We start from the raw sequence: 144,179 nt of genomic DNA, 5'->3' as shown, positions 1-144,179 counted from the left end.
TAAAAGAGGAAACGTTTGGTGTGGCTCGTGTTTTACAAGGGTTCAGTCCATGATTAGCTAGCTCCAAGGTAGTTACATCATGGCAGAAAGACTTGGTGGAGCACAGCTGCTTATTTCATGGAAGCTGGGAGGTAGAGCAGGAGAACAGAGCCAGGGAGAAAAGGGCCAAAAACACAGATCCTAAATTCATGCTTTCATAACCCAAGCAGACATACCTAGCAGTGTGCTTCAGCAATCCCCCAGCCAGCTCTCGAAGCCAACTGGTTCACATTTCACCCTAAGTGACACAGATAGTCAGAAAGCAAAACTTAGAAAATAACCAGAACCAGGGTGCAGGCACAGAAAAATGGACACAACTTCCATGCATTTATTAAGGCTCCCACAAGCTTTGCAATCTTCCCAAATTTTTTGGCATGACCTACTAAGCCTCCAGCGCTACCCAAACCTGGCTTTCCCCCAACCTAGCTTTCCACACTCTCATTTGGTGCTACCTCCTCATCTTTCTGGCATTCTGTCTGCTGGTCTTCTTTCAGTTCCATAGACTGTCAGATCCCTTCTCCCCATACTGTGCTATTGTGTTCCTCTTCCTAGAAAACTGCCCGTTCTACATACCAACTCATATTCCATCCGTATTTTTGCCTTGCTAACTCCCACATACTATGGAAATACACAAATGAACGTCATTTATCAAGTAACAGTGTTGTCCCTGACCCTTCAGACTAGAGATCATGTGTTCTCTTAGTGTCTGTCATAGCATTTATTATAGTTATTATCAATTATTTACTTGGTTAACTGTTTAATGTCTGTCTTTGCCATACAGATACAGGATTGGATTTGACTTGCTAACCCCTCAGTGAAGTGCTACTGAATCATTTGGTAACTTCAGACATATTATTAACCTCTCCAAGCTTCAAGTTTCTAATTAGTAAAATGGTGATACCAATTAGATTTTTACAGAAATCCTATCTCATAGGATTAAATTCAATGAAATCATTCATGCATAAGACTTGTAGTCAAGTGTGTGTCACAAAGTTAGGGCTAAGAAAAAGCTAAAGATACTTATTTTAAAGTATATTCACTATCACTACTGCTCAACAAAGTCCTCAAAACATTAGCCAGAGCCATCAGGCAAGAGAAAAAAATAAAAAGGATACATACAAGAAAGGAAGAAGTAAAAAAAAATCATTTTCAGATGACATGGTCCTTTACTTAAAAGATCCAAAGACTCCTAGAGTTGATAATCAAATTCAGCAGTGTAGCAGGATACAAATGAACACACAAAATAAATATCATCCATGAGAACCAGGAAGCTAATCCCCTCCCATGAGTCAACAGAGCCATGGGCCAGTAGAAGAACCAAGAAGCCAACCCTCTCCCATGAGCCAGCAGCAGTCATGGGCCAGGAGGAGAACCAAGAAGTCAACACCCTCCTGTGAGCCAGGCAGCTCATGAACTTGAAGACAAGAAGAGCTGAGCTCTCAGCCCCTTCCCAGTAAGTAACTGACTGATTTAGAGGAAAACAGGCTAGATGATAGTTACTCATACAACTTAATGCTTGTATTGTTGCCTGACTTTTCAGACCTAAAACCAGTTGTCTGAGCTTCGATTTTGAGAATAAAAATATGCAATATAGCAAGTATGGAGAATTTTCTTCTGTATTGTTTTTTAAGAGAATAAACACCCCCCAAAATCCCCAGAATAAAGCTAATCAGAACATAACAATGAAAGTGAAACAGGACTTCAAAACAAAATAAGAAATCAACAATGGCTACCATAATACACTCCATTACCTTCAAAATAGCTGCCCATACCACCAGACACAGTAAAATCAAGCAGAACAAAAGAGAATAAAACCAAACCTAACAAAACTATGAAAACAATATAGGAATTCAAAGCAAGATAACAGGAAATTAACAATGGTTACCATCTTCCCTTTTTAGGAGTTTCTTGCCCTATCAATTTCATAATATCTGTAATACATTTTGGAACCCACTAACTTTCAGTTTTTTACACTAGGGGATAGTACAATGTTCACCCATATGAGTCTGAACCATTTCATCCATGAGCATCATCTCAAGTTGCATCCATTTTCCTACAAGAGCCTTGAGATTATCCTTCTTTATAGCTGAATAGCTTTCCATTGTATGAAAATACCATATCTTTCTTATCCAGTCTGTGGTTGATGGGCAAGTTATCCTTGGTGTTTTCTGGTTTCCTGTTGCATGCAACATTGTTTTCTCTCCTTTGACTTTTGGTCTATGAATTTCCTTTCAAGTTGAATGAGTTTCTTCTATACATCATATTGATAGATCTTGTTTCTTAATCCACTCTTCCTATGTTTCTTTTTATTGCTGAATTGAGGCCACCTACATTAATGATTACAACCAGCATGCATTGGCTTGTTTCTGCCAAGTCCCCCCTGCTGTTGGCCCCTGACTTTTCCCCTTAACTTTATTGCCTGCCCTGTTTGATGATCCCCTCTGCTGCTACTCTTGGAACCATGGTCATCTTTACCTCTCTAGAATATCTTTCAGTGCTCTTTGTACAGTTGGTTTGGTGGTCATGAATTCCTTCAGTTGTTCTTTATCATGGAAGTATCTTATTTTTTCATTAATTTTGAAATATAGTTTTTCCAGGTACATCAGTCTGGGCTGGAAGTTGTTTTCTTTTAGGATTTGAAGCACTTCACTCCAAGCTCTTTTTGACTTGATGATCTGTGTTGAGAAGTCGGCTGTGATTCTGATGGGTTTTCCTTTATAGATAATCTGTTTCTTTTCTCTGATAGCCTTTAATATTCTATTCTTGTGCTCAATTTTAGGAATCTTGATTATTGTATATCTGAGTGTACATTTATTTTGGTCATGGCTAATTGGAATTCTGTATGCCTCACTTATCTCTATGTTGGGTCCTTTTCCCATGCCTGAGAATTTCTCTGCTATTACTTCTGTAAATTGTCTGTTTTTGTTATTTGTGTTGACTCTTGCTTTTTTGCTGACACCCATCACTCTTAAATTATTTTTTGTGTGTCATCTTGAAGCTGTTGAATTGTTATTTCCTGGTTCCTCATTATTTTTAAGAGATTTTTTCTTTCACAATTGCTAGCTGCAATCCTGTCTTCAAGGTCTAAAAGTTTATCTGCAGTCTTTTTCAAGTGGTTTTGCCACCTTTCAGTGGAGTTCTTAATCTCCTGGATATCTCTCTGAATCTGTTTAGTGCACTGTAATTCCTTCCCACATTGTTCTTTCAAGATTTCCATTATTTTTTTATGTTCTTCTTTCTTATCTATGTCTTCTTTAGAGATGCTAGGCCTTTCTTTCATTATGCTTATGATTTTTTCTTTTACCTGAGATATTATTTCTGATTTGATTACTTTTAAAGCTTTATGAAATAGTTGCTTTTCTTCAGTTGCTGTCCTCTGAGATTCCAGGTGTGTGACTTCCATTTTTTTCCATGTCTCTGTCTCCCAGACTTGTTCTGTATGAGCTGGAGGTGTAAGATGGCCCTTTGCTCCTTCATCTTGACATTTTCCTGGGTTTCTCTGAACAAATCAGTTTCCCAGGCACTTCCCATGTTGGCTGCCATGGGAATGGGCCAGACACCTGCATTTCTCTGAACTCAGGCTCCCAGGGAGGCAGTGCAGTATGGGGAAATCCCCCCCAGACGTACGTGGTTACATGGAGGCTTCTCTCGTAGCTACAGGTGTGCAGTGGTGGGGCTGCTTCTTCTTTCATCCTGCATGGCTACGTGGAGAACCAGCCTCCCTGCCCTACATGGTAGCAGGCACACAAGGCATGTCCACATAGTTCTCCCAGGCTGCACTGGCTGCTCAGGGGTTGCAAGCACTTCTGGTGGCCTATGGGCACATGGATGTAGCTGGGTATTTCTCCCTGTCTATGCTGGTTACCTGGGAGAAGCAAGCATCTGGATGGCAGCAGGCATGCAGGGCAGGTCTGGCTGTTTCTTCCTGTTTGCACTGGCACCCACAGAAGGCAAGCCTTCTTATCCTTCTGTCTTGTTTTTGAAATCCAATATTGTTCTCACTGTTTAGTTTGATTCCATTTTATTATTTTGTTTTATTCCTTTAAAAATAAATAAATAAATAAAATTTAAAAATCAGTAGCATTCCTATACACTAATAACAAACTCACTGAAAATGAAATGTGGAAAACAATATCATTAGTAATAGTATCAAAAAATAATACCATCAAAAAATTAAATACTTAGATATTAACTTAAGGAAGTGAAAAACCTCTACAATGAAAATTACTTCAGACTGTAAAAGGAAATCAAGGAAGACATCAGAAAATTGAAAAATATCCTCTGTTTCTGGTTAGACAAAACCAATGACTATACTTCCAAAACCAATACACATCATTAATGCAGTCCCAACCAAAATACCAACATCATTTCTCAGAGGTAAGGAAAACAATCCTAAAATGTATATGGAATCAGAAAAAAATCCCAGAATTGAAAAGCAATCTGACTAAGAAAAGCAAAGCAGTTATCATCATAATCCCAGACTCAAAGTTATTCTATAAAGCTATAGTGATTAAAATGGCAGAGTGCTAGCACAAAAATAGGCATATGGATCAATGAAACAGAACAGAAGAAGCAAAAATAATTCAAACAACTTCAATCTTTGAAAAAGAACCAAAAATATACACTGGGGGAAAGTCAGCATTTTTAATAAATGGTGCTAGGAACATTGGATATCCTCATGCAGAAGATTGTCTGTGCCCATTTATCTCACCATGTACTAAACTAAAATCAAAATGTATTAAAGATTTAAATGTTAAAACAGAAAAAACTCTACTAAAGATAAGATAGGTATAACTCTTGAAGACATAGGCATAGGCAAGGACTTTCTGAACAGAATCCCAGTGGCACAAGAAATAATACCAAGAATCATTGTATCAAATTTAAAAGGCTCTGTGCAGCAAAGGAAACAATCAACAGCATGAACAGGTAACCTACAGAAAAGGGAAAAGCATTTGCCAGCTGTCTATGGACAGAGCATTAATATCTAGAATATATGATGAACTAAAAATATTAGACTCCTCAAAATAAAAGATCCAGTCAAAAAATGGGCAAAGTGAAATTAACAGGCACTTCTCAAAAGTACAAACGCCCAATAAATCCATGAAAAATTCACATCATCACTGGCCATCAGAGAAATGAAAATTAAAACTACACTGAGATATCACCTTGCCTCACAAATGATGGCTATCATCAAAAAATTAATAATAACAAATGCTGGAGAGAATTTGGGGGAAAAGAAACTCTACTACATTGTTAATGGAACTGTAAATTGTGTACAGACCAACCACCATGGAAATCAGTGTGAAGATTCTTCAAAAAACTAAAAATAGAAATTCCATTTGACCCAGGTATTCCCCTTCTAGGTATCTTGCCAAAATAACTTAAATCATCACATTAAAGGATATACGTATACTCATCTTTATAGCTGCACAACTTATAGCAGCCAGCTCTTGGAAAGAGATATGTATATCAACAGATGAAAGGATAAAAAAAATATAGTATTTACACACAATGGAGTACCATCCTACCACAGAGAAAGATGAAATTGAGAGAGTCACAGGTAAATGAATGCAACTTGAGAACATAATGTTAAGTAAAATAAGACACAAAGGTTAAAATATTAATGGTATCTCCTATATAAGAAAGACTATAGATATAGACATAGACATAGATATATAAACAAAAAGCAAAATAGAGGAGAGAGGAGAGGTAAATAGGAGTTGTGGAGAAGTTCAAATACTTCCCCAAATTCCATTGCTTTAAAAATATTTCAAGCTAGGCCTTGTGGCACACACCTATAATCTCAGCACTCAGGAGAATGGGGCAGGAGGATTGCTGTGAGTTCAAAACCAGCCTAGACTACATAATGAGCCCAAGGCCAGCTTGGACTAGTAGTGAGATCTTGTCTCCAACAAAACAAAATTTCAAAATATGTGCTATGGTTTTCATTTACACTGCTAATTTATTTTAGTTCTTTGAAAATAAAGCCTTGTGTTATTATTTGTTTCTTTTTCTGTAAAAATGTTTTTGGTTTACGTCTTGTACTCTGAGTAACTACTTTGAAGATGATGGTATACAATGCAATAAGTATTGTTATTTTCATTATGAGATTATGGAATTTTGTGGATTTTTCATAAAGTAAAAAATAAACATCATTAGCATAGATGAGGTTTCAGATGACCTATTAAAGTTCCTCTCAAGCTCCATCTCACAACTGTACACTGTCATATGACTTTGGAGTTTAGGAACCAAATACACACTTCCTTTCCTGCGTCCCAAAATTTGCAGTCAAATCAGTAACAAAGGAAAAAAGATAGAAAAGGAAATATTAAAATGTTAACTTTATAACAGATCAAACCAATGGGATTACATGGCTTTAGATCTGAAACCAATAGGATGTACTCTTGCCCCTCCCCAGATTAAATTCACCTCTCTACAGGCAGGAATGTCAGGGGGCAAAGTGCAGCAGAAGATGCACAGGGTTAGAATGGCTCTGAAAGATAAACCCAAGAGATACTGAGCCATGCCATTCCACAAATCAGGGAGGTTATTTCATCTCCTTGGAGGAGGACAGAGAGAGGGATGAAAGATTAAAGGACTCCTGGCCCAGGTTTTCCTCCTGGGAAAGTGGGAAGAGAGTTCTCCAACTCTCTGTGGAAATGAGAAGGGGGAAATAAGCATTCTCTCCTTCACAATATAGTTTCAGTGCCAGTAGAATGATGTTTCTCACAGGATAATCAGAAGTTTTATTGTGAAAAAAATTGATAGTGTACTATGTGTAATATGATGGTAATCATATGCAAGAAATTAATGAATGACCTTTTTATTAAACCAAATGGTTTATCAGCAATTTCCCATTACTGAGACAAAATACCTGAGATGCCTGTAACATAGAGGGGAAGACTTGTATTTTGGCTCAGGGTTCCAGAGGTTTCAATCCTTGGTCTGCTTGGACCAAGGCAAAAGAAAGATCATGATGGAAAAACATGGCAGAGGAAAGTTACCCAACTCATGGCAGCTGGGAAGCAGAGGATAGCAGAAAAGGAGCTGGGAAATCAGATACAGTCCCCGAGGTCACACCCTATAACCAACCCAGACCTACCCGATGCAACACCCACGAGGGTGCTTTACTAATCTCTTAGTGTCTCTCAAACCAGTTGAGTTGACAACCAAAAGTAACCATCACAGAAGGTAGCTCTCTGTGTCTAGATGTATGATAAAATTTGATAACAACAAGAAGGGTCTAAATTTGAGGACTTCATGAAGTCAAAGTCTAACCTTCTGCCCCTTGAGTCTCCAAAAGAGCCTGGACTGACTTTCAGACTGGCCTGAGAGTGTGATCGCTTGTGCATTTGTGAGTGTAAAAATGAGAATAATTAAGTTGTGTAACTGCTGCCCTGAATGTTTGTGTCCCTTATGTGTTGAAATCCTCATACCTACAGTGATGGCAACGGGAAGTGAGATCTTAAGGATGTAACTGGGTCATGAGGGTTCACTCCTAAATTGAATTAGTGCCGTAAAAAAGAGGTTTGAAAGAGACTGCTTGACCCTCCTACCATGTGAAGACACAGCAAGAAGACAGATATCTAGACTCATGAGAAATAAATTTTTCTTGTTTATAAGCCACACAAGTTATGCTAGCCTTTTATAGCAACCCAAACCAGACTAAAGCAGTAACATACTTTTAGTGAAGCTATATGTATGGAAGGCATTATTAGGCCTATTCCATGGACTTGGGAGGAATGAATCCAAACTCTCACATTTCTGTGTTATTTTGAACATATTACCTCTTTGTATCTTGATGTCCACATCTGTAAGATGGATACAAAAACAGTATCCATCTCAAAAGGTCATGAGTACAATATAGTACGCTCAAATGACTTACGACAGTTCTCTCAAATAATGTCTTCAGGGCTGGAGGTTTAGCTCAGTGGCATAGCGTCTGCCTTGGAAGCATGTGGTTGTTAGTTCAATCCCTGGTACCGATTTAAAAAAAAACTAAAAAAAAATATAATGTCTTCAATAAATGTTAGCCACTATTCAGTTTGAAGATCATTCTTTATTTGGAATTATATCTACCCACATTATTCAAACATCTTTTCGAAACAATATCAATAGCCTGTAATAAATACAGTTTTCAATATCTGCCCTTGACAAAATTAAGAGTTGGCAAACATATTGGTCTCCTAAATTTTTCTTTTTAAATTTTAACTGCTTCATGAAAATATGTAGAAACCATTGAATTTATAGTATAGTATCCACACACACACACACACACACACACACACACACACACACACTTTTTTAAAAGGCCTTTAAATTAAGGTGAGATAACTTTCAGAATATTACCACCTCACCTGCTCCTTTATACATATAATTTGCCTTAGTTGCAAATTAACATCCTAACAAGGTCTCATTCAGGGCTTGCACAGGGTCCTGAAGGACTCTAAAATTGTCTGTAGGTTAAATAGTCTTTGATCATGAGTTCATTAGTCTGCTTGTTTTCCTTGCCTGGATATGATGTGGTAGTGAATTTATAATAACAATTACCTAACAAAAGGAGTATCTGGCTAACAGTGATTCCAATATTCTCCATTGTCTGACTTGCGGTTGGCACACCTAATGAACAAACTGAAAAAAACAGTGGCAGATGGGAAAGAAAGTAAACGTCACTCCTATTTCCAGGGGGACCTCGTGACATGACTATCACTCTGATGATCATTCATGCAATTCAAGCTCAGACTTTTAAATCATTTGGAGATTAAATTTAAAAATGAGAACCCATATATTACGCATGTGAGAATCCATGCCAGCCACAGTACCCAGAAGTTCTAAAAATTCCACGGAGTGGAATTTTTCTCAAGACATCCTTCCTGTTTACACAGCAGCAATGAACATTAAAACTGATTAATTCTAATCATGGCCACACTTAAAAGCAGTGCTATCTTCTCAAATGAACCTACAGCCTTTTATTTCAAACTAAGGTGTGGAGGAATCTTTACTGTGAAGCCATCTGAGCCCATTCCTGCAGCCATTCCTCCAGGCCAGCTCCAGGCCATTTCTTTACCTGGACAAAAGGACCATGCCAGCTCAGCAGTTCCTTTTCTGCCTCTTGATCTGCCTTCCTTGTCAGGCCTGCTGGGGAGGAAAAAGATATTAGGGAGATAACCTGGCTGCTGGGAATGTGACAAGTGACAGCTTCCATCAGCACTTATTTCTACTTGGCAAGAACTAAGAATGTGTTGGAAACAGGCCCCTGCATAATATGTAGACAATCACAAACCATCCTGAGCTGTCCTCACAAATCCAAGAATGTACGTGCATTATTCATCATATCCAGACAGCAAGCAAGCTAACTGTGAGACTCGCTAGAATGCAACCTACCTCCATGGAAATAAAAGCAATCATTTATTGACCAAGACATTTACATGCACTGTCTTTAGTTATTACCATAACCTCTAAGATGATCTCGATTTTATGGTAGGAAAAGATATGGTCGTTTGTATAAGAATACATGGTCAGTAAGCATGGAGGCCAGGATCCCAGCTCTGGCCTGTCTGGCTCTGAAGTCCAGTCTCTAGTCATTGAGCCAATCTGTCCCTTGCTGCACACAAGGTAAGATGCTACCTAGAATACTGGACCATATTTGTGAAATTATTGTTTCTAATAAGCTCTGTCCTGAACTGTTACTCAGAAAGCACTGCCCTATCAAAGATTCTTAAGTGTGTGGCTGGTTTGCTTGTTCCCATCATTTTTCCAAACTCCAAAACTTGGCATGATATGAGTATTTGTTTCAGTGTATTTATTTACCTCCAGAGGAAGCCAGCTCACCCTAATTCTCCCATCACCTCAGAAAAAGTCTCTCAAAAAAGCTTCATTAGCATTGAGCTAATAATCCCTTCAGCTGATGATACAAAAATACCCAGTCCTGAAGATGTGTTCTGATGATTTACCACTTAAAACTATGGAGGCATAAAAATTTGTTACGTATTTCAACAACTCACCACCCATGAAGGTAAGGTTATAGGCAAGCTTACTGAAAAAATTCTTTGGTAGAGTTATACTTAGTACAATGAATAGAGCTGAGGGAAGTTAGACATAGCTTTAATGTCTTTGTTTGGGTTTTAGTCACCCTTCTAATTGCTATCTTCTTAACTAACCCTAACTGAAGTCTTCACATCCAGGCAATAACATATCAAGGGGAATCTTGAAATTTGGTAGATCCATCCACTATCTGGCCAAAAGCAAACATTCCCAATCAGGAGTGCCAGAGAATGGTACCAAAATCCAGCAGCACCGCTAGCCAACCAACTGGAGATCAGCTCTCAATCTACAAATATGGGACTTGTGAAGTCTAGGAAGAAGTGAACCCGGTGTGCACAGGTCAGGCGGGACAGTGGGTGCCTAAGAATATTCCATGCAGGGGCTGGGGATTTAGCTCAGCGGCATAAGCGCCTGCCTTGCAAGCAGGTAGTTGTGAGTTGGATCCCCGGTACCAATAAAAATGAAAAAGACAGAAAAAAAAAAAAAAAAAAAAAGAATATTCCATGCAATTCCTTGTGGTCCACTTCGCTAGTCAAAGGTAAATGATCCAATTGCGTGGAAAGACCTAAAAAGAAAGACTGCTTGCAACGTTTGCACTGAGACTGCAGAGGATAAGAAGTTACATCTGAAAGGAATCCTTTGCTTAATATTTAAACACCTATCCTTGAAAATAAATTCTGACTACATTTCAAAATCAAGAAACAGCACCCTTTAAGGAAGGGATTTTCTAAGAACACTAAGGAGACTGCTTGCTCCCTCAAGTCACCAGGAACCTCTAACAATTCTGGCTCCATGTCTTTAAGGTCATAACACCAAGCACATATAAATGTCCTGATTTGAACCTTGATAGGGAAATTCCCAGAACTTTCTTCTCCATCTGTCCACACTCTCCAGTATGCTAGTCCTGACTCTGCCTCCATTTTTTCTTCTTCTTTTTCTTCTTCCTCTTCTTCTTCCTCTTCTTTCCTCCTCTTTCTCCTCCTCTTCCTCCTCCTCCTCCTCCTTTTTCTTCTTCCTCTACCTTTTCCTCTTACTCTCCTTCTCCTCCTCCTTCTCCTCCTCCTCCCCCTGTTTTTGACATTAGGGTCTTCCTATATAGCTCAAGCTCACCTTGAACTCACCAGGTAGCTCAGGCTGACCTCAAACTCAAAGTGAGCCTCCTGTATCAGCCTCAAGTACTGGGATTACAGACGTGTGCCACCACATCTAGCTTCTGGCTACTTCTGACTGCTGTTCTTTCTGATAGCCCCTAGTAGTCTTGTAGATCCCTCTCATGTTCCATAACTTCCCCCTTAATTGGTTTTTCCCAGGATTTTAGGAAAGGGGAAAGAGTCTCATTTCCTTTCCTTGGCCTTGAAACATGAGGTGGTTGCTCCATTAGGGAAAGAAAGGTAAAAATGTCTCCCCTACAATTATCTTCAAGTCCTGCATTCCTTTATATTTATTGCTGACTTCTCCATACTGCCCCCTTTTAACAATACTCCTTTAATAATACAAACTGTCCCCCTTTTAAGTACTCCTATATTGTAGAGAATTTTAGTATGATTGAATCTATCTCAAGTTTTCCCTCCTGGGGCAGAAGAGATCAAGCCAATGAACCATCTCAGGAAGGGAAAGCAATAAAACAAGGAAGAAAACAAAACAAGAAGCACTGGGAAACATCATCATTTTCTAATTTTGTTATTAATTTGGACTTTGAAAACAACATGGCTACAGCTTTAGCCATGGCTACAGCTTTCGAATTTAAAAAGCCAACAGTTTACCACCATTGTATTGTTTTCTTATACCCTTAAATAAGGCAGTAAGAATAGATCCACGAATGTTGGTGTGGTGGGTAATATTTTGAGATACTAACCAAAGGTTTCTTCTTTTCTTCCCATTTTCCACCCACACAGAGAACACCCCTAGTCCCTGTGCACTATGGCCCATCCCAATCCCCCGGCAGCAGGACCTCCCTTCTCACTCCCTCAGGGCAGATCCTGAACAGGGATCCTGCTGGGTCCTCCAGTTCTCCCTGCCTAGCCAGGCTTGAGTGGCGTGGAGCTTGTGCCTGGGTGCCATGTGACGCCTTCCATCCCAGAACTCCCTGCCAGGAACTCCTGCTGGAGCAGGGCCGCCCACCTCCTGCATCAGAGGCTTTGCCCAATGTGTGAAGATTGCCTGGGATAACATTTCAGTTAGCAAGAGTTACAATATATTTCTTTCAGACTCCACTTTCTGAAAATTCCTTTGCAAGAGCACTGAAGCCTGAATACTGTGAGGAAAAGATTAGGGTCCAGGGCTGGAAGAGGAAAGTCAAGTAACATAAAATGCAAAAATAAGACGACAGTGAAAAAATGAGAGAAGTTTAAATAAGAGCAATAATACACAATAAGATCACGTAAACAGACTGTATGTCAAATCTATCCTCTCCCCAGCCCACTGGGCCCCCTGTCCTCTGGTTCCTCCTTATAATAGCCTTCCTTTCCTCTGGTTGACATAACATACTGAAGTTCAATGACATATATCTTGGCTGATGCTACCATAATAGTGGCATGCTAAATGCCCCTATTTGGCAAAAGGGCTGAAAATTTAGGTTGTCAAGGTTGCTGAATTTGGAGGTCGGAAAAGGTCACTGCTAGAAATGGTCTTAGCTTGACTTCCTCAGATTATGAATGAGAGAAGTCAGATCTCGTAGGGGTAAAAGGATTTCTAGAAGGCACATGTCGAGGTAGGGGCAAACCTGAGTCTAGAATTTATATTTCCTAAGATCCTGTCCCATACTTTTTCCATTCCTGAATTCCTACTCGTTGCTATTACCTCTGCATCTTAGGGTTAGGGTTAGGGTTAGGGTTAGGGTTAGGGTTAGGGTTAGGCATGCCTCCTGTGATCTCTATGAAGAATGCCAATACTTTTCCTCTCATTTCTATAAAAATGAAAGACATTGCTAAGGACTAGGATGAGTCTGGCTCAAATACTCCCTACAATGAAATAGAGAAAGTTACTATAACCCTAATATTCTGTTTCTCCTATCTGATGCTCTGCCTTGGAAGGGTTCCGAAAAATACTTGTATGCAATATCAATTTAATTATTAATTTACATAATTAATTATTAATTTTTAAAAGTTAATTAATCCTCCCTTGAGCACAGCTGATGACCATTTCCAGGGAAAGGGTAAATTGTTATTGCACCACTGTGTTTTTACTGATTTCTGGAGAACAGTTAAAACAGGAAGCAAACAGAAGAAATCCAAGCAGGAAAAATGGGTTTTAGCTCAGCGTTATTGCAACTGAATTATTGTTGTTACTTCTTTGAAAGAAGAAGAAAATATTTATGTTCACTTAGGGAAAGCCATCTTCTAAGAAGGTTGTATTATTTTTAAGGTAATATATCAGAAAACTCTTTGTCCTTGGGGTAAAGTCAGATGTAAGAAAACCTAATTCTGGTTGGCTACGATGAACAGGACCATTAAAAATGGATCACTTAGCCATTTTAAAGAGGCTCAGAAAAATGTTTCACAGGCAATGAGAGGAGAAAAGAACACATTTTTAAAAAGGAAGGTTCCTAATTCTTGACGTTAATGGTGTTTAATATTTGTGGGAAGACAACATTTACAGAGAGTATCATGGTACATAAGCATTCTTTACCAGACAGCAAGCTCTAGTGAGAGACATAACAGGAAGAAAAAGTCAGATTTAATCCTTTCTCGTGGGTTTTAACAACGCAGTTCTGTAACAGTGTACCTACGCTGTTCCTTCACTGTTATAATTATGGCAGGCAATCTCATCTTCTTTAACTCATTGACCAGTTAATCTGCCCTTAAGGTAAAAAGGCAGTGGCCCAGTGGTGTTACTGTCCTGTTAAAATATCTTTCAGCACCTACCTTGCAAGCAGGTGGTCGTGAGTTCGATCCCCAGTACCGATTAAAAAAGAGAAAAGACCAAAAAATATATATATCTTTCATTGTCTTCATATTTTGTGCAGAATGAAATTTAGTCTCCTAAACACAGAATTTAAGATCTTCTATGATTGGGTACAACTAAACTTTGCTTGGCACAAGGTGAGGCAAGGGGATTCTTTTACCTTACTTTTTTTTCTGTGTATCACATAAACTTTAAATGTAGTCTGTAACAATTTTTCAAGTTTTTATTTTCTCTTTTGCTAATTTTCTGCTCATAACTTCAGCCTAGTTTTCAGGTAGGTGCTTATTGCTTATTCCAGTCTAGGTAATTATTTATTAAGGGTCATAATCTTGCATGAGTCTTGCATTTTTAGAGATTGTTGACTTAGTTACTTTATAGGTGATTTTTCAGTCCAAAGCTTATAGCCTAAGTGACAGAGTCAGGGTTTTTCTTTCCACACAATTTACTTCTAGAGTATTGTCAAAAATTCTCATTCTCATTCTCTGTTCTTTGTGCTTTCTGTTAGATTCTGTTAGATTTTCCAGTCTGTGTACAGTTATCCCTCAGTATCTGTGGGGGATGGGATCCAGCACTTCCCAAGAATACCAAAATCCATAGTACTCAAGTCCTTATATAAAATTGCATGCTATCATTGACTGGTTATATGTTCATGGCTTCAAACACCTTCAGACCCAAATATTCTGGGATGGAAAAAAACAAAACAGTTTTTCTATGTCTAATGTGTAGTCTTTTTTGTTATTTTCTAAATAATAAACCAACTATTTACATGGCATTTATATCTTGTTAGGTAAGGTATAGGTGATTTATGTGCAAATGCTATACCATTTCATATACAGATTTTGAACATTCTAGGATTTTGCTATGGAGAGTGGTCCTAGAACCCATCCCTAATGGATTCTGAGAAATGACTGTACTTGCATGCACATCTAGAATATTTTTCATGCAATCTATGTGCATCATCAGTATATTTTAAATCATTTCTAGATTACTTATAACACCCAATACAATGCAAATGTTATGTAAACAATTAAGCTGAGTTACATAGGGCATAATGACAAGGAAAAAGTTTCAACATGTTCAGTACAGAGCAGTTACTTTTTGAGTACTTTCTATCAGTGGTTGATTTGATCCATAGATGCAAAAACAGATATACAGAGAGCCAAATGTATTTTACACATGAATACTGATGGGTGTTCGATATTTAGAACCTTTATGCCTTTACCAAGCTGATAAAATATTGGGAGATGGCTAAGTTAGTGGGGATATGGTTACCCTTTTCCTTATGTGGCAGAGCTTCCTTTGTGCCCGAGGTAGCCTAGACGGGCCTGAGCCTTAAGATTTTGAAACCTGGATAGGTAGAAATGAGCCAGTTGCCCTTTTAGAGTTGCAAGTTCTTTTGAGCCCAGAGGTGGAAATTTCTTTCATTTTTCAAAGAGACTATTTCTTTATTTTTGGAATGCAAAGCTTATTAAGGTGTCTGATCTCGTTAGTGTATTAAGTTAACTATAGATGTTGGATGTTCAAATCTGATCATGTACTGTTCTATGCTTCATCTCTGAAGTGTTCTGTGGCTTTAGATGAGGAAGAAAGACAGAGAGGAGGAAAGGGAGGTGAGTTGACCCAAGGGACCGGAGATTGAAGTAAGAGGTTACGAGGCAACTCCGTGACTGGACCATGGGGAGAGTAGTGGAGCTCTGGGTTCCAGAAAAAATGTAGCTCACAGTTGGGAAGGGGGCTGGTCTTCCCACCTCCTGCTCTGTCCAGCTCTGCTTTGTACCTGGTCAGTTCCAAAAGGAATCAGCAAACAGTACCCTCAGCAAGGCCACCGCCGATATCAGCAAAGGATACCACTATTCACAAGGCAACAGTGAGATTTCTTCAACCTGGGCCAGTGGGTAGCAAGTTATAATTGCAATGTTTAAAAGTTAATTTGAGCTCATTATACTGTAGTTAGTAAAAAGCCTCCCCACACCAGTGACACACATGTGAGAAGACGTATCCAAGGACAATGTTCCTATCCTTGTGTCAAACCTAGCAGGAAGAAAATAACCCCTACTGAGGAAATTCCTGAAAGCAAGCTGAGCTTTGTGATGCCCTTCCTATCCAGCATTAAAATCAAAACAACAGTTTACAGAGGCGGGACCACATGAGAAAAATGATATCAGGTTCTGGATTAAAGCAAATAGTGAGATTCTGCAAGGTAAATTGTACGACAGTAAACACAAAGCCCTATGCTAACTACTGCAAGAACAGTTACAGTGTTTACAGTGTAATTGAGAAGGGAGTCATAACTCTGATCATTGCTAGAGACTATTGAAACCCACCACTTAACTATGCCATGGTGTGATCCTCTCAAAGAAGCTCATGTATTGGGGCCCTCGCTTAGGATCACTGAGCTGTTCAGAAGTACGATTAGAACAAAGCACAGACAAAAGATACATTTTAGTTACAAGGGACACCCGGATAGTCAAAGCCCAAGGACATGGAGCACTGGTGCCCTTGGCCTTTATTAGGTGCACAGCTTGACTGGGAGGTGTGCTGGTGAGCTGCAGGAGGCGGTGGGGGTCAAATGCTAACGCAGTCAAGGTTCAAGAATTGAGGAACGATGCATTTTTGGAAAAGCACACAGGAACAGATCAGGTTTAACTAGTAACCTGATTGACTACTGAACTAGAAGGAATTTGCGGAAGTCACAGTCCTCAGCTGCCCTGCTATCTGGCTTTGAGGTGACAGGACTTCACAAGCTGTTTGCTGGTCTCAGCTCTGGCCACTGGCTTACAGATTAATACGTCCTTAAGCCAACTGGGGTCTCACCATGTAGGACATGTAGGCCTAAGACAGACTCTCAATTTATGTTTGTGCCAATTTATTAGTATTACTGTCTGCTGTAATACTAATAAATTGGCACATTTACACATCAAGCTGGTCCTCAGCACTCATGTAAATAACCTATTTTTTTCCAAAATATTAGGCACCTGATGAAGTATCTACATGATAACTGATTACCTTATTTGCCTTTTCTTGTAAACTACTTTGTTCATCTCATGCCTGCCTCTCTGCCTTTGGGTTCTTCAGACACATTGGGTCAGTAGGGATTTCACACTTTCTGCCAGGGATATTCTTCTGCACACTGCATCATAATGCAACTTCTTGGAATGGTCACAGATGGGAATCGTATGTCACATGAAGTCCCTGTCGCAATACTGCACTCTTCCTCTTCCCAGTTTCAGTCACCATATATTCACTTTTTACGTTCTGGCTGAGGCATCTTAATGTCCCATCCTCATACCCCATAGATAGCTAAAGCATCCTTCTAAATGCTATAATTTCACCCATCCATGCCCATCTGGGCCCTTTCCCATGTTACAACTGCATATTTAATTTCCCACCTCTCCTATCAGACTAAGTTCTGTAAAGGTCAGGCTATCCTTGTTCCTAATATTGTATATGCCTACTAATGCTTACTACTTAATCAGGACATATTTGTTCCTTTGATCTCTTGTCAATTACCCCTAGTAATTCATAATCCTTTAGAGAGGTCATTTCAATTGTCTTTCATTTTACAGATGGGCAAATATTGCCTGACCATTATTTATAGTTGCTGAGGGATGCCACTGAAAACAAAATTTTGCCTTTTTTCTTCCTCAGAATTCTGATAATTCCACGCTTTCACTTCTGATTTAGATCACTAAGTCATCAAATCAGAAAACCCAAAGAAGTTTCACTTAATTCACCTAGCTCTAATGGGGGTCTCATAGTTTCTATGAGCTTTGGAAGAGATCAGAAATTCATAGGTGCCAAAGAACATTATAGGCCCTTTGGCTCTTCAAAAGGATATTTTAGAACACACTGAAGTGTGTGTCAGGTTAAAACCCTTTGAAAGAGGCTACTGGTGTTGAAGCTGGCCATGCCAAGTAGGCAAGAGGGCAGTGTTGCCACAGGGACTCCGTGTGACACAGAATTCAGATCTGTGCCCATTCCAAGAAGTTGCATTAAGATACAGAAGACAAAAAAGGTTTGTCAACAGCTCCAGAGAAGAGGATTTGGCAATTTCAGGATCTGGGAGGACTGAGAGGTTTCTTTCCCTGACCTTTGTGTGCATGGCCCAAGAGTTCTGAGAACAAGGTTAAGTAACTGAAAAAATCATGGGGCCAGAGTGAAATGCAAATACATAAGGTCCCTTAGATACTGAATGCTAATTCTACTTTGTAAGACTTACAATAATAAGAGCAAGCCAAGGTGAAAGAAAACCTCTTGAAATATAGAAAAGTCTTCTGTGGAGTTTATTTACTGCCACTGTAGGTAGGTGACAATCACGGGAAGCACCACAAGAGCTTTTGAATACACTGTCTCATTAGTGAAATAACCTTCACCCAACAAAGTAAGGCAAATATTGTTATAATGCCCATGGATCTGATAATGAAGCTAAGGCTCGAAGCTCATGTACCTGATCTTTGTCAGAATTGAGATCTAAACCTAGATCTTTCTGCAATCTGTGTGAGTTCTATGACAGTTGTAGCAATAATTTTATTCAGATGGGCTAATTAGCTGACCTAACACCATCATACAAGGGAAAGCTACTTAGAGAACGCTACAGCAGGGAGACTGCTCAACATTAAATAGCACTATTTTCCATTCTATTGTACTCATTGTTAATGCTGTGTTTTAGTTACACACATAAAATACAAAGGTGTACTCATTATATAAAGTCAAGCAACACAGACCAAAAGTCTACCTTTATTTCAACTTCACTATTCAGAATAACTATGTTAATAGCTTGGAGTTTTATTAACAATTTACATATAGGTAGGTAAACATATGTAAGTATATACAAATGTGTATACATATATGTGTGTGTGTGTATATATATATATACTTGTGCAGATTTGTTTTTAATATAAAAATAAAATCAAACCATGGATCATTATTCTGTAACTTGCTATTTAATTAGTAATATATCTTAGAGTTTTATGCAATAGTTGATTCCTTTTAAGTATTCTTTGCATAGTATTCCTCAGTTACAAAGTAGGTTATTTAAATATTTGTTATTTTCATCCTTTTTCCACATATTTCTTACTAGTGGTGGGTTTTTGTTTATTTTGTTATCAGTTTTTAAAACAGAGATAATACCCTGTGAATGATATTGTATAGTACCTCTGTCTATATCAGTAAGGATTTAGTAAAAATAATCTCCCTATCATCCCCCAAAAAACATTCTGTAGACAAATCTGTGGATTATCTGAGATGTCATAGATGAAAATAACTATAACAAAGTATTATAGTAATATATTTGTCATCTAACATTCTAAGTTGAAACTAAGCAATTCTTTTTGCCAAGTAACATTTTATTTCCTTATTTACATATAAAGAGCAAACATTAGTAACCAAGTTCTTCATTTTATTGAGATTAGGAATCACACAACTACTCAGCTGGAAAACTCAAGAGACTAAATTTTGGCCCCTCTCTACTTTGCAAATATAATTAGAGACTTGACCTATTATGTTTTAGTCCCTGTCTTACTTTTCTCTAATTTCTTGCAAAACTTCCTTCAAATGTACTTTTTAAATAATTTAATTTTATCTGAATAGTTGAAAAGAGGAATAGCTGATTGGATGGCTAATGAAAAGAGTTGAGTCAAAAGATACCTATGTTTTCCTAAACTACTGTCAAGTATTACTTTTATTTCACAATGAACCATCACTTCTACTGTTGTAAATCTATTAATTATCATATCCATTTCTGTATTTGGAATGTTGAACTCCTGCATCTGTATTTATGATCTCTATATTTATCATTTTTATTTAAATATACAAGTGTTTTCCCAGGTAAAAACTCACCTCGCGACTGTTTATACAGCTAAAAAAGCAGTTTGAACACTAGTGCTTGTGTTCAATCACATCAGTGATAACTGGCTGAACAGTGCCTCTCCACATTTATGTCCACCTGCAATGTCACAATGCCATCTTATTTGCAAAGAGAGTCTCTGCAGCTGTCACTGCTCATGATGAGGTCATACCATGTTATGCAATGACTGGTGTCCTTACAATAAGAAAAAAAGGACACACAGAGATACAGAGATGACGGAGGTAGGAATCATGCAGACACAAGCCACGAAACAACAAATACCTGCAATTGTTGACAACCACCAGAAGCTAGGAAAGACATGGAATGGTTCCTTTCTAGGAGGAGCCAACCTTACTGAAACTTTGATTTCTGGATTTCTTGCCTCCAAAACTAAAACAGTGAGAAATAAATTCCTGCTCTATTGTCACGCAACTTGTGGAAATTTACATCTTCCTTAAAATTATCTCAAGAGCATCTGTAGTTGATAATTTCTAACCTGATGCAACAGTTTGAATATGGCTTATTTCCACCAAAAATCCTGTTAAGGCTTAATTTCTCAGTGCAAGGAAGATGATCAGATGATCAGATGGTGAGAGGCTGTGGGACTTTTACAAGTTCTATTCTCATGAAATAACATAGTCTCTGCAAGGTGAGTTATGTCTAGACTGGATTATTATAAAATGACCCTGGCACCTCTTCTGTAAGTCTCTCCCTCGCATATGAAAATCATTTGCTTCCCCTTCCCATTTTCCCACCCTGATATAAGACAGCATCATGATATAAGGTAGCTCAATGCCCTCATCAGAAGCCAAACACACACATGCCCTCAGACTTCCCCACCTCCAGAACTATGAGCTGAACAAAACCTCTTATTACAAATTTCTTGGTCTCAGGTATCCTGTTGCAGCAACAGAAAGTGGACTAAGACATCTAAGTAGGAGCACAAGTGACCAAAGTTGTTTGTAACTTGAAGAGAATAATGTTAATAATAGAATGAAGGACTGTAAGCTCTCATTGATTAGTAAGTTAATTTGAAGTTCTAAACTTCAAAAGGGAAGAATGAATTCCAGATGAAAGGCTACTGTTATCTGTTTATTAAAATTGTTTAATCCTGAAGATTAAATTTCTAAAGAACTTTGTAGTCTTACCATCCCCTTTAATAATACTAGTGAGTGTATGCTAATGGCTAATACGGTTCAAAAGCCTAAGAGGACCACAGCAAATTACTCAGAGGTACACCCTGGGGAACCACCATCAAAGCATAGCTCTTTTTTCCTTCTTTCTTATATAAAAATCAGAATAAAATACATATACAAAATGCTACTTCTAAATCCTCCTCAGCATGACCATCAATTACTTTTTGTAAGCTCAAGAGTTACATACTTCATGAAAAAATACGTAGTTTCAGTTTACCTACACAACAAAAGTCATCAAATGAACTCACAGCAAACTTTGGCTATGGCTTTAGTTTTTTATAGTGAAAGAACAGGAACATAGCCAAATATCAATATATAAAAACTAATGAGAGTTTTGTGACTGCTTCCACAGAATATGTGTCAATAGGGTATTGGTTTGCATTGTATTTCATTTGAATTTATGCCTTCAACATCACTCGCCTTTTTTCCAAATGAAATATGTTTATGGGGTAAATACAGTTTTTGTGGATATGCTCTTTAAATATTTTTGTTTGTGTTATTTTTGTCTTTTTGAGACAGGTTCTCGCTCTGCAGTTTAGGCTGGCCTTGAACTCACTTCGTAACCCAAGCTGGTCTTGAAATTGCAACAATTCGGGGCTGGGGATTTAGCTCAGCGGCATAAGTGCCTGCCTTACAAGCAGGCAGTCGTGAGTTCGATCCCTGGTACCGATAGAAAGGAAAAAGACAAAAAAAAATATTAAAAAAAAAAAAAAAAAAAAAAGAAATTGCAACAATTCTCCTACCTCAGCCTCCCAAGTGCTGGGATTATGGGCATGTGCACTACACTTGGCTAATAAATACATTTGATAACTCTAAATTACAAATAATTTGTTAAAAAATAAAAACTGGGGGAGGAGGGCATCAAACTTAAGATCTCGGCATTCAGCTACATCCTTAGCCCTTTTTATTTCTGAATTTTTTTTTAATTTTGAGATAGGGGTCTTGCTAAATTGTCCAGGCTTGAGCTCCAACTTGCAATATTCCTGCCTCAGAGTACTGAAATTACTGTTGTGTGCCACCAATCCTGGCTCATACAGGACTTTAAAAAGAATATCATACAAATATATTGACTGAATAAATGGAACAATGAATGACTTCATTCATTGTATTTCCTATGTTATTTCTGCTCACCAGTGCCCTTTGGAGTATAATTTAGTTTCCTCTATTGATTTGCCTTCAGGGAAATGATGACCTCTATGCGGTGATGAACACTAGCATTCCAATTATAGTCCTCCCAGGAATGCAAGAGTTGGCATTATGGTTCTATTGAAAGATACCACAAGACTGTGAATGCTACACTGCAGAGCCCAGCAGGGTACGTGAACTTGGCAGACACCTTATATATGTCCAGAGAATGTTCACTGATTCAGTGGAACATGTTGTTCCATTTCACCAGTGCACCAAAAACATACTCTCAAGTTTAGAAAATGGGATACTCATTTGAAGCAAGTGACTCCTCCAACAGGAGATATAGAGAATGGAGCAGCTGGTCAGGTACCATCTCCCTTTCTTCATTCGAAGGGTACATACTTCATTCGAAGGGCACATACAACACTGGATGAAGCTCTTTTAAGTGTGAGCATGGGACACTGGCTCCACCCCTAACAATTGTATGTAGCTAAAAAGAGGTTAAGGTGATCGTTCGGAACAAGCTTTTAGGGAGAAGAAAAAAAAAGAAACTGAATCATGGAACTTTTGAGAAATAGGAGAGGAAGATGGTCATTGTTGGCAGATAGATTCTCCCATGCCTATTGGGGAAGAGAGGTTGAGACAATATGTGCTTGAGCTGTGCTTCTGCAGCAAAAATAAACTGGCTTGACCTCCTTTACTCTCTTGCACCAAGAACTCCCACAGGCCTAGTTCCACACTGGCCTGGTTTTTGCAGCTGCTCAGGTTCATCAATACCAAGAATCTGAATCAATCATGCATATTTTCCACTTGGGAAAGAGGCCTGGTCTTGGGTAATTACTAAATTAGAATAGAATGCTTTACATAGAGCCATGAAAGTTCAGAAATGGCCTTGTCCAGGGAAGGCAGTAATGATGTAGGTGGTAAGGAGCCACCTGAGGCTATTTGACCAGCCAGGGAATGGAATGGAGGCTCCAATCCTTTTCCTGCTCATCAGGATTACATAATCTGAAAAGATCCTGAAAACAAAACGATCATAGCAGGAAGCCTCAGTGAAAGGGTGACTTTTTAAAGCAGCAAAGAAAACCAAGACAAGTAACTTCATGACCTTTGCCTGGAGATGGCTAGAAAATAAAAGGGAAACAAATACACACAGTCAGTTCTATACTATGCTTTCAAAGATCTTTTGTTCATTGTCAGCTTCGGGCCAACTACCAGCCAGCACACTCCCAGGGAGCAAAAGCAAACTCAACTCCCGCTACTACTGACTGCTGTCTTCCCTGACCAAGAGCGAGGTCCAGAGAACCTGGGACACCCCTTTCCTGCTACCTGGACTACACTGAGGATCAATAATAGCTCCTTCAAGAAAGATCCTGCTCTCAGTGTGGGCTCACCCGCTGGACTACATAAGAACAGTCTCAATATTACCAAATAAATACAAAGTTGTTTTTATTAATACTGTTATGTACTGATATATTCAATTACACTATGTCTGATGATATAGCCAATTCTATTGAAGATAACGAGACAACACAGGAACTATGGTAGAACTCCTTGTACAATGGTCTTATATTTCTTTTTTGTTTCATGTGTTTATAGGAATATGTTTTGTTTTATCTTGCTTTGTTTTGTTTCTCCCTCTAATATAGAAAGGATAGAAATACATGTTAAGACTCATGCATGTGTAGAAACCATAAAGTTTATGAGAACTGATCTTATGACACATGATGAAATGAACAGATAAAAAAGAGACACTAAGTACCCAGTGCTGGTCCTGGAGGGTCATAATGGGAAATGTAGCAATAGTATTATTCTTTGTTCAGAGTGATATTAGCCTGCTTGGGTTTATTCAGTCTCAACATAATTGAAGATATGGATAACTATATGTATGTTTAAATGTATAGGATTGATAATCATATTTCTAAGTTTTTGATGGATAGTTGGACAGAACTGGTTGCAGTCTGTTTGAATCCCCACTTTAAATGCTCCACTTTAATATCTTGAATAACTATTTGTAAGAGGACAACCTGTAATCAACTAGTGATTTCTTACTGTTTATTTTTTTCTTTGACAGTATGTATTATTTCTACTCATTTTGTTTAGTCTTTCTGTAAATAAAATGTTAAAAAAAAAAACCACACTACAGAACCCAGTGCTGATCCCAGAGTGTCATGAAATCCAGCAATACTATTATTCTTTGTTCAGAATGACTTTAGCCTGCTTTAGTTTGTTTAATCCCAACATAAATGAAGATATGGATAACTGCATGTATTTTTAAGTGTATAGGATTGACAACCGTATTACTTTTTGTTGGATAGTTGAACAGAACTGTTTGCAGTCTTGCTGTTTGAATTCCCAGTTTATATGTTCCACTTTTGTATCTTGAACAACTATTTGTAAAAGGGCAGTATGTAAACATTAACTAGTGATTTCTTACTATTTTTTCTCTGAACATATGTATTATTTCTACCCATTTTGTTTTGTCTTTCTTTAAATAAAATTCTAAAAAAAATTACCAAGTAAGCACAACACTCAAAGTACAGAAATATTCCTTCAACAGAAGTTTTTCCTACAGAGGGCAATACTCATTAAAGGGAATTGTATCATCCTTAAGAATTAGAATTTAGCTAAAATAACTTGACCAGACAGTTACATAACTAGGCTACCCTCAAGAAACATAAAGGAATAGAAATATTTTAAATTATTTTAAATCCTCTTATTTTTTCACACTGTACTGTATCTGTGTACTTTTTCATAGCCACACTAGGCTGCATGTTGCTAAAAGAAAGATTTTAAGGGGTGGGGATTTAGCTCAGCAGCATAAGCACCTGCCTGCTAAGTGCTAGGTCATAAGTTTGATCCCCCGTACCAAAAAAAAAAAAAAAAAAAAGAATTTAAGTCTCTCCTGTTCTCTTTTGTATCAGAAGTGCCTGCCTATCAAACACTGAGGAGTTAATGCTCTCGTGGGCAGTAAATAGATCAAAGCTCATAGACAATTTTATATTCTGCATATCTTAATAGAAACACAAAAGAGGTTGAAGTTCAAGCACTTTGAATGGAAGTTCAAGCATGATGAATGGAAAAAGAGTTCTTTGAATCAGGACTGCAGTGTACAGCTTGGCAAGTTACTGCACAAGATCAACCACTCCTCAGTGCAAACTGGGATAGAAAACCCAGCCCATGTTCCATTCGCCAAGCCATGAACCACATATTCCATTGTTTTTTCCCCAATTCCTACAAAAGCACTGTATGCCCTAGAGATGATCCTGATTTAAATAATGACTTCAAATAATCTCTGGGGCAATCAGAAAATATTACCCTACCAACCTAACTTCATCACAGCGGGAGTAATGAAACAGTGAAGACTACCTGCTCTTGAATTGAGAACACCAAAGTTGGAGACTATTTTGCTCTTAAGTCTTAACACAGGGTGATGAGTTTATAAAATTAACAAAAATTTTTAAATATAAAAACTATGTAAGTCTGAGCAGTTATTCAGCTTGATCTTAGAAAAGTGAGTTACAGAATCAGAGATGCAAAAAACACTGGAAGAAACCTTACAGGTCACCGAATTTGCTGGAAGGAACTACCCATCTTGTCCAACAATGCTTCAGTGTGCTGATAATGAAACCAAAAAGATTAAAGAGGTTAAGTGATTTCCCCAGGATTATTAGCAAAACTGGGCCTAGAAGACAATTGGTTTTCTGCCCTTTGACCTAATAATCTGCCACACCTGTGTTTTCAGAGGTGCCAGCATAGTCAATAAACACTGGTTCTGTGCTGTGTGAAGGTTGAGACACAGATATCTTTCCATCAAGGGTTTTATAAGGAAGTAGAGCAAACAGGAAATCACTGAAAGATCAGCAGTAAGAGGTGGTATGGAAAGGCACATTAAGTTCCGCCAGTTTCTGAGTGGGTGTGGTGATGCCCAGGGAGCTGTAGGTGTGGTCAGAGCGCTTTCCCGCCTGCAGATAATTCTGGAGGGACCAGAGCCAAGTGACTGAGAAGGTCCAGGTGAGGATGGAGGCGGGATATGTACACTGAGAAATACTAAGCCATAAAGCAGGATGTATCTTCATCATTTGTAGGAAAATGGATGCACCTTCAGACCGTAATGTTAAATGAAACAAATCAGACACAGAATGTTAACCATTGCATGGTTTCTCTTATATGAGGGACCCAAAGTTTAAATAATAAAAGACATATGCTTTTATTATTATATATATAGGATATTATTATATATATAGGATACAGAGAAGTAGAGCTTTTGGAGATGGGCAGGGATCTAGAGATGGAGGCAGAAGAGAGAAGTAAAAAGCATTAAGACACAGTATGTACACGTGCCAACCCTCCACAATAAACGTACTCATTCAAAATGATCAAAAATGTGTACTTTAGAAAAAAGTGATTGCAGGCAAGCAACTTGCAAGGGACTCTGGAGCGGCAGAAGCCTCCAGGCTCAGGATGGACTGCGTAAAGCCTCACCACAGCTGGGCTCGGGACTTCAGGAGAACCGGGCCAAGGCAGCTGTGCAGCGAAGCGCAGGCGCGGTCACGAAAGAGAGCAGGTCAAACTAGGCAGGAGACCCGGGTTGACCCGACCGTTCCGGCGGAGAGGCCATAGACCTGGAAGGATGGAGGGAGGAAGGGGATAAGAGTGGAGTTTGGCGCCGCAGACAGAACTTCCGGGGCGGGGCTTGGGGCGGGGCCTTCCTAGTTCCGCCCACGCCGGGCTACGTGACAATGGGCGGGCCCGCGAACGCGGGGGGCGGAGCCATCGCCGCAGCTGCCGGCGCCGCAGCTCTGTCCCGGCTTTGAAAGATTAAAAACCCCGGCGGAGAGGGCGGCGGCGCTGGATGTGAGGCGGAAGCTGTGGGGGCCACGGCTCGGCGCGCGGCCCGGCACCATGAACTTCCCGGGCCACGGCTCCCCGCGGAGCCCCGAGCGTAACGGCCGGGGCGGCGGCGCCTGGGAGCTGGGCGCGGACGCGGGGCCGGCGTTCGGCTGCGGCGGCGGTGGTGGTGGCGGCGGCGGCTGGGGCTACGAACACCTCCCCGGAGGGGAGCCGGGCGACAGCGGTGTGTCGCTGGCGCTATTGCGCGGGGATCCGGGGCTGCACTTGGCGGCGGGGGCCGACGACCTCCCGCACCTGGCGCTGGAGCCGTCGCTCAGCGACGAGAACTACTTCAGCTCGGCCGAGTCGGGCTCCTCGCTGCGCTACTACAGCGAGGGCGAGAGCGGCGGCGCCGGCAGCTCGTCGTCGCTGCACCCGCCGCCGTCGCCCGCGCTGCTGCCTGCGAACTCCGGCGGCGGCGGCGGCGGCGGCGCGGCGGGCGCGGGCCCCGGGGAGAGGAAGCGCGCCCGGCCCGGGGGTCCGGCCGCCCGGCACCGCTACGAGGTGGTGGCGGAGCTGGGCCCCGAGGAGGTGCGCTGGTTCTACCGTGAAGACAAGAAGACCTGGAAGCCCTTCATCGGTTACGACTCGCTGCGCATCGAGCTCGCCTTCCGGACGCTGCTGCCGGCCGCCGGCGCCCAAGCCCGCGATGACGACCCTGCCCGCGGACCGGCCGACCCCGGTCGCTCCACCGAGGAAGACGGCAACGACAACGGGGACCGTGCCTGCGGCTTCTGTCCGCGCGCTGCAGGGCGCGAGCGGAACACCGAGGGGCAGGTGCACATTGAGCCGGTGTGCGTTCGCGGCGGCCTCTACGAGGTGGATGTGACCCAGGGGGAGTGCTACCCGGTGTACTGGAACCGTAAGTGGCTGGCCGGGGTCGTGCGGGCTGGGGACTGGACGGTGGAGACGGGGGCGCGGGAGGCCTTGCGCGCGGCGGTCAGCGGGGACTGCGGAAGGTGCAGGGCGGGCGGGCAGGTGGAAGGAGAAGGAGAAGGAGTAGACCCCGGATCCCAAACTGCCCAGCAGAGGATGCCGCCGGGGTGTGGAAGGAGAAGGAGTAGACCCCGGATCCCAAACTGCCCAGCAGAGGATGCCGCCGGGGTGGCGCCTCTGAACGAGCTGAGCGTGGCTGTCGTCCCTGGAGGTGATCCAGAAACGGGTCCCCAGTCCGAGAGGGATCTCAGTTGTTTCCCTGTACCCCGAAGGTGATGTGGTGTTCCCGCTGGGTGCGCCCTGGAGAGGTGGGAAGCACTGCGGGAAGCGGTTATGTCAAGTGGGACCGCGCGCTCCGAGGATACGCAGGTTTTTCTCTCAGGACCTTATTTATATATACTTGCTTTTATTTTTAACTCTTAATCTTGGGGAATTAACAAAACCTGTGCCTCATCTATAAAACTGAGGGATGTTGGAAACGAGCAAGTGTACCTTTAAAGGGCATGAAACAGCGCTTGGTTTGGGAAGGAGATGATCGCAGATACCTGCTGATGCATGCAGCAAGTATTACATATTAGTATATACTAGGTATTCAATATGAATAGCAATTGTTGGCCACCATTAGGGTCCTAAATCAAATGCATTTGTTGATTGTTACTATATTAGGTCCTCCACACACCTTGCAGCTTTCGGCTTTGTAATAATAACATGTACTGACTGCTTAGTTTCCTTGGATACATTTAGTGACTCGTGAGCAGTCCATTACCTTTATCTTTGTACTCTGATAAGGCTGAATGTAGCAGATACTCAATGACCATGAGTTGAATCACTTCAGTGATTCTGATAATGTTAAAATATTCATAGGGCAAGCATAAGTCACTAAAAGCAATTAGAACATGTGCCAGATCATCACATGGAATAGCAGGAAATTTATTGCACTTGAAGATGACAAGAAAAGCATTTGTTAAACATTTCTTAAGGTCAGATTCATGTGGAATCTGTTACATCACTCGTTCCTTTTGATTATGAACTTATTAAGGACAGAATATGCTTATATTCACTCTTTCAGTGCTTTCATATTTACTAACTGATTGTGTGTTAGCATTCTTTTTATATTACTGAGTGACTGTACATATTAACACAGCACTCCTGTAAAGTCACTGGGAAAGGCAGGAAAAAGCAAAGTCTGTATTATTCAGTAGCTTCCCACTTCGTGTTTTCCTTAAATGACCTAAACATCACTGTAGATTTTTTTTTTCCTGAAGATAGAAGGACTTAGTGAAAGGACTTAGTGAAACCAGAAATTAGGGGGAAATGCAGGGCATCTCTTGGAGAGGGGACTGGAAATCAGGATTGATGAATCTTATCCTTAGATTAAACTGAAGTATAAACACCTAGAAAACCTTGTGCTCTTTTGGTTTATGATAAAATTTTTAATATTTATGTGGTGCTTCATTGTTTATAAATGATTTTTGACATTCAGTGTTGCACTATGATAGTGAATGAATGCTTTAGTAAGAGGAAGCAATGGAGCCAGTGAAATTACCGAAGTTGTTCAAGGTCACTCAGCTAGAATGTGTTAATTCATTACATTAGTCCAGTTGAGAATACACTGCCGTGTCTGAAAAGCCTCTGACCCTTCGGAGGGTGAGGGCATTAGGAAAGGTTCCACTAGATGTAAGACTGCATCCTGAAGGATGAGTTTAATGAGGCACAGGAAGCAGGGAATCAGGTGTTCCACTGAGATGGGTAGCATATGCAAGGACACGGTGGCACATGAAAAACCTGGGAGGCATTATGAGGAAACTAACCCTGCACCTTCAGGGGACAAGACACTAGTGGGTTTGGGATTTGAGCATAGGAGGTATGAGGGCTGGGATCTGGCCTGGGACTGGAGCACAGGAATGGTGCCTCTGGGGGAATGTGTGTAGTGCCGAGGAGCTTGGATTCTATTCTGAGAGTCGCAATGAAGCAGTTGAAGGTGGTCTATTACAAGTAGGTGTGATTAGTTTCTGTGCAAAAGTGGGATTGGAGAATAGAAACAAAGTTCACTAGAATGCTGGTGCAGTAAATCAGTCAAGAAATGGTGAAGGCCTACAAAAGGTAACTGAAGATGATCCAGAGTTAGGCTTCTCCAGTCTTTTTTCCTAAAGCAGGAAACTATAATGCCAAGTGTACTTTATAAATTACTTTAATATATGAACAATACCTCTTTGGTCTCCATCTTAGCATTTTATTTTTGTACAATTCTTTTATTATCCATAGATGTCATTCAGTATACAATGAAAACAGGTTTGTATGTATGTATGTGATATTCTTTAATTTTCCATTTCTCCCCAAATCCTATGTAATTATTTTACTTGATTCTTCAGGTATCTGTGAATCACATAAATTTTTACTCCTCCTTGGGAAGGTTCAGTCCCAAAATGTTCTCATCATTCTTTTTTTTTCAAATGGTGGAACTGTTAGAGTACTGTGCAGTTTTTGACCGTTTTACTTTTCCTTTTTTATCTTTTTGGAAACCTTCTGAATAATAATGAAAGGTTTAAAAAAAAAAAAGTCCAGCAAGTGGCTTTACCAAATGGTGTGTGATTGGCTGTATAGATTTTTGTGGCCTAACAGTGGAAAGTGGCCAAAGCATTTAGTAATAACTGATGGGAGGAGATATGAAAAATCATAGAGTTCATGAGGTTAGAATTGATGGCCTCGGTATAGTACATATTAGATAATGTATGATTTCCGTTCATTGAGTAATACATATTTTTATTGACCAGATTTATACTGTGAACCAGAAGTGTCTCCTCTTCCCCATTCTCATAATGCCTGTTACAATTTTAAACCTTTTTTAATTTCAGATACTTTAGAAATTAACCGGCTGTCTTTGTGATAATAATGAAATCAAGGGAAAATTACATTTCCAGCAAAAAGAAATAAACTAGAACTTTCCCCTTAAATGCGGAGTGTACATTAAATTTGCAAAATGTAACTATGTTACTTAGTCAAGTATGAATAACAGCTAGGGATACAGTTTAATGATAGAGCATTTGTTTGCCTAGTGCATGTGGGACCTTAGGTTCAATCCCAAAACAAAACAAAAGTTGGGCATGGTGGCATACACGTATAATCCCATCCCAGCACTTAGGAGGCTGAGGCAAGAGGATCACTGCAAATTCCAGGCCTGGCAGGGCAACAAAATGAGCTCAAAGCTAGCCTGAACTGCATAGGGAGACCTTGTCTCAGAAAGACCAAAAAAAAAAAAAAACCACCAGCAACAATGGTAACAGTCCTTTATGTGACATAGAGCATCAGGAGACAATAATACAGTCCAAAGGTATGAAGGATACCTTTTCTTGATTAGTTTCTGTCTCCAATTAAGCAGAACTCAGGAAGTACAGGCCAGCTGTTAACATGCCTGACCCTAAAAACTCTTATTGGAGACTTTTATCTCTTTTAACTGTGTTAGGCTTCCCTAGCCCTGACAAGAGAGCAGCCTTGGAATTCTGAGTGTTCAGTATATTTAGAGTTTGGCGGAAGCCTTCTGAGAACCCCCAAACCCCAGATCAGGGCTCCTCACAGTGCCTTTTCAGAGCCTCCTGAGACAGCACAAGGATAGGAATGCTAGTGATGCATACGGAGACAGACCTTGGCTCTGCCTGACCACGGCTTCTGAGGCTTCTTTTTGTCTTTACCGTGTGCCCTGAGTTTAAAAACTGATCTGTTGACTCAGCCTGTGTGTATCTGGCTTTAATATAATACTGCATGTTGCTCAAATGCTGTAAATGTTCAGAATACTTAACATGGTTTTTTCCTGTCAATCCTGTCTTTTCTTTCTGCCTCTTCTATTTTGTTGTTAAGGGAATTTTTGTACTCTTCCTTCTTCTGAGCTTTATTTCTTGGGTCTTTTATCTCCACGTCAACTCCTGTGGTTTGTGTTTTGTTGAGATCCTTGATATCTGGAATCCTGTGGCCAGCCCTTTTCTGGAGAGAACAGGGCAAGTCTGGTTAAGGACTTCTTGGAGAAGGATGGATACTGAGGGGCGAAGGGTGGGAGAAGACTTGAGAGGGAAACTAAAATGGTGAATGTGTTACAGGAAGCCTAAAATGAAGATTATTGGCCGATTATTAGTTGAGGAATCTCATGTTAAGGCCTTTATCTTTTCATGAGCAGGATGGAATTTAAACTATACATGTTATCAAAAGTAAAAAAGCTGACAACACTAGCAAAAGCTGTGTGTACCGACAGTCCTGTCTTTTTCTTTTTCTTTTTCTTTTTCTTTTTCTTTCTTTTGTCACAGTATATTCCTAAAAAGTCATTGAAAGGTAAAATAAAGGAAAAATGTTTTCTAAAGTTACTATGTATGTGTATATATATATATATATATATATTCTAAAATTCTATTATTTTGATTCTATATGTATTAAGGGATGAAACACATAATAAACGTATATTTTGATGCCCCTGCATTAGGGAACAATTGAAATTTAGGATGGTAAAAAATAGGAGTAGCCTCTGCTAAACAACAAATACAGAAAAATGAATAAGATGATACAGAAGCAGTTCTATCTTACATAATACTTTACCAGATTGCTACCAAGAATAAATTAGATATTCGTTAATATTTATCCAGTTTCCTTATTACATTTAGCTATAGCCAGATTATGATTATTGTTTTTTACGTTCAAATGAAGTCTGTTGAATACTTGTCAGGGTCCAGACCAGCCTTTGGAAATTACACTATTATTGGTATTTCTATATCACAAGACTTTGGATAAAATATCTGGAAATCTTAGGAAAATACTTATAAATTCCATCAGGATGGTGGATGACTATTCCAAGTAGTTGGAACTCAAACGTTTATGTGCTAGAATATAGTTTTAACTATATGAATAGAAATCTCTCTGTTACTGATTCTCCTTTTGGCTGCTTCTCAGTGGACCTTATTCTGAATGTTGATACAGAATAGCTTTTAAGGTGCATGAGATGGAGCAAAGAAGTGGATGGACTACACTAAACCTGAAGATTTCTAAGTCGTGTGCCATGGAGTTTGCTGTGCAGTTACATGAGATGATGATGAGAATTGGAATTGCTTCTACACAGTAGAAACAACACAGATGAATGTTATCCCACTCTTGTATTTTGGTATTTATTCCAAATGACTAACTTCTGGTTCATATTTTATTGATTAAATCCATTGTGAGCCTATAGAATTGTCTGATTTACTCACCTAGACCTTCAGTAAATCTACATTTTAACATCTGGTATGCATTTTAATCTACCTTCAAGTTCACTTATAAAGTGGAAAATAAAGTCTTTGCTTTGAACCAAAAAAACAATCATCAGAAAAAGTCTACTTCAGAGTGACCAGAGAGAGTGTTGAGCAATGCTCAAACCAAGCAGGTCTCAGGCACTTTCAGTGGCACTTACCTTTCCATCATGTCTGACCTGCAGACATGAACCTTTGCTGTCCCGCTGGTGTTTAGTGAGAGAAGAGCACGTGTCTGCAAGGCTTACCAACAGTACTTACCTCTCAGCGTTCTCATTGTAAAGCCAACTACTGATGCATTTCCTATTCAGAATTAGCACAAGGTCCTCATATTCTGCTCTTTGCCTTTTACTAGAAAAAAAATGATACCTTGTGCAGAGTCTGCCCAAAAAAACCTGCATGCATCAGGAAAAGAAAAACTTATATAAATATTTTAATACTTAAACTTATTGACTTTCGAGATGAATACAAGTTGCCTTTGATCTCTGCAGTTATAAAGAGGTACATTTACTAGTGTGACAAACCACTGCCTGGGTAACCTTGGTCGTTGCAATTGCTGCACATGTATTTTCAATTTCTTCTCTAGGGGCCAGCATTATGGTGGATTTTCTGTGCTATCTGATATCCTCTGGAGTACCCCATGTGAAGGTAATACCATCTGTTGGAAAAAATATCGTACTGTTTTTCTTTTCCTGAAGTCTGTATACATTTTTTTTTTTTGGTGGACTCTGTATTGCAGGATATCTTCCAGGATATAGTTGCTGTTCATTAAGCTGTTTACTACTTAACCTGTTGCATTATTTTGTATAAACTACATTCTGTTATGCTACAGTACTTTTCTCTTGTGGGAGAGAATTATGTAACTCCACCTCACTGTAAATGCTGCAATCCTGAAATGCAGGATAAGACTTACTTCAGATTTTTTCATGGAAAGACCTCCAACTTGTCAGAGAACAAGACAGGCCACATGTAATATTGTTTTCAGATCCTTTCAACATATCACAACTTACCATTTGTTTTTCTCTGCCACCTACCTGCATGTTTCCTAAATGGCTTTTCTAGAGGGGTGACATTGCATAGTGAGTGAGAATGTGCAGGACCACTGGAGGCAGACTGACTGTTTTGGCACAGATCCCCTCTGTGCCCTGTAGTTAGTATCTATGTAGCCTCGGAAACTTAAACTCTCTTAATTTTTTCTGAAAAAATGTGGACAATGGTACCTGTCTTTTAGAATTATTTTAATAAATGACTTAAAACATTTAAAGATCTCAAAATACAATGACTGGAGCATTCTGTATAACTTTGTCTGTTATGCTGCCTTTTCTGTTCCTCCACATTCACACCCTACTTTATGTTCTTGGATCTTTTGTTTTGATTTGTGGTCTTTCCTGATGTCATATTTCTTAGCCTGCTGTCTTGGTAATAACTTCTTAGACAAGCAGGGCCCAAGGGCCCTGCTGCTGTTCTCCTCCCTTGTGATTCTTGCCAGTCTCTCAGGCTACATAGTCTATTCTTCTGCTTGGCCCAGTTACTCCTTACAGTCTCCTGCCTGTAGAGAGAGAAATTCATTTCCATAGACGCATTCTACATTCTTGAGTATCTTTTTTTTTTTTTCTTGGTATGTAGATATTGTCAACAGATGTGGGAGGTACGGACTCCTCTCATTTAGATCATCTCTACCACCTACCAACATTTTTGGTACAATTGAGAACTTCACAGTTTTCTGAAAGACCGCTCAGTTTCCAGTTGAGGCAGAGCCAGTAGTGTTCTTGGTTTTCTGCCATGTTGGCAAGGAAGAAATGGCCCACAACAAAGTCTCATGGTGCAGGAGACCGCAGCCTGCAACTAAGAATTCCTCTTTAACTGACCTGCAATTCAAACCAGCAGTAATAGGGATGGTAGCTATGCACTGGCATTTTCTAGAAGATCTAACTTAAAATAATCTTCAGTCTATCCCTAGTCCAGAGATTTGAGGAAGCCATTCCCTTCCTAGCTTTGGCAATAAAAGCTGTATGGGCTTTGTTTAATCTTTGCTTTTCTGTAGCTGTCTGACCTTGAACAAGTGATGATCTCATGGCCTAGTTTCTCCTTTGTAAGTGAAGATTGTTCCTGCCTCACAGAAGTATTTTCAAGATGATACACTATTACTATTGAGTCAGTTGAAATATATGTATATATAGAGAGAAAGTACTTAGCACAGTGTCAGTTAATGTACCTGAGTCCAGCCAGTATAGTTGTCTAGAACTAGAAATCTTATTTTCTGGAAATTAAAAATGATGTGATAGGCCAGTTTTACTTGTTAGAAAAAAGGATGGTAAGTTGTGACTCCTCCACAGCTACTTCAGCCTAAACTTAATGACAGAATACATGTGTACATACGCACATACTATGTTTGTATTCATGTGCTCATAACCTGCTTAATCACCGGTGATTTCTGAGAATCACAACGAAATGTCACGCTTGAGGGCCCTTAGTCCTCCTGTAGTCTTGAGACTGAACCAAATGAAGGTGAGGGCGTTGGAAGACACTTCGATTTCTGAATTGACCAGTTGTGTTCCTTTGTCTGCAAATGCCCTCTTGTCTTAGACTAATAGTTTGTAGATTTCCTTGAGCCTAATAATTAGGAAGACTGTTAAGACTGCAGATTCTCAGATCTCATCCCTAGAGATTTGATTTAAGAGATCTGAGCTGAGCCTGAGAATCTTCCTTTTTGATATCCCAAAAATTCTGATTATAGGAGATGTGTTGGTGTCTTAGTCCCTTTCCTTGTCACATGCACAAGATACCTGACACCCACAATTTAAAGGAGGAAATGTTTATTTTGGCTGATGGTTATCTGGCTGTAAGGCAGAAACTGCATGATAGAAGGACCTGAGCATCAAAAGCTGCTTATGTTATGGCATCCAGGAAGCAGAGAGAGAAAGGAGAAGCCAGGGAGGGAGATAAAACCTTTCAGATTATTCCCCCCAGTTCCTCGCTTTTCACAGCGAGGCCCTACCTCTTTAACAATACACCAGCTGTTAAACTCATCAGTAGACTAATTCATTGATGAACATAGGTTCCTATGGTCGAATCATCTTCCCAAAGCCCTGCCCCTGAGCACATGAGTTTCAGGGAACATTTTAGAACTAAACCAGAACATTCTACAATGACTCCCCAAAATATTCATGTATATTTCTACCCAGAATACATTTAGTCCATCCTTAACAGTTGTCAAAGCTTTAACAGTTCCAAAGTTGCAGAAAAGTCCAAGTTCAAAGTCTACTCTGAGACTCAAAGCAAACTGTTAGCCATAAGTCCCTGTAAAAATCAAGAAAGGTTAAATACTTCCAACATACAGTGGCATAAGGTAAATAATGTCCATTTTAAATGAACAGGAGGATAGAAAAGAACTGAATCAAAGCGTGACCAAAGCCCTATTGAGCAAACATTAAATCCTGTAGTTCCCATGTCCAGCACCTGGGGCAAGTTGTGGCAAGATGTGAGTTCTAAGATACGTGAGCATTCTTGCCTCTACGATATTGCTGGTTGTAACCCTCATAGCCTCTCTTGGGATGGCCTTGCTTACTTCCATGACAAGTTCCTAAGCACTTTTGGCCTCATTCTTAAGAGTGTCACATACTGCTCTCTCAGGGACCTATTACCTAGCCTCCTAGGCCTTCTGAAATCTGAGTGGAGGCTTCCCTCAACCCACAACTTTTGCATTCTATATACCTGAAAAATTACCACCATATGGATGAGCACAAGCAGTGCATGGCTGCAGAGGCCTCTTCAGTGCCTAGATGGCTGCGCACTGTGAAACAAATCCTGTTAAGCTAATTTCCTAGGGAGGTGGCCTTTTTAGGACAAGGGATTCAGGGCCTGTCTTCTGAAAAGAAATCTTTACAATTTTGTACCTTTGAGCCTGTAAAAGGTGGGGTCTTGCTGATTTCTGAGATATCCTCAACGCATCTTTCCTGTTGTCCCTATGCAAGACCCTTAGCTTTGTTTTAATACAGCCATGCTTTCCATGGCCCCAACTTTGTATGTGCTTCTTTACTAACAAAAACACAAGATTTTAAAATCATTTAATTCTGCCTTTTGCAACTGATTCTTGCTATAGATTTTGCTAAAAGTAACAAGCAGTATCCATCCAACAGCCTGAACATAGAGTTACCTTGAAATTTCCTTCACCAAATCAATTTGTCCCCTAGTGAAATCTCTTGAGCCTGGTCTTTACTCTGTATTTCTCTCAGCATTAGTCTAAGCCCTGCCCATTATCTCTTGCTAAGCTCAGTCTATAGTTGGGCTTTACTAACATTCCAGATCAGTGATGGCAAGTTTTTTACAGACAAGTGCCCAAACAGCAACACAAAACTCATTTAATGCAAATAAACTGCAGGTTTTATTCTGCAGTTAAACCTGATTAGTTAGGTCTTAGTTTAGGAAAAATAACTCATTCATTAACATCTTTTGTTTTAAAAGAAAAACAACATGCATGCCATAGATTTTCCACCCCAACAGTTAGCTTTACTTTGGTAGCCAGTCCAAGGCTGCATTTCAGTAGATTCTAGGAAGATTATCCTTCACACTATCACTTACTGTCTTCACCTCTGTTGTTCTTCCTACTTGCTTATTGCTGTGGTGCTCCTTGGTTCCGGCCACGTTCCCCTCTCAAGCCTGCACCACAGAGCAGGTACTTGAGTTTGCTGTCATTCCCCATCTTTTTATGAGCTCCGGATCTAGTGAGAAGATCCTATAAGGAGGTACAGTTTCCCTTTGCATCTAAATTCCTAGGAGCTCTACACTCCCACTGTAGTCCACACTTGACCTTAGCAGTTAGGTCCTCTACCCTGTCCCCAGTAAGCAAATGCTTGCATCCTGTTTCTTCCTATCCTCCTCAGACATTGTCTTACTTAGTTGCCCTATGACTTCAACTATATGAAGAGTTCTAGAAAAATTGTAATTTTATAAATTAAAAAGTTTGCTTGTCTTATTGATGGGCAGGAATAAATGCTCTTTCACCTTCCTGCAACTTAAGCAACTTTTTAAAGACATTTTTAAAAAGCTGTTTCCCCTTCATTCTTGAAATGTATTTGGCTGGTTTTGTAATCTGAGATTGACAGTTTTATTTCCTTCAGAACTTTAAACATGCTACCGTGGGGTGTAGCTCAGTGGCATAGCACCTACTTGGCAAGCACCAGGTTGTAAGTTGGATCCCTGGTACTAAAAAAATAAACATACTACCGTACTGTCATTCATTTTCATATATTCTGATGAGAAGTTTGCTATTATTTTTATAGTTGTTCTTCTAGACGTTATCTTTTATGGTAGAGCTCTCCCTAAATTTTTAGTTACTTTTGGAAATTTTGTTAATGATGTATCCTGGTGTGGCCTGCCTCATAGTTTATCTACATGGGATTCATTCAGATTGTAGGAGGTATGCCGGTTTATAGCTTTCATTACATCTGTAAAGTGTCTGGCTCTTTCTCCAAATTTATTTCTCTGTTCGCCATTTCTTGGATGCCTGCTCTATAAAAGTCTGCTAGATTTCATACCACATCTCTGTACTTTTGAACTTGGCCCATGGCTGTGATTTTCTTTTTTTCTTTCTTCTTCTTTTTCTTTGTATTTCATTTTAAATAATTTCTTTTGTTACTTTTGAGTGAATATGTCCTGTTTCCATAATGTGAACATAAAGAGCCTCACTGATGTTCTGTATTGTCTAATCTGGTATTGATCTTATTTTATATTTTTTTTTCATTTCTTATATTATGTTTCCTCTCTCCAGAAGTTCAATTTAGACATATTTTTATATCTTCTATTCTTTTCTAATCATATTCATATTTTCCTCTGCCTTTTTGGGTCTAGGAAGTGTAATGGTTGTTTTTAATACTTTTTTTCTGCTAATTTTACCATCTATTTTATTTCTGGGTCTGTTTCTGTTGACTTTCTCTTGAGTTATATTTTTTTGTGTTTTGAATACCTGTTGGGTATTCAAACACTTGTTAGATTTTGTGCGATTCATTTAGTATTGTACAGCTTTGTTCTTATACACAGTTGCATTACCTTAGTTTGAGCCTGTCAAGACTTTCTTTGTAACAAAGTTAAGAGTCAGATCAGCTTTCACTTTGGAATACTTTCTCCCCACTACTAAGGCAGTAACTTTCTGAGAACATTCCTCAATGCCCCCATATTGTGGCTGATGGGAATGTGATGACCAGGCAGAGTCAGATGAGGAAGCGTGTGGAAAGTGTCAGCACACTGGGGACCAAAGGGTTCCATCCCGGGTGTGGAGTTCACTGCAGTGTACCATGCCAGTCCGTATCGGGAGGCTGATGGGAGTGAGGCAGAAGGCTAAGGAGTCAACACCAAAAGGCTGAAGGATCAAGGTGGAAGCCAGAGAGTCTGCTAGAAACCAGGAGGTGATATCCAAGCTGAAAATGAAGACTGGAGCTCCTCCAAAGAACAGAAGCCAGTCTGTCCTTCCTCATTTTTCCTCTGCACTGTTCAGGCATTGAATTGACCTAGGGTATAGAATTGCTGAGCCGATTTAGTTAAGATTCTAACTTCTCAAGCTGACACACTCAACCACTACAATAATAATTATATTCGTCAAAGGAAGATGGTATATGTATATAACACATCTTAATTACTTTTGCATGCCCTTCTGCTGTCCTCTTCTGCCCTGTCCATTTTTTGGTTCTTTTCCATTTGCAAAAGATCTTTTCTAAGTTTCCTATTATCTGCTATTTATTTTGCTCTTCATGCTTTGGGTGTCTTATACAGGAAAAACCATGTAATATTTAATGTTGTGTATCTGATTTATTTCACTTAACATTATAATCTCAAGGTGCATCCATTTTCCATAAATGGCATATTGTGGAAGCTTTTGCATCTGTACCCATTAGCATTGTGAAATTTGACTGCGTAAATGTTCTCTTTCCACCATGTTCGTCTTCTCTGAAAAATGATTTTAGTTTTCTTTTGGTTTATACCCAATTTAGAGCTTAAATTCTGAGGCAATTATGTTTCATTTATAGTTAATCCCACTGAAGAGTAACCACTTTGGCATTTTGATGTTTGCCATCTTCCTAAAAGTTGTACTTCTCTTTTGTAATGTGAATTACTTAGTTTTCAGTAATTTCTTAAATGTTAATGACTTTAATTCCTTGAGTGATTCTGGTAGTCAGGTTTGGAAAGCTAGGTTAACACTATGAAAACATTGACAAGGAAAAAAAGTTTGAGCCAGGAGTGCTGGCACATGCCTGTAATCCTAGCATTCAGGCTGAGGCAAGAGGGTGTGAATTTGACTCCAGCCTGGTCTACATAAGCGAATTCAAAGTGGCTTGCAGTACATAGTGACATTCTGTCTCAAAAAAAAAAAGAGAAGTTGGAATGACACTGTTGATTGATTCTAAAAGCTCCAATTGCATTAAAATATTTATTTTGTTTTTAATAAGCATTGTAACTGCAGATACAGTGACTTGTATATTAGAATGGCTATGTCAGTATAATCTTGATGATCTCCACTAAGCTAATATGCATAAATTTCATCTTCAATTTTGCCCTAAGCATGTAAATTTCCACAGAGCTGAGTTCCATTAAACTTGAAGGCCTTAACATAAAACACTCTATGATTAAAATCTGTTTTCCAAATTGAAATGAAAGGGGTTGGTAAAAGCATTAAAACCTGCCTTCTACAAATTAAAATTTGAGAGAACAAGCGAGAATATAATGTGATTGCGTGAAAGGATCATGTAATAAAACTTGAGAGGGTCACTGTGGGATGAACTGTGTCCTCCAAGATTCGTGGTGTGTTGGAGCCTAATTGTCAGCACCTCAGGACATGACTGTGTTTGTCCTGTGTTAGGACAGTGAGGAGGTGATAAAGTTAAAATGTGTCAGGATGGGCCCTAATCCGCTGAATTCAATCTAACATGTGTTCTTACAAAAGGAGGAAACTTGGACACAGAGGAGAAAGACTGTGTGAGAACTCAGGGAGAGCGTTACTTGCAAGCCAGACAGAGACCTCACAGAACCCAGAGCTGCTAACACCTTGGTCCTGGATTTCCAGACTCCAACCGTGAAAAGTTAAATTTCTGTTAAGCCACCCAGATTGTAGTATTTTGTTGTGGCAGCCCTAGCAAACTTAAGACTTGGGTAGCTGGGCTGGCGATTTAGTTCAGTGTCATAAGTGCCTGCCTGGCAAGCATGAGGTCGTGAGTTCAATCCCTGGTACCAAAAAAAAAAGACTTGGATAGTAAACCAATTAATTGTACAACTATACTGCAGAAGAGCTTGCTTGCAGGCTTTAAAATTCTCAAGGCTGTACTTCTTAAATCAAAAAGTTCAGTATTTAGGATACAGCTGTATGTGCATAATTCCTTACCCCTTTGAAATTTACTTAAACTTGGCCAGTGGTAGATACTATTGACATTAGTCAAAGCATAATTTAGTATTTTGAGTTGTATTTGTTTTATAAGACAGAATTTTTGCATAATTGTTAACTACTAATCTAACTTCTTCACAGTAATAGTATTGCAGCAAAGCTAAATAATTATTAGGATAATGATTAGTTGATTACTTTTGTCCTGCATTATTCCTCCAGATTACAGATTCTGTCTAGTGAGTAAGTATTCAGTGTAACATTTTGATACGTAGTTCCTAATTTACTTTCTTTCCATATACCAATTTAAAAGTTACTAATTTTTTAATATTTTATTTTGTCACCCCCTTAAGTCCTATCAATTTATTTTATTATATTTTAAATACATAAAGTGGACAAGTAGCATAACCAATAAATAGTAGCCCCTTCATCTACCTTAAAGTATTAGTCGTTACAGAAACAATTAAAATGTCCTGTGACCTATTCCATTCCTGTTTTCTCAATCCACTGTTTTAAAAATGTTTCTTCCTTCATATTTTTTAGGTTATTATTCTCATTGGCACTTTTTGCTTATTTTAACTTTATTTACACAGTTGCTTTCTGTTTGTATCTTCCTAGAATTTGTTTTAGTTGCTTTTTGAAATTTATTCATGCTCACACATGTAAATTCCAGCTATTTGTTTTTAGTGTATGTAGTGTTATTGTGTTGCACAAATATGCCACAGTGTATTTTCCTCTTGGGCATTTAAGTTTTTCACTACCACCACCATTGCTGTAATAAACTCTGGTGTGTATGTTGTCTTGTATAACTCTACCAGAATTTCTCTAGGTTACACACCTAGGAATGAAACTGGTTCAGACTCCATTTCTCTCTGATTACCAATAAATGTGAGCATATTTTATGCTACAGGTTATTTGAGTTTCTTCTTCCATGAAAAATCTTGTTTTATCATTAAAGCCCAGTAAGGAGACAGAAACAGTTCCCTAACTTTAACAGAGAAAATGTCACATAAGGGCTTGTAAGAGAACAACAAAATAATAGGGAAAACGTAAAAATTGAAAAAAAAAAATCAAACTCAGATTCAAAGACCCAATCAAAAAATGGGCCTCTGAGATAAGTACGCACTTCTCAGAAGAATAACTGCAAATGGCAAGTAAATATATGAAAAAATGTTCAAAATCACTGGTCATTTGAGAGATGCAAATTAAAACTACACTGAGATTCCATGTCACCCCAGAAAGAATGGCTGTCATCAAGAAATCAACCAAAAACAAATGCTTGAGGGACTGTGGAGGAAAAAAAAAAAATCTCTCCACCATTGTAGGAGGGTAGACTGGTGCAGTCAGTGTGGAGACTGCTCAAAAAAACTAGGATTAAAGGTCCCATTCCACCCACCTATTCCCCTCCTGGTTTATCTTCCCAGAAGGATTAAAAAGAATCATACCACAGCACTATATGTGTACTTCTGTTTATAGCTGCACAAAGTGTAATGACTAAATCTTGGAAACAACCCAAATGCCGATGAACTGAAGAATGGATTAAAAAGATGTGATATTTTGTACAATGGAGTATTGCTCAGCCATAAAGAAGGATAAGGTTCAGACTTTCATAGGTAAAAGGATGCAACTTGAGATCATACTTGTATGTGAAATAAATCACATGTGTAAACGCCCTATTATTTCCCTGGTATGAGAAACTGAAAGAGTAAGTAAGTTCTAAAATATACAACAGATGTTGTGAAGTGGGAAGAAATTATTCAAAAGGAAAAAGGAACTTGAATGGGTGAAAGGGAAAGCACAATAGGAAAAGGGAAGAAATGCAAACCAGTTACATTATTAGTGTGTCTTCATTAACAGGGAAGGTTTGTGCTAATATCGATTGGAGAAGTTTTTATTCCTATGTCTTGTACCCTGAGCACCTACTTTAAAGATAACGTGTAATGTGTTAACTATTGTTATTCTATTATTTTGTTAAGAAATTTTGTCTTACCATTTTTCATAAGAGAAAGCTGTGTAAAGATTATGGAGCTGTCAGGTGAAAGGCCACCTAAGCAGAGCACAGAGGAAGAGTCCCTTCACAGTCAGGGCTGGGGCTGCGGCCTGCTAGGAAGAACAGCTGTGGTCTCTGAAATGCTGTCCCCCTGGGACCGCTGCATACCTGCTCTTGGATGCCGTTGGGCAGAGCTTTCCACGGGGGCGCCCAGCTGTGGAGTCTCCACGGGCTCCCTGGCGTGTGCTCAGACAGTAGTCCGGGGACAGTTGGCTCACAGGCGGCATCTCATGGCCTGAGAGCGAGGGGCAGCGGCCGGGGAGAGATGCCACTCTGTCAGCCCCTACTGCAGAGAGAGGCAGGCACCCAGCAGGACACCAACAAGGTGAGCACGCTGGGGCCAGGAGGAGCGGCGCCCCCTCTGCGCGTCCTTTTGATTTCGCCTGTTGGCAGGGTCTAGCTTGGGAACAGCTGGCCAGACAGAGGTACCAAGTCCAGCTCTGTGGTCGAGGACACTCAACGGCGGGGGGGGGGGGGGGGGGAGCCAGGGGCAGGGAAACTAACACACCCAGTGTCCTTTGCCCAAAGTGTTGTGTTTTTGTTTTGTTTTGTTTTGTTTTTTGTAGTTGGTGTTTTTTCAAGAAGACAGAGTGGCTATATGTCTTCAAAATAATGTGTGCACTCTAGATTGTTATTTTTACAGTGGAACTTTAAATTCTTACATTTTCTGTGTTGAGTAACTCTACTTATCCTCTCTAACTCAGGTACTCTTCAGAATTTTTTCAGGACTGTGAGTAGCGTGCAGACAATTCTGTTCACAGCCCAGCAGGCCTGCCACCATCATGTGATGGTAAAAAATTGGTAGAGGTTACTCTGCACATTACTTACATGAGAAAGATTAGATGGCAGTCGATACAGGGCTGGGTATCTGGCGAACAAATTGATAATAGATAAAATGATGGTGTGAAAATCATAGTCACCACAGAAAGTGGTTTATTTCTGTTAAGAAGATCGTGTGAGAAAGCAGTTCTGTAGCATCTGGTGTACTGATTTTTCCTGCCTTCATTTAGGTTAGACTGGCCTGTGTCTGAGAGAGGAGTGGACAGTGGGGACTCAGCGTTTAATACGTGGTTATGTCCAAACCTGCTCAGCTGTCTGCTCCCACTGCTGGATGCATAGCTTCCAGAAAGAGTTTCCTTCATGTAATAAACCAAAGCTGACAGATGTTTTTAAAAATGCAAAATTGTATTTAGGATATTCTGTTTACTAAGGGAAGCGTTAAGTCTTCAGAAAGTTTTCCATGCTTTAAGGGTTGGACATTTAGTTTTTGTGACGTCTTCATTATCCAGAATAATGACTTTGCAATAACCAGCATGTTATTGTAGTACAGTAATTCTAATGGGGGTATCCAGCAAGAAATTTTGTATCAGAATAACTAAAATTTTGTATTTTATATAACATATCAACCATTGAGGTGGAAAATCCTTAGGGTCTGACATACTTGCTTTGGTACCTAAGTTTAAACATAGCTATCAAAATACCACATTATTTACTCTTGTCTTACTAATGCTTAACAGCTTTTACCCTGACATATTCAGAAAAGTCCACAGGTCCCTAGGAATCAGATGCCTTTTAGAACCTGGATGCCTCTGCTGTATCAACAAAGAAGACTGTCAGCCATTGCCTTCCCGGTCTAAGCTACTGTTTAAAAATTGAAGATATACAGGATATAGTTTCTGCCCAAATAAAGAGGAATAAATATCTGGAGGCCTAAATTATAACTTAAGATGCATTTTCCTTTAAGAAACATTTTGAAAGATGGCATGGTAGAAACAGTGCGTCAATAACTTTAGGTATGTAGTAGTTCAAGGAAGGCCTGTGAGCTCATCTGGGACTTAGCCATCTACATGGCATTGATTCTGTGAGTGTATTCAGAAGTTCTAGATATAAATTTACAGATATGTATTCACTTCGGCAGTGAATGCCAGCATTTCCCATACTTTTCCACCTTTCTTTTTTTCCTTTTGTCTGTTGTATCCTCTTCCTCCTCTTTGTGCCTTCAACATCTATTTCTAATCCTTGCTGTTTTCTTCTTCCCTTGAATGTATTTACTCCATCGTCCCTCTTTTCCCTTACTCTATGGCTTCTTCCTGAAGTCAGCTGTGGTCAGCTTTCCCTCTCTAAGTTTCTACAGAGGTAAAAATGATGAGCATGTCTGGGACCCTAAGTAGAAAGGCTATCTTAGGACTTTGACTAACATAGGAGAAATAGGTCCTAAAGACTTCCTCTCTGTCCACAGTATACACTGTAAAGTATATGAATATAAACAGATTATAAGAGCCAGGTATATAGCACACTCCTGTAGTCCAAGCTATTTGAGAGACTGAAGCAGGAGGATCATGCCAGGCCCCCTGGCAAGGTGGGGGGGTAGAAATCTCATAGTTGTTCTCTCGAATGTAAATACAGCTTTTTATACATAAATATCTTTAGTACAGATTTTTCCCATCCATACATACGAGATCCATTCAACCATTTGCAAAAATGAAATGTTCATAGTGGACAGTGGACTCTGGAATTATTTTCCAGTCAAGAAGAACCCTATTCTTTTTTACTTTATTCCAATACAAGCTTTTCCTTCACCTTTTGTCAGAGTTATAATTAGAATAATGACAGTTATTTTTGATAGGCTAGTAGCAGTAATAAGTGCCAATCTTTTATGTTTAAATTTCAGTTGATTTCAGTAAGTATTAAAAACAAAAAAGCAATACTTTAATGTAGTTCTAGTGTATTTTGTACATCTGTTCGCCCTGAACAGAATTCGTCTGTTTTCTTTCTACATAGTTCACTGTATAGCAGATGTGCCCAGATCTTGCTATTCTATGACTACAAGATGAGCTGACATTTAAAAGCTATACACACGCAGGTTTGTGTAAGTGAGCATTAGATTCTGCAGTACATAATAAAAAAGCCAACATAATAATGGTTTAAACACAGATGGGTGTACTTCTCCCCACATCAGAGAACTGTGTCTGCTCACGGTGCAGGGCTGTGCGGCAGCTCCTGTGTGTCAGAGCAGAGCCTGTCCTCATCTTGCTGGGAGCAGTCACCACCTTTAGAAAGTGACTTGGTGCAGAACAGCTTCAGGAGGTTAGGACATGCACACAACAGAAACGAGAAGGAAAAATTTTTAAAGCATGTCACCCTGTAACTTCTGCCGTGTATGTGACCCAGACTCTATCACATGGCCAGATGTAGCTTCATAGACTAGAAAAGATTAGAAGTAGTCTTTAAACAATTTAAATTGGTATTCTCTTGGAAAGATTAAGGGGGAAAGGATATAGGATGGTCATCAAACAGTTCTTCCAAAATATATGTATTTTTTCCTGAATAAATTACTAACATTGCATTATTATAAAATTGTCAAACTATAGAAATTTACAATATGGAAATGTAGATCCATTCTTCATTCAGTGATTTCATAATGCTCACAGCATATAATTAGGGATTTATTGGCGGATATTGCAGCATTACATAAAATCATTTTAGTGGTAGAAATGGGTTCAAAACATAGCCAGTAGCTATCTCATGCTTACTTGCTAATCCCTAAGTGCTTTAACCATCATAGTAACCCCATGTTTGTACCCTTCTCTAAAAATTATAATATTGAGCTACAGAAACCAGAGTACACACTGTGTTAGGATTCCACTACATAAATTTTTAAGCTAGTGATTTTTACTAAGCTAGTCTGTGGTGCTAAAAGTTAAGATATTGTTTGCCTTTAGTGAGGAAGAAATGTTTGCAACTGGGAGAGACAGAAAGGACACTTTGGGACTGCGTTCTTCATGTCAGTGTTAATCTTATAAAGAGCCATGGCACTGTGTACTCGTGATTGGTTTATTTTTCTGTACCTTTGTCATCTGCAGTGAAGAAATAGTTCACCCCTAAGATCTCATCATTTTATCCTTAGAAGATAGCTGTACTCCTCCTTCTGAATCAAAGGATAAGTATCAGAAAACAGACTGCTAATGGCTGTGGAAGCACTGCAGCGGGCACCAGCTACACAGATTGGCAAGTGCCTCTGAACCTGGAGACAACGCAGCCTGAGCACTAGTGAAGTGTGCAGGCTGCCAAACTTGGCAGCTGCTGGAGTCATGCTGAGTGAGATCTTCCATGTCCTGAGACACATGGAAGTGAGGAAATCTCAACAGAACACAGAACACTAACAGTGTGTGTAAAAATTAGCCCATTGGAGTCACAGAGAAAGGAAGCTTTCATGAGCTAACAGTAGGAGTTAGCTAACTGAAAAAACTAGTTATATTTTTTCCATGTGTTCCATGAGTATTTGTGGTTCAGCACAACTAAAGGACCGGTATTTCTTGGGGAGGGGATGAAAAGATGTTTCTGTTGTGTAGTGGAAATAGTTTAAATGAATCTAGGAGTCAAACTTTGGTTGAAATCTTAGACACTACCAATTCTGTGCCTTTGGGCAAATGATTTATCTTGCTAATCTATAAAACTGGTAAAATTACATATATTGTTAAGATTATGTGGTATCTGGAAGGTAATAGTAACTGTCTCAGTCTAAATCACTTCAGTGTCCTCACCAAAACTCCTAAGATAAAAAAGGACTATACACAACGCACATCTTCACTGTTACTACAAGATAGATGATACCACGCAGGTTAAGTTAAAAGTTACCTCAAATAGCAAATTACAACAGTCCTTATTGCTTTTGCAAGCAGTTGGATGAAGGAGCAGCCTATGAAACTGAAGAAAAGGAGAGAAATTAACATAGGGCACAGGCAGAATCACCGTCAGACAAAAACAAAAGCCAGAATCCTTAGGCCTGGGACTTAGTCGTTTATAAGACTGTCTACAGAAAAGGGGTGCGAATGTGAGAAGAACTGAGTAGGAGACAGAAAAGGTGGTGCCCCCCAGTGGGTGGCAATGGAGGAAAGAGGAGACAGTGAGGAGTTGTGGAGGAATAAAAGAGACTTAAGGCTTGCAGCCAAGCCCTAGCCCACTACCGCATCGTCTGTCAGAGGAGCCCACTCTTCATAATCTGTAGAAGCAAACATTCATAAAGAATCCTACCCACAAGTGCCCAGTAATCGAAGTGAGCCAGATGCTATACAAGCTACTTTAAGAGGAACACAGAAATCGTGGCATTTCAACTGATAAAACTCTTCCCCAAGAAGCAAACACAGAACTAAAAGAAAGTGTTATCTCGAATAACATGTTCCCATGAAGAAGATGACCTCGAACAAACTTGTACACAAGAATGAAAAAACTTAAAAGCAGAAATCCAAAATCTTAAGACAAAACAAAAAATTGCAACAATATTTGATTGAGCTCAGGAAGGGAACTGAACGGCGACATCATTTCACAAAGAACACACTGGTCACAAGTTACCTAAAGTAAAGTCAAATAAAAATCTAATAAAGTCCATTGATGAGGGAAAACACCAGGAGAATAAAAACAAGAAAAAAAAACCACTGTCAGAAAGATACAGCCACTTATTTAAAGATCAACTTTCATTCTGGCAACTAAGTAGTTAACTGAATTGGTCACTAAATGAAGAATTATCTATAGTATGTACATGACAGTATTCAGAGGAAACTCCAACTTGATGGTTTGGCTTTTATTTGCATAACTCTTAAATGCAGTACTGTAGTGTATAACAACATAAAGCTACAATACAGTATAATCAAAAATTACAGCACTGTCTAAACAAATGTACTTTACAGTAAAAGACATTGAGGCGCTATAAATAGAAAATAGAGAACTTTACAAACAAAAAGATGGGTCGTCAGTTGGAGTTGCAGGCCCTAAGTCCAAATAGCATGCTTCAGTCATGAGTCTGAATTGGATAGGTAGTTAAATGAAGGGTATCTGTTAGACATCATATTATCAAAATAGTTCAAGGAAAATTATTTTTCTTTAGAACATGCTCTCTAATAACCTTTAAAATTTTACAGCAGCCACTAACACACCATCACATCAGCGGAAGGCATATTGATACCTCATGTGTCAGAAAAGGCAGGAATGGATACTATAAAAATCCAGGACATCATATGATGCAGCAGTGATAAAGTACTCATTAATAATCATGATTGCAAAACAAGTGTGATTTGGATACGATCTTCAGCAAATCAGTAAAGAAGCTATTCCCATATTTCCTCACATGCCTTGTCCTAGCATCTTAGCAGCTTCCATGAATTCTTGAAAGTTACATTGATCATACAGTTAATATTACTAGAAGCTGTGTTTTAAATGTGCAGTTTTGGGGGCTGGGGATTTAGCTCAGCGGCATAAGCACCTGCCTTGCAAGCAGGCAGTCGTGAGTTCGATCCCCGGTACCGATAAAGAAAAAGACAAAAAAAAAAATTAAATGTGCAGTTTTGGCTCATTAATGAAGGAGCTTCTGCAGGATACTGCAAGGAACCAGTTCAACTAAACTGCTACTCATAAGATATCACAAAACCATGAACTAACTGTGTGAGTCCATAAAAATCACTGGAAATGCCAAATATCCTTGACAGTGAAACTAGCATTAATGGAACTCTGTCCACTTCTGCAATACTTTGGAGGATAGAAAGACAGATAAAGGAGCTTTCTAGCTAGGATTATAAGGCAAAAACCACGAAACAGTCACTGAGCCAAGAATAACGGTGATAATCATTCCGTAGTTTCCTGTGGTTTGAAAGTCAATATGTAACCTTTGAGAGAATGAGTGCTCCCATATATGAGGCATTCCTGCATATCAAGTTTCAAAGGTAATACCACTTTCAAAGAGTTTATATCTGAGAATTTATTTACCTCTGAATGAATCAGTTCCATTATTGCCGGAAGAGCTATTGGAGGCAAATAGTGCTTAGAAGTAAGCCAAAGAGTGATAAATTTTCTGGCCAAGGCACAGTTCTGCCTGTATCATATGTTACCAACAGGTCTCATGGAACCATGCTCTAAATGACTTCCTTCTACATCAAAACAGACAAACTATGTATATTGTGGATATTGAGCCAGAACAAGTATCCAAAAAAGCCAGGTAGCTCACTTTTCCCAGTATCAGACACTATATTAACACGTATTCTCAAGATGGTTATCTTATCATGAATGCTGTTTTTATTTGTACAAAATGTTTAGTGAATGTGCCTAAAACACAATAGTCTACCACCATCCCTTGTTTAACAACACAATTCTGGTCTTGTGGCTAGATCTTTAACTGAATTGACCTATAAATGAGGAATTGTATGTATGTAGTATGTACAGTAATAAATCCAGATCTGAAGAAATGGTGAAATGAAATTCCAACTTGGTAAGCTTGCTTGTATTTGCATAAGTCTTACATATAGTACTGCAGTGTATAACAAAACATACTACAGTACTGTATTATTCAGTATAGTCAGTACTGTGTAAACAGGTATAGTGTACAAGCAGAAGACATTGAAGGCCTGTAAACAATGTGCAAAATCATACAGAAAACAAAAGTTTGTAAGTCCTAACAGTATGCCTTCAGTCTCAAGCCCAGTCATTAGCCATTGTTAAACAAGGCGTATCTGTACAGGCAAAAATCAGAGTTGAGTAAAGAATAAATCTGTGCAATAAAACTAAACCATAGTCCAAGAAAGTTTTTCAGTAATAATTGGGAAACTGAAAAGCAAAGCATTTCCTTCTGAGGGGAAATCATATTACTAATAAGGGAAAATTAGCTTATATGATATTTCTTAAGGACAATATTCAAAGGAATGCTACTGTGGAGCAGTCTAGCCAGCCTGTCCTTCAAATATCAGATAGTTTGAACCTGCAAAAATTTAGTAAATACTGGGGTTGGGGATTTAGCTCAGTGGTGTAAGTACCTGCCTTGCGAGCAGGCAGTCGTGAGTTCAATCCCTGGTACCGATTAAAAAAAAAAAAAATTTTAGTAAATACCGAGTGTAAACTCAACGTGTTTAAATTAGACCTAAAACTAAAATGCTGGTGTCCTGGATGTGATTGTTGCATACAAGGGAAAATAAATCCAGTATTTCTCTATTTTACAGGTAATAAATGGGAGCCATAGGATATTATTTAAAATGGACAGACCAAGTAGTAAAAAGCAAAGAGGAGATTTAGGGTACTCTAAAGTTTACAACAATGTACACACATGCACACACACGCACACACAAAACCACTAGAGCAAAAAATGCAGATCTAAGTACCAAAAGAAAGTATAAAAAAGATTACCAAAAAAATACCATGTAGTGAAGAAAAAGTATTAATAATAAAGAGTGATTATCAAAGAATTAAATTTAGACATCTCAGTCACATCAGGCTGATTCAGAAGAAACTGATTTTCAAATGGCTTCATAATGCAAAACCTAGTTCTGTGCTATAGATAATATACATGTAAGATCATTAACTCAAAAGGTAAAAATAAAAAGGATATACTAAGATAGCATAGGCAAAATCTAGGCTAAAGGGAAAAAATATAACAGTATACATACAATGTTAAAAGCTATATAATTCACCATGAAGTTACAGTACTTTTTAATTTATGCATCAAATAACATCAGACACTTAGTACAGCAGAACTGCTATTCCAGGGTACCATTATAGGCAAATACATACAAAAAAGCAACAGAGAAACATGCATTTCCTGTCCCACGCATAGAATAAGCAAATTTCATCAGAGTCTTGGATCCTCCATGGGAAATGACATATACAGAGAGAGAGATTCACAAGGTAAACTTACAGTGATTGCCTGCAGAGTCACAGTGGGAGAATCCATAAGCGAGATTAGTGTGCTGGAAATCTGAACAATCAAGTAGAGCCTGGAGCTCACTACAGAGTCGCATGCAAGTGTGTATCAGGAAGGAAAAAACTATGACTGAAAGGCTGAAGAGGCTCCCCTGGAAGACCAGAGAGTCTTCCTAGAAGAATGGAAACAATGTCCAAAGGCAATGGCAAAGAATAGAGCTCCTCCAAAGAGACAGAAGAAGAAAGCCTTCTCTCTCCTTTCCCTTTTTATTCCATCTGGGCTACAAGCCTATTGGTTGGTGCCACCCAGACCCAGGGTGGGGTTTCCCTCTTCATTGAATTTATCTATAACTCAGTCACACCCAGAACTCTGCTAAACCAATCAACGAGGCTTTTCTCACTCAAGCTGGCAGAACAGTTACCACAGTCGTTTCTAAAGAGAAAATGTTCAGCTCATAATAACATTCCTTATTGAAGTTTTTAGTTAACAAAATTTTTGTGCTAAAACTGTAGGTTCTTAATGCTATTAACAGAATTAAAAATTCATCTTAATCTACAGATTGAAATTAGCAATACCAGTATTATTATTAACTGTGGTTATTACAAAAAGTTTGATATGTTCATTGTTCTTTTTGTCCATAGGATGTTTCCTAATATGTGTGTACAAATACTGTGTTTTAAATTAACTTGAAATAATTTCTCTTTATGTGGTTAAATCACCAGCTTCCTACATAGGTAGGTCCACTTGTTTCATTATGCTTTTTAATTATATGATTCTATTATCTTCATTTTGATTTATTTTTGCTCTATTTAGAAATATCTTTTAATACTTCAAGATAGCTAACAATAGTGGTTTTACATAATTGAAAAATAATATTTAATCAGGGAAATATCATTATTCAAAAACATTTTTCTAAAATAAATGAGAAATTTATGATAATTAGTAGTTTATTCCTGAATACTAATGGTTTATAAACTCAAGGCAACTCTGAAAAGTACTGCATATCACTGCCAAACATGCAGTTTCTAAATATTGCTTCTGAAATTTTACGTCAGTATTTTCTAAGACTTCGGAACTGTCAACAAAACTTTGTATGAAATTTATCTAAGCCCCTTTTAGGGCCTAAATTATATAGACAGTTGCTCATTTACTTTTCAAATGTAAAATAAAATTTTATGTATAAATTTTTATGCTAATGGAAAAAAATATACCCTGCCATGAAATTTGCTACACTTTCAATGATTGTTTTGAGATACAAAAGTCTGTTTTTATGACAGTAGCAGCAAAATGTAGGATTGTAGCTCACTTTGAGAGGCTAAATCCTAAAGTGTATAATTTTGTGATTTCTTTTTCCAGAGGCTGATAAAATACCAGTGATGCGTGGACAGTGGTTTATTGATGGTACTTGGCAGCCTCTAGAAGAAGAAGAAAGTAATTTAATTGAGCAAGAACATCTCAGTCGTTTTAAAGGTCGGCAGATGCCGGAAAATTTTGATACTGAAATCTCAAAATCCATAGATGGAAAAGATGGTAAGACTAATTAATACATTTATTATGTAAATAAAGTAAAATTATTGATAGAGTTTAGAGTTCTTAAGTATGATAATGGTAATTGAGAAGGATTGGAATTCATAAAATTGGAATATTTAAGATGCTGGGGATAGAACCCAGGGCTTCACACACCCTAAATAAGTGCTCTGCCACTGAGCTGTATCCCCAGCCTTCAAATTTGATTTTTGAAAATATTAAATAATTATTCTAGTGTCTTAAATTTTTATTTTGCTTAATATGTGTGTTCCATTGCATGATACTAACACAATTTATTATAAATGCACAAATTGCTGTATTGTAGTCCCTGAATTAGTCTTTCAGGCAGTCTCATAGTTAGCAAAGGAAATAAAATTTCCTATTATTATATCAGTATAACTTTTTTTACTGTTTTAATATTGCTTCTCTTCCCAAAATTAAAAATTTTAATTGCCTTTATGTATTTCTTAGCTAGCTCCCTAAAGATAATTATCATTTTGTATTTCAAAAGTGTGCTTTTTACATTTCCTTATTCAGCATTTGAATATATTTTCAGTAGTTAAAAATATACGATCACCATGTTTTCATTATGTGTCTGAGTAAAATTCAAAATATGTGGTAAAGTTAAAAATACTTCTATTGTTCCATTTACTGCAGGCAGTGGGATCAACTATTCTGGTGAGTACAAAATGTACAGGTAGATTAGAATGTGTAGCTGCCGCTTTAAAAATTTTTTAATCGAAAAGCGTTTCTTCATCCATGCTTGCCTTCATTTGGGAGGTTTCTTGGCAAGCCCCACTGAGTCTACTGGCTTAAAATATAAATAGAGTGACTTTTCTTCCTCTCATAAAATACTTCTAAGGCAGAAGAACTGAGTATAGATCAGGTAACTTACAGAATGCACCTTGAAAAAACAAGTGATGGGTTGGGATTGTCCACATAATATAATGGCAAAACAAACTGTATGTTGGCTGAAGATTTTCTTATTTTTAGTAAGCCTCCGTTTTTTTCTGCTTTTCTGCTTTTTATTTTCTTTATCTCTCCCTGAACATACATACATCAGTCATAAGCAAGCGTTTCTTTATATGAAGTTAAAATGTCTTTTGCATTTACTTGGTTAAAAGCCTGTGTAACCAAAGAAAGTTGTGACTTGAGTGTAAATTGGCAGTTAAACCTAACATTTATGTAATAATGCTTGTCTGTTATGTGCAGGTTCCATATTGCAGACATTTTAAATATAATCTCTCATTTTTTTAATCTATAAAATCAAATATGTACTTACTTCACTGTAAAATGTGCCCTAAAGTGCTTAGTGGTTTTTTTGGGGTTTTTTTTAACCTCTCTGCAAATGCATGACCTTGTACTTGTCAGGAGGCACTGTGCGGCTGAGCTGTATTCCGGCCCCCACTTATTAATCAGTATTCACAGCAGTTAGGTATAATTGCTGTGTGCCTGCAATTTGCCATAGAAATAAATAAGTGGCTTTTGTTAAGAGTGAAGATAGCCAATTTTACATCATATCAGTGATTTTATCTTAGTGGGTGAAATATTTTATAGTCTCAGTACTACGAGTAATCTCAAATCCATTTTATAAAATAATTTTATTGCCATTGGAAGAAGTCTTCTTAAAAAGTTTTCCCCTTGTAAGTGTTCTGCCTCAAAAAGAACAGTTCACCTTTCCAAAGCCACCCAAATTCCACTCTTAGTGGGTGAGAAATATGCAGGAGCTTAAAGGAAGAAGAGAATGAATATGGAAAATTTAATAGATTGTTCCCCTTTTTATATATGTTCAGTAGTTCTCAGTTTGTTAGCTCACCCTAGTGGCATTTCATTAGCTCTGTTTCATCTCTAAACCCTACCTATTAAGAATCTTACCTACAGTAAAATTAAACTTGTGTCCTTTGTACTTCTGCTCCTTAAATACTAAATGTAGGCAGCTCTTCCATTTTTTCTCAAAGTGCCCAAATTTAAATGAGTCTGATATAAGAACCTGTTTTATGTTAGGTTTTTAGCATGTCTTTGAGTATAAATGTGTAGGTCAATTGTAGGGTAACAATCTAGGGTAGTAGGTAATATCCTTTGTTATCTTTCTTAATAATAGTATTATTAAACTAAAGACATTTTTGTATTATGTTTCAAAATTAATTCTTTGGAGTTTTCTATAAAAGTTGGTTTTTAAAAATGTACTGTGACCTGTAAGCAAACATTCAGCATGCCTTTTTTTGTTTGGGGGGAACTTTATTTTGTTTTGTTTTTGTTTTGTTTTTTCCAAGGGGATGTTTATTTGTTTGAGACACAGTCTCACCAAGTAGTTCAGGCTGGCCTTGAACTCACTGTGTACACCAGGTGTGTACTACCCACTCGCGACTCATGCGTTGTTACTAATAAAGATTGAGTTAAGTTCCGTTTAAACACACTGTACAATTTTCAGTCATTTGCTGTGTATTAAGATGTGACATTTGACTTTGAAGATCATGGGGGATTTTGTAGTACATTTGGAAATCAGGCTGGCCTGTAGAAAAAAACATCTGCCATCCCTAAAGCCACCGGTTTTTGATCCCAAAAGCCAAATTTGGTAGGGAGGGAATACCTCAAATTTACAGTACCAACAAAGATTAAAAATAGTTTTTTACCTATAAGCCTCTGAAATTTTCTATTTAATTAATTTGAGTGGTGAAATAGCTTTTTCTCATGTATAGGTGATAAAGCCCCAACTCTTTATATTGTCTGTAGAGTGTCACTGTTTCCAAGTGTAGATATTATTGTGCCTAAGCACCTTTGTGAAAGAAACAGTTTCTACCTTCAAGGAGCTCAGCTTATTTAGATGAGGAAGCCAACACACAAAAATAGTTACAAAAGAATAAATATCACAATGCAGTGGAATAATTAAAGTAAAACATTCTGGGAAATCTTGTTTTATATAAAGTTTGTGAAAAACCATACTGTATTTGAGGACACATTAAATACTCTGGGGAATTTCAAAGAAACTAAACAATTCTTGACTAAGAAGGGATGTTAAAATAATTCCTGTTTTATCTGTTTAGTTAGGGTAGCTGCTTTCAAAAGTGCATTACATGTGTTCAACAGTTTCTTATTCACCTCAAACTAAGCAATGAATTAAAAACATTAAAAAGTTTGGTGAAAATTTGATTATTCAAATACATATAATTTACAAAAAGAAAATCACTTCCAGTGTTTTCGTGGCAGGTCTGAGACCTACCATGAACATTGAGTGTCTGCCGCCCGAGCCCAGGCTAGAGGCATGTATCTAGCAGCCTGACAAATGGAGACCTGTTGTTTCCCTTGAGGTTAATCATACAAATACAGTCAGGCCTTCAAATACAGAGTTTGGTAATATTCAAGCACATGAAATAATTAGTTTAAAAAACTGAAAGGAATAAGTTAGTAATACATATCACTCACCAGAAAATACATAATCATCATGTAATAGTGAGAAAGCATCAGGCAAATTCAGCTTGAGGACCATTCTTCAAAATACCTAACCAGTACCCTTAAAAAGGATCAAGATCTTGAAAGACAAGGAAACATTGAGAAATATGTCATAGTTAAAAATGAGACATGACAACAAACTACAGTATGGTATCCTGGATTAGATCCTAGAACTGAAAAAGATTAGTGGAAAAAATACAGAAGTCTGGAATTCCAACTTGGCCAGTTGGAGAAGAAGCAGTTGGAGATACTTGGAGGAGAGCCACTGGAAAAACAAAACACAGGCAGTTCCGAAGTGGGGAGGCAGCCATACCCAGAAACAGAAACTCAACCTGAAAGACGAATCTTTAGATCAAACCAAATATCTGGGTTACTGAAAGGGGGAGCAGTGCTGTCACTCGCCTCCCCCTGCACCCATCAGCCAGGGCCACCATCCTGGGAGCAGTTGTAACTGTCTGAGGGGAGCAGCCAGGCCTACAGAGCTCCCTGGGTACTCTACCTCCAACCTGGAAAGGAAGCCAGGCTTGGGAATCAACCACAGTTGAACAATCAGAGAAGAAGAAGCAGAAGATCTCTCCCAGCCATCGTCCTTCCAATTACTGGGCCACGGCCCACTGCCTAGCGTCAACAAGAGAGCCGGACTACCGCCCTAAGCAGAGAGAGGAAACACCACAAATACTAGGCAGCTGGCAGGGACCCACAGATGACATCCCCGGAGACATGGGGAGGCAGACACTGAACAGAGCCAGTCGAGGGTGGGTGCTTTCCTTCCACTTCCCTAGACAGCACCAGCAGTTGAATCAGGGTGAAAACCAAGCTACCTACCACCCACAGTCCTACATGGCAAGGACTCTGTGGAGTTCTTGAGGCAGGGATAGTGGGGAAGCTGAACAGGAAAGGACAGAGGCGGTCAGTGGAACAGAGAGCATGTGGCTGTGTATAAGTGGGAGGCCCCTGCCCCTAGGGCGAGAATACTGAGCCTCGATTTACGCTGCAGCAAGAGAAGCAGGCCAGGGTGGGAAGTCGCGGACACAGCCATGAGCCTTTGGATACCAGGCAGACTACTCCACGTCCTCCTCTCCCCAAATTAACTTAGGTAGTTGGGTCTGGGGACCAGTGACAAAGGTCTGCAGGCAGCCACACCCAGAGCAGAGCTTGCAGCCAAGAAGTAGGGCCAAAGAGAGTCCTTAGCAGCTGTTGTGGGGAAGAGGGGGCTTTCTTGGGTGTTTGTTCTAGTTTTTCTCCAGTTTGGTTTGGTTTGAGGTTTTTTGTTTTTGTTTTTGTTTTGTTTTTCTTAATTCATGCTTCTGTTGCCAGTCAGTCCGAGTTCCTTTGGCTCCATTCAGATGGAAATTATAAATCAGCAATGCCAGCCTTCATCATCACCATGAGTCACATCTGCCAGATGCTGGTCTCAGCTGCCTCCAGCCACTGCCTGCCTGTTCCTGCTGGTGCTGAGCACCACAAGTCACCTGTGCCAGGTGTTGGTCTCTGCCACCCTCAGGGGTTGTCTCATGCTGGACACCATAGGCCATCTCTACCAAATCTTGCTGTCTGCCACTGATCTTCTCTGGGTGCTGGTGTCTGCAATTCCTTGGTGTTAACAGCTCTTGGTGTTTATTGCTCTTTCTTTGGAAACAACCACTCTGTCTACACTACACAGGATAAAAATCTCAAGTAGATGTACAGCACTTTTGAAGTGCATGCTACCCAAGAAGTCTCGAGCAGGTATATAGGAACACCAGGAGAGTCTTTACTTTTTTTTAATGGAGAAAAAGTAAAACAAAATTTTATAACAAATTAATAAAATAATAGTTAATACATGAATATTGTTTAGTGGCAACTTCGTGCTGCAATACCGAGTCAGCACACAGGAGGGCGCCCTCCTCAGCTAAACCAGGAGGTGGGAGCTTTGCTGCTAATGTTGGGAGCACCAGATCCCTCTCCTCCTACCTTAACCGCTGCAGATGCCCCCTTCCTCCTTCAGAAAGGCCACAGAGTCATCTGAAGTGGCAGAGTGGGAAGAGCACTGCACTGACTTTATGGCTGCATCATGTGGAGAGTGAAGGTTCGATCACCAGGGAGACACTGGAGCAAACTGTCCTAGACTCCAGGGTACAAGGGAGAGCCAAGGGGGAGGGCAGCCAGCCACTAGCCAAGCCACACCACCCTCCCGTTGGCAGGCTCCTTTTTTTCTCCTGGTCTCTTCTCCTTTTAAACCTTCTTGCCCCGGATTCTATTCAGTCTTCTTCAGTTTACTTATTTCCCTGCCTTCCCTCACTGCTTCTCCACCTTCCATGAAGTATATACAGAGCAGGCACCTGTGTGTGTGCTGAAGAGGGCAGAACAGATCAGAACCTGCACTTGAATGACACCATGTGGGCATGGCGGGGTGAGCCCTACTGTGTGTGCAGGGTTCAGGGCTAACCACAGATACCATCTTTAACAGGTTCCAGCAGCATCCCTAACCTCAGTTATGCCTTCCTCCCCCGCCTCTACAAATGCTCTGGTAAACCTCCTTAACCCTCACCCTTTACTCCAGCTCTAAAAATACCACCAACAGAGTCTAACTATCTAAATTTTACCTATTAAAATTGCTCTTATCTTCCTCTCCTACTGACTTTCCCTTCTTTTTCCTTTTTCCCACATCCCAGACTCACCACCTATAACAGTAAAATACCGTCTGTAAGGAGCACTGGTAAAGGGGCAGAAGTGTCAAAATGAGTATTAATGTTTATGACTGATACAGGGCTGGACCTGTGGCTGTAGGAGTATTCTCCCTACAGCCCAGGGGTTGGGTCCCTCCCAGTTAGTCTGAGTAGGGTGAAGGGGTTGGCAAAGCTGGGAACACATCACTGGGAAGCAGAACCTAACTAAAAAGCTCTTCGTACCAGTAACGAATTGTCTTCATTAGACCCAGTCTTTTGTGCACACACAGGAACATTAAAAAATAAGGCAGCAAAATGCATCTAAAAACTCTCAACTTGCCCAAAGCAGATGCAAGGGGCAACCGTGGAGAGGAACTCAAACACTGAATAGTTGAGCCTCATGAAGTGATTAAAGAGGAAGCAAAGAAACTCAGTGAATTCAAAGGTGACACAACCCAAAAAATAATGGAGCTAACAAATTGACCAATGTGATTACAAAAGAAACAACAACAAAAAGCAGCAATAGAAGAGACCCGAACTATTGAAAATATGAATGATAAACTTATCAAAGAAATAGACTAAAAACATACCAGACAAATCCCAGACATAGAGAATTGTACTGACTACATGAACAGCAGAGGTGACCAGTGTGGCGAGAGGGTCTCAGACCTCAAGGACAGAATGGAAACACAAGATACTAAGAGGTATCTAAAAGTGTTTGCATAATTTTAAAAGGTGGTACAGTGGTCCCTGCTTTCCATTAGTTGGAATTTGGTTTGTGTTTTGCATGTTTTTGTTTCTCTGTGTAGTAAACTCTCAAGTCTCCGGTTTAAGTCAGTTTGATCTACTTTGGTGTGTTAGCAGGTGTTCCTAATGCATGCTTTGTTTGAAACTGTTTCCTGGCCTAAGTGGTGCATCTACTCCTGAATAACTGACCAGAAGGCACATGAAAGAAGAAACATTTCAGTGAAGAAAACTGCTTCAAATGTCATTTTTTATCTCTGTGACATTGAAATCTTTTTTTAGAACTCAAATGTAGCAGCCCAGCTTTTAGTCCTCTGTAGTTCTTAGAGCAACCTAATCGCATATAGGTGTAGTCATTAAGTATATAAGCGTAGGTAGTATTACCTCATAAGCATTTCCTAAATATCCTTGTTGCACAGATATTTGTGTATATTTCACCTGTATATGCAACAAATTTTTATACAGCAGGAATTAAAGATTTTTGCATGTAAGCAGTATTTAACCTTTGAATGTCAAATATAATGTAGAAGAGATTGAAGATGAAAATCAAATGTATTAGAACATAAAGTTTAAGTCATGTAAGTTCTAAATGTGTTTAGTAACTGATTTAATAAACATTTGTAGGGTTCAATTTCAAGTGGACTTAATAACGTACTTAAAATACAAATTTATTGATATGTAACTAGCAAAATTTGACCAATAACATATTGACTTTAAGGTTATCTACTGACTTGCTAGATATCAGGCCTGACTTCGCTCTATGTTGCCTGTTTTATTCTTATAAGGTACCACAACATACATTTTTACAGTGACCTTCTTTATATTTTACTGCCATTTTTCCAAAGGTTAGCTAAAAGTAAAGCTTCCAATTTAATTTTTGCTTTGTATACTTGGTTTGTTAAAGTCTTTGAACAACTTGAATAGAGTTGTGAAAGAGCCGGGCATGGTGGCGAATGCCTGTAATCCCAGCACTCGTGAGGTTGAGGCAGGAGGATCACCATGAATTTGAGGCCAGCCTGGCCTACGTAAGCAAGTTCAAAGCCCCCCTGCACACCATAGCAAGACTCTGTCTCCAAAACAAAAAGAGTTGTGGGAAGATTATCTGATTCTATATTAGGAAGCATCCTGTAGAATGTATATTGTGGTATCTTAGACAAGCTCCATTTAATGTTTTTATTGCGTTCTGAATTTGTACGCCTCTGTTGGCTGTAATAATCACAAATTTGGTGAAAGTAAATAACCTTTGTGTTGTAAAAATGCTGCATTCTATTTTTAATGTTATCTATGCAAACACACAAATGGCGATCACAGAATTATCTGTAACTGAAAATTTTAAATATTTGCCTTTGTTTCTTTTGGTCAAAGTAGAGCGTATATTTGATAAACATTAAGCTAACGTTTTGCTTTACTGCTTTTTAGCTAGATCTTCTGTAAATGAAGCATTTAGAATAATGTTTGTCAAATACAAGTCATTTTTTGAGTCAATGCTAGAACAGAAAGCTGAAGTGGAAGAAGCCTCATTTACATGTGCTTTGAAGCTCAGTGTTTTTGCTTTCTTAGTTGCCTACCACCTCCCTCCCTTCTCCCTCCCTTCTCTCTTCAAATGGAGAGGATATAAGGAGAGCTCAGATGCCGCAGGTCTTAAACGAAAGCGTTCCCAAGGTACAGTAATTGTAGTTTTATTTCTCTGTGTAGTTACTTTCCCAGTTTGCAGCACTCCTTGTGTTTAAAATATTAAAATAACGAGTATTTTAGAAAGTCTGGCCCATACGCATAGGATTGTGTATTATACAGGTATATAAACATCTGTAAACTGTGTGTATGGTCCAGTAGTGAGATATGCACCAATATTAAGAGGTCTTACTTTAAGCAGTGTGTGGGAAATTTAAGAAGGGGCAACATTTTTCTGACTCAATACCATTCTCTAACTATCTCAATCTTACAGTCTTAATCTTTTAGGCTTAAAATTATTTTAACAAGAATGTGGTTGAGAAATAAATGTTAAACCCTCGCAAGAGTTTTCAAAAGATTTTTTATTTAGAAAGCTGACCTTGTACATTGTTTTTTGTGGAGCTGATAGTATTATTTATTGTGCTAATTGAATGTTGGTCTTGTGTTCTGTGTCAGTCATGTGTCCTGGCAAGTAAGTAAAATAAAAATTGGTCTTTTACACATTTTTGAAATTATATAACTAAGAAGCATGTTTTCTCATAGTGTACTGTTTATTCTACTAGGAATTAGGTTTTTATACATACCCCTATTATTTGAAACCTTGACTAGGGCTATGTATTTTTATATTTAATTTGAGGTTATTTCAAATCAGAAAACTTAGCCATGTGCCTGTAGACTGTTAATATACTATTGGGTACCAAGGATACAAAAATGATCAAAAAGTAGCCCCTGCCTCATAGAGCTTATGAATTGGGGAAGGGTATAGCTTTGAATTTTTTTATTTTAAATTCATTTGCACCAAATGTAACTCTAGTTACAAAAATGTATTAAACATACTGACTTGAATACATGATAGAAAAAATTTTAGTTTGTTTATTAAAACCTGTTTTACTTTTGGGTTTCTACTGCAGTGAGCAATATCTAGTGATAACTGATTTTTTTTTTTTTTTTTTTTTTTGTGGTCCTGGGATCCCGCTTGCCAGGCAGCCCCTTCGGCCACTTAGCTAAATCCCTGGCCCAATAATTGACTTTAATATTTGGTCCCAAAATACCCTGTATTCCCAACAGATAATCCTCTTCCCACATTCTTGTTTTATCTTGCACCAAGTACAATTTTTATTTTTTCTTTTATTTATAGTGAAATCTAGAGAACAAAAATGGGGTGTTTCTCTGTCAAACTTATTACAAACTTTCAAATAGGTGTATTCTCTCCCAGACCTAAGGAAGAGTCATGTCACCTGGAAACCCGGTTCTTTAATAATCAAAACACATTAGCTATGTATTAGAAGTCAAATTGTGGTAGAGTCACCATTTATTCTACATTATTTAAAGAAGCTGTCATTTCCTGTAGCATGATTAATCAGTTTTAAGAACCTGCCCATTATTTACTTGACAAAGGTTTTGTTATGTTTTTTTAATGAGATAGTTTTCCCATTGAACTGAGTTGTATATCTGAATTGGTAGGTAACTTTGATTCAGAGATCCAAATGTTATAATTTTGCACACAGTGAAGCTTATTGTAGAGACCTTCAAAAGTTTCTCTTTTGCGACAGCTATTCACAGTTTCAAGCTGAGCCGGAACCACGTGGACTGGCACAGCGTGGACGAGGTATATCTGTACAGCGATGCGACAACATCTAAAATTGCAAGAACGGTTACCCAAAAACTGGGATTTTCTAAAGGTAAATTGTTAAGTATTACAAAGTTTTGTCAAAATGTGGAGAATGTTTTTTTCTTCTGTTCAAGATAGACTTAACTTTTAGTGTGTGTTAAGTAGGTATCATATTTAGTGATAGGCAGTCTGTTAAATGAAACTTGTATTAAGGAAATTGAACTGATGTGTATCTGTCCATGAATATACAGAACGATCTGATGAGATTCCTAAGTATCTTTTATACTTGTAAAAGCATTAAACACTCAGTGCTAAAGCAGAAAAATAAAGCATAGCAATCAAAATATGTCAAGGAAGATAAAGACTGAAATTTCTCTGTTGTATTTAGTGACATGAGGGTCACTGGTGACTTGAATTTTTGGAGCAGAAACCAGATTGGGATGGGCTGAAGCATAACTAGAAGGTGAGGAAATGAGAGCAGGGAAAGACAGGAGAGTGTGGTACCTCAGAAGACAGGAAAGCAGCATCAGAAAACAGCTTTAACTGATAAGCTTTTACCACTCCATTAATATCTTAATTTTTATAATGAATGTGCTTGGATCTCTTTTAGACAGTTATTAGTACTTGAATGTTTTGTGAATTACCTTGCCTCATCTTTAACCCATTTTGCTATTTGAATAGTTGTCTTTTTACTTTTTGCATAGTAGGCTGCTTTGTGTATTTTATATAATTTTTTCCAGTTTGCTGTTTGTCTTTTATTTTTGGCTATGGTATTTTTTAAGAGACATCGTTTTTATGTATTGTTTGTCTTCCTTTTTCTTCTTCCTGGTAGTGTCTGGTCTTGCTCTCATCTCCGGTTCTCTTTGTGTCAGCCAATCAAATACATTGTCTTACAAATTTTATTTCCTCCTCTCTTCCCCAAGTAAATTCATTCTTTAGATTCTCACTGCTAATTTTTAAAAAACATTATGAAAGTGCTGCTTCTCCAAAATTTAAACTTGGAGTCATCATTTTTCCACAGCATCAAGTAGCGGGACCAGACTCCATAGAGGTTACGTGGAAGAAGCCACGTTGGAAGACAAGCCTTCGCAGACCACCCACATTGTGTTCGTTGTACATGGCATCGGGCAGAAAATGGACCAAGGAAGAATTATCAAAAATACAGCCATGTGAGTTCTTTGGTGCATACATCCTACAACCTGTCTGAAATTCATCCTTTGTCTAGGAGATGAGAGAGATTGACAGAGTTCGCTTGTTCTGCTGCCTTTTCTCCAATGCCAACTCTTCTCATAGTCAAATTTCTGGACCAAATTTGAAGAGTGAGAGTATCTAGATGATGATAATGATGATTCCACCACCATACCTGTGTGAAGGAGAGGCTGATAAGCCCTTTCTAGGACAGAAAGCAAGAAAAAGAGTTTTAAATTTGTATCTTATGCTCTGAACTTCAGAAACTGAGTTACAAAACTCTAAAAGCTAAGAATTGTTTAAACTACCAGTTAGTAGCTTAACTTGTCCAATTAATTTCTAGCAGGGGAAAATGAACTCTGAAGTTTTATGCAGAAAACAATGGAACACCAGGCAGGTTAGTTAGCTCATTAATTAACTTATATTCCTTTTGATGCCAAAACCTCTTTAAGATGTTACTGGGAGGTAGATGAATGGATGGATGGACTGATAGATATTTCTAAATTGTTAAATTTGATGCAAAAAGGAATGTTAGAGTAAAAGTCCATCATGAATTTCACTATGAGCTAATAGCCAGAATGAAGAAAAATCTAATCAGGTACAGATTTACAATAAGAACAAATGAGTTACTACTGAGAAACAATTTATCTGATTTTGAGTCTTCAAGTAAAAGTTTCTTTAAGTTTTGTAAAGCAAATAATGCATGACTTCAACAACATCTATAATAAAATAACGTTGAGTATTGTTGCACTTTTTATCGTAATAGCGTAATATCACCTGAGGGTTAAATTAAAAGTATGAAAGAACTTTAAAAAAAATTTTTGTTAGATAATGCAAAGTTACCCTTTTTGATCCCCATAGCTCCTGTTATAGGAATCTCTTTCTTTTGATCCTTCTTAATTCCTGTAGTAATTCCCTGATACCAAGATGCAGATCTTTTGCTTAGATATATCGGATCCTGAGAGTACATTTGCTGGCCTTGTCTCCGAGTCACTAATAAATGAGGAGATGTTAGTTTGTTCTTCGGGTGTAAGAAAGGGAAAACAATACGAAAGTCTTAAGCTTGGTGACTCAACACAGTACTGAGAACTCTGGAAGTGATCTGACAGTCAGCAGAACGCTATCGGCCCCACCCGCCTTCATGGTGGAACCCCCAGCTACAGCCCGTGGGTCCAGAGGTGACAGCCTGTAGCATCTTGTGTTCAAATCCACAGGAAAAGATTAGTCTTTCTTCCCAAATGCCCAGGCCGTCTGCCTTTCAGAGAGTGATAGTGCTGCATCTAAGTACATGAGTTCCATACCGCAGCCGCACAGATCTACTGAGCAGCTGTCATGATCCCACCCCAGAAATCAGGTGTGAGTGAGTTGACATCATCATGACAGTAAGGAGAGGTAAAGCCACACATAAGAATAAGAAGTGGGATGAATGAACCTAAGGTGGCTCAAAAATGTGTCCACTGCGAGGAGGGTTATTACCGTTTCTTCAGAGACAGATAAATTTGGTGGAAAATTCCCTATGTAACTTAGAAGTTGATAGAAATTTTTCACACAAAAAGAAATTCTGTTCAATAGAACATCCAGAATATTTACCTTTCCCTTTTTCTACCACTTCTACATTTGAGAAAAAAGAATAAAATTAACTTCTTTATCCCTGCTTTCTGAAGCTTATATGTACTTGTGATTTGATGTGTGACGGTAGCTAAGATAGGTTTCTGTCTGTCCTCCCCTCCAGTGGCGACCTTTTGTTCTCATAAGGATTCTTGAAGTTATGTCTCAAATGCATGGCATTACACATTTTTCCCCTCCCTGTTTTAGTGATCCTGCAAATTAATTCAGACTGGTTTTAATCACTTTTGTTGTAACAAAATATTCTTATTATCCACATAGATTGAGAAAGAAGTTTATAGACAACTTCTGGAAAGGTCAGAATTGGTTCACAGAAGGGATGAATGTGTTTTAAATACAATTGAGTTTACATTTAATAGAGTTTTATTCCAAGAAATCTTCACTGAAGCTGTGTATCTAATGCCTTAAATTAGTCATTTGAAGCAATAGTTTTAACACTGTGAAGGGAATTTCAGTTAAACATGATTGGTTGAGTATATAAATTCGTCTCATACCAGGGCTGGGGATTTAGCTCAGCGGCATAAGCACCTGCCTTGCAAGCAGGCAGTTGTGAGTTTGATTCCCAGTACCAATAAAAAAAAATTTATCTCAAACCTCCTGAAATGTCAATAAAAATGCTAACAAAGGAATTTTCAAAATAAAGAACATAAATCCCTAAGTACTAAGAAAAAGATGGGAAACAGTAACAGACAAGAATGTCAATAAAACTTCAAATAAAAAATGCACATAGTTTATAAATCAAAAGAAAAAATTACATAGCGTGAAAAGGCTGATTCTCATTCCAGTCTCCTCTTCCCCATTACTCTTTGTTCTTATTTCACATTTTAAACTCTGACATATTTTCTTTAGGCACATAGACATTTTTTACATAGTAGGTATAAACTGTAAACTTACAGACCTTTATTTTTGTTAAAAAATGTACATGCTGTGGAAGATTACTTTTCATGATTTCCTATTTTCTTCCTGGGTGTGTGTGTACAATAAACATCACACAAATGTCATTTTTTTCTTCACAGCCATTTATGTACCCTTAGTTAGACAATACTTCCCGAGTGCTAAAAATCTCTTACTTTTCTAAATAATAAACAAAGCATTCATGGGCTGGCAAGATAACTTGGAAAGTAGAATAAGCTTATAGCAACTAAAAATCATGATTCTTCAGCATATTATTCCAACACTGTGATTTGTTTTAGTTGGAGCTACAGTGTAATATTTTTAAATTACTTCATTTTCTCATTTTACTCTGTCCTTTGTTGGTCTGCTTCTTGTGCAGTCAAGACCTATATATTTAAAAAATAAATCTTATCATCTTTTATTATATTGCCATTGTGTATATGAAGATGTATTTATCAGTTGTAAAACAAAATGAGGAAAATCTCTTTGTATTACTGTGATTCTTTGAAAATATCTACAAAATTGAGAAACCTTTAGCTATACTCACCAAGAAAATAATAATAAACCAAAGTTATTAAAATCAAGAATAAGAAAACTATTAACTACCAACCTCATAGAAATAACAAGGATTAAAAGCTAGTATTATACACAGTTCTGTGGTCATGAACTAAATAATTTAGATACACAAATTCCTAAAAAGTACACAAACTACCACAATTAATTTGGCAATGAGTTTGAAGGCATGGAAAATCTAACTAGAATTATAAAAAGTAAAGCATTTGAATTAATATTAAAAACAATCCACTAAAAAATTCCAAAACCAGACGACTACTCTGGTGAATGCTCCCAAACATTAAAAGAATTAGCATTGATTTGTTCCAAACTCTCCAGAGATTTTCCAACTCATCCTATGTAGCCAGTGTTGCTCCGATACTGAAAAGGCATTCATGGGGGTGGGAGGGGTCTAATATCTTACAAATGAGACCAGCAATACATAAAAAAAGTTTTAAGCACCATGATTAGTGGGATTTATCCAAAGAATGCAACGTTAACTGAAGTGACTTCTTAAGAAAAGAAAGAAATAGAAGATGTAAGAAGATGGGGAATGAGAGAGGACAAAGCAAATAGTTGAGAGACAAAATGGACATGTTGTGACTATGTCCCTAAATTTTCTTCGCTAAAAATATATTACTTAAATATATTGATTAATAAAATGAAGCAAAAGCACATCATGTTATTTTTGATGCAGGAAAACCATTTGACGAAAATACAATGCCCTTTCACAATAAAAACACTCAGCAGATAGAAACAGAAAGGAACCATCTCAGCCCATGAAAGGCAATCTACAGAAGGCCATCAGCTGAAGTCATACTTCAATGGTGAAAGACCAAAGGCTTTTTCCAAAGATCGGACTAAGACAAGGATCTTTGAACACCACTTCTGTTCAACATTGTGCTTTGTGTGTGAGTCAAGGCAATTATGCAAGGAAGAGAAAAAAAGGCATTCTAGTTAAAAAAAAGTAAAACTACTTCTGCTTGCTGATAACATAACCTTATATGTAGAAAATCCTAAGAAAGGTGAGAGATAAAATAGATCAATCAGACATGTGAGAGTTAATAATTTCATCAATTTGCAGGATAAAAAGTCACATACAAAAAAGGTTATGTTTATTAGCAATAAACAACTTGGAAATGAAATGAAATTAAAAAATAAGTTCTTTTTACTATAGTATCAGAAAGAATAAAATACTTAGGAATAAGTTGAACAACAAAAGTACAAGATTTGTATGTTGACAGACATTTAAGACCAGAGTCAATGGGGAGGGCATCCTATGTATGTGGACTAGAGAACTTAATATTGTCAATATGGCATTGTTCTCAGATTATTAGTTGAGAGTTCAAATTTATTTTTTCACTCCCAAAACAATTTAATGGTCTTTTTGATAAATGGAGCTGGGACAACTGAATATTCATATGTTAAAAGATGACGTTGGACTCCTACCTCACACAGTACAGAAAAGTTAATTTAAAATGAATCAAAGAGCTACGTGTAAGAGCTAAAACTGCAAAAATTTTAAAAGAAAATGTAATTAAATCTATTTGACCTCTCAACCTTGTGTGTCCAGAACCATGAGCCAGGGCAGCCTCTTCTTTACAACCTAACCTGTCCCAGGCGTTTCACTACAGTAACTTTACAAAGCCTACTGAATCATCAAAATGTATAAAACGTAGCAACTGTTTTAAGAGCTGTTAGTAAAAAGGGAAGAGTTTAACATAACCTACCTTTAGATGAATCGTATCTCAGTTTATACAGAAACTATTTGGAATCATCGATAGAAGAGTTAGGAAAATAACTTGGAAGATGTCCTGGCATTGCAAACTTGCTTAGTGTAGCAGTAATTGAAATATAATTGGACAGAATTGTAGACAAATGGAAGTACTACTACATACATGAAGATACTTTCAAAGGTTTTCTTGTTTGTTTTTGCTTTTATTATTAATTTTATTTTTTAGGATGAGAGAGGCTGCAAGAAAAATAGAAGAAAGGCATTTTTCCAACCATGCAACACACGTCGAATTTCTCCCTGTTGAGTGGCGGTCAAAACTTACTCTTGATGGAGGTATAGTCTCTTTTAAAATTGAATGATTTAACCAATAGCAAAATTTTACCAAAGTAAATGTAGAAATTTTTACGAACACCTTTCACCCAGTTGGAACAGTGTCTTCAATTTCATTGTCGTGAGGTATGCTCTTTACTTTAGATTATTCTACACTTGGTAACTGATCATCCTATGGGGGGAAAGTGAAGAATGATCCCAATTTTAAGTACAAGGTGAATCAAAGACATAGTAATATATGAAAGCTAAGACCAGAGCGTTTGAGAAAAAATACTCAAGAGAGCACATTTATGATCTCAGAGTATGGAACGATTTCTTAAAACATCAAAACAATTAAAAGTAAAGTGGGTAAGTTTGATTGGAGTAAGACTAAGGACCTCTGGCAGCGCATTCCTGTAATCAAAACACTCAGGAGGCTGAAGCAGAATGGTCACAAGTTCAAATTCAGCCCAGGTAATTTAGCAAGGCCCTGTGTCAAAATTAAAATTGAAAAGAGTTGGGGGAAGGATGTGACTCAGTGATAGAGCAGTTGCCTAGCATGAGCAAGGCCTTGAGTCCATCCTCAATGCTGCAACAAAACAAAACAAACAAATAAAAACACCTCTGTATCAGTAGATCGTAGAACACCAAGGAATGGAAGGCAAACCATGCTTTGATGTTACAGCAAAGCAATGTAAGAACAAGCAAAGGCCAGACAAGAGAAGAGGAAATATTCACTGTGTATTGCAAAACAAGTTGTAAGGCCTGTGGATAGCTATAATAGTTCCTTACTTCTTTGAAGACTTTTCTTATCCTTTGCTTCCAACCCTCATTTTATTAAAGTGGGAAATAAAATAACCTAAGCCAATGCAGTGAAAAGTTGCCAAATTTGCAGTTGATTAAAATTATGAGCCTTCTGCCTCATTGTACTTTCAAGTATTAATGTAACAGCTCTTATCATTCTATTTTAATTTGTTGCTGATCTGCTGTTACTGCTCTCCGGCACACCACATGGGTATTGACAGCCCCAGTATCCATGACTCTGAAAAAATTGATGCCCTTCTTCTATGCTTTATTGTTCTTTTCTTTTCATGTTCCCTTTTGTCTTCTACTGTTTTGTGTTCTATAGGGGTTTGTTTGTTTGTTTGTTTTTGCAAGAATTCACAAGAAGAAAAGGTCCATTAGAGCCAAAGCAGGCCTTGAACATTTAAATGTTAAATTATTTTAGGAAATACAATTTTTTTCACAGTTCCCAAAATAAGGATCTTAAGTAAATTTAATTTTACTCTGTGTTTGTAGACACGGTTGATTCCATTACTCCTGACAAAGTACGGGGTTTGAGGGACATGCTGAACAGCAGTGCCATGGATATAATGTATTATACTAGCCCACTGTATAGAGATGAAGTAAGTATCATGATTATCTTGTTGCTGAAAGATATGTTTTATAGCATGTAAATTCCTTGAACTTTCACATTTTATGTTCTTTTTAAAAAGCAGGTGAGAAGCTACAGGACTCTGCTAATGTATAGAAGTAGCCAGTGTTTAATAGTGAATTTGGTTAGGTGATCTCATGAGTGGGGTATTGGTTAGAAAATAGTTTTTAAAAAAATACCAGTTTTTTGGGCCTGGGATTTAGCTCAGTGGTGTAAGCGCCTGCCTAGCAAGCGCAAAACTGTGAGTTCAATCCCTGGTACCAAAAATAAAATTAAAATACCAATTTTTATAAATTGCATTAATTGCATCCCTGACTTTGTTGTTCTCGCAAGAGTTTTAGCCACTTAGAATTTTCCTTCATATCATTGTGTGTAACAATCTGTGTTGCCTGGCTTCTGTTGGTCACATTGCAGGTGAATCACTTGGAGAACAAGGAAGAGGGTGCAGGGTGAAGGTGCACTCTACAGGGTGGGAGGCTCTCCCAAGAGGTGTCTGCATTTTGTTAGAAAGAGTTGAAAGATGTTTAGGGGGCTCGTTTGTTGACTGCCTAACATGTGTCAGCTTGCCCGGTGCTCGTCAGAACCCTGTGAAATGTCCTGTCTTAACGCGTGAGAGCCCTGATGGCAGGGTGGGCAGGGACCTGCCACAGGGCTTACCAGGGCCCGTGCTCTCCACACAGCTGCTCCCGTGTCACAGCACGGCAACCCTGGGGCCAGCACCGTACGTCCTTAGGCCTGTGTTTAATCAGTGAGCGCCCACTCTGCCACGTGCTGGCTGCCTTCGGGCCGCCTCACTGTACACTGCTCCCCTCCATTAGGGGAGTGGCGGGGAGAAGTCGTAGAGGTGGACAGAAGTAAAACCAGATGCTGTGATAAAATTCCTTCAGGAGGACTCAGGTAAGGTCTGACTGTACAGACCCAGATCAGCTAGTAAAAGGTGCTGTGAAGTAAGGAAAGTATTTACATGTTTATTTAAGAACACTTTATTATGTATAAGAGACTAGTAAGCCAGAGTCGCCACCCTCAAAAATGTTTAAAACAGTGCATTACAGTGCATACACACACATTCATGAACTGTGCCAGAGGAAAAAAGTTCCTGGAAATATTCAAAATTGTTCTTAACCCCTTGAAAAAAATATTTTAGGCTCATTGTTATAATACTTAAGATAAATTTACATTTGTATTAAATCTTAATCATAATTCTATTTTTTTCTAAAAGCATGCAATAGGAATTGTTTAATGCAAATTCTATACAGACCATAGGCACAGACTGCTTGATTCCAGGCCCCATGTAACAATACTTTCTGTGACTTCTGCATCTGCAGAATGGGTAGTGTGGATTCTAACAGTAACTATCTCGTAGCAGGGTCTCATAAGGATTAACTGAGACATTGCTTCCATTAACATGCAGCAGACAGCAGTTGTCTTTAGGAACTTCTCTGACAGTTCCTACAATGTCAGGTTGCTATAGCTGCTGCATCCCAAGCAGAATCTCCAGGGGAGAAGCAGACCAGCTGCTGTCTGCAGACGCCCCACTTTCATAGAAGAAGGGAGTGTTTGATGTTTCTGTGGGAGTTTTCTTTTATCAGTATTTTTAATCTAAAAGTATTTCTGACTTCAGAAAACTTAGACTGGAATGGACCCTGGCGATAGAACTTCAGATAGATGCTTTCAAGATTATACAAAAGTCATAGATTTTTTTGAAATGCAGTTGTCCAGAGAGGGAATGTAGGGTGTTGAGATAAAAGGGACCCAGCCAGATCTCTGAGGGAGGGGTATCGGGCCGTGTGCAGGCAGGGGGAGAAGGACACAGGAAAAAAGGGAGGGAGGTAAGAAGATCACCAGCCGAGCAAGAGAAGGGATCGCACCCATTTTCAGAGAAGGCAGGCAGGGGAAGAGAGGCCATTCCTTGCAGAGACTGAGAGTAAGAGCAGGAGCTGCCCAGCGCTCCGGAAGCTGGGTGCTGGCAATCGCAAGGGAGCAGGAGCAGAGTCCAGGCTGGCCTGTGGTGTGCAGATGAGGACCGCAGGAGGAGCCGCTGTTTGAGAGGCGACTGTGGTACAAGGTGGACAGGGTAGAGGTCATAAGTTATTTGACTGTCTATGGCTAGAGCATCAAAGTTTCAGTTAAATTTTTTTTTTTTTGTCTTTTTCGTTTTTATTGGTACCAGGGATCAAACTCACGACTGCCTGCTTGCAAGGCAGGCGCTTATGCTGCTGAGCTAAATCCCCAGCCCCTCCAATTAAAATTTTGACCAGAGTTGTTTCCTTGAATCAAAATTTGACCCCAGGACCCAGAAAGGACCTTGGCAAGGAGAAAATTTGGAAACATTTGCTGCTACAGTGAGAGCCTCTGCAAATTACCTGTCAAAGACAGTGCTTTTCAGTTTCAGCATCAAAATAGCAAAGCTCAAACATTCCTTTGACCTACTTGAAAAACGAAGAATTACTTTCCAAAAGGTCAGAAAATTGTTCAGCCCACTTCGGGCAAAAAATACAGTCCTTCTTTGTTCCCTGGGGTCTGTGCTGTTCTCAGTAAACCCTTTCTGCACAGCTCCTCATTGTCGGTGGGTATGTCTTCACCCTGTTTCTAGACCAAAAAAAAAAAAAAAAAAACCCACAAAGAATTTAAAGGGGCTGAGGATTTAGCTCAGCGGCATAAGCGCCTGCCTTGCAAGCAGGCAGTCGTGAGTTCGATCCCTGGTACCGATAAAAAGGAAAAAGACCAAAAAAAAAAAAAAAAACACCCTGTTTCTGATGAGACTGAGGACTTTGTCCAATTCAAAGTTTATATATTAGGCTGTGGATTAATTTCAAGTGTTGTATATAGTACTACCAAAATGTGCTAATAATTCAAAACTTCAGTCAGCAAAAAAAAAAAAAATTATATGAGCTATTGACTTTATTCCTTCTCAAACTGGGATTTTGCCAGACATGGTAGCGCGTTCCTATGGTCTCAGCACTCTGAGAGACTGAGGTGGGAGGATCCCAAGTTTGAACCCAGCCTGGGTTACTTAGTGACTTAGCAAGACCCTGTCCCAATATGAGAACTTTTTTTAAAAAGCTCAGTAGGCTTTTTCCAGGCATCCCAGTGAGTGACATCATCTTCAAACCTTTCGTGGCAATCTCTGACGCACCACATGATGACCAGGGAAGACCAGGTGACCTGGAAATCCAAGTCCTTTCTTCAGATCACATCCAAAAATGCTGATTGTGGGAGCCGATAGTGTGGGCTCCAGACAGAGCAGCCGATCCACGTGTCCCTGCAAGGGAGGCTGTGGTGCTGACGGGCAAGGACACCGTGATGCACAGGGCCACCCGAGGGCATTTGGAGAGCAGCCCAGCTCTGGGGAAGCTGTTGCATCATATCCAGGAGAAGATGGGCTCTGTGTTCACCAAGGAGGCCCTCCCTGAGATTGGGGATACACTGCAGGCCAACAAGGTACCAGCTGCTACCTGTGCTGGTGCCATTGCACCATGCAAAGTCACCGTGCCACCCCAAATACTGGTCCGGGGCCTGAGAGGACCTCCTTCCTGGCTCTGGGTATCACCACCAAAATCTCAGGGGCACCATTGAAATCCTGAATGATAACACAGCTGATTAAGACTAGAGACAAAGTGGGAGCCAGCAAGACCACCCTCCTGGACATAATGAATATCTCCCCTTTGTCCTTTGGCCTGGTCATTCAGCAGGTGTTTGACAGCTGCAAACCCTGAAGTGCTTGCTTGACACTGCAGAGGAAACTGCTTTCTCGCTTCTGGAGGGTGTCTGCAATGTGGCTACTGTTTGTAGATAGTTACACAACTGTCACATCAGTGCCCCCTTCTATCATCAAAGAGTACAAGCGGGTCCTGGCTTTGTCTGTGGAGACTGATCATACTTTCCCACTTGCTGAAAAGATCAAGGCCTTCCTGGCTGATCCATCAGCATTTGTGGCTACTGCCGCGTCACTGCAGCCACCACTGCTGCTCCTGCCTCTGCAGCCACCCCCAGTCAAGGTTAAAACAAGGAAGAGTCAGAGGACTCAGATGAGGATATGGGATTTGGTCTCCATGAGTGATCACCAAAAGGCAAAGCACTCAGCCTGCCTGATTGGCAAAGCAAGGAGAAAAGGCATAATTCTGTGAGAGAGAGAGAGAAAGAGAGAGAGAGCTCAATAGTAACTCAGTATAAAAGCCCTAAGTTTAGTCCCTAGTGCCGCAAAATAAATACATTCAGTTGGGTTTTCCTTATTAAAAGCATAGATGATTGATGTTCCACAGAATGAATAAAACTTTCCAGCAGAGCTGCTCTGCACTGCTCAAATAAATCCACTTCTAATTTTGTTTATTCAGAGCCATCCATTGGTATCGTTCAGCACAACTTTTACCTATTGTCAGAAATCTGGTTGGTTGGTTACCATAGAAACTTTCTCTCCTGGTTGCTATTTTATTGGAGTTTTCTCTGTCCCTTCTATGCCAGTATTTTGCAAAGTTTGCACTGATCTGATTTGCAGCAGTGAGAAACAAAAGGGGAAGAAAGGCATGGCAAGTTCTGCCATACCTCCTTGCTTTGTGTTCTACTGTAAGTGTGTCTCACACGAACCTTTCAGCACTCCAGAATGTATATTTTATTTAGCTGCCCCCTGAGATCCAGATGTTGCTGTCCCATAAGCACTTCAAACCATGCCATCATCTCTGCCAGCCTGTAGAAGTCACGTAGCATAGGTGCAGAGGAAAGGCACTCCTGCTGGGATTCTGTGAACTGTTGGTCAGAGGACGGTTTGAGACCAGGAAGATGCAGTAAAAGCAGAAGTGAAGAAATACTGTAACCACACGGAAGAAGTAGTATACTCTCCACAGCCCACAGAATTAGTCTAGGTTTGAAATAAAGAACACGGTAACCTCCTGGGCAGCTAGAAGTGAGCGATGACTTCAGTATATTCTGTACTTGTTTTGCTGCTACTTCATGTCCCCAAATGTGAGAGAAGCTACTGGAGAACTGTTATTCTGGACCTGATTCTAACCCAGAAGGAAGGCCTGTAATTGTTATAAAGAATTTATTGGAACTTTCAATATGTACTTATAAGAATAATAAAATAATGGGTTATAAATCATTTAAAAATATTGTATACATATCAATTATAAACAGAGACGTAAATGAGAGAAGTGAGGTCCTTTACTTACACTAGAGTGCTGATGACTACTGAAAGCATGTTGGGGTTGGAAAACCATTTTACAGCCATCCTTGGAGGATCATGTAAGAGAAGACAGCATGACTTACCAGTGCATACTGCATTACTGAGGAGCAGGCTCTTTGGATGATCTTAAAATGTGTCCCTGCAGATTGTTCATTAGTTTAAGAAAGAGAAACAGTAATTGTACACAGGAGAAACCCGGCTATCCTTGTCCTGGGTGTCCCTAAGGAACAGATGGACATTATGAGCTTCCTGACAACAATACCTGGAGGAGGACCCGGCATCGCTCGTGCAGTGTTCTCATTGTGAGGGAACATCAGGAAAGCACGGGATGAGGACTCAGGGTCAGAAAGTAAGAATGGAACTGTGTTCACATCAGAGAAAAAAATGGCTATGGGAAACATTCCAGATTAAAAAGGGTAAAGAGAATCAGTGTCCATCCCAGGCCGAAAGCTGTAGTGAGCTGGTGAGAGAAACTAAAAGGAGACCAATAAAGCTGGAATGCAGATGGCAGATTAAGTTAATTGGTGTAAATTTCAGAAGCTGGTAACTCTCCTGTGATCACTCCTGGTTCTAGGAAATGTACAGTGCTGTAGTCGGGGGTAACACAGCCTCGAGTGGGTTCCCACACCGCTGAGGGTGTGTCAGAAACCGAGAGAACAGATGACAAGGGCAGATGGGTAAAAACGAACAATGAGTGGATCTCAATAAAGAAAACGTGTCATCTTCACACTGTCTTTATTCTGTGACATTTTATGAGTTTGGAATTATTTTGAAATGAAAAGGAAGCAGGAGAAAGTGGTTCTCTGGTTTTCTCCCCTGGAGATTCTAAGTGAGTGGGGCCCTCGGGGAAGCTCGGCCTGTGGGTGCAAAAGGGCACAGAGTAAGAGGCTGACAAACGATTCTCATTCTTAAAAACTAAAAATGGATCGTGCAGATGAAAGTCCACTAAACGTGAGGTTAGCATGAGCCAGTGCCCTAGAGAAAAGTATGTGTTTCCTTGGATACTGGTGCTTAGGACTAAGTCCTGCCTGGCTGGTGAACCAGCCAGGTTTGGTGTGTTTCATACACATTTGGAAAAAGCCAATTTTTCCACTCAAAAGTATAATAAGGATCAGTGAGTATGAAATACAAAGGGAAGCTAGGCATGGTGGTGCACACCTGTAATCCTACCATTCAGGAGGCCAACATGGGCTATATAGTGAGTTCAGGGACAGTCTGAACTACAAGATGAGACCCAAAATACAGGAAGGAACATAGTATGTTTCCTGTAGTGAATTTTGTAGAAACAGAGCTGCTTTAGAAGTAGATGGACGTGGACACTGACTTTAGAATGACTCCAGCAAGGGAGGTAGCTCAGCTGGTAGAGCCCTTGCTTAGCACGCGTGAGGCCCTGAGTTCAAAATAAAATGAGATAACTCGCTGAGGATGAAGATGCTGCGCTGCCACAAACGAGGGATGCTCGAAAGGACTTCGCCTTCACAGAAGTTCAGTTAGATCATCTGTGTGCGCCCTTTTAACCCTAAGATTGAGATGCTTGTGCGAAGACCCCTCACTAGTGATTGGTCGATAATCACAGAAAAGCCATGGTTAGGGCGTAAGTTTGTGAATCAAACACTTTTGAGAACCAGGAAAAAGGCAACCAAAACCAAACCAAACCGTAATTCTAGAGTGTCAGAAAATCATCAGACCCTTTGGCCTTTACGTTAGCCATAAATAAAGTAACACAAGAAATTGAGAGCTATACGTCTAAACTCTCTTTTCAAAGACTTTTAAAGATGAAGAATGGCAGAGAAATAATTATTGGCCATAACTGCCATGACCATACTTGTCTTTGTTATTTGACTCATGTATATTAGCTAAACTACTATTTCTCATTAAAATTTCCTGAAGCAAGACGTAGGAGACCGGATTATATCCCTCAGCAGTATTTGTGTTTGGGCTCCCTCTTGAAACTGCTGGGCTTTTTGTCTCCCTTTGATTGACTTCTTCATACGTTTTAGCTCATGAGTGGCAGTTATAAGAACTAGAAACTACTTTAAATTCTTGAATAGTTATTCTGTATCCCCCGGGTAAAACACTCAGTGATCTGATTAGATAATGCGGAGCTAAGAAAGGTCACAGAGTTATGGCTCACATGTCCCACATGAGTGTACTTGGGACCCTCGCTAAGAGGCTGTAATTGGATTAGAAAGGAGCAGGAAAAGGAGAGAAAATTCCCAGAGCAAGCTTTTTGCATACAGCACAGAAGCAGATTTCTCATTTTGCTGTTGAGTGGCTGAGTTGTGGAGCGGTTAGAGAGATGTGCAGAGCCATGACTTAAAAAAAAAAAAATTTAAACCTTGCAGCTTTTAAAGTCATAAACATGCTGCTGTTCATGTAAGCTACAGGCAGACATAACAGAATACTGCCCCATCAAGGTACATTCTAATAAGCAGATAGAACAGCCATTTCTAGTGTGTTAAAGCAGGTGAGGTCATGAGCTCTTTAGAAATTCTCAATGCTCCATGGGGAGATATTTCATTGTCTTATCTGTTATCCCATGTGAGTGATTGCCAGATTAATGAAGTCTGCGTTACAGTAAGGATATTTTTAGTTTGAATACAGAATAGGTTGATTCAATAATTACTTTTTTTTATTTTTAAATTTTAATTTGAAGGTTGATATGTAAAAATATAAAGGTTTAGGAACTTTGTGTCAAAGTACTAAAGTATACACTTCTTAGTGCTCCTAGATTTGCGTAATACAAATCTTAAAAGCAAGGCTTTCCAAGGTGAAAACTGTGGGGCTGAGGGGTAAAGCTGGAGCGCACACAGCCCTGGGCTCTAGCCCCAGCACAGCGCATGCGTGCTCACACCCCCCCCCCCCCCGCAACCATAAACTTCCTTCTAAACAGATTATTTTGTATATGTATTTTTTTCAGCCCCTCCTTCCTATGAATTGCACATGAGGAAAATTATACCATGATAAGGATCATTGGTATTCATGCCAACCACATCCAAAGCATTACATCATAGCTTCTTTTGAGGAGAGCCTGTAGTTTTGTGTCACACCACATACTTCTTAAATTATATTTACTACAGTGTGACTACCCCAAGTCTTCAGAAGTTTGTACACACATTTGACACTAAATTCGTAGCTGCTAAATTGTCCCAAGGCTAGCAGCATCTGCGTTTTCTAGAATCATCACAAATGTAAATACGAATTTCCAGGTCCTGTGTCAGAACTTCTGAGATAGGAGCTCTGCAGTGGAGCCCCGTAACTGTGTATTACAAGCCCTGCAGTGATGCTGATGCACACTGAAAACTGGAGAATCATTGCACTAGAAGCACAGAATTCCTTTTCTTTTCCTGAGGGGAAAAATAAAATGTCCAATAAAGGTAAACTTCACATATTCCTCCTTACAGAAAGGGCACCTTATCCTGACACATGCCACCAGTTTATTGTCTCTTTCTGCCTTGGCTGAGCGTATCTCACCAGATGTGGCACATGGCTTCAGTGGCTTTGCCCTGACCCTCGGTTTTGCATTGTAGAGCTCTGGAGTGGCTTCCAACTTAGGTCAGCAGGTCAAGAACTCTGAGTGAGAGTTGAGGGGGGCTTGTAGTGTAATCACAAGATCCAAGGTAGAAACAGTGTATGACCCTTGTGTGTCAGAGGAGCAGCTGGCATGTTCAGAATGAGTGATAAGAGAAACTGAGTTATCTGGCAGATTTATAACCAATTAGAAGTAACAGTAGGAAAAAAAGAAAAGAAGATATCTTAAAATTCAGGCAGGATCCCAGTACAGGTAGTACATAAATGTCTGCTTTTTCTTCGGTCATACATGTCTTACATAACTGTACCTATGTATGTTAGTGTCCCTGTTATAAACTCAGAAACTTTCTAAATTTTACTATAAATAAAAACTACATGGGGACCGGAGATTTAGCTCAGTGGCATAAACGCCTGCCTGCCAAGTGCTAGATCGTGAGTTTAATCCCCAGTACCAAAAAAAGAGAAAAACTGCAAGGTGCAAACATTTAATATTGCCTACGCAATGAAATTTCACCGAGTCTTTAGAGAAGTTTCTGAACTTTTTGAGGAAGCTTTTCCTTGATCTTTAGAACTGGTGGCTCATAGCTGCCTGAAGGGCTGTGAAAGGAACCACGGGGTAACGTCCACCTACACATTCTGTGTGACAGTGGGGATTGTGACCCTGTGTATGCCTTCATCCCTGAATTAATCCTAATAACCTAGGTATAGTTGGTCGGTAATGTTCATTTCTTTTTAATACATTTTGAGTTGAGAAGTGAAGTTTGCAGTGCTCAGTGATAACTCTAATATAATATTTTCTTATTTCAAACAGCTAGTTAAAGGCCTTCAGCAAGAGCTGAATCGATTGTATTCCCTTTTCTGTTCTCGGAATCCAGACTTCGAAGAAAAAGGGGGTAAAGTCTCAATAGTGTCCCACTCGTTGGGATGTGTAATCACTTATGACATAATGACGGGCTGGAATCCAGTTCGGCTGTACGAGCAGCTGCTGCAGAAGGAAGAAGAGCTGCCCGATGAGCGGTGGATGAGCTACGAAGAGCGGCATCTTCTGGATGAGCTCTGTGTCACAAAGCAGCGGTGAGAACCAAGTATCTTAGTGGAGTTTCTAGACCCACTGGGACAGAGCTGATACATTGTTGGGGATAAAGAGATTGCTTGTGACATGCCTAAGCAAGCAGGAGACTGTTAATTTCCATGCTAATTAGATTCATTTTCCTGTAACATAACATAGTTTTGTTATCTTCGTTTTCCTCTGTCTTTTCTTACTGCTTGTTAGGAGTAAAATCTAAAACTTAACTACAGGCAGAACCAATGCACAGAACCCTTATTGAAAATGTTTGCCAGTTTGTATTCATTTGTTGTTTTACTGATCTCTAAAGGAGATACTCTAAACTTTTAAAGACAGGGTCTACTTTACCGCCCAGGCTGTCTTCAAAATCCTGGACTCAAGTGATTCTGTCTCAGCCTCCTGAGTAGCACAGAGTACAGGCGTGCACCACCCATCTTTTAAAATGTTTGTTTTCCTTGACAAATGAATTGCTTACATATTAGAAAAGCAAGTATATATGTTATATAATTATAAACCAATTTTGTAATTATTTCGTTTGTGACCTTCCTGATATACTGTTAACTCTTTGCTACACTTGTGTCTTCATCCATAGTTGCCTGTACCCTCTTCATCCTCTTACCAACGCAAGTCTATTTGATCAGTTCTGAAAAAATAGACACTTATCTTGATAGTTTGGCAGTATAAAAATAGCTAAGTTAATTGACTGGAGTTTTTACTCAAAAGTCTTGGTTATTCTTAAAAAGTTGTCGAAGGTTTCATTTAGGAACTCAATATCATAGACTAGACTCATAAATATTGTAATAGCAAAATAATTGATAGTTTTGAAAGAAATTGTCACATTTGGCACTTAGGATGTATAAACCCCATAAAACTTTGCTTTAAAAAAGCTTAGCAAATGAGCTGTAACTTTTGTGGGGTACTTAGTTCCATCATTTATTAAATATAAGCAGAACATTGTATTCTCAGGTTCGTCAGCATAGAGGGAATGAACTGGCTTGTCATGAGTAGATAACAGAAAGATTAAAGACGGTCAAGAGGCACTGAAAGGAAAATATCTCTAAAATTTGTATGCATGGAAAAGAAAAGCACATTTTTCAAAAAGAGAATGGACAAGATAGTATTAACCATTTAATGTGGTTTTTAAAAACATGTGTTTGTGAATGCCCAGTGTTTTACTGAAAAAGAAAGCTGGGCTGGGCATCTCAGCAGGAAAGCATTTGCCTCCCACTTCAGGGCCCTGGCTTCCATGCTCAGCACTGAGAAACTGTCTTAGCAGGTGCCGAGAAGTGTCTTCACTCACTGTTTTGTGAGCTGTTGTAGCTGTGTTGTACAGCAAGTGCATTTACTAGTATAAGCAATTGGTAGTGGGTTATGATCTTTTTTTATAAGCATAAGGATTAATAGAATGCTGATTTATAACGTGACTATAAATAACCTCCTACCTCTTCCTAGGCTGAGGGAAATAGAAGAACAGCTGCATGGGTTGAAGGCATCATCCGTGACACAAACCCCTGCCTTAAAATTTAAGGTAAGGAACAGTGATCGGTCTGCATTATTTAAGCAGTTAAATGTTTATGGTGCACATGCAGGCTTAATTGTGAGCAGGTGTTGAATCCACCCTGTGTTTGGACATAGTTGTTTCCTATGTTTGTAGAAGATAGTCCCCACCCTTCGGAACACAGAACACAGTGTCCTTAGTGTATTCACAATGATACATGCATGGGAGAGAAGCAGGTTTTAATTTTCCCAGGAAAATTTACACTTTGCAAAGCAAAAGGATGAGAAAATGTTTTTCTGTGTAAAAGAAAGAATATAAATAAAAGTATACAGGTGCGGTGGTGCACACCTGTCATCCTGGCACTCAGGAGACTGAGGAGTCCAAAGCAAGACCCTGTCTCAAAAAAATTTTAAAAATAAAGGTATGCAGGAGATGTAACTATAGTACCTCAGGAAGCACCCAATAGTTTGGAGGAGTGGTAAGAAAAGTAGAGACAAGGGGCTGGGGATTTAGCTCAGCGGCAAAAGTGCCTGCCTTGCAAGCAGGCAGTCGTGAGTTCGATTCCCGGTACCAATAAAAAGGAAAAAGGAAAAAAAAGAAAAGTAGAGACAAATTTGGGATGTGCTTAATATTTAGAATTAATAAACTTTAGTGACCATCTAGTTGACCAGAAGTGAGAAAGTAATAGTGGAAGGAAATCAGCAATGATTTCAGAGATTTAAAAACAAACTACATTTCAGTCCTTGAAAATGTATGAAAAAAACTCAGGACAGATTGACAGGGTTAGTTTGACAAATTTTCAAGACTCGGCAATAAGGAAATTCCACCTGAGATGAATGGCAGGGTGTATTTCAGAGTTTTTGAGCGTCGGAATCATCTGTTGAGAGCGATGATACGGGGGAGAGACAAAGTTGCAGAGAGCTGTGGACATTGACTGGACTGTTGGAAAGGGCGCACCCTGCAGCTGGGTAGCAGATTGCTTTTGTGCGGTAACAGACAGAAGGCATCCTCGGTTTTCTAATGCCCATTTCCTGCATGTGTGTGTGTGCTTGTATCTGGTGCACTGCATGACTGCTCCTTGAAATGTGTTTCTCAGATCACATGAACTTAACATACAGGCTACGATGTGGAATGATACATAAAAAGTTTTTTAAACTGAATACTTTTATTAACCCTATGATTTACAAAGTCATTACTAACATTTCTTATTTAAAAACTATCATAGCAAGTCTTGGAGTTATCCCAGTCTAGAATTTGTTTCACCTGTACCGTCTATGTATCTAATTAATGCTAAGTGTATATAACTAATCTGGCAGGAAGAGCAAACTCTTACGCTCTGGGTTTTTTAACTGGAGAGTTGAATATGTCAGATTGTCAGGATACAATACCATATTACTAAAATGTAAGCACTATCATTGTAAATCTTCAATACAGTCACCAATAGTCTAATGGGGTTTTTAAGTATTGTTCTATTAGAAGAAAAGTAAATCTCAAAAAGATTTTTGAAAGAATACCTAATGACTCGTCAAATTACATTCAAGACTTCAGGATTCCAAAGGGAACAAGTATTTCTGTGCCCATAGCTCGCAGTTGGATTTACTTTCAGAAATTGATAGTTTGTCACAGTTGACTACTGAACTTTAAAAAAGAAGAATATTGGCAAGCATCAGTATAGAGAATGAGAAACTTTTCCTCTGATCAGGAGACTTTGCCCCCTGCTAGCTATGCAGTGTAGCACTGGCCGAATCCTTTATCAAGTGTGAGTTCATCCTTTTACTTCTCTCTGAACTTAGACTGAGCTCTTAAAATTCTCTGCCGGCTGTAAATATTGCCAGAGCAGTCATTGCCCTTATCTGAGAGAATAACTCTTTAGTCTATCAAACTGGGTTTTCATCATAAACAAAAGTTGTTTGTTCTGTGGCAAACATTTAGGAGGTGCCTGACCAAGGCATCAGCAGTCTGCTCGGTAGAGTGTGCGGGTGAGTGCACCTACATCGCTTTGTCCCTCTCTTGTTTTCTCTGTCTTTTGGACTTTCTTTCAATTTCTAGAAGGAATTACCTTATTCCTTTCAAATATTGGTGTTATCGTGGGTTTTTTTGTTGTGGTTTTTGTTTTTTGTTTTTTGTTTTTTTGTTTTTGTCTTTTTTCATTTGTATCGGTACTGGGGATCGAACTCATGACTGCCTGCTTACAAGGCAGGTGCTTATGCCGCTGAGCTAAATCCCCAGCCCCTGGTGTTATCGTTTTCTGTCCCTATTGTTTAAAATGCTTTTGTGGGGGCTCAGTGGTACGGCACTTGCCTAGCATGCATGAGGTCCTGGGTTCAATCCCCAGTACCACAAAAATGTAAAATGTTTTTTCTTTTACGTTTGTTATTTATACACATTAATTTTCCTCAGCCTACAAGCATGCTGAAATCACCCAGTCATTAAATATTTTTCCTCAAACCTTTGATATAAAAGTATCAATTCAAAGTATGTTTCATTCATGCATATTTTTTAATTCTGAAAAGAAAAATCAGCCGAGATTCCTGAGAACATGGCGGACAGACAACAGCAACTGCTGAACGCTCTCTAAAGGCTCGGCTCAGAGGCCAGGAATGATGCGGACTAAGGAGATACGAACCAGTAGAGATATGCTCTGCTGACTCAGGAACGAACTGGGCTGAGAGAATCCAACTTGGAATACAGCCCTGGCGCTAAAATAGGAACAGAAAAATCTCGGTGTGGAGACTCGACTCCGCGCCATCGGAAACCGCGGTTTGGATTTCCCGCCGCGCGGCGGCCGGCCACCTCCACAGCGGCTCGGCAAGGAGAGACACGACCCCCGAGCTCTGGGAACGGGCGTCTGGGAACGGTCTCGGAAACGCGACGGGCAGGAAGGAAGGCTGACTGGTGGCGAGGTGAGCGAGGAACTGACTCCCTACCGCAGTCTGACTCCAGCGGAGGATTTTCTGGGCGCGGGCAGTCCTGTAAGAGCAGGGCGCGGCGGCAACTGCAGCCGCGCATTTCCCTCTCGGACGGGATTGGTGAAAGGTGCCTGGCCGGAGGGACGCTGCTCGCGGACTCCCTAGGCTGGCCTAGCCCAGATCCCAGAGCCTGACTGTGGCCCGGAGGAGCCACCGACTTCCGCGTAGGCTGCTTCCTCCGCAACTCTCTGGGGCGCAGCGGTGAGCGGGAACAACTAGCCAGCGCAATTCGATCAAGCTGTAGCTGACAGGCAGGGAAGCCGGGCCTCCTGTGTAAGATTACATTTTATAAGGAACAGAAAATATGGGGAAGGGAAGCAACAAAAAAGGCTCCTCGACCCCCAATCCTGAGAATCAGGCAATAGTGGACACTGTACCAATATACATTAAGCGCCATTTAGAGAGCCTCATAGACCAATTCAGGAATGAAGTTATCAATGACCTGAAGCTAGAAGTATGCAGAATAGTTAGAGAAATGCTAAGCACCACCCAGGAAAAAGCAGATGGTGGAGTGGAAGAACAGAAAAAGAGGGGAGAATTGCTTGATGGAGAAAACAGAGAAAGCATTGAGTATGTGAAGCAGGTGCAAAGGGACTATCAAGAAATCAAGAAATATACCCAAGACTGGCATAACAGCTTGAAAGAAACTAAGGACAGACTATCTGAATTGGAGGGCAGACTTGAAACATGGGAGAATGAAATGAAAAACTTCTTAAAAATAACAAAGAAACACACAGCAATAATACAAAGACAAGAAGATGATAAGAGGAGCCATAACTTAAGGATTAAGAACATAAAAGAAGAAGTAGGGACACAAACAAGTGAACTACAAAAGCTACTCACAGAAATAATCCAGGAGAATTTTCCTAATTTAGCAAAAGGTAAAGATACTCAAATGTATGAGGCATACAGGACCCCAGCTACCTACAACCCTAACAGAGAAACACCCAGGCATATAATAATAAAAATTCCAGAAATTCAATACAAGAACAGAATATTAAAAGCTGTAAGAGACAAGAAACAGATCACTTACAAGGGAAGACCCATCAAAATTACAGCAGATTTCTCTTCACAAACCATCAAATCACGAAGAGCATGGGGAGAAATAATTCAAGCTTTGAAAGATAATAATCTACAGCCAAGATTGAGATATCCTGCACAACTGTCCCTGGAAATTGATGGAAAAACGAGGTGCTTCCAAGATAAAGAGGAACTGGGGGAATTTGCAACCACCAATCCAACCCTACAGAAAGTATTGCAGGATATTCTAAAAAAAGAAAAATACAAAGAACCCAGAAATAGGGGCGGGGAGGCCACAACGAATAGAGCAGAGAACAAAACGAAGAAGACAAACTGACAGCTACTGACAGAAAAAGAGCTCAACAGAAATGAGACAGAGAAGATTGGATGATAGGAACAGCTTTTTTTGGAGAAAATGACATCTTAATAGGTAATGCTGATTTAGTACCATCTTGTTTTGAGGTCTCATCTAGCTTTTGTTCTTCTGTCTCCAATGGTCTAAACAGGTTGTATCTTATTGGATTTTACTATGTACGATAATATAAGAAAAAACCTTTTAAAGACAAGGAGATTATACAGAGACCATTGTTCATTTTCTGTTGGTCGATTCTAAATGCTCTGTAATGCTGTTATTCTCTTAAATGGATATACATTGTTTTGATATACTTAATGCTACAGTGTATGAAGTTGTACTCAAGGACTTCAGGGAGGGAGTCAATATGGTAACTATTTTTGGGTCAGGATTAGCTGGTGGTGAAACACTGTTCTGCTTAAATGGTTATGTTTTGATCTGCCCTGTTTCGCTGTTATGCCCTTTTTTTTCTCAATCTCCACTCCATTATTTACTTTTTTATTTTTACCCATTTAATTACAGGGAAAAATATAGCAGGATATAATATAGTAACCCACTTCGACTTTCTATTATCTCGATTTGAAGCCCTGTATTGCTCTCACCATCTTGTTTTTGACTGAGGTTCCTATATTCTGTTTTGCTGGATAGTATCAGGTTCGAAAGTTTAGGCATCAGCTGAGAAGATAATGAGATTCATTACAACGCCCATTCTCATTAACTTTTATCTACTTTTGAAGACCTACAATGTCTCCAATGTTTTGGTTTTGTCGGTTTTATTCTTTACGGTTTTGTTCAATTGTATTACAACTAATGATATAGGCAATTCTATTAGAAATAGCGGGAGGCATTAGGGTAACCATTGTTGATCACCTTGTATTATGTTTTTATATTATCTATTATGTCCACCCTTTTGACTTGACCGATTCTGTTCTATTATGTCACATTTGGTTTTACTCTCTTCCAAAAAAGCAACAAGAACCGTGGGAGCAATGAAACCCAAAATGTGTAATAGTCACTGTACAAAAGAGAGGAAAAGAAAGTGCTCTAAACTATATAACTGCATGTATATTTAAAAGTATAAGATAGAAAATGATATCACAGAGTTTTATTGGATCATTGAACAGAACTGTTTGCAGTATCATTGGTGGAATGTCCACTCTACAAGCTTTAATTTTGTGACTTGAACAATTATTTCTAAGATGGCAATATGTAATCCATTAACTAGTGATTTCCTACTGCGCATTTTTTTATTCTGTAAATCTGTATAACTTGTACCCCTTCACTGTTTTTTTTTTCTTTCTTTTCTTTTCTCCTTAAATAAAAATTTAAAAAAAAAAAATAAATATAAAAAAAAAAAAAGAAAAATCAGCCTAGAGCTTCTGCGGAGAAGGATTAAGGGCGTGTGGAATGAGCAGTAGGAACACTGCCACAGTTTGCCAGTGCCTGGTGATGAGGTGAGGTGCAGGGCATCAGAGCCACCAGGACCAAGAGGAAGGGCGAAGTACGGGTCTCGTGGGACAGAGGAGCCAGGTGGAGTGGCACAGGCTTACAATCCCAGCCCTTCTGGAGGCTGAGATGAGGATTACAAGTTTGCAACCAGCCTGGGAAACTTAGTTAAAACTTTGTCTCCAAATAAAGAATCTTTAAGGACCGGGTATGTAGCTCAGCAGTGGAACACTTGCCCAGCATGTGTGAGGTCCTGGATTCAATCCCTAGTACCACATTTTTAAGGAAAGAAAAGAGACAGTCTTTAGAGAGGGGTAGGATAGGTTTAGGAGGAAAAGGTGTCACCTCCTGTGTATATGCACACGATGTTGCCCACCCTTTTCCTTAGTACCCTGACTTCCCTTGGGTTCCACGATGCCGCCTTGTCCTGGGTCTCTTCCTTTGTGCTCCCTCCTGTAGCTGCCTGTCAGCCTCCTAATTTGATATAGCAGTTCCTGTCCTTCAGCAGACAGCCCTCCTCCCGCTCTGCACTTCCTGGCAGGCACGGCTTTCTCAGTTTTAGTGCTGCTTCTGTGGTGGTGTTCCATAGCGTTGGATGGTGGCATACCCCATTCTGTATCTCTTGTCCTAAAATTTCATCTACAGGTAACATTAGTTACAGCTAACCTCACACTTAACTGAGCAGAAAACAGGCGTACAGGTCATGGAACCAGTGTTCTCACGTCAGCCAGATCGCATCTGATCTCTCACCCGTCCTCCTCTACCGTCTCTGTTCAGTCCTGTGGGTTCTACTCTGCACCCTCATATTCTGTTGTTAGAATGGCTGCTCCTGCCCTGGTCGAGATGACCCCTTCTTCAGCTCTTTGCATTCATCCCTGACTCTTCTCAACATGAACAGTCCCGGTCTCCCAGGGCACCCTCCACGGCCACCACATTTAACCTCCTAGTGCAGCTTCCTCCGGGAAGCAAAGTCTCGAAATGGTGTCGTCCCAGCCTACACTCTCCACACACAGTTTTTCCGTCATACTTCCTTCCTTTCTCAAAACCTTCTGGCCCCTGCTTCGGCTCATATGGCTCTGTCCATGTGTCAGTCCATCTTCCCAGCCCAGCGTCCCAGCCTTGGCTGTGGAAATCCTGTTTTGCTTTTCCAGCCCCTGCAAATGCTGCCGCCTCTGCTGAGTGCTGATTCCCTTCCATCTCCCCATAGCGTTGCAAGATCAGGGTGCAGAAGCTCTGCCTTCGTGCTGCTGATTGGTCTCCCTGTCACTGCACCTAGCAAAGCCCCCCACAGTAGCGGCTCAGGAAAGTTAATTCCTGCAGGGGAATCTGTGCACAGTGAATTGCTCTTCCTTCGCTTTCACTTAAATAATCAGATTCCTCCGGCAAGTGCATTATTCTAGAACGCTCTGTGTTGCCATATAATTAACAAATAATAGTTACCATTTAGACTAGAAAGAAATACATGTAGAGACAGTTGTTTGTATTTTACTCTACAACATGTGCCAAAATTGCCTGCAGATAACACCCCATCATCTTTTAAATTTGGGATGGCTTTGTCGTTTTAGGTTGAAAATTTCTTCTGTATGGGATCCCCACTTGCAGTTTTTTTGGCATTGCGTGGCATCCGCCCAGGAAGCACTGGAAGTCAGGACCATATTTTACCTAGAGAGATTTGTAACCGCTTACTAAACATCTTTCATCCTACAGATCCAGTGGTGAGTTACACTGCAGACTCCCCGTCCCCCAGTATTAGATTGTTCCTCAAGAATCCAACAGAAACCTTGCCAGGTACCATTGAACTAACACCAATACCAACACAAGGCCATATGTCTTATTTCCTTGCAGAATGTTATATTTTTAAGACATTTATGTTTTAGTTCATCCAGTATTCATGAAATAATCCTTAGAGATGATCTGTTTGTATTGTAATGTGAGACTTCAATATAAAAATACTATCTGACAATACAAGAGACAGTCTACTGCATGCTCAGACTTTATCCACTTGTGATACCAATAACCAAGTACCCGTAAATCTTAAAAATCCTGCTTTACTTTTTTCCTAAAGCATGCTACATGCTTGATCATTGAAAATATGCAAGTTTTATGTACACACATGAAAAGGTAGTACTGTTTATTTGATTGATCATTGAAAATATGCAAGTTTTATGTACACACATGAAAAGGTAGTACTGTTTATTTTAATCTACTTGAAGTCTAAAATAATTGAATTTTTTCCATTCTCTATTGAATTTGTGATGTAAACAATGTTTTCTAATATCAATCCTCCAGAGATTTTTGTATGCAGGTAATACCAAATAAAAAAAACACAGTCTGGGGTGTAGTTTAGTGGTCAGGTACATGCTTAGCATGTAGGAGGCCCCCGGTTTGCTCCTCAGCACCACCCCCAAAAGTTTCCCTTTACTCCTTTGGGGAACAAGACTAACTATATCTGAATAATAAAACTACTTTAAATACTATTTATTCTCAGAAAATGAGCTTAATTGTGTTAAGTTTTCTGAAAGGTCTTTAATACCAAGTAACCTTAACATGAGAACTTGAATTTTAGAAAACCGCCCAGCCATCATATTTTAAGAAATAAACTTCACCTGGAACTAATGAACAAGAAATAAACTTCAGCTGAAATTACAGCTGAACGCTAACATTAGGCTACCCCAGCCTGGCCAGTCCGCTCTGAGGTGTATGTTACCTACATGATGCGGATAATGCTTCACTGTACAGGATCCCTGGGATTAAGTAAAATATGTGTGAAAACCCCAGCTGACAGTGGGCAGTTCCTCAACTCATGCTCACCTTACCCACTGTCCTATAACTTGGGAATGAACTCGGCTGTAGTTTGGCTTGTGCTAAGCTCCTCTGACTTCTATTAATATTTTTTAGTGTTTTACCCAAAAAGTGATAGGCAGTTTTTACAAACATTACCTGTTCTGTTTCATGTCCTGTAAGGGAGAAAGGTACCTCTTTTCACCTCCTGCTTTATTATCCCCCTTAACATAAAACAGACAGGTTTTTGTTGACTGTCACTTGGTTAATCTGCTTGAAAATGGAGTTTAGGCCAGGTGTGGTGGAGCACTCCACAGGCTGAGGCAGGAAGGATCATCAGGAGTTTGAGGTCAGCCTGGACTGTGTAACCAAGACTGTCTTAAAAATCAAAAAGGAAAGAAGGGAGATTGGGTTTAATAAGATACTATAAAATACTAAAAATTGACCTTACTTACTGTGTTCCAGATTACAGATTAACTTTTACAGCTTCAAGAGGTTGACATAAACCTGTTAAAGGTGATCAGAATATAATAAAAATCAATCTGTTTCTCTGAAGAATAAATTAAGACACAATTGGCCTGAACTTTTTTTAATAAACTCATCAAAGATATATTAATTAGACTAGCCACATATTAATAAGTACAAATACATGTTTCAACTACATATCCATTTTTTTAAAATTCCCTAAATTGCAGTAGAAAAATAATAACCACTTTACTAAAATCCACGCATCAAGCATTAATGTTGTATTTCTTTGAATTTTTTATGTCAAGGCTTACAGATTAGAACCATTAATATTGAAACACTACAGCAACATTTCGCCTGTCCAAATCCACTGGTACAATACTTCAAACCCTCTACCTTACGAACATATGAAGCCAAGCTTTCTGAACCCAGCCAAAGAACCTACCTCAGTGTCCGAGAGTGAAGGCGTCTCAGCCATCCCCAGCCCTGTCACCTCACCGGTCCTGTCCCGCCGGCACTACGGGGAGTCCATCACCAACATCGGCAAGGCCAGCATCCTGGGTAATTTCTCTTGAATGTTCCTTTTCTGTGGACAGAAACATTTTTTGTATGGATATGAAATTTGAGGAACCTGAAAGTACTCTGTAGACCTCCTGGGGTGAGGTAACCCGCAACTGTGTATTTGAGGAGCAAAAGCTGCATTCTCAGATTAGAGCAGATCCTGCGACTTTTAGCTCAGGGGGCCAGCAAAAAGCATTGCTGTGAGCGGCAAGTTCCACATTTCAGTCTTCACCCTCCCACTTACTGGGAAATCGGGAGCAAGTCCTGGGGTTTCCGTGCCCACCCCCTCCTCTGTGGAACCAGTGTCCTCCTGTGCAGAGCATCATGGCACCAGTTCTCGACCTGGCCAGTGTCTTGCAAACTGTGTGCTTCCTGAGGCCACAGAGATACTTAATTTCTCTTTGAATGCTGTCCAGTGTCACGCAGTGCTTAGTGTCTCACTGGGCTTAGCTGTGTGCCCCTTTGCTGTTTGTGCCTTGCTTCTGGTCACAAGTTGCCTTAATATAAAGCACCACGAGGTGGCACCAGAGCTGGGCTTTCACTGCTAGGCAGTATGATGTTTCATCACAAATTCCTTTAAGGGCTTTGTGTGACATACCAACTTCAGTTCAGAAGTGCATCTGTCAGTGGTAAATACATACTCCATCAATGGTTGGTTCTTTTAGTGTGTGTATGTGTGTGTGTGCACCAAATATTTTAGTAACAATACTTTGAATGGAATATGTTTATTTCTCTGTTTATATTCCTGTAACCCATAGGCCTAGATTTTCTACAGCTGTCCTTTTCCACACCATTTTTATTTAGAAACCTGCAGTGTAAATTGTGTTTTTCTATGTCTCCACCCTGGAAAGCATGAGTCGGGTCTGCCCCCGCCAGCTGCTGTGATTATGGGTGGTGCTCCTTGAGGTATGTGGTGTGACTCAGCAGTGACTCCCTGTTTTGCGGAACGCAGGGGCTGCGAGCATCGGAAAGGGCCTCGGAGGGATGCTGTTCTCCAGGTTCGGACGCGCCGCAGCGGCGCAGCCCCCTGAGACACCCAAAGACTCGGTGGAAGACGAGAAGAAGCCAGCGGCCTCACTGTCTACCTCCACCATGGCCACACAGACCCTGCCACACAGCAGCTCTGGCTTCCTGGACTCTGCATGTTAGTTCTGCTGTTCTTTCCTAGGGTTTTGCTGGCAGCCTTTGAAGACCTTGAGGAGGGTAGGAGAGTTTAAGACATTAGCAGGAGCAGTCAGTGCTCAGGTCTGAGACAAACCTTAGCTCTGTAAGAAAAATTACTTTCCTTCTGTTTGCATTTTTAGGAATACTTTCCAGGTAAATCCAGTTCCAGCTCCTGCATTGATGATTAATAATGGTTAGATCATTAATAGGACATTCTGGTGTAAGGGTCTAAAGTACTAAGCAAAAACAGATCTCTGGGATAAATACCAATTGACTTGTTGTTCTTTGTGCTGCCAGGGATTAAACCCACGACCTTTGCGCTGAGCTGTGCCCCAGGCCCCCCCCACCTTTTTTTTTTTGAACCAAGGTGTCACTAAGTCTCTTAAGTTGCCCCAGTTAGACTCAAACCTATAGTTTTCCTGCCTCATCCTCCCAGCTACCCTAATTTTTATGAATTATATTTTTAAGAAATGTTAATATGATCTGAGTTTTAAAAGTTCATGTAATCACTTCAATTCTTCTGTATCTGATGTTGAGAATTTTTATGCCAAAGCCTGCTGATTCCACAGCACCCCTCAGCCAGCATAATTGTAAAACCCTCAAAGCTTAGAAACGTTACCAGAGCCACTGTATGGTTCCCAGTCCTCTCCCAGCTACCTCAGATAAATGAAAGATGCCAGAAATGCGTGAGTAAAGAGCTCTGATGGACTTTGCGTTAGAACTTTGATTTTTTTTCAGTGAATTTCCAAAATGTAAAGTCTTGAATGGCTATAAGATACTAATGCACTTTGAATATATTTGCTTCCAAGAGTCTAAGCTTGGAAGCTTGTACTTTAAGTGTTGAATAAAATAAAGCCTAATACAAACCCTACTTTTCAGGAAAGCACATAAGAGGAAGTAGAGACTTGAAACTACCTTTGTGTAACAGGAAGAAAAGTATGCTTGCTTCTCTAAAAATTTTTAAACATTTCAGTTACTTGCAGCCTTATATTATCACTGTGTCTGGTGCTCTAAATTGTGGTCAGTCTATTACCATTCATAAATCTCAGCTAGACTGGCAACAAGACCAAAAACTGCTGAAGAGGCCCGTTCAGGTGTGATAGTGCCAGCAGGGAATCCTCACCCCACCTCACCCCGGCCGTGGCCAGCCACTTCGGCGTGGGGTGTCTGAGGTTAGACTCCTAACTGGACCAGCAGCATGTCTCTTAATCTTAATGAGCACTGAAAATTTTATGGTGCTCTTTTGAAACCTGTCTAGAAAATTCCTCTTAGATTTTTTTTTTTTGTCTTTTTCTTTTTTTTATCAGTACCAGGGATCAAACTCATGACCACACACTTGCAAGGCAGGCGCTTACGCCGCTGAGCTAAATCCCCATCCCCTTCCTCTTAGATTTTGTATAAAACTCATATTTTAGTTCTGGAAGTTTCTGTACTGTTGCTGACTTAAATTCTTATTTTAACTTAACATTTAAAATGTAGTTACGAAAATAATAAAATTCTGTTGGGACATGCAGATGTCAAGAGAAAGCTCTAAATTATGAGCGAAGGTAATTTCAGAGAACTTTGTGGGGTGGCAGTTGAGAAATCACAGTTATTTGTGACTCTGGTAACGCACAGCACCCGAGCTCATGACGTTAGTGTGCAAGAGGGCCGGCTGCTGAGCTGCGCACCTTGATCCCTGCACTCTGGGAAGCTGAGGCAGGCTTGAAAGTTGCAAGTTCCAGCCCAGCCCAGGCAATGTAGCAAGACCCTGCCTCATGCTCAGGACTGGGGGTGCAGTAGGCACTCCCAGGGCTCAGTTGTCAGTACTTGGGGTGTGGGTTAGAGAAAACAGTGGGAGTTGGACTCCAGAAAAAGTAAAGCGTAGAATCTGAAAAAAGAAAACTATTTTAGTTTTGTTTTTACTTCTTAAAATACTTCAGAATAATAATAGTGAACCTGGTTCTTTGGGAACAGTAGATGTACTTAGCTTAACAAACACATGTCCTGTTATTCTTGCTTAGCAGTTCTTTGCTGCTTCTAATGGCAAATTTCTTATCAACTAAATCTGAGAAAGTCATGAGTCTTAGTTCCAAATACTCTCTCCAGCTACCTCACTAGGGGTCTACCTGTTAAACTGGGGCCCCAAATTTGGCCCTACTCATTCTTTGACTTGCTTCACTTAAATGTTGTTCTTTGTAATCCTGCATTTGTCAAATTGCTTGTGTCTTAATTGCTAGCTTGGCTTTATCTTGTAAATCTGAGTTTCCTCCTGAAATCTCTGGAATTGTTGTGGTGATGAGAGGGCTGGTTCTTTTTCTTCTTCTTCTTCTTCTTCCATCTGTGGCCTCAGTGCTTCTGGTCCACCTGTATTCTGAAACTTTTGTCCTTTTGCTCTTTCACCCCTGTTTGAATTGCAATCAGCCGGGGCTTTCTGTCTTTGAAGAGTGTTCTCTCACAGACGTCTGGTCATCCCACTTGTATTGTATTCTTCACTTGTTTTGAAAAACATAGGCTTCTTTTCAGAGGTTTTATATTTCTTGTGCCCCCTGTGTTTGTAACATTATGACAGGAAAGATGAGGATGTCTAGGGTTAATGGCCTATATTTCAAAGTTAATTATGCCTACACTTTTCCTGAGGTACTTTTCACAGAAACTCAGGGGTGTACTTTATTTATGGTAGGCTTAATCAGCTTGTTTTGGCACTGCAACCATGAAGACCAATCGCTTCTTGGCCTTTTGGCTAAGATCAAGTGTAGTATCTGTTCTTACCAGTTTAACAGTGAAGGCCATTTGTAACCATCTGTCACATTGTACAGCATCTTATGCCTTGTTTTGTTTTCTTCACAGATTTCAGACTTCAAGAATCGTTCTTTTATCTCCCACAACTTCTTTTTCCGGAAAATGTAATGCAGGATAAAGATAATGCCCTCGGTATGGTATATGTCAGGAATAGCATTCAGAACGCGGTGAAAAAGATCTGCCTAGCCTTCTTCTCTCACTGAAAACTTGGATCACATCTTCTGTGAGATCACCCCCTATGTCACCCGTGCAGACTGTTTTATGTGTATTTTCTTCCTTATATTTTCTAATCTTAAATGGTAGTGTTTCTGAAACTTGAATATTGAATAGCCACATACTGTGCTAAAATAAACCATATTCCTGTACACTTCTGCAGAGAAAGAACCTTTAGGAGAAATGCATTAGGTCAGTTTCCTTCTTCTTTATTGTCTTAAGGGCTTCCAAGAGGTTTATTGTCCTTTTCATGTAATATTCTTAGTTATAAAAGAATTTCCCAGTGCAGAGAACTTAATCATTTCTAGTTATTTCAGGTATCAGTAATGTTAATTAGGAATATAATTATGCCATAGCTGTACCTAGTTCCAACACACATATTTAATGTACTTTACAAGGGTAGATTCACTTTTTTTTACACTTTTTTTTTTTTCTTTTTCTTTTTATCGGTACCAGGGATCGAACTCACGACCGCCTGCTTGCAAGGCAGGTGCTTGTGCCGCTGAGTTAAATCCCCAGCCCCTGGTAGATTCACTTTTAAAAATACTATTGGATTCAAGAAATATTTACAGTCTCTTTAATTTTCATTATCTAAATGTATTACTCAAGACTAATCTCAACATTTAAAAAAAGTTTTTTTTTTTTACTAACTTCATTTTTCTGCTGTCTACACTCTCTCTCTCTCTCTCTCTCTCTCTCTTTGGTACCAGGGATCGAACTCATAACTGTGTGCTTGCAAGGCAGGCACTTATGCTGCTGAGCTAAATCCCCAGCCCCCCTTTTTTTAATATTAGATTTTTGTCTCTGATTTTTAAACAAATGTTGCAGGGTTTTCTTTGGATATTTTACAGTTTGATTGTTCATTTTCTTAAGTTTGTTCAATTGTCAGGAAAATATTACTTACTATGAAGTTCCCAAACAATATAACAAGCATTTTTTGTTTCATAGCAACAGTTTGTGTTGACCTAACTCAGTAAATTTCCCTCAAGAAGTGATCTTGTATAGTTATCTCTTTCTCTGGTCCTTGTCCCGTAATAGCCAGTCACTTCCAGGAGGAAGTAATTTTATTAATGCTTTTTGCATTTTCCTTTAAAAGAAGGAAAATTAATGCATTAATAGATTTGTCCTGTCGTCAGTTAGCTCTTCTCAAATCCATCACAGTTATCCATGCATCTGACCACTAATCATATGGACACCACAGACTCCGGGGGTAAAATCCATATGGCTTTCCCTCATTGAGTAGCTGTTAAATATGTATAAGCCAAGACAGCATAGAATTACTAGAAAAGATGCCAGCATGCAGCAGAGTTCAGTACTGCCTATCCAGGTACTAAATTCCAATACAAAAGTGATTTCTAGAGAGCATGTGTTCTGGTAGGGAGGGCGATCTTTACAGAATCCTACGGGCTACCGTGTGGTGAGCCACTAGCAGAGGTCCAGAGGAAAGGGCGCTGTCAGTTTCAAGGAATGGGAAGCGGCTTCCCCTGGGGAAGTCATGAAAGGTTTATGGAAGAAGTGGGGACGGACGTGCCTGAATGAAAAAGCTTTGCAGGGAGACTGGACACCATAAACAGGACCACAGAGAGAGCAGCGCCAGTGTGAATACAATTGGAAAAAGTTGGCCAAACCGGACCATCGAGGGTCCAGCCAGTCTGGCCATTTCCTAGAGTTTTCCATATTCAGAACTTAGCCTACCTAGCCTCTCTCTCGTCAGCTGGTAGGAATTTGAAAACCTTCCAGGATAAATATCTTCTGAGAGAAAAATTTTTGACAGAAATAACAACTAAATTATAAAACTGTATGGAGCCAAATACCACGCAATTATGACCGTAATTATTATTTACAAGTAAGACAGCCTTTTGTAAGTCAGTACATCTTTGGAAATTTCCAGGAAAATTGCGATGCTTCCATTGAGGAGAAGAAATGTGTGCAGTTAATCTCCATCATGATCCAAAGACACTTCCTACCCATTTGTGATATTTTTCAGGACCGTTCCGTGTTGACAGACCTCATGCACATGAGAATTCTGTGCTAAAGTACAGTACCGATGTCACCCTAGCTTCACGGTGTGGACACAGTCGATCTAGGGACTGAGGACAGTAATAGGCTACTATGTGAGACCTCCCAGTAAGAAACTACTCCGTGTTTTACAGAACATAGGCAAAGAGCCCATGATGCTTTGAAATCATGGTTTCGGTCTCAGCTTTACTTCTCACCTGGTTCTTATTTTGTAGATACAGTATTCTGGCATTTAGGCAGTGTTTCCTTTCCCTCTGAGCTGAGTCAGTGAGAAAACCTGGGAAAAGGCACCAGCCCGCATGGTGTCCCCCATTGTAGGCGTGGTCCTAGCGAGAATCCAGGGCTGAGGTAACTGCATGTACGTAGGAGCCCACTTTGGCAGAGAGCAGCCCATGGTGCCATGCAGAGCCAGACTGGGGGCTTCCATGACCCGCGTAAAAGGAAGAGAGACGGACGAGAAACTGGCACAGGCTCATCCAGTACAGGTTGGCCAGTCTAGTTACTGACACTGCGGTCCTCTTAAGGCAGAAGTGGGGTGCCCATCTGCAATCCCAGCTACTCAGAAGCTGCGGCGGGAAGAAGGAAGCTTCCAGGCTAGCCTGGGCGGCTTAGCATAAATCCTGTCTCAGAATGAAAAGCGGTGGGGACCCAGCTCAGTGCTAGAGCATGTGCCTAGTATGTACGAGGCTGTGCGTTTGTTCCCCTGTACTGCAAATACAAAAATAATTCCCTGTACAACTTCAGACTCTGGACTAGGAAGACACGCAGTGACCTTTGGACATGAGGTCTTAGAATTATTACTTGGTGGTCTTCACTGGTCTTAAAATGTGTCCTCCACCTTTTCTATTTTTAATCTTTTCTCTTTGTAATCAACTTCGTCTTGACTCCTCTCCATCGTACTTGAGATTCTGGTGTCCTCTTGTGTCGCCTTCCCATCTGCACAGCAGGAGGTGCCTACAGATCTCACACAGAGGCCTGGGGAGTACAGGAGACAGATCACACCATTGCTGCCTCTTGGGTCCACATGGATTTCAGCTATTTCTGGGTTCTTGTGGATAAGCTTATTTTAATTAAAAATAATTGTAGTTTTAAAGACTTGTCAGAAAGCTTGTGTCGTATTTTCAAGTATGTTGTAGCCTAATTGATGTTTGTGTGCAATATGCAGATAAATCCAAAAACATCTATCTCATCATAAAATGTATAAATTAATAGAATATTTGTATAAGCATTTTCAAATGCCCAAATGTGTTACCACAAAGTACATGTATAAAATGAGCATTTACGTTAGATTGCTTCCCAGGGTCCTGTGATTTCCCAGTGTAAATCAAACCAAATTTTTCCCACAGCTTTCTTGACTTCTGCTGGTTTTTAACTTTGATGTCGTTTGGCACTGTGATCTAAGAGCAGACTTCTAAGCAGTTCAGTGGTAGAGCACTTGTCCAGCTTGCATAAAGCTCTAGGTTCAAAATAGCACCAGCAAAACAAAATAAAATGGAATTAGTCATTTCTATTAGCAGCATTTTTATTCTCAACTGTAAGAAGTGTATGGAATGCACCTTCCTGCAATCTTTATTCATGTGAGTTCTTTTCTTTTTAGTGGAATTGGACCACAGGATTGACTTTGAACTCAGAGAAGGCCTCGTGGAGAGCCGCTATTGGTCAGCCGTCACGTCGCATACTGCCTATTGGTCATCCTTGGACGTCGCCCTCTTCCTGTTAACCTTTATGTACAAACACGAGCAGGAGGACAATGCAAAGCCCAGTTTAGATCCAGTCTGAGTTCCTGAAGGACATGAATGGCCCAAAACTATTTTTTTCCGTTCTAATGTGTATGTCAAGAGATGGACATTTCAGGACTAAGTACTGTATGTTCCCATTTGGTTTAGGGCAAGAAATATTTGAATTTAAAAGCACTTTATTTTCTCCATCTTAAAGAAGTTACTTACAGTTTCCATCATTTTGATTATGAATCTGACAGAACCCCCTGCAAAGAATCAAGCACTACTTGTGAGTGAAGAAGGTTTGGGTGTACCACACAGAAAAATCACAAATCACAATGTCATTTCTCTAAAACAGAAAGCCACATCAATGAGCTGAAGCTAATGTTTTAGCCAAAATATGTTCTAAACCTAAGACAGTCAAAGTCCAGTCTGTTCTCCATACAGTTTACAAGACAGTATCATTGTTTCAGATCTCTGTGAAGCTTCCACAATTCCTGTGAAAGAGTATAACAGATAGAAAATGTTTTAAGTTCAACTTGTTTAGAAAAACTAATGCTAAAAAAAATTTGAACTACTGTATTTATAATTTATTACCTCTGACTAATTGCTTTATTTCAATGTATGAAACATTACATTTTCTTAATGTTTCCTTTGAAAATAATTGAAGAACCACGTTTATTTTCTATAGTGTTGAGACCCTTTTTTCTCAGAACTCCATCTTTGTACTCTTCAGATGAATATCTAGACACCGTGGCATACTTTATTTTTGTCATTAAAACTTGTAGTTTCACACAACACCAGTTCAGTTTTTTTAAAGAACTTTTTATTATGTCACATGTACCTTGGAGAAAGCTGAAGTTTTTCTAAACTTGACAGAGTCCTTCATTTGGGGGACATTTCATTAACTTTAGTAAATATCTTTGGAATGGAGTCAGAACACCCATTTCAAATGTGTAAACATTTGTGTGCCAAACAGCTTACACGTGGAGGGATGGGGCGCCCCAAACCAAGGTTATAGAGTGGAAAGGACAGAGACACAGACACACAGGTCAGCACTCAGGCCCCGGCAGAGCTCTCAGCTGTAAATATCTCCACGGCGCTTTTCCTTGAGGAGCTCAGAGGGGCGCGTTCAGCAGTCCACATCCTGGCCCCTCCAGGTAGGTAAAGGAGTGTCACTCCTCTGCTGGCACAGCAGAGCAAAGCTGGGACTGAAGCCACAGTGAGCTCCCACGTGCTCTTGAGTGACTCCCAGTGTACACGCAACCTCTTAGGAGTTGGCAGACGGTAACTACAGAGCAGACATGTTACCACCCTCAGGTTCATCCTCAGGTTCTCGCATCCACAGCAGGTGTTCCTCAGAGCGGAGATTGTCACCCGGGCTGCCACAGCCATTCACTCCCAGTGGCTTCCACTTCAGGTGCTGTCTTCACCTAGCGCTTCAGTAATGATCAAACAAGGAGCCAAGTTGATCAGTGACAGGTCTCACCTCTAGCAGATGGTGGGCCCTGAATGTTCAGTAAGAGTGTAGGTTTTACTCCATACCGTCACTGCTGCAGGCAATTTTGGCCTTCTATTGAATTTGCACCACGTAAAGCACTTTGTTCTAGTGTTTTAAAACAATCCCAAAGTCCCGTGCCAAGTACGTAACTCATGAAGAAACCTACACTATAAAAGGCTTTTGAAGAGATCTTAGCAAAAGCTGAATAAATCAGATTTAGAGATTCCTATGGACTCAGTTCATTTCCATAGCCTGTTAATTTTGTAGTTCTAATTCAGTTCTCCGGAAAGTTAAACCCATGTTCTATGACTCAGAAAAGGTCCTTGAGCGTTGCTCTCGGTGGTGTCATCAGACGTAAGAGCTTCACGAGATTCCTTCTTACCCACTGGAATGTGAAGAGCCCACTTTACCTTAAAAGACTGAAATTCTATCAAACATTTTCATTAGGTATTGAGTGAAAAGTGTGTTCCCATAGAGACACAACTGAGTTGATCTCTTCACACTGAGAAAACAGGTTTCACCACCTGGAGTGAACTCTGGAAAGAGTGACATTCAAAACTCCCTTTTCAAAACCGGTATCGTGGACCATGGGACGGGTGTTTTGTTTCCAGGTCATCTAATCAATACAGATGTTGAATCCGGTTTGAATTCCATGTGTCTGCATGTTATCATGGGATATACTTGTATGTACTCAAGTAATACAGAGAGTATGTGTAATTCTGGCTTGATTTAGAAGCTAAGTCAGTTACCAAGTAACGTTTTGCAATTTTATTGCAGCAAGTACTAAAGTGGTTCCAAAAAGTTCTGGTTTTCATACTATTAAAGTTTTATTCTCTGTTCTGCACACATGCTATGATTCTCTTAACAATCAGACCATTCAACTTTAATCCAGTTAGGTTCCCAAGAGTTACTGAAAGAGTAAGATCCAGTCTTTTATTTTTTTATTTTAAAGAGTATAAAAGCAAACAAAATAAAGCCAATCACAATAAAACAGTAAAAGTGATACAGGACTTCAAAACAGGATAATAGGAAATCCAACAATGGCTACCATAATGCATGCCTCTTGTTACCATCCAAATTGCTGCCTATACCTTCAGACATAATAGAACATTGAGTAAAGCAAAACAGGACAATGTTGGATTTCAAAACCAAGACAAAAGGAAAGCCTCCTACTTGCTATATTTGCACATCGTTATCCTTTTAATAGAACTACTGACCTTAGGCCTGAAAAGTCAGTCAAACAATACAAGCACTAAGTTGTTTTTGTACCCCACTTGCTATCAAATCAGTCTGTTCTCCAACCAGCCAGTGGCTTGGGGGAGGGGGGAGGTGGTCTTCTAGCCTGTGTGCTCGTCAGCTCACAGGAGGGGTGAATATGCTGCTTATTTCTCCTCCCAGGCCCAGCATGGCTCAAGTCTTTTAATTAAGACTTTCAATTAAGTCTTTAATTTTCCTTTAAAATTAACCTTTTTCTAAGGTTTCTTTTTCAGCAGTTTATTTCCAGCAGGAATTTTGCTTTTCGATTCCATATTTTTGAGATACAATTGAAAAATAATAGTGGGTTTTCTAATGACCAAGCATTTGTATGTGAGTCGAGTCTTAGGAATCTTCTGTCTTATTAAACAGCGTCTATTAGCTTTTGCGTGAAAAGTCTCAGACATAAAACTGACCAGTCTCTCTTGTGTCCAGGCTGAGCAAAAGCATGCTGATCTATGGCAGGACATTTGGTGCATCCTCCCAGCTGCTGCTGCTCACGCCAGGAATAGTACTGAGCCCCTGACAGTGACTCAGACAGATCAAGGGATTTTTCTGTAAAATCCATGGTAAAAGAAGACCAGGAATCAAGTTTCTTTCTGATCAGTGACATTAATGTTTTTGCCATCTAGATACCAGTGACTAAGATGCATGGAAAATGGAGAAAACTAAAATCTTAAAACTGTTTTTGAATAATCCTACATTGTTATGAGAATGAGGTTGAAGAACAACAAACATGAAATGTTAAAAGTCAAGGCAGACTTAGAACGTAGCAATCATATACAGAACCGGAAAAAGACACTAGAATTTTGCTAAACTCAGTGTTGGAGAGTTGCCTCCTGTGGTTACTCACAGGTTCAACCCACTCATCCAAATTCTGCTGTCTTCCCATAGCCCGGGGCCACTGCCAGGAATCTGGTGCCCTGGCTGAACTGTAACACAAATCTCAGGTTGGGGTGGGTTCCAAATTTAATAAGACGTGATTTTATTTGGAATAGACTTAAATCCTGATTGCACCTCATTCCTCCACTCTTCAGCTTCACCCCTTCCCACGATGCCTTCATTTTACAGGTACACTCCCGCCCTGCACATCAGCCCTGAGTCCCGCCGTGTTAGCAAGTCACCCGCTTCCCGTAGGGAATCCCTGAAGGGCCGAGACTGCCTGCATCTTCATCTCTTCCTGTTTTCCACGCATGGACACACGAGTCTTGCATTACACGATGCTTTGCTGGTGACAAGCTCTTGACAGACGTCTGTGGACCTGAGGTCTTCAGTTGGTCTCCACTGTTTTCCCAGGACATCATGAAGGAACCCCACCAGATCCAAAGATTTCATAGCTCAGATTCAGCATGAGGATGCAAAAGCAACAAAAAGAAGGGGTGAGGGGAAAGGAAAGAACAGTACCCAGGAAAGACTTTATTAGCATTCCATCATAATAACAAACACAAACTTGAGGAAACACATTGCAGTGTTGTTTATTCCTTTCATTCAGTGGTGTTTGTGTTGACTGCTTATCAATTCTAACATTGGGTCCCTTCTAAAAACTATTCCAACTGGAGGACATTTAAATTTCTAAGTACCTAATTATTTAGAGACCAGGATAACTAATAGGATGTGTGGGTGTGTGAGTTGCCCAAAAATAGTCCCTTGGCAAACTGCTAGCATAACTTTCCTCTGCCTTTGTGTTAGGACAGGGTGGGGGGTGCGCTTAGTATTGTCTGACACCTTGTGGTTTTTCACTTATATCTAACAGTGCAACTTGCTTCCTCCCCACCCAGCCTTGCCAGGATATGTGGGGACCTATTCCTTAGGAAGATTACATCGGACCTGCTTGAGGTAGGAATGAAAACTAGAGCTATCCCTCAGCGTGAGGAATTGGCTCCTCTGCAGATATCAAAACCTGCAGATGCTCAAGCCCCTCATGTACAATAGCACAATAATTGCATGTAACCTGTGCCATCACTGGTATATTTGAAGTCAGCTCTGGATTATAGTACCTCGTTGTTATGTAAATAGCTGTTGTGTAGAATTGGACAGAATAATGACCAAAGAAATCTCTGGATATGTACATTGGCATTGTTTTTTCTGGTATTTTCCAGGCTCAGGTGCTTGAGTCCGTGCAGAGCCCATGAACACAGAGGCCAACTGTCACCTTCTGTCCTCTCCCCTAGAAGACGCAGAACATCCAGCGGCATCACTCATACCTTCCTCTGATTTCACTTGCATGCTCTGTTGTCTGCTTTTTCTATAAAAATATTTGATTGAGCTGGGCATGATGGCACAAACCTGTAATCTCAGCACTCAGGAGGCTGAGGCAGGAGGATCTTTGCAGGTTCAAGACCAGCCTGGACTACAAAATGAGCTCAAGTCCAACCCGAACTGCATAGCGAGACCCTGTCTCAAAAAGACAAAAATAAAAATATTCAATTCCTTGTGAGCTTTATGAAAGAAAAGTGTAAGCATTTTCTGGTTCCAAGGCTATCATAATAAACCCAAAGCCTGCCAGTAAGTCCAGGGAGGTTTTTGCTTGTTACTCACAGGTACATTCCTCAGAAAGGGCACTGTGACCCTCCTGAGATGTGTGCCCTTCCAATGTTTGAGATTCTTGCACTCAGCTCATTCCTGTCAGTACTAACTGTACTACAATAACAACCCTCAGAAGGTGGCCTATTTCTTTTTCCTTTATTTCCTCTCATTTTTAACAGCCAAAACAGGCTAATTTCTTCAGAACTTTCCGTTTTACTAAAGCATCCATTGCTTTTGTTTTATTTCCACAATGATCAGCTTAAATGGCAATAAAATAAAACTCCTCCCAGTATTATCCAGTTCTGATTATTTTCCCAACTGGAACTGGTGCATTTACATTTAATAATAACAGGTTTCTGAAGATTGAACGATAGTAATGAAAGGGTTTTGGCCCAGACAGGACACTGTAGCCAGGAAAACCTCAACCGGAAGCAGGAAGCCCCTATCTCCCCTGCCCCTAGGAAGTTACCTGTGACGCCATCTTTCTGCCCTTAGGAAATTTACATATGGCGCCAAACCTAGGACCAATGGGCTACCAGGACATCCCTATTGCCCGCCTTAGGTTCCACCCCAAACCGAGGCTATTTACATGCCCCCACACCACGTGTCCGCTGGAGAGATCTCCAGACACCTGTGGTGGGGGTGCCAGTCATCTCTCTGTGTGTTTTCAGAATAAAGGCCGCTTTTTATTTTATACTTCTCATCTTTTGGAAATATTTTTCATCTTTTGGAAATAATCCTAGCAAGTAAAATCTCCTATCTTGTTCATGATCTGGTATTTGGTGACAGTCTCACTGTGTACTCCAGGCTAACCTTGAACTCACAATCCTAACCACCTCACCCACAGATTTGTACCACCACACCCAGCTTCAGTTGCTGCATTCCCATCTTGAGGCTAATCCATTCACAGCTTTAGCCCCGGGTTCCAGAGGTAACCATAGTTCCCATGTCTTCAGTCAAACTCAAGGACCCACAGATGGGAACCAGTCACTGTGCTCCCCTCCTCTAACCCCCTTTGGCTGGCAGCATTGTGACTAAGATTCAGTGTGTTAAAGAGTCATGAATTATAGTACTAGATAAAAGTAATCCTTATAACCTTGACTTTACATTTGGAAATAAATGTGGAGGAGAAAAGCAATGGATGTGTGGTCCTGACAGTCTAACAACTTAGACATTGATCTGAAAAGTGAACCTGTAGACCGTGCTTCTGAGAAGAGGAACCAGGCCACAGAGGTCCGACCACAACATTCCTTCACTCCAGCCCTTTAATAATGCTATTGATCAGTCCAGGCTCCCCACAACTTAGCCAAGCCTGCCTCACCGTCCACAGCCTGTCTTCAGCAATCTATTTCTGGCACAGAAAACACCATTTACCTGAAAGTGCTAGCACTTAGTTATGGCAGGGGCTGTTTCTGTCTGCCTGACATCTGTCCCCCTCAAAAAAGGGGTCCCCTTGGGAAGCGCTGCACAAGCCCTGCAGACTCTCTGTAGTTCTGAGAACCGGTTATTTTCTGCTTTATATGAAATTTGGTGAACATCAGTTCCCCAACCACCTGGGAATGAATGCACGACGTGGGTCAGCCCTTATTTCCTGTCCCATAAGACACGTGACTCACTGGAAACCCAGCAGAGCCCTTCCATGAGCTTTATTTGCCAGCCCAAAAATACAGATAGCAATGACCATTAAACATGATCTGGAGGCACACAGTGTGATATGAATAGAGACCATCTGTGGCCCAACCACTCCTTCCCATGACACGAATTCCTAGAGAACTAAAGCAATTATCACCCTCAGATACCCCAGCTGTACTGTTATGTGCTCAAGCTATTTTGAAATGAGCCTCTGTCTCTAGGATCCAGGGGCGTTCGAGTTAATAACCATTAAAGCAAACATAGCTTCTCTGTCATGGTTACTTCTCTCTCATTACTGAGACAAGATACCTAACGCCCAAAATCAAAGAGGGAAAGCTTTATTTAGCTCACAGTGTACAGAGGTTTTAGTCCATAATCAGCCAGCTCCAAGGTAGTGGCATGGCTGAGGAGCAACGGTTCATGGTGGAAGACAGCAGAAGAGAGAAAGCCTCTTTCCCTCCCTTGTATTGTATGCAGACAACCCACTCCAGGACAAGTGCAGCACTTACACCCATAATCCCAGCATGGGACCATTAATCACAAACTCTAGAAACCTGCCCCCATGACCACATGAGTCTTTGGAGGGACATCTAGACACAAACCATAACACTTCTGCATCCCAAATGGAATTGCCATTGAGGACACATGCCTTTTGTTAATCGTCTAGTTGAAACGAATGCTCACAAGTTCTTTAGTGGTTGCACTGGTTCATTCTGCCTCATTTTAGGGTTTGATTATCTGTTTTCCCCTTGTTTGCAAAAGGTCTTTAAGGGTAGGGGGAATATCTGGAACATTTTCCACAACCAAGGAAAACTAAATGAACAGTTCTGGGCACTGGGCAGACAGTATATTCCAATCACACCTTATGTATGTATGTCTGAACCGGGAAATAGAATTGCAGCACAAAAAAAGGCTGATGTATTAACCTGTGCCAAACTAAAATTCCTAACAAGATCTTTATCACTGCAGCTCCTTCCTGGAGGTGCCCCATAGTACTCTGTGTCAGTTTCCTCCAGGGACCCAGACAAAGTTCCTGTGTGTCCTGCACTGTTCCCTAAGCAGAGCAGTGCGGTCAGGTGGTTCTAACTTTGCCCAGCTGCCCTCTCACCCTGCAGTATGTTCCGTTTCTTTTCCATGTACTGAACCTCTGCTTACTTTGACATCGGTAATCAATTCACTGTGTTTAACTCACATTCCTGTGCCTCCTTTTAGCTGCAGACTCTTTTCTCTACACCAGCCGCTGTGTTTATTATCCACTCACCCTCTCCACCACTGAAACATGACAGAAAGGAAAGGCAGCAAGGGAGGCAAACCGAGGCTGGCAGGAAATACCGCTGCATCAATTCATTTGGCTTTGGTGAGGGATGCAACAAAATTTTGTTGTGTTTTGCTTGTAAGGATGGGACTGTATTCCAAGTCTAAAATAAATAGCTGTTCACTTTGGGAATGAAGCTGTTTTGGAAACTAAAAGATGGCCAGTTTCTTCTTATATCTGAAGGTATCCCAAAGCCACACAAAACTTTTGTCTCTGATAGTCAACCGATCCCAGATCGTGCTAAAGATGTCTTGTTTGGAAAACAACACCAAGCAGTGAAGGAAGAGGACAAGCCTGGGAGAGATTGCTCTCATAGGCAGAGTTGGTAGGAATTAGGAGGGGGATCAAACTCAGGGCCTCACACATACCAGGCAAGCGCGCTCCCACTGAGCCTCATTCCCAGATTTCTTTCTCCAAGTACTAACCAGGACCTGATGCTGCTCAGCTTAGCTTCCGATGTCAGACAAGGGTGGGTGCATGCAGGATGGTGTGGCCACAGATGAGAATGCTCTTTTCTGATACATCAAAACCTACACTTTTTTCTCAACCTAACCTATGACTGTAAAAACTGGCTTCCACCTCCTGTTTCTAGGAATCTTACTTTTCCCTATCAACTATTAAAAAAAAAAGGAGGCAAGATGGAAGTTAAACCCCCGCCAGTGACTGTTTGGAGCATAGATCAGGGAAAACAAGGAAGAAAACTAAACCCCTACCTACGAGAACAGCCCCTCTTCCCCCAACAGCAACCAGCTGATTCGCAGAACTGTATTGGTTGATTAATTTTGCAAGCCTAAAATGGAACAACTATTTAAGGACAACGATATGCAATATAGTAACTATTGTAGATTTCCTACTGTTTTATCACTGTTTCAATTTGTTTCATCACTCTGTTTTATTCCCTTGAAAATTAAATTTAAAAGAAACTAGAGGATACAGCTAGATCAAGAAGCAATCAAAATACCAGTGAATGTTTAAATTTAAAAATTTTGTTACATTAAGACACTTCATTAATCTGCCTCAAAATGCTCTCAGACACACCTACCATTTTTGCCACTTTCTGAGGCAGTTCTGAAAGTCCTTTCATGAGTGTCTTTGTAAGTTATAACCCCCCAAATCAGTGATTAGTGAATGCCACTGCCAAGTGCATCCAATGGAAACGTAGGTTCATAAAACCACTACAGTGTGTCCTCATTCGCTGGATCTGGCAACATGAGACTCCCAGCTCTTCTCCAGGGTCAAAGTGACTGTGAAAGGGAAACGTTTTGAATACACGTGATCACAGAGGCAGCCACAGAAGTGCCACCAAAGACACAGAAGAGGACTCCAGAATTGCTTCAGAAAGTGGCAAGAATGACGCGGTGGGATGCATGGATTTGAAGTGAATGGGAGTATTTTCGGGGTGGAGGATTCCAGGCAATGTGTCATTTACTGTAATAATTTTTTAAGTGTTTACATTTTTTTATCACCCTTTGTACATAGAAACAGGACTTACTAGTGAAAGGATTTTGCCCTGGATGGGAGGCTGCGGTGGTGAGAGGCTGGGGGGTGGAACCAAGGGGCTCTATCTTGAGGTCACCTTCCCCGCCCCTAGGCAATTTACTTGTGATGCGAAATGAATTCCAATGGGCTACCTGTGCAGTAATGCCCCTTAGGCACCACCCAGGACCTAAGCTATATATATGCCCCCAATGCCAGACCCCGGAAGTCGTGGAGTCTCTCTCCACATTCTTAAAATAAAGGCCACTTTTATTTCATATTTCTTATCTTTTTAGCCGCACCGAAAATTCTATCAACTAGTTTATCAAGCTTATTAAATCCTTGATTGTGAGGTTTTTATTGTTGTTATCATAGATAATAGATCATTATCGTATATAAAAGGTTTTACTTTCTACCAGCTACCATCTTAGATATTTTAAATATATTCCCTCACTGTGTCTTCATAATATCCCTAAGAAATAAGTACTATTCCTCTAACACTAGCACAGAAAAGTTAGGTAAGCAGACCACAGTCACACAGCCACATATAGAAGCACAGTCTCGGTGTGTCTGTTTAATCCTGTGCTCTATTGCTTGTCTTTGTTTACTCATTTGAAGTCAAACTCCCCATAAATGCATATACCAGACCTGAGAATTATAACTCTAACCAAATTCCAGCTTCCTTCCCCACTTCTGGTCTCAACTGCTGTAAAACTAATGCTTATGATGGGATAGAGAGTAGCATATTTCAAGATACAAAGTAATCTCATCTTGCTTTGCCTCTTGGGCTGTAGCATTCTGGCCATTGTCCTGACATGTTGCCCAGTGAGTGTCCACTTGCCCTGTGTTCCGTCCAGCCCATGCAACACCTAAATATTCTTATCTAGGAGCACAGCGGTCAGAGGGTCAATGTGTACTCCTCGGTTTAAAAAAGTATTCTGCATCAGTTATAACCATTCTGAAACCACATTTTTCATAATATGCAGTCTTTTCCAGTACATAGACCCTGAAGTCTTTCAGACTATCCCTTAGAATCTTCTGTATCTATTCTTACAGGTAATGTTATATATGTACACGTGTATACATAAAGCATTCAGTTTCTCCAAATATAGAAGACTCTATGGACCATAAATATCTGAAATTCTCTCTCTGAGATGCTCGTCAGACTCAGATTTCCATTTATCTGAAATTTGCTGAGTCTCGTGACCACAACATTTAATAATACTTGAGGCAAATGTCAAGACTCGGGAACACAGTCATGTTTGGAAAAAGTATTCCGCACATACCTGCAGGCAATTTTTATTAAGCTAAAGAAGAACATGAGATGTGTGCCGTGTCAGTTTCCTGGATGTACAAATGCTCCCCTAACTTTCTACGCTCCTGTAATGAGCGTAGAAAATTTGTTGTAACCATTTCCTTTTGCCGCCTGTTTGCCCACCTGCTATTAATTTCTCGGGTCCAGATAGTACTGGTGGCCCGAGGTGTTGCCACCACGGAAGGAATAAGAGGCAAGCTGTGTGCAGCACCCTCCCACCATCACTGGTCGCTGCGGGCGACCCCATTTCAGGAGTATGACAGCATCTTGACACTCATCAAAGCAGTGAGAGTGACAGCTCTCTCACCACAGCTTATCATTATCCTTTCACTGCCCGGGTTTTACAGCCTGACTTCTGTCTCTGCAGTTAACTATTTCATCATCCATGGGCCTTTAATTTCATTGCTTAGAATCCCCCCCCCCGCCCCGTTTTTCTTCTAGCCCCCCTCCTTGGTTTTTAGTTTCTTGGGCCAAATCCAGAGCTTTGAGCATGCTGGCCAAGTGCTCTACCACTGAGCTGCACCCCAGTCCGTGCTTTCAGCCTTTGTCTAACACTTCTTGGTTTTCACTAAACAGGCCAAGCATTCATTGCCCTGCACACTGCTCAGATTCTTGCATAACATTCTAGTTTAAAACACAAGAGTCTTTTTGTTGCAGAAGAACAAGCTACAGAATGTTCTCATTTTTTGTGGTGGCAGAAAATCCAGACATGACCTAGGTATGTATATCATAATGCTCGGCATTTTAAAAATATTTTAAACATGAGCCCTTAATTATATATAGCACGGAGGAGAAAAGCGTTGACTAAAACAAAAATTATGAGTACTGTGTGTTTCGAAGTTGAACTCCAAAAATACACTCAGATGTATGTCAACACACGCTGGTGTCTTAGATAATTCAGTAGCTAAAGCAACCGCCTTGCCTGATTTCCCATGTTAACTGAATTAGAGTGACGGCAGGAATGTCCTGCCATTAGTCAAAAAAGGGATTAAAGATAATTTTTCAATTTATTAGTTCTTTATTTAAAGACTTGAAGACCTCTGGCTGGAACCCCAGTTTGCCCAAGCTCAATATTAAGAGAACATTCTCTCATGATCTTTGACTATCATACTTCACAAATACCTCTTCCTGTTTACACCCCTCGACCAAGACTTCCTGGACATCCATTCAGTAGAGAACTTATTTATACCTGCAGTGTATCCAAAATGTATAACCACAAAACCTTGGGACAAATGCCATTGATCCCAATGTCACATTCAGGAAGTCATGGATCCAAGTAATCAGATTCAGCAAATTCTCGAGCATGACTGAACTGGCTATAAAACTGAAAAAGAAATCTGGGAAGTGGTCCAAGTTCCTGGGTGTCATGGTACAAAATTCAGGCCAACTTTGATTTCAAAATTCTTGTGAGATTGTAACTCCATGATTGGAATGCATTCCACGGTGCCTGACCGCAGATCATCATGAAAGGAATCTGCTGTGGGATCACGCTGCATAGTGCTAGCTTTCCTGCAGTAGGAAAATTTAATCATTGGTAGAAACTTTTTTTATCCACATGACATTTGCTTTTGATGTGTAGCCTCATAATAGAGGTAAATCTGAGTGAGAATTTTCCATCATATTTAATCTCAAACTAATCCCTTATCTCCTATTGCTGCTGTCTAGCTCCCAAAACTACGGTGACAAATTAGATAGTTTTTACATAAGGAGTTATTGTTACAAGAACAAGGAAGATGTGACTCAAGGGATATTGACAGGAAATGGTAAGTCTTCAATGACTAGCTTTCACAAGTAAGTCTCCCTAAATAATCTACTAATGAGGTGATCATTCAATAGAAATACAACAGGATTATTTTGAAAGCATGTAAGCTGTTTCTCAAATTTACATAAAGAAGGTAATAATAACCAAGACCTTTCTTGGGGAGAAAAAGGAATAATGAAGATCATTAGCCCCACTACAGACTATAACTGTATAATGCTACTGGGATCAAAATGCTGAAGAGATGAGAGATAATGGAATAGAAGGTCCAGAAATATATCGATGGATATCAACAGCTATATGGAAAATATGACATCAAATCACTCAATGAGAAGAATTATAAAGGTAAAACAAGATACTGTTTTTTACTTGTAAGACTGACAAAGTTCAAAAAACTTGATAACATGCTCCGTTGGTTTAGGGTATGAGGAAAAGTTACACCCAAAGACTGTGAGAAGAAACATAAGTACAAACTCTTTGGAGATAATTTGGCAATATCTGTCAGAACTTAAAATGACCATACCTTGTAATCCAGTAACTCTGCATCCATTAACTTATCCTTCAAATAATTCCACTCACGCAAGATGACCCTACCATCAAGTAATTTATTGCAAACTTGTTAGTGACAGCAAAAAAATTAAAACTAATGTAGATACCTGATAACTATGATTGAATACATGATGGTACTTCCATTAAGTGGAATAATAAGCAATTAAAAAATTAAAGATACGCAACCTTGTATGTACACGAACAGTCACCAAGCTGTGTATAGCATGCAGAGTACAGAAGGGTTTTTTTAATATATACCATCAAGAAGAGGGAGTAGTAAAGAATACTGGAAAAAAATAAAATCTTCAGATCCTAAAGTGACTGCAAAATGCATAAATCACTGAGATTTCACTAAGAAAGGACATGGAGGCTGGGGATTTAGCTCAGCAGCATAAGCACCTGCCTTGCAAGCATGCAATCCTGAGTTCGATCCCTAGTACCAATAATTTCCTTTGAGTTGCAAAGGAGAAGGTAATTTCAGTGACACCTGGGTCATGCCTCCTAGAGACCCAGCTCTGAGATTGTGCACCAGCATCACCAAGCAGGTAGGCTGGGGCAGCACAAAGCAGGGGTGCGTGAAAGGGCTCACGCCTTCCTCCAAGAGGAAGGTCCAGCCGGGAAGAAGACCCAGTCTCCTCAGGCTTCTTAGGACCTGATTTCTCCCGATTACTCTCCTTAGTATCTGCTGCTTCTGAAGAACTTCCTGTGTGTTTGCTCGTTAAAACTTCCCCATCTAACACTTTTATGAGCTTGTTTATATTCAAATCTGTTGATCTGTTTGGTGTATCTAGAAGTATAGGGAGATACTGATATAGGGGAACGAAACTCCCAACCTCCTAGATGTCCAGGAGAAGTTTACGTTCTCTAAAATCGAAGAATGAATTTTAGGAACAACGGAATATATTTATTGAGAGAAAGCAAGCTTCTGTCTGGGAGAGAAACAGAAGCGATCCTGAGTGCACTACCAAAGACTCTGTCTTTTGTCAGGACTTTTACAGAGCAAAACCGCAAGGTGAGATGGGTCCAAGATGGGAACTTGCAAGGTGGGCGTGAGGTGAGACAGAATTGTACCAACCAATAAGATTCATTACTTGGTAAAACTGACCAAAACAGGGACAAAAGGGGGAGCAAGTCACTTAACAATCAGGCATGCTTAAACAGCAGTGACTATTCCTGTAGGGGGTTGGGATGGTGGCTCCTGGCTTCCTGGAGGTGATCCATACCTATTTAGAATACCAGTCCCTGCCGTTTATACTTAGGATGTGATTGCATTTGTCTTGCCTTTTGCCTTGAGATCTTGCCCTCAGCAGAGGTATCTGTCTCTTCCAAAATTGCAAGGTATCTGGTCTTCTGCACTGGCCCCTACCCTGTCTGACTGCCTGTAATATTTCTAACTAACTCAGCTGCCTGTAACAATACAATCAAGATAGTCATTCAGTTAACTGTCCAACCATTTTTCATTGAATAATCAACTCTTTGCTTGTTTGGGGGTTTTTTCGGGGGGTGGGGGCTAAAAGCAGGACCGAAATTTTCCTTTATAGAAGTAACATAATTTTCCTTGTGAAGTTGTCCCCCTATGCTGTACACAAGAAGAAAGCAATACTTATATAGAGGTAAAAAAAAATCACTAAAATATACTGACTTCACTAAAATAACAGTAATTTTCCATTAGTTCTGCCACACATTGCCTAGTTACTCTCCCACAACGTGCCACCCAAGAACCTAGCGTTCCACCTTTTGTTAAAATGGTAAATAAGCTTCTCGCTTTAACCTGCTTTGAATTTTCACTTCTTTTCTGTGAATCATTATGCAAATAAAACTAACCTCAGTAATATGTGTATGTCTTTTCTCTTGTTAATCTATTGATAGTTAAATTCAGTTTGTATATTCTTGATTTAACTTAGGTACTAAACCTAAAGCAGAATTCTCTTCCTACGTATTTATAGCTTATACATATATACATACATACTTTCATATATTTATCTTTGCTGAGTTCTGATACCAATTATAACCTAACTTCATAATGAAGGTCTGGAGACTTTTTCTCTGCATTCCACAGTATTTGGCTCTTCAGTTACTAAATGTTGGTAGAATTTACTAATAAAATCACCTCTGACTGGGTTTTATTTATTTGTTGTTTTTGATAGAAAAGTTCACGTTGCCCTGGCATAATAATTGCTGGGTTTTAATTGTCTCAGCTTTCTGCAGGTATCACTGATTATTAATATCTATTAAAATACTATCTAATTTATACATTTTCCATGGGAGTTTTTGTTTTGTTTTTACATAAAGCTAAATAAAATCAGCTTTGAGAGGTCTTTTAATTTCCCCTGTGGTTATTAACCCATTTCCATTTTATTTTTCAGTATGTTACTTTCTCCATTTAAAAAAAATCTTTAGAGGCAGGAATATAGTCCAGGAGTTACCTAGCATACATCAGGCCCTGGGTTCAATCTCCAGCACCACCCAAAATAAAAATATATATGTTGGTCGGGGATTTAGCTCAGCAGTGTAAGTGCTTGCCTGGCAAACATGAGGTCGTGAGTTCAATCCCCAGTACCATAAAAAAACATCAATTTTGTTCTTTTATTTTTTAGTACTGCCATTTTTCTGGAGTTTGTTTCTGTTTTTGTGTTTTGTGGCAGGGCTAAGGATCAAACCCAGGGCCTTGCTCATGAAGCTACACCCCCAGACTGTCTTTTAACTTTTAATACAGCGTTGCTTCCTTTTGCTGTATTATCTACAATAACCCCAGCTCGCCCCTTCTGTCACAGTGGGGAAGCTGTTTACATAAATTGAATGTAACACCCCACTTCCATTTTCCTCCTTATGGAAAAAAAGAAAAGAAAAGAAAAATTTTACTGAAGAGAAAAAGAATAAAGTCCTTAACTCTTTTTCTTTCTTTGGTTTTTTTTTTTTTTTTTTTTTTTTTTTTTTTTGGTTGTTGTTTTTGTTGTTGTTGTTGTTTTGTTTTTTGTTTTTGGGGGGTTTTTTTGTTTTGTTTTGTTTTGTTTTTGTTTTTGTCTTTTTCAGTACCAGGGATCGAACTCACGACTGCCTGCTTGCAAGGCAGGCATTTATGCTGCTGAGCTAAATCCCCAGCCCCGTCTCTTTTTTTTTTCTTTAGGTAAGTACTGTACAATGAAAACTTTAATTGGCATTCTTTGATTTAGGAATTATTGACAATTCACTTTTCTTAAGCAACAAATCTATTTCTAAGCATTTTTTTGGGGGGGGGGTCTGGCTTTCTTTAAACTGGCCTTTGTCTGTTCTTAAAGTCTTAAAAGTACTTACAATGGTCCAAACTATAATATGGAGATTAAGAAAAAGCACAACTTCTCTGTCTGCTAAATGGCAATCTGATAGTTCAGTTGTCCGTCTGAATACACAACAATTTTCCTTGTCTGTATGTGGTTTGATATTATGGTCCAAGGAGTTCCTTCCTTTGGTAAATAACTGATTGCAACTGTCCTCAGTGCTGGGGAGAAAAAACCCAGCCAGCCTCGCCTCCTCCACCTCCCACCACCACACCAGCCTACAGCCCAGTCCCTTGCTACTGATCGCTCATCTGCCTTCACCACCCTACAAAAATGTGTGTCACAGGAGGAGGGAGAATGGCTTAGGCCAGGTCACTCTCCATAACTGCACATCAGGGAACGGAAGTTAAGCTGTTTAATATGCATGCTGGGTAATCAAGGACCCACACAGCAGTGTTACAACCCGCAAGGCTTGAATGAAGCTCTTGTTTGGCTTTAACTCTGGGAGCCCTGAGTTCCCAGATTGGATTTCCCAGGGAGAAGAAGCCTTGGGCCTTTGTGCTCTGTTGAGAAGCATTTAAGGTGGAGAGGCCACATTTCCCCTCAGTTTCCCTCCGATCATGATGCCAGTAGACCCTGGGAGTTGTAATGAAAGAATTTCATTACCCCCAGAGACTGTAAGTTCTCAAAAATGTTAAACTGATAGAATTTTTGGCATGGCCAAAAAGATAGAAATATGAAATAAAAGTGGCCTTTATTTTAAGAATGTAGAGAGAGAACCCCTACCACCATCACTGGGGTCTGGCTTTTCTCTCTGCTGGTTGTAGGGGGCATACAAATAGTTTAGGTCTGGGGTGGTGCCTAAGGGGCATTACTGATGCACAAGTAGCCCATTGGAATTCATTTCACTCCACAGGTAAATTGCCTAGGGGCGGGGAAGGTGACCTCAAGATAGAGCCCCTTGGTTCTGCCTCCCAGCTTCCCACCACTGCAGCGTCTTATTTAGGGCAAAATCCTTTCATTCCTGTCTTTTGATTATTAGGAAAAAGGGTGAAGTTTTTCTTTCTTTTACTACTTCCTGTTGAAAGGGGGCACTGTTTTGGGGTTTAGATGGATCCACAGGATGACAGTTGATGCCCATGTAGAAGCTGGTACCAGGTGTTTTAACCAGGACAACTTTATCACTGATGAATGCCTGCATGTTAGACTGGAAAAACAAACAGACAAGGTGTTATGAGGAGGCCTGCCACCATCACATTTAAGGACCCAGGTGAGGTAGAAAGGTGCCTTTGATTTAGATGTCATTTTATCAGGACCATGGTGAGGCAGAATTCTACCTCACTGCCACGGTGAGGTAGAATTCTGAAAAATAAGTGTGGGATTAGGAGAAGTGAAGTTATGAGAGGTGATTATTCCCCCATCTGAAAGGGTAAAAGTTAAGAGGGTAGGTAGGTAAGACTTGTCTCTGGTATGCATGATGTGAGGGTCTTTAGGAAAGACTATTGAGAGTCCTGCTGTAAAAAGGATAATTAATAGAATGTAAGAAATTGGGAACCAAATTGGACAACAAAACATGACTTAGCCTGAGAGTTGTGGCTGTGAGGCCTTGGTGAGGTGGAGATGTGTGGGCAAAAGGATGGTTAGATTTAGGGCTGGGAGGGCACCACTTAGCCTGAGTGATGTGAAACCAGGATAGCAGTCTAGCAACTTTGACCACTGTTGAGGTTGCCAAGAAGACCAGGTATGGGCCGCTCTACCTTGGTTGTATCCTTGGGATGATTTGCTGTAACAGGACTTTTAAAAGGCATTGTTAAGATCTAGGATTATAAAGTGAGTGGTGGAGGGAGGCATATGAGAGAGAGCATGCTACAAGGGTTTGGCACACTGGGTGGGTTGGGATAAGAGTACTATTGATTACCCTAAGGTCCTGTACCAGGCAATAGGACCCATCAGCCTTGAGCACCAGGAGAATGAGAGAATTATAGGGTGAATGGGTAGGTTTAAGAAAACCATTGTCTAAAAGGTGCTTAATTATAGGTTTAAGTCCCTATAAATGTTTGGAAGCTATGGGATATTGGGGAACACAAGGAAAAATTGAAGGATTCCTGAGACAAATTAAAATAGGCATGGCATGGGCAGTGCAGGTGGGATTGGAGGTATCTCAAACTATGGGATCAACCAGAGAAACAGCGAGCCTGGAACCTGCATGTAAAGACTGTATAGGTTGGCTGTCAATACCCTCTGTAGAGACTGAGGACTTAATATAGCAGCCTGAAAACTCAGGAAGAACGCTATACATGGCCTCTGTGACTACAAGTATAGAGAACGTCTTACCTGAGACCTTTAGTGGGACTTGGGGCTCTGAGAAGGACGCCTTAATGGGGGATGTGGGTCCCAAGCCCCGTCAGTCTTCAGCAGCAAGTCCAAGAAGATCTGTCAGCAATGAATCTGGCAGTGTTGGCATTTCCTGTGAGGGCAAGAAGTTGGAGGATGGCTTACCCACTCTCTGGTGGCTAGGACAGTCCATTAGCCCTGGGACAAGGTGCCAAAGGAATACCAGGATGGGGCACTCTCTTGCCCAATGTCCTTTTTTGCTGCACTTGAAGCCCCACGAGGGGCTCAGGCAGCTCCTGCTTGTGTTGGTTTACTTGTCTCAGAACTCCACGTGTCACTGCTAAAAGATCAGATTGCTATTTTTTATATGTTGTTGAAAACACAAAAAGCCATATTAAGAAGGTCTCCCTGTGGGGTTTGAGGGCCAAGTTTAGCCTTTTGTCTTGGAATCTGTCCCACAGTGGAAGGTATCTGTAGAATCAATTAAGTATGCAGGGGTCAAATAATACAATCAACAGGGTATTTATGATCATAACTTTAGTAATGGCTTCCCATAAGGAGAATAAGGTACAGGGAATTTTAGGAAATGGCATGTTACATATTTGTCATATATAAGTATCTCTTTATGCTGTTAGAATATCTAATGCCATCTGAATTTTGGAGGATGGCCTCTTTTATTAATTTTTCTTTTTTATTTAGGAGAGAGATCAGCTACAGTGTCATTTAACGCCAGTCGAGTATAGTTAATTATGGCTCGGTGGAGGGCTGAGCCAGGGCAGGTGGACAGGCTGGGAAAGGCTCATATCTGGCCTCTGCTGGTCTCGTTGTTCTGCAGGTATCACATAACCTTTTTTCTGGAAAAGACCTAGTGGATCCCAGCAAAAGGAATCCAAAAGGAATTTATAATTATCTCTTAATTTTAGATGTTGAACATCCAGAAGATTAATAACAGTACAGTACAGTATAGGCAGGAAGTTTAACATAGAACATTAAATGGCTATTAACCATGGGTGTTTTAACATTTGAGCACTGAAGAAATTTGTGAAGCATCTCTAAGCATTGTCTGGATCTGAAAGAAAACACTTTTCATCATACATTACATAAATTTTTGTTTAAAAATTATTATTTGACTGGTGACCTCGTGTTGACGTCTGATTTGTATCTCTTGGCTGGAACACAAGAAAAAGGCAGCAGAAACTATCTCAATTTTATATTTGAAAGCATGAATATACCATCAGATCAGCAACAATGAACTGTCTTAGTCATATGAACTTTAGTTGAGGTGTCTCCCATAAGGCTATGGAGATTATTGGAGGCTTTAATCAATAAACAAGGGCTGGTAAAATTACCAGATGGCCACTTTTCCCATTTATCAATTGAAGTCTTGTCCAATGTCTCCTCACCCCAAGAGATTTTATTTAACCAGTTTTAGCACCATTTTGACCAGCTGGCAAACTAGGTAGAAACATGCTTTTGAGCTCAAATAAAAGGAACAGCTGTTTATAGAGCAGGCAAATGGACAAACATGGACAGATGATCTGTACATTATAAATGGACTGAACAAACAACAGATATATCTTATAAAATCAGAGTGCACTTAAATATATTTGGCCAATTTGAACTATAATAAATAAGACTGGTGTGAACCCTAATAGAGATCTCTTGAAATAAGGATACCAGAAAAGGAACCTGGTTAGCTCAGAGAGTTAAGAAAGAAGGGCTGCCGGGGGTGGTGGCTCACGCCTGTAATCCCAGCACTCAGAAGGCTGAGGAGGAGGATCCTTTTGAGTTTGAGACCAGCCTGGGCTACAAAGTAAGCTCCAGGTCATCCTGAACTGCATAGCGAGACCCTGTCTCAAAAAGACAAAAAAAAGAAGGTATGGCCAGGTGCCCCACCTCACCAGACAGCCATTGGCCCCTTTTACTCCCACAGCAGCCCATTGCTTCCCTGTGCTCAGGTCTGGCCTGAGCCAAGCATGCTAGGGGTATGGGACTTGGGGAATGGGGCTGCTCGGAAGGCGCCTGGAGCCCACAGGGGGATCGCAGAGCTGACGCACGGTGTGAGAGCCCAGAGGAGCCTGTGCAGCCCCAGTAGGTGCACACTATGCTTGCCCCGCCAACATGCAGCCCAAGCTGTCTGCACGTACCACCCTCATCCTGACCGCATGCTCAGGGAGAGGCGGGCTGGCATACAGCGGGGAGGGGTTGAGAAATGGGTGAAGGACAGCACTGAGAAAGCTTCGGAATATGGTGTGTGAGATATGAGTGAGAAGCTATAAAGAAAGAAGCTGCCTCCTAAATGTGGGGAGAGGGAGGGATCCTGGAGGAGCAGAGGGAAAGAGGGACACATTCTTAAAGGCCTAACGATGGAGAGTTTTTGTCAACTTGAGCCACGATGATAAGCATAAACAAAAGATCAGCTGTTTCGTTTTTGGTAGCCTTTTGAACTATGCATCCCAGAGGTGTGTTCAATTAAGGTAAAATGAGCCAACCTGGACCATGGCCAATATAAGAGGTCATCACGTAATATTTTGGACACAAGGTTAATCGGTTCCAAAACTCATGCTTTTTAATCGTCACCAAAAGGCAGGAGTGGAATTCCCAAGGATTACAGTAACAGCTCTGCCTCAGGGCTACCCAAGGGATGTGAGAGCTGCTACCCCAGTTCAGGGACAAAAAGAAAATCTGGCGTGGGGCCTGGCCCACCATAGAGTAATCTTTGGACAGAATTAGCTCACCTGGGGTAAATGAATTAGACTGGTGTTGTTTGCAAACCAGCAGCAACAAGTTGAGCAGCTCCTGTGTGTTGAGAAGTGAGGAGTTAATCCAGGATGCAGTCCGGTCCGTGAATAGGCCGAGGACTCAGACTGGGAGGATCCCAGGAGTCACTTGCCTGCCATTCCCAGTTGGGGAACCAACTGATAGAATTTTTGGCGCAGCTAAAAAGATAGAAATTTGAAATAAAAGTGCCCTTTATTTTAAGAATGTGGAGAGAGAACTCTCCCCCAACCACTGAGGTCTGGCTTTTCTCTCTGCTGGGCACCTGTTGTGGGGGGGCATACATATAGCTTAGGTCTGGTGCCTAACGGACATTACTGCTGCACAGGTAGCCCATTGGAATTCATTTCGCACCACAGGTAAATTGCCTAGGGGTGGGGAAGGTGACCTCAAGATAGAGCCTGGTTCTGCCTCCCAGCCTCCCATTGCTGCCGTGTTTAGGCCAAAATCCTTTCACTATCCTCCATTTCTTCACTTCCCACATTCCACATTGGGGGGGGAGACATGTGCAAGTAATGTATGCACATATAAGGGAAGTTCCCTATTTCTTACCTGAAGTTTTCTTTTTTTTTTTTTTAACTTTTTTTTTTTTTAATCTTTTTAATGGTACCAGGGATCGAACTCACGACCGCCTGCTTGCAAGGCAGGTGCTTATGCCACTAAGCTAAATCCGCAGCCCCTTACCTGAAGTTTTCTATTCTTCATTAATTCAAAGCAATCACAGAGGCTACCTGTGATAATCACACTTGAGATTCACTATTAAATTGTAAGGAAGGAACAGGGTGTGGGTTTATTATTCATTTGAACACATTAGAAATCAGAAGACCAAAGGATTCTCTCTTAACAGACTTTAACTCAAGCTAAAATGCCAAGGTAGACAAGGATATGACTGTACACAGTAGTACATCTCAGGGCTGTTTCAGTAAATTTAAGTTTGTATGTCTCTCCTAATGGAAAATGTGAGTTATCTGGAGTCTTTGGAATAGCTGGTTATTTTATGAACACTTGGGGAGGGAACTACCTGTACCCTGTAAATAGGGGCTCCTGGACAGAAAGTTTTCCTCTCTGATTACAGTCCAGGAAGTACTGGGGTTTTCTACCAGGAGCAGGAGTTTAGTACTCAAGCAATGATCATTTCTCTTGCTAATCCCACCTGGAACATCTCATCTCTCATTTTCTGTCACACTATGTGATAGCCACAGAGGGCCTACTACATGAATGTCAAATCTTGTTTTATGCGGAAAATCATTTTGCATCTGTCCTTTATACCATGACATGTTTATAAAATTATACCAATGGTAATAAAATTTAAAAGGGTCACAGAATGTCTTTCTTTGTGGCTTTTTTTTTCCTCCTAATTTCTCCAGCTTCTCATTTAAAGACTTATCTTCCTGGTCATGCCCACACTGAACGCATCTCAATCCATCTGTTTGCCTTAAAATAACATTTTGGCCAGGAAAATACACTCTCATTGTAGTTAGATAAGAGCGAAATTAAGACACCAGAATCTGGCCTCCTTTGTCCTGCCAGCTATTTTCTTGACACCCACTACATTACAGACCACTACAAATTCTAGGTCTTTTTCAGATGAATTACCAGGTATCCAGGCCTCTTCTGGAATCTGGGATCCTTTACTCAGCCATCTGGTGTATTTCTCACAGCTCCTAACTGTAAACAATAAACCAGCTACAGTTAACCTGAGCAGAAATGGAATATATTGGAAGGGTACCTAGTGGCTCCTAGAATTAAAAATAAAGTAATTTAAAAAGTAGAAATGAGGCTGGGGGTTTAGCTCAGCGGCATAAGTGCCTGGTTGGCAAATACGAGGTCATGAGTTTGATCCCCGGCACCAAAAAAAAGTAGAAATGAGTCAGAGAAGACCCAGTGAGGCAAGTTCCAAACAAAGTAGTTGCCACAGCACATGCCAGCTGCCAGCAGGGTGCCCACCTCCCCAGGAGCAGCATCACCACCGAAGAACACTGCTGCCTGGGCTTAATTCTGTTGTCACTGGCCATGCAGCTCTGCTTGCCAGATTCCTCCATGCAGAGCCATTCCAAGGCACTCTGGTAGATCCAACCTGCAGCATCACACCCTGGATATAAAAATCACACGTGGCAGCATTTGATTGGCTGTCCTTGCTCATATTCCTGAGGGGTTACCTGCCCTTTGGACCCCCACAGTTCAGGGCTTATCTGTTTTAGTTTTTGATTTTTTGTTTTGTTTTGTTTTGAGACAAGGTCTCTCTATGCAATTCAGGCTGGCCTTGAGCTCACTTTTTAGCTCAGGCTGGTCTCAAACTTGAACTTACCCTCCTGACTCAGCCTCCTGAGTGCTGGGATTACAGGAATGAGCCACCACACCCAGTGGCTTCTCTGTTATTATTTTAGGGTTTCCCCAAATAAGAAAAGTGTTTGAGTGGTAGGTAACCTAAATTACAAATATCTATTACATAGGCATTTTCATTTTGTTAATTTGGGTTAATTTGTTGAGAATATCTTTTTAATTTTCTAAGATTGACATAAAATAATTGTACTTCACTTTTTGTAGTAATTTTTCTCAAGAGATACAAGATGGTATTTCAATACAGGTCTGCAATGTGTAGTGATCAGATCAGGGTAATCGGCATATTCCTATTCATCACCTTAAAAATTTAGTCCTCAAGTCCAATAAAGATGGTGGATAGATAACAGCAGGCTACAGAGGCTCCCTAAGATAGTCAACTTAGAATTCAACATAATACAGTGTGGGGAGTCCCGAACAGAGGGAGATGAATCCTCTTGACCCAAGGTAAGAAGAACCAACCAAACATACAGTCCAAGTGCTACAATTAGAACAGCTAAAGACTCGAGGCTCCCGCTGCAGTGCCCGAACTTGTGTGGCAGTGACTTACCAAGTCATCTGAAATCCTGCTGCTTCAACTCAGTGGAAATGCACTTGCAGTGAGGACGGGGATGAACTGAACAGAGAACTGAGCTGGCGGGGAACCTGCATCAACCTGCAGTGAGTAACAGGAATAAAACCTTTCCATAGGAAAAAAGGGGATCCAACAGATGACATTCTGGGACTGGACAGACTGGCAAGAACAAGGAGCTGCAGTGACTTCAGTCAGCTGCTCCCTTCTCAAGAAGGATTGGTGGGGAGTGCTTGACCTGGGTCACGCCCTGGACTGAGACCCAAAAGACTAGCCCAAACCACCTGGCAGCATACCCTAATGCAGTAAAGCCCTCAGCAGGTTGACTGACATAGGGCCTAGCATAGGCTTCCCTGTTCAGTACCTCCATAATACACTGCAGTGGGCAGGAGCACCTAATCAGCACATTTCAGATGAACTGTAACCAAAAAAGAAAGAAACTGGGGCTTCCTATATACATTTGTATGGAAGGAACAAAAAATATGAGAGGAGGAGGCAACAAGAAAGGGTCGTTAGGGGCTGGGGATTTAGCTCAGCGCCATAAGTGCCGGCCTTGCAAGCAGGCAGTTGTGAGTTCAATCCCTGGTACCAATAAAAAGGAAAAAGACAAAAAAAAAGAAAGGGTCCCTAGCCCCCAACCCGGAGAACATTGATCCAGGAAAGGTAAGTGCAAAGATTGAGGACAGCAAACATGCAATATCAGACACGGCACCAGTGGACAGAAAGCGGTATCTTCAAGAACTCATAGACAAGTTCAAAAGTGAAGTATTTAACCATGTAAAGCAAGATATAAATAGAATAATAAAAGAAATGCTAAGCACCTCTCAAGAAAAAACAGATGGAAGAATGGAGGAACACAAAAAAAGGGGAGAATTGTTTGATGAAGAAAATTGAGAAAACATAGAATACATGAAGCAGGTTCAAAGAGATTACCAGGAAATTAAAAACTCCATTGAAAGCTGGCAAAACTGCTAGAAAGAAACTAAGGATAGATTATCCAACTGGAAGACAGGTTTGCAATGTGGGATTATGAAAGGAAAAATTTCTTAAAAATAACAAGTAAATAAGCAGTAACAATACAAAGGCTAGAAGACAATAAGAGGATCTATAACTTAAGAACAAATACTGTGAATGAAGAAGCAGGGGTACAAACAAAGGAACCACAAAGGCTATTCACAGAAATAGTCAAGGAAAACTTCCCAAACATAGGAAAAGAAAAAGATATTCAGATATAGGAGGCATACAGAACTCCAGCCACCTACAACCAAAACAGAACTACACCCAGGCATATAATAATCAAGATCCCAGGTGAATGGGAGGCATTTGTTCCTTACAGATGCGCCATAGGGAGCTACAGTGAGCTTCCACTATCTCAGCTTCCACTGGGAGACAGTGGTCAAAAGCACCTTCCTCCCTTTGGGCACAAGCTGCTTAGTTTCTGAGCTCCTCATCATACTACACACAATCCCACACTCACTGAGGCAGTGAAAACAATCCCACTTCTCTCATTCTCTTTTCCCTAAATTCCTTTTTATGTCTAAATGTTTATGTTCCACTTACCCTGAGGGTCAGGAATATACAGAGCGTGAAATCTTAATGAGTATCCTCAAACTTTTTGCCTGCAAGTAGTTATTTCTGCTGTAAAATGAGTTCCTCAGTCCATAAAGAAATACAGTACCAATTAAGTACAGTACCAGGCTCTGTTAACAATTTATTCACTGTGGAATCAGGTAGAGAAAAAGGCAGGAGATTAGTCAGTTTTCCATTGCTACCTGAGGCTGATGATGTGTAAAGGAAGGAGGTTTATTTAGTTCATCAGTTTGGAGGTTCAAGAGCATGGCACCAGTATCTACTTGGTTCTGGAGAGGTCACCCTTGGCTGTGTCACACAATAGATGGTATCCCAGAAAAAAAAATCCCATGGTAAAACAGGGAGCTAAAGAGTGGGAAGGGGCCAATCTTGCTCTTTTATAACAAATGTCTAGTAGAAACTAAGCAGTGTCTTATGAAAATTACTATTACAGTTTTGATCAAGAGAATGTCCCCCCAAAAGGAAAAAGGATCTAGGATTGGGGAAAGGGGAAAACGCGGAAGGGCAAAGGGGAAGAAATGCAAGTCAGTTATACTATTAGTGCCTCTTAGCTCACTGCAAAGGAAGCTTTGTGCTCATGACTGGAGAAATGTTAATGCCTATATCTTGTGCTGAGAATAAATACTTTAAAGGTGACTATGCAATCTTGTGAAATTTTGTTTTACTTTTTTTTCATAAAATTTTTAAAAAAATTTAGAAACCTCAAGAATGTCTCCAAAGTGGGGCTTTTGAAAAGTCATGAAATCAAGGGGGTGATATAGCCGACTTGCTGTCAGGAGGAGGATTCTGGTTGGAGGACACGGGTCACCATGGATGTGATCTGGGAAGTGTGTCTCTCTCCTTGCTCCTCCCTTCTTTCTCTGCTGCCTGGCTGCCCTGATGTGACAGCTTTTCCTCCACTACGTCCCTCTGCTGTGCCATTCTGCCTGGGAATCAGCTGACCATAGACCGTAACCTTGAACCAAAAAAAGCTCCCCCATCTTTAAATTGTAGGTGTCAGCAGTTGCACCCCATCAGCAGGAAAAGTGACTAAGACAACACCTTAATCTCTTCTGAAGGCCTGGTTTCCAATCACTTACTGACCACCTGCTAGATCCTAATTCTTGAGGGTTCCACCACCTGTTAACGTCCTCACGCTGAGGTCCAAGCTTCCAGCACATGAACCCAAGGGGGACAAGCCACACTGAAACATAGCAGGTTTCTAGCTTTGGTGGGAAAAGCATAGAAAGGTCTGTCTTTGGCCATGCATTCGGCAGCCTGGTCACTCCTGTCATTCTCTAAAGCTACAGTATTATTTTCTTTAATGTAGGCTGAACGATGAAGAATGAGAGCCGGCTCCAGCTTCATCACAGCCCAGAGGAGTTTGTGTTTGTGATTCCAGGGAAAAGTATTGGAATTCTGATAAGTAAATTCTAATCTACCAGTTCCAGAGCAACCCAACATGAGAGTAAAGGACCAAACATATCTGCAGTTGTGGCGAGCCAAGAGGGTCCTAAGTCCAGGCAGAACCACGCTAACTGGAACAAAAGCCTCAACCCAGGGCTGAACACGGATCTCATTAATTCATCAAAGGGGGAGTGGCTTGGGGTTGAGTGACTGTGAGGATGGAGGGAAGCATGTGAGTACTGTGAGCTGGGGTCAATAGGAGGTACAATAGCACCTCTGCAATATGCAGGGAAAATTATTAGGAAAAATACCAGATTCTAGCAATGGGTGGCCTCTAAGTTTGGAGAATTCTACCCAACACAGCGTGAGGAAGCATCCTGTGTTTTGATTGGTTGCCTCGCCTTTAATATCTGGCCTTCCTGTCCTGGGATGTCACAGCCTCTTTCTCTTTCCTTGAGACTCAATCCCAGCTGACAGCTCGGCATCTCTCGGCCTAGCTCACACTTAGTGGTAGTAGGAGATACAGGCTGGGTGTTACTGACCTGTCCCACGGCTTCAAAGACTGCACATCAGCACCTGGGCCAGACCCATCTCCATTGCCTAAATTCACCTGAGGGGGTAGAGCATTTTCCTAGCCAGCTCTATCTATACACATCAATACATGGAATCAGGGCCAAGTTTAGCTGAAAAGGAGACAAATGATCTTCTTTCAAAGAGGACTGTCATGGTGATCCTCCACAAATGAGCAATATCAGTCTTAGTAGGGAGGCAAATAGCCTGTAATAAGTCAGCAATTGTGTATCTATTGGCAATAGGAGAATCAGCGGACGTGAAGAGGCTGAGGGATTTCCAGATTGTACCCAACAGAATGGGGGGCTCCAAGGCATATATCAAGAGTCTGTTTAAATAGTGCCACTTTTTCCTTTCACAGTGTGCAAGAGATAGAAGCTGCTTTAAGTTCAGCAGCTTTGGCCTGGCTTTCCAGTGGACAAAGAGAATGCGGAAAGTATCTCATGTGGAAAAACCTGCCAGTTACCATGTTTCCCTGGAAATTGCACCTACAGGAGCTACCACAATGTAGAAGTCTGCATTGTCTAAAAGTGGGGTCAAAGAGACATTTTAATGGTTTCGAATCAGTTCTGAGCAGCAAGGCATCATGTGAAATGGAGTGAGGTTGCCCCCCATCAGGGAGAGGTAGTAGAGTAGCCAGATTTGAAGTACGATTAAGTAAGATGACAGAGGGGTTGGTTAACAGGACCTGCTCGTGAGAGGTTTGTTGCTGTACAGAAAAGCGCTGTCTTATGAACTTATAGCAGGAGACAGCCTGAAGAGCACACAGGTGGGTAAGAGAGTCTAACGTAAGAACACTGACTTTACCAACTACCCTGCTGCGTGGGGGCATGTCTGCAATCACTGCACCTAACTGACATGCAACATACGTCACAGGACACATCTGAGATGCAAAAAGTTATCCTAGAATGCCTGCAGAAATGCATTATCTTCACAGCCACGTAGGTGATAAGGTTTGTCAAAATTAGGAAAGCCAAGAGCAGCAATGCTGATTTTTAAAGCTTCCAAGGAGGCAAATGCCTCTGAGGGCCAGGAAACGGGCTCAGAAGTGGTGTCTGAAGGAGAGCGCAGGGAAGGTTAGCAAGGGCAGGAAAAATAGGATTTGTCTTAACAATGGCCAATAGTCTCTGGAGATGTCCACGGTCATTTTTTCATTTTGGCAAGAGACATGGACAAGAATTATTTAAGGTGCTTTGAGGTAAATCTTTGAATGCCCTGAGACAACTGGCATCCTGAGTAGGTAATAGCTGTGTGTACCCAGTGACACTTAAATAAGGAGGCTACTTTAGCTGGGCGGGGAGCACCCTGTGACTTTGGTCACAAAGTAAAGAGGTCTTTAGCATCCTGGGCAAGGGTGAAGTTAGTAAAGCCTTCAGGGCTTACATCAGCTTCACGGACTTGGAAAAATGCTGAGAAAGATTTACCTCATCCCTGAGCAGATACATCTGTGTCCTCTCACCACCTCCCCAGCTTTAAGTGTAAACGTGAAGAGAAAGTTCAAGCCAGGGTGCAAAAGGAAAGCTGGGCAGAGGTCAGTTCCTGTAAACCGGGCTCTGTCGGCAGGAAGTGAGGTAAGAATGGTAGCTGGATTTGGGATTCTGAGAAATTATAAAACTATGTTTGACTGGTGGATCATGAACAAATCAGTAGATGTGATTTCCATGTAATCAAATCTCCCTTCTGTCCTTACTGACAAGAGTGGGGTGTGTATTAGTTAGGGTTGTACTGGGGTTGTAAAGGGATGTACTAGGTAAACTAGTATGTACTGGCTGAGCTAGATCCTAGGATGTACTAGGATCAGAGGCGGAACAGTTCACAATGGTGTCTGAGGGATCAGAGGCAGAGGAGTACACAATGGGCGTCTGCACCCTGGAGAGCTGGAGGATCCAGTAGTTTCTTAGCCCAAGAAGAAAAAGCTGCAGAACAAGAGGGATCCAGAATGCATCCCCATTCCAAGATCAAAGCCTGGAAAGTCACTGCATTGGGAGCAAGTCTGCATTGGAAGGCTGCAGAAACTGGTGATCTACAAAGGCAATGACAAAGACTAGAGCTCTTCAAAACAAGAGTGATTCAGTTTCCACCCACCTTTTATCTCATCCAGGCTACAAACAAATGGATTGATGCCACCTACATCCAGGGTAGATCTGCCTCCTCGATTTGCTGTCCTCTATGTCAGTCATTCACAGGCATCCCCAGAACTGTGCTCCACTAATCTCCCAGGTGGGTCTTAATCCACTCGAGCTGATAGACATTGATAGTCACAGGGTGTTACAGAGTGAAGAAGTAAAGATAAGAACATCTGCTGTAAAAGAGTCAATTATGCATTCAATTCCATCTCCTGAGAGAGAGAGTACTGGGCTACTTATGGGAAAGGTTGCTCCTCTCCAAGCAATGCATATAGACTCTGTACTTTAGTGCAGTCCAACCTCACATTCATGTCACAACCAGGGGCTTCTTGGGGCATCTTTTAAAGTTGCATCCTTTTTGGTGGATTTTAAACTGAGGTGAGTTTCCATTACAGGAAGGAACAAGGTTCAGTTTGCTCTCAGATCAAAGAAAAAAAACACCTTTCTCACTGTGCACTGGAATTCAATTTTCATGAAAGAATTCTATTGAAGATATTTTCTGGTTAGAAGTCAGAAACTAGGGAATTGGGATGGTGTTGAAGTGGCCGAAGGATTTTAGGTGGACTGAGATGTAGGTAGTGAAATAGGTTACCTAGACACAATCACAATGTGAACATCAGAGGCAAGAGATAAATCCTCTGAGTAGATCATAGAGAAAGTCACACCAGTGTCAACTAAGAAATGCAATTCACTGTTCTTCACTTTAAATTTAGTGATGTGTTCTGAGGTACAATTGAGGATTAACTGGGCCTGTCAATTAATGGAGAATTGTCAAACAAGGAGAAGAATGAAACGTATCATGATGTTCAGGTCTAAGATCATTTCTTAAGCTTTTCTTTCTCTTAAATCCAAGGTGTTTGTTTTTCCAGTGTCTTGGGTTTTTCTACTATCTAGAGGCAAATAGGGAAGATTCTGTGGATGGCAAGAAAAATTAGAAGATTTTTGAGTTATTCTTGAAGCCATGCTTTCATTTTTGTAAGTGTTCAATTTGCTAAGCAAGAAATATTGATTTTCAGTCTTGTGTTTCCTCTTAGTTTTTGCAAGCTATTTTAAAAGAATTACATAGCTACTTCTATAATAACACTTAAAGCCTGACTCACCAAGCCAACCACACTATTTTGGATTTGCCTCTTTATAACAGGGTGAGGATTTCCAACAAAGGCAGAAATTTAAAGTTTCTATGTTCTGAAGGTTTATGGTTTAATGTCGTGTGCCTTTGAAAAGTTGTGCAAAGCATTCTGCAAAGAACATCATAAGATGTTCTCTTCCTTCTGAGATCATGATTGAAACTTATACCCAGTTCACCTTGGAGGAGAGAGCTCTATCATTGTTCTGTCAGGTCCTAGTTGCTCACTGAGCCATTTCCTGGCTCTTCACAGAAGGGTCAGGAAGAAGCCTGGATACCTCTTTCCTGGCATATTTTTCCTATTTAAGAATCTTAAAGTTTTAAAGAATTAAAGTTTCAGAATTAAGTCTATAAAAATAAATAACAATAGGTTAACAGGACAAAATACATACCATTTTGTTTATGTGCTTGGAAACTGCACAAAATATGTCCAAATTATTGAAGATTAAATAGTATTCTGTGTTATAGAAAAATATAGAGGTTTGGAAGACTCATAGAAACAGGAAGGAACAGAATTCTGGGCCTCTGGAAGGAGGTATAGACCTTAAGAGAGTATGAAAAGAAAATGTGTTATGAGCAAAGGCTATCTTGCTTTGCAAATAAAGTCTCCTGGGTTGTAGTCCTCAGAAAAGTACAGGGTTATTTAAACTCCTTTCTTGTGAGTTACCCTTCTCCATTCGATGAGATTACAGGGAGAGTTCTCAAAGCAAGTGCATTCCTTCTAAAGAAAATTCCTGTACTTAGATAATAGAGATTGAGAGAGAGCTTCTCCCTGAATTTGCTACTTCCTAAGCTCTTTCAGCTTGAAGCAGTAATTATATCAACGTGCTGTACTTTGGAGTATCATTTTCTGAGCTTCAACATCCCCCCCCACACCCAATATTGTATTCATTAGAATTCAGCCTGTCTAATGAATCCAGGATTGTATTAGGCATTTTCCTATCTTAGGAAAAAATCTGAGGTCCAAAGAAGAAGTTTATTTTGGCTCATGGACTTGGAAGATTCAGTCCATGTTCCCCTGACTGTAAGACAGAGCATGGTGGAAAAGAATGGCAGAGGAAAACCGTTCAACCTATGGCAGCCATGTATCAGAGAGAAGGGGAGGAAGAAGATCCAGAAATGTACCCTCCACGGAACCTCCCCACACGGACTCATCCCCTCCCACTGAGCCTGACCTCCTAGCAGCATATGCAGCTATAAATTCATTGGTGGATTATCCAGAGATGAGAATAGTGCTCCCACAATGTAATCACCTTCCCAAAACCTCCTAACACATATAGACTAAACTATACAACACCTAGATCTAAACTATAACATTCTGCTCCTAAACCCCAAAAGGTACATGTCCTTCTCATATTTTTTTTTCTGTCTTTTTGGGACAGGGTCTCACTGTGCAGTTCAGGCTGGCCTTGAGCACACTTTGTAATCCAGGCTGGCCTCGAACTCACAACAGTCCTCCTACCTCAGCCTCCTGAGTGCTGGGATTACAGGCATACACCACCACACCCAGTATCCTTCTCATTTTGAAAACTGCATTAAATTCATCTCGAGGAGTCTCCAAAGTCTTAACAGTTTCAAGATTTCTTGGAAGTATCTGAGACCCAAGGCCATCTCTTAGTTGTAAGCTCCAGTACAAGTCAAAAGAAGTTTAGATACTTCCAACAGACAATAGTGCAGGGTAAATATTCTCATATCAAAAGGAAGAAATGGGGACATTGAAAGGAATAGACCCAAAGAAAGACAGAAAGACACTGTGGAGAACATTAAGTCCTGTAGCTCCACGTCTGGCACTCATGGCACATGACAGTAAGATGTGAGTTCCAGTGGGAGTGTGCATTCCAGCCCTGCCCCTGTGGCCTTGCTAATGACAACCATCACATCCGCTCTCTTGAGCTGGCTCCTCTCATGTCCCACAGCTTTCCTCAGTAGACATTCCAATTTCCTGGCATCTCCTACTTCCTGGGATATCCACTGTACCTGCAGCTTCATTCCCACAGTTTCATGTACTGCCTTCTCACAGGTTCCCTCCCTGGCCTCCAAAGCCTTCCTTTGATGTGGAAGCCTGTGTGACCCTACAGCTCTTGCATTCTACATGCCTGAACAATCAGCATCACATAGACAAAGCAAGGTCTGTCACCAGCTCAAGCAGCAGCCAGGCCCTCCCATGTAATAGCTACAGTGTCCACTGAGTGTCTGTATGAGTATGGTGAAATGAATCCTAGAGAATCTATTCCCTAGGTGATCCTTCTTGAGCAGGGTCCCAGGGGCTCTCTTCGCAAATGAAATATTTATACTTTGCTCTCTTGAGCATGTGTTTTGTTTCCTGAGATGTCCTCAAGGCATCTTCCTTCTTGTCCTAAAGTACTTGATGTCTTTCTTTTTTTTTTTATTGGTACCAGGGATCGAACTCATGACTGCCTGCTTGCAAGGGAGGCGCTTATGCCGCTGAGCTAAATCCCCAGCCCCTGATGTCTTTCTTAATGGTGCTAATTTCTGTAACTACCATATCTCTTTGGCCCCAACTTTGTAATATGATTCTCTTAAGCCAAAGTGTAAGTTTTTCTAATATTTTTGGCTTTGCTTTTTGTTCCCAGTTCTCACATAGATCTAGTTATGAGTATCCATGCTATGGCCTAAACCTTGGGATACCTTGAGATTTCCTCTACTGGAGCTATTAATCTACTGTCCTTAAACTCTGCCTCTTGGAAAGTCTCAAGACATGGGCAGCATGTAGACATGGTTTTGTTGTTTTGTTTGTTTGTTTTGTTTTGCTGGAACTTCATGTATCAGCGAGTGTTCTTTAAAGGAACAGAATCAACACAAAATATAAATATTATATAAAGCCTTGCAGAATCAAAAGTGGAAGAGTTCCTATGATCATCTGGAGAGAAAAAAGAATCTAAAATGGCCACTTGTACACCAAAAAGCCAGAAGATTCAGTAGAAGTCAAAGTTTGAAGAGCTGGAAGCTCACTGCAGAGTCACCGTTGTGAGTCCATGTTGGAAAGCTGAAGAGTCTATGCTAGAAGCCTGAAGGAACTGGAGACCAATGTCAAAAGACGATGGTGCAGACTGGAGCTCCTCTGAACAGAGAGAAACACTTTCTTTTTCTTTCCCTTTTTATTCTGTCCACACTACAAGCCTAGTGGTTGGTGCCCCCACATCTGGGGTGAGTCTTTCTCCATCAATTTATGGACTATGTACGAATCACCCACAAAGCACCCAGAATTTACTAATCTGCAATGTAGTTCTTAGTCAGTGCAAGTAGATATATCACAACTAAGATCACACTGTAACATGCACGGTCCCAAGTTCAATTCCCAACTAAAAACCTCCTCAACTTAGCCGTTAGTGACCTCATTCCTGTTACCATTCTGGATTCTGGTCTTCTGTGTTCTGAACAGAATAACCTACAAGCTATACAAATGTTTCCAAACTCCTCCCACAAGACAAGTCCAAAGGTTTCTGAACCTTGTATTAGATGTGAACACAGAAATAACCTCACTTCTCTCGTACCAGTTCTCCACATTAGTCACTTACCTGTAACTGGGGAGGAAAAATAGCTGGCACCCAAAACTTAAGAATGAAAGCTTATATTTGGCTCAAAGTTTCAGACAGTTTAGTCCATGGCTGACTATTTCCACAGCAGAAATGGCATAGTAGAAAAGTATTCAACCTATGGCACCAAGAATGCAGAAAGAGTCAAAACAAGAGATGCGCTTTTCAAAAGTGCAGTCTCAGTGATCGGCCTCGTCCAAATGGACCCTACCTTGCAACAGCATATCAACTATGCATTCATAAATGATTTAATCCACTGAAGAGTTTGGTGCTCCTGGGACACAGTCATCTTCCCAAAGCCCAACTTCTGAACACATGAGACTTTTGGAGGACGTTTTAGGTCTAAAACTATAATGAGAGGGGCCTGGGGATTTAGCTCAGTGGCGTAAGCGCCTCCCTTGCAAGCAAGCAGTCATGAGTTCGATCCCCAGTACCAATAAAAAGAAAAAAGACAAAAAAAAAAAAAAAAACCAAACAAACAAACAAAAAACAAAACCATAATGAGTATACTTAGAAACAGGAAGCATGCACCCCTGGAGCCTGTCGAGATCTCTGTGAGTAGGATTACGAATGTTCACCAATCTTTCTAATTCCTCTCTACAAAAATCTAAAAGTGGGAGCAAAAAGACTTTGTAATTTAAAAGATCTGGTGGCTGGAGATATAGCTCAGCCGCAAAGTACCTGCTTGGCAAGCGCAAGGTTATGAGTTCAATCCCTGGTACAAAAACAAAAATGAGGAATACATGATTAAACTTTAGACTGAGGTTGTAGCTCAGCAGCACAAGTGCCCGCCTAGCAAGTGTGAGGTCACAAGTTCCATCCCTCGTACAAAAAAATGAATAAAAGATCTGCTCCTGTACGGGACTTGAATTCCTTGTGGTAGACACCCAGGATACCCTCTTGGGGCACCCTACGGGAAAATCTGAAGTAGGTAGGGCTGGTTCACAGAGCCCCAGGAAATAGGACGGGCTATAAAGTGCAGCAAAGCAAGTCTGACTATGTGTTCCTGTGCCAGATTTATTTCCTGACTATCAGCATTAATACAAAAGCCTGTATACTTGAGGTCTGAAGATGAGGCCCGAGTTACCTCAGAAAGTCTTTCAGGGAAATGGAAGCTGAAGCAGACAGCCAGGAAGCTGAGGGATTTTTCTAGGAAAATTAAAAGGATTTTAAGGATAAAGGGATTTTGCTGAGGATTTGGAGCCAGATTTTCAGAAATGGAATTTAAGCCAGAGAGCTCAGAGATCACAGATCTGGAGGATCCAGGACAGGGAGCAGAGGTGGGTTCAGAGGAGTATTTGTAGTGGACATAGATTTTAACTTCTGTTGTTAGTCTATGTCTGTTCTTTAATCTTGCCAAGGGCATCTTATGGCTAGTATTACACTCCTGGGTCCTCTTTTTTTAATGTGCTCATTCCATAGGGACCAGTAAGACCCCAGTTTTAGATAAGATTTCTCTAAAAGAATTTTTTTGCCAATTCAAAGGATTCATTATCTGGCTCTCAATGAACAGAGTCTTTAAGGGTCTGTTTATTCAAACAGCAAATCAAATCAATCACCCTTTTCATGGAAACAGTCCTACACTTGGTCTTTACCATGACTGCAAGAGATATTCCTCAAGTAACTGGGGCAGACACAACCCACCATGACCCAAAAACATTTCCTCCCAAATGTAGCCTAGAAAAGCAATACCTTCGCTGCCGTGGCACGAAGAGTCTCATTTGTGGAAATGGTGTCTTTAGTTTCTGACACACCGAGCAATGTCCCCAGCCACAAACCCACAGGTGTTACTGGATGAGCAATACGAAGACAAGGTCTCGAATAAGACAACAGAGGTTGAAACAATGCCCCTGATGGATGATGGGACTTCTTACTATGCTAAACTCCCCACGCCACTCCAAGAGCTAACCACTTGTCACCTGCTGTCATGGATTCCCAGGCTGTACCGACAGCCACTTGCAATGCACTGAAACCTGTGCCTCCTGCTAGAGGAGACCAGAAACTATGTTCTCACTGGTCACAGGCCCAAGCTTTCAGGACATGAAACAAGACAAAAGGAGAATCGCATCTGGTTTCATTTTGTTGGAGACCAACAACAGTTTGTCTCAGCAGCTGTCCATCTGGTGAGCTTGGTCAGCTCACTGGCATGTGAGGCCAACTCGAGCAACAGGACTGAGGTACCTACACCTGTGTTCCGTCCACTCTATGAGTGACTGACTCCCGTATGACACAGGGCACAAAGGAAAGCACCAGTCGTCTGGAAGCAGGCATCCTTGAAATAAAGTACCAGGTTGCCATACGCTAAGGATTATGTCATACAACATTTGCTTCTGCGAATCTAAATTTAGAGAATGATAAGAAGAGATTAAAAAAATAAAGCAACAAGAGTAAACAGGGCAAGAAGAGATTTTTATGACTCTGCTCAAGCAGACCCTGCAGGCAGCGACCTGGGGAACCCACGTGGGGAGAATTCTTACTTTCTTCTGGCTTGTGTCTGAAGCCCTGGATCTCCCTGCAGCAGCAGTGACCACCCCTCTTCATTCCCAGAATAGGTGGGGAAGGAAAAATCCTCCTCTGCCATCTTAGAATCTGCCTCTGGCCTAAAACTTAAACTGACATAAAGCGGATTAACAGGAAGAAATGTAAATTTTGTTACATTGTTACTTCACAAGAGGAAAAGACGTTTGGAAGAATTAGACAGAGAGAAAACTATTATACATTTTAGACAAAGAAATTATAAATTTGTGCAGAAATAACAAGACAGAGGGACTGGGGTTAGGGACAGTAAATTGTGGGGAAATGGCTGGGCAAGATGAAGAAGGGGTAAAATCAGTGGAATAGGGTTATTTTAATAAGCTTATTCGTGTAGTTCTCCTGCAGCGCTGAGTCCTGGTAAGAATGACATTCTTTTTTTTTTTTTTTTTTAATTTTTATTTAAGGAGAAAAGAAAAGAAAGAAAAAAAAAACAGTGAAGGGGTACAAGTTATACAGATTTACAGAATAAAAAAATGCGCAGTAGGAAATCACTAGTTAATGGATTACATATTGCCATCTTAGAAATAATTGTTCAAGTCACAAAATTAAAGCTTGTAGAGTTCTTTCTGTCTGGCACCAGCAGGGCAAATCCTTTGACCCACTCTTAGGCAGAAAGGGGGAGGTCAGAGAGTCCTTCCTGCATTTGCTATGCCTCAAGCATCTTGGCTCACCATAATCAGCATGCCAAAGCGGGACATTCCTGGTGGGCATGGCCTTGGCTCCTTCATTAAATATTCCTACATTCAAGAGTGTCCCCATTCTCCCCACGCATAGGTGACAAACTCTAACTGGGTGAAATAAAACTGATGCAAGATGTGGAAATAAAATTTCAGGAAAGCAGAGTCCAAATGTCCCAAACAAGATGGCACAGTGTTGCCAGGTGATGTGCACCCCCTCCACCCCCTTCCATTGCCACAGATCATGGAGAAGGGGGAGGGGACACACAGTGTCTCTCACACACTATGGTACAGAGAGAAAACCAGACCGGAACAAACCAGACACAGATAGAGCCAGAGCAACAAGAAACCTGCATAGAAGTGAATAGAAATCTTACATAGAAATTCATCTCACAGAAAACAATTACAAAGCCATTTCACAAACAGACTTGCTTTTGTAGAAATCCAAAGAAAAGAAAAGAGTATAAATATGATAAATAAAAGAGTTAATTTAGAGGAACACTAGAAACACAAAATTTTCCCGTAAATGCTTTACACTATCGAACAATGTTTTTAAAACAAGAGCTCAAATATCCCATAAAAAATTAAAAGGCATAATCAGCTGAAAGAAAGTGAAGATGAAACAACATAATTACAAAACTGATAAATAAATTAAAAGCAGGAAGGAACAGAGTAAAAATAACTAAAACTTGACTTACTCATAACAAAACAAAATCATGAAGAAATTTTTTTTCATTAACACAGATTTCACTATGTAGTTCAGGCTGGCCTTGAACTCACTTTGTAGTCCAGGCTAGCCATGAGCTCACAACAATCTTCCTGTCTCAGCCTGCCAAATTCTGGAATTCCAGGCATGTATCACCAAGCCAGCTAGAAGTAATCTTTTTTTTTTTTTTTTTTTTTTTTGTCTTTTTCCTTTTTATCGGTACTGGGGATCGAACTCAGGACTGCCTGCTTGCAAGGCAGGCGCTTATGCCACTGAGCTAAATCCCCAGCCCCCAGTTGGAAGTAATCTTAATAAACACAGATTTTTTAATGAAAAGAAAACCAAGAGATTAAGGAAAGTAGGACAGCATAATATGCTACCACCAAATGTGATCATAGAAGACCAGAATAAGCTACCTTAAAATACACCATTGTGGGAGACGGTGATTTAGCTCAGTGGCATAAGCACCTGTCTGGCAAGTGTGAGGTTGTAAGTTCAATTCCCAGTACCAAAAAATAAATTGATTAATTAAAATTAAAATATATATAATTGTGGAATAAGGATCATCATTGAGGAATAATAACAAACACAGAAGCAGTAAAAACAGAGCAGTGTTACTCATTTGTAAAGAAAATTTGTATCTGGAAAGGAAATCTCCATTTGCAAGGGAGTCTCCACTTTGCCCAGGAAGAGAAGGATTACTCTAAATCACCAGAGACTCATAACTAGGACAGGCATCAGCTCAGATTTACACAACAGATCTCTCCCTGACTACCAGGCATTTCCTGGCCATCTCCCTGCACTGCCCTTCTCCACACCCTTCCTTGTTTGTGTCAGTGGGTGATTGCTTTTAAGCCTGAAGTGAAAGCTTCCGTGTTTCTGTCTCTCACATATACACAAGACATGCACGGTAGTAAGCTTGTTTGTTTTCTCCTGTTAATCTTTCTTCTGTTACAAGGGTCTGTCCTAAGAAGTATGAGGAGTAGAGAAAAACTTATTTTTCCTCCCCTACAGAAGGAAGAAAGTAAGCCATGCAGAATGAAGTTGGTATAATACAACACAATGACACTAAAATAGAAAACCCAACAAACTGAAGAGAAAAATATCCAAGAGGATATCCCTGCCATATTACTTTGAGCTCCAGGGGTTCCGGTGTTAGAAGTTTGGTTCCCAGTGGTGCCTTGTGGGAGGACCTGGGGGGCCTTGCCTTAAGGTTGTTCTCACGGACTCCTGAGGCTCATTCTGGGGAGAAGCTTATCATAAAGAGAGCAAGTCCGGGGGTCAGGAATGGACCCATGCCAATGATTCCAGCACTCAAGAAAGCTAAAGCAAGTTCAAACCCAGCCTGGGCAACATTGTGACTCTGTCTCCAAACTTTTTTTAAAAACTGTAGAAAGGGCTAGATGTGAAGGTCCTGAGTTCAGACACACACACACACACACACATACACACAGCTTGACTTTTCCCACTCTCGCTTCCTAAAGTATTGTTAATGTGATCTTTTCCTCTCACACAAGCTCTTTTTCCATCATGACGCCACCTGAAATAAAAGAAAAGACATGAACTTTTTCTTCACCAGAGTGGAGCTAATGCATGTGACAGTCCATTGAGACTCCAAACCTATGAGCTAAATAAACCTTTTTCCTTTATCAAATTACCTAGTCTCACTTATTTTGTGATAGCAATGGAAAATCGGCTAATGTAATCCCTGAAACAAAGAAAAATACATCTGCAGAATTAATAAATGTATTATGTGTCCGAAAACATCCACGTGGAACATTAAACGCTGAAACATACCTTCAGCTGCCTATCAAAAATGCAAACGGGAAGAAAGAATTCTTGAGGCATTCAGAAGATATCAGATTATCTACAGGGAACAGAATGGTCACAGTATTCCATTGACAGGAGGCAGGGAACAATGACTAACAGAATGTAACACGAAGATTTCTTATCCAAGACAGTATAGGCAAAGCAGACTTTCCCCCAAACATCAAATCAAGAAACACGACACTCGTGAACTTTCCCCCAAAACACTAAAGATGATATCCTAACAATTAAGAGAAGAAGTAAAGCAATAAATAAAAGAACAGTCATATAAAAGGTTTTTGAGGGACCCGGGTGGATGGATCATGGGAGCGCCTGCTTAGTATGCCCAAGGCCCTGCATTTGACTCCCAGCACTAAAAAAGAGAAAAGCAGCTTTTAACAAACACAAAATCCATTTAAACACAGACAAGAGGACTCTGCTTTCTAGAGCAGCATCTATGCAGCCCTTCAGGGACAGAAGGAAATGGTTTGTGGGTGGGATGTGGTGCTCCTGGATCTGTGAATGAAGCCTCACTGGGCTGGCACAACCCCGGGGCTTAGCCCCCAAGGGCTGAGTTCAAGGGAGCGGGCGGGAGAGGTTGACCGGCTGGGGTCCTTCCTGCACTCTTTTCTGCCTTCCTAACCGTGTCCTTCTCTTCCCCGCAGTGTTTTGGCAGCCTTGGGGCTCTTTTTCTCTTCCCTTTCATACTCCCAGCCACTGGGGAGAAGCAAGCCTGCAGAGCATCCCGGAATGCAAAGCATTTGCAGTGAGTCACAGCAGCCGGGAGCCAGCCAGGGGCTGCTCCCCCTAGAGAAGACCGGGAGGGCTGGAGGCACCCGCAGCTGCAGCTCGGTCCCAGGCCGGACCCAGGAAAGGGAGCGGCAACGCGGCCTGGCCAGAGGAAGATATGAATGAGAAAATGAGAAAACAGACCGGGCACTGCTGCCCCACCTGCGAGGTGCTGGGTGTCAACCCCATGGGCCAGTCAGTCTCTAAAGCCTAGCATTGTGCCCAGGAAAAACAATCTTCTGCGTTATAGAGGATTGCAAGTTGGCTTCTGAGAAATAGTGCCTGACCGGCTGCTAACCAGCAATCACCAAGGCCTGAGAACAGAGAGCTTTGCGGCACACTATTTTAAGATGGGTTTGGAAAACGCTGTGAACATTGTCCTTGATGCCAACACAGGGGGCATTCACTGAGGCTCTCTACTGGCATTTGCTGGTTCTTTCTCTCAGCCTGAAAGTACACGCTCCTTTTAAGTCCTGAAAAGAGACTATGGGTGCCAAACATTGCCTCTTTTTACTTTTTTTTTTGTTAACAAATTATGAACAAGGAATGCATTCATACTATTTGGCCCAAATATTTTTTAAAAAGCCTATAGAATGAGAAGAAAGTATCCATCTCGCCTGGACCCACCCCAGCCATGCAGTTCTCTATCCAAGCAAGCATTGTTACTTGTTTCTCGCCTATTTTCAAGAACTATTCTTTGCACGTACAAGCATGTCTGTTGTGTGCAGGCTTTGAGTGCAAATAGAATATATTACAAAATGTTCCCCTCTTGGCATTTTTTATTTTATTTTTTTCTTTGCATTTTTTAAAATCATGGCAATGGTTTTTGTGTCAGTACAAACAGAAGAGTTATTTTTTTGTTGTTGTTCATTTAAGTTCCATGTTTAAACAGGAGTCTATTTAGATACATGTTGGTTATTTTCAATATTTCTGTATTAAAAACCGTGTTTCAGGGAATATTTTTGAACCTATATCATGTGTAGCTATGCATGCAGATTAAATTTGTAGACATGGGATTGCTACCCAATATTTGACATTTTGATAGATATTTTGTTAAACTGCTCTCCACAGAGGCAATACTCACATGCACAAATGTCTATTTTCTCCATTCCTCCACACAGCACACTCCAACATCTGTGCCTTCACCAGCTGATAGATTCTCCCTGTAATTTTGATTTAGTTTGTTATAAGGCTCAACATCTTTATCTGGAAGTCACTTGCATAGCATGCTCCCTGAAATCTGCTCTCTGCATTGTCATCTGGAGCTGTTCAATCCTATATATTAAAGAAAATAGCCTTTTAGCCATGTGTCCATAGGAATTCTTTTTTACAGTTTTTTCTTTTTTCCATATTTTCCGTGTTAATCTCATACAGAAGCCTTTTTAGTTTTGTGTTGTTGAATTCTTTTCATTCTCGTGTAGGGGCAAAAGGAACTTTCCTGTCACTGTCTAAAGATTTAAAAAGTTGAGCATATGAAATAAACTGACAGTAAAGATGCCAGAAGGAGAAAAGATTTGTATCATGTTTGTGAAGGATCACGAGAAAAACAGTACTGGTTTCCAGCCACCTGAGACTGAGAAGCTTGTACCAGGTATGATCAAAAACTATGGTTTGTGTTTCAGTCTTAAAGATTACTATCGCGGTGGCACTTGCCTATCTGCTTTTGTCTAACTTGTGAACTAAGACTTAATGGACAAGGGCAAGAAACAAATCCTCTGTGGCAACCCACATGAGTTTTGATGCAGGTAAGAAGGAAGACTGAGGGGCTGGAGATTTAGCTCAGCGGCATAAGGGTCTGCCTTGCACGCAGGCAGTCGTGAGTTCGATCCCCGGTAACGATAAAAAGGAAAAAGACAAAAAAAAAAAAAAAGGAAGACTGAATGTCACAGGCATGAGCCCGTGTCCTGGGACTCCTGAGGCTGAGGCATGAGGAACGAAGCCTGGGCTCTACAGTGAGACTCTCTGCCCCGGCAAGCAAAGCAAAAATGAAAAAATTACGATAACCTAATACAGATTAAAGTGATGTAAGGTGTTTAAAAAATTATTACAGTAAAAACTGCATTGCCATGAATCCCACTCAAAATACACCCCCTCCTCACTTTGAAACCACTCATCCCGTTGTTTCTGCCACTTTCTGAAGCAGGTCTGGAAGTCCTCTTTTATGAGTGTCTTTAGTTGTGTTGTCATGCTGCTTTGATGTTCTG

General features: G+C 40.4%; 1 protein-coding gene and 3 pseudogenes across 9 annotated transcripts; all 4 read left to right on the top strand.

Moving 5' to 3' along the window:
• The first annotated feature begins 26,910 nt into the window (after positions 1–26,910).
• Positions 26,911–102,845, top strand: Ddhd1 (DDHD domain containing 1). 9 transcript variants are annotated; one of them, XM_063247875.1, is made up of 16 exons: positions 27,848–27,910; positions 33,835–33,896; positions 53,703–53,876; positions 54,531–54,551; positions 62,276–62,377; positions 63,940–64,068; positions 65,020–65,167; positions 70,220–70,326; positions 71,602–71,708; positions 81,259–81,521; positions 82,966–83,041; positions 90,364–90,513; positions 92,353–92,605; positions 93,558–93,749; positions 96,599–96,682; positions 100,380–102,845. In XM_063247875.1, the coding sequence occupies exons 3-16, from the start codon at positions 53,723–53,725 to the stop codon at positions 100,559–100,561; spliced, it is 1,968 nt and encodes a 655-aa protein (XP_063103945.1). In that variant the 5' UTR covers positions 27,848–27,910; positions 33,835–33,896; positions 53,703–53,722; the 3' UTR covers positions 100,562–102,845. The 9 variants fall into 9 exon arrangements, with proteins under 9 accessions (XP_063103926.1, XP_013010133.2, XP_063103913.1 ...); XM_063247856.1 differs by lacking the exon at positions 33,835–33,896 and having other exon boundaries at positions 26,911–27,910; positions 96,599–96,773; positions 100,380–100,589; XM_013154679.3 differs by lacking the exon at positions 33,835–33,896 and having other exon boundaries at positions 26,912–27,910.
• LOC106028091 (large ribosomal subunit protein uL10-like) lies at positions 71,715–79,119 on the top strand (annotated as a pseudogene).
• On the top strand, positions 96,472–96,612 carry LOC111757387 (U2 spliceosomal RNA; annotated as a pseudogene).
• A 40,774-nt stretch (positions 102,846–143,619) lies between the features above and the next one.
• LOC111757411 (small nucleolar RNA SNORA40) lies at positions 143,620–143,735 on the top strand (annotated as a pseudogene).
• The last annotated feature ends 444 nt before the right edge of the window (positions 143,736–144,179 follow it).

The sequence above is a fragment of the Cavia porcellus genome, unplaced genomic scaffold (genome assembly GCF_034190915.1).
Source record: "Cavia porcellus strain 051 isolate PalLab524CR breed Dunkin Hartley unplaced genomic scaffold, mCavPor4.1 scaffold_1, whole genome shotgun sequence".
NCBI lineage: Eukaryota > Metazoa > Chordata > Mammalia > Rodentia > Caviidae > Cavia > Cavia porcellus.
The sequence above is the reverse complement of the archived record's forward strand: the minus strand, read 5'-3'. Positions and strand labels throughout refer to the sequence as shown.

Coding starts and splice junctions, on each gene's coding strand:
- Ddhd1 (XM_013154679.3), top strand. CDS start 27,061: ATGAACTTCCCGGGCCACGGCTCCCCGCGGAGCCCCGAGCGTAACGGC. Junction 27,911..53,702: donor CTACCCGGTGTACTGGAACC/GTAAGTGGCTGG, acceptor TTCTTTTTCCAG/AGGCTGATAAAATACCAGTG. Junction 83,042..90,363: donor CCCCTGCCTTAAAATTTAAG/GTAAGGAACAGT, acceptor TTGTCGTTTTAG/GTTGAAAATTTCTTCTGTAT.